Source organism: Pieris brassicae, chromosome 9 (genome assembly GCF_905147105.1).
Source record: "Pieris brassicae chromosome 9, ilPieBrab1.1, whole genome shotgun sequence".
Taxonomy (NCBI): Eukaryota; Metazoa; Arthropoda; class Insecta; order Lepidoptera; family Pieridae; genus Pieris; species Pieris brassicae.
Window position 1 is genome coordinate 18,797,278 of NC_059673.1, and position 144,179 is coordinate 18,941,456.

At 33.5% G+C, this 144,179-nt stretch overlaps 2 protein-coding genes across 6 annotated transcripts; one reads left to right on the forward strand and one right to left on the reverse strand.

The window, feature by feature from the left end:
• Window positions 1-25,776: 25,776 nt before the first annotated feature.
• LOC123714130 (protein vein) lies at window positions 25,777-96,159 on the forward strand. Of its 5 annotated transcripts, XR_006754276.1 has the most exons (10): window positions 25,777-26,282; window positions 87,349-87,517; window positions 89,544-89,689; window positions 90,442-90,541; window positions 90,791-90,849; window positions 92,654-94,214; window positions 94,298-94,377; window positions 94,706-94,926; window positions 95,880-96,018; window positions 96,121-96,159. XR_006754276.1 is itself a non-coding variant. In XM_045668286.1 (6 exons), the coding sequence occupies exons 1-6, from the start codon at window positions 25,868-25,870 to the stop codon at window positions 92,674-92,676; spliced, it is 912 nt and encodes a 303-aa protein (XP_045524242.1). In that variant the 5' UTR covers window positions 25,777-25,867; the 3' UTR covers window positions 92,677-94,544. The 5 variants fall into 5 exon arrangements, 3 of the variants coding, with proteins under 3 accessions (XP_045524242.1, XP_045524240.1, XP_045524241.1); XR_006754275.1 differs by having other exon boundaries at window positions 92,654-94,377; XM_045668286.1 differs by lacking the exons at window positions 94,706-94,926; window positions 95,880-96,018; window positions 96,121-96,159 and having other exon boundaries at window positions 92,654-94,544.
• On the reverse strand, window positions 95,787-97,109 carry LOC123714131 (mitotic spindle assembly checkpoint protein MAD2A). Its single transcript, XM_045668287.1, has 3 exons — window positions 97,003-97,109; window positions 96,650-96,796; window positions 95,787-96,240 (listed from the first exon to the last, which is right to left on the reverse strand). Exons 1-3 carry the CDS (start codon window positions 97,070-97,072, stop codon window positions 95,834-95,836), a joined length of 624 nt encoding a protein of 207 aa, XP_045524243.1. The 5' UTR covers window positions 97,073-97,109; the 3' UTR covers window positions 95,787-95,833.
• Window positions 97,110-144,179: the final 47,070 nt, after the last annotated feature.

Genomic DNA, 144,179 nt, shown 5'->3' on the forward strand with positions numbered 1-144,179 from the left:
AATTATAAACATTAAATACCGAGTTCTAAGTAAATTTCTTTTTGGATTTTATTACATATAGTATAAAACTGTCAAGACAGCGATGACACACAGTTTCCCGCGTGTTTATCGCGGTATCGGCGACCTATATTCTTCACTACAATTACTATGGAGTGGGCGCGGGCCGAAATAGACTGTAGCCAATGTCTGAATGAACATTCTGAGTCACTAAACATAATTTTTCGAAGAATATGATATTTCTGAGGTGAGAATATTTAAATAATACCTTAAGCAATTTCTAAATGGGTTTTGTTGATACTTTTCTACAGGCTATCATCCTACTGGGGATAAGTAAACTTTAAATTCGCGGAAGCTTAATTTATGAGTAAATGTAAAATTAGAAGCTTTTTATATACATTTCTGTTTTTGGCGTACATAAGTACATTGTGTTACCTTTATGAATAAATGATTTTGAATTGAATTGAATTTAGAAGTGAGTGAGTAGTATAGTGAGTTAATATCCCTCTATATGCCCCACACCCCACTTTTTTATAGATCAGGGGCAAACGGGTAGGAGGCTCACCTGATATTAAGTGACTTCGCCGTGGACACTCTCAATACCAGATGGCTCGCAAGTGCGTTGCCTGTCTTTGTTTATTAAAAAACAGGGAGCCAACGGACAGGAGGATCACCTGATGTTTTGTCAAATTTGTTCGGAAATACTTCAATGGGCAGCTGGTTCTACATAGAACATAGTGGATAAAACCTATATTAAGTACATTAAATACTTCAGATTAAGGTGTGGTTATAGCTTTTGTTGGGAAAGCTTGAATCCCATCCTAAGTCCAAAATATACAGAACTACCACATATAAACATAGCTTCATTAAATTTTTGATTTAAACAGTTTTTTTAACTATGCTCAATCAAGTAATAAAAATGATTATTATTTGGATGGCGAGATTAGCCAAAATATTTTAATTTTGTATTTTTCCTCATTATTGGTACCATAAGAAATAAAAATGTCAGGTGTATTAAAAGAATGAGGAGAAATCTGCCTCGGTACCTCAGTTTTAATCAAAATAATTAAGTGCTTGATTTATTACCTATACAAGAGTGACGGGAATCGAATGCCACACGCAAAGTGTCTCTCGGACACTGGTTTTTAAAGGACCACCCTGCCTCTGACAGGGTTAGGTCTTAACTCTCTACTCATAGTTTAGGGCTCATAGTTTATTTCTTAATGTTTGGAGTGAATACAAATAAACATTGTTTTGTATCATTTTAGATTGAGATAATTCTATAATTGTCAGTGTTATTTGCACTTTTTTTAGGTTTTTTGCTTCCTAAAGTTAACTGGAAGAAATCGCTTGTTAGCGTTGCATTCATAATAATTTATGTTATTTGTTTTTCTATTAATGCAACTAAGCTAACATTAATAAATATATAATTCACAGATTAAAATACAATTGAACAGTTATTTATTTTGTTCAAATTATAAGTAAGCATTCTGTAAAGATTAATTATTTATATGAATTAAACAAAATGAGGGGTTGACACACTTTTCTAGAACAGTTATTGTGATATACATATTCATTTGGTTATGTTTTGTGGAATATGGAATTCCTTAGGAGGCTTTTACCCATGATGGGTAAAGATATATATATTTTACATGTACTTTTTATATTAACAGTAGTTAATGAGTTTATTGTTTGCATATTTATGAAACTAATTAAAGCTTCATTATTTAAATTACTGTAATACAATGTGCAGTAGTTGACGTATTTATTTCTCATAGTCTAGAAAATTTAAATAATTTTAATGCTCTAAGAATTCTTTTTTTTTTAATTAGCCAATTTATGTAAAAACAAATTATTCAAGTTATAACAATCGTTTTTTAGATTAAAAATAACAAGTTAATATGATTTATGAATCTGATCAGAGTCATTTATTGTCTTCCGCAATTGTCATATAATATACTATATACTTCCTTCGATATATACTTAAGTAACCAATTCAATAAACTTTAAACGTAAAAACTTAAATATGTTAATAGAATATAAATATTTTCTTTACACGATAATGTTAGAAACATAAACTGATTTGTGTATTCATAGTAATATTAATAATAACGATTAAAAAGATATAAATATAAAATTAAAACGAATTTAAAAAGATTCGTGTCTGCAGTAATGCACATTTCTTACTTTTCATTTGTTTATTGTAATTAAACAAACCACCATACTTTGCTTCGTTTTATAGACATACATTATTGTTGCGACACTTATGACACGTATATTTAAATCATACGAATGCCACGTCACAACACATCATACCCCTTTACACAAGTCGGATAATAAATAAACAAACATCAGTTAGCGGTTACTGGACCGCCGCCGGCGCATTACAAAAAGTCACCGAAATCCGTACAACTCAATTTTGGCACAACAACGCAGGCGGAAAAAAATACACGAGAGCATTTGTTCCTGTGTAACAACGGTATAATTTTACCAAAACTCTCTCTCATATCGGGATCATTAAATTCATCAGTTTATCTAACTTATCAATAATTAGGCTAATTAGATCTGTTGCTGTAGTCATCTTTAAGGGCGTAGATATTGTGACCGTTCTTGTTGTACAAATTTTGTGTGAACCTTTCGCATAGACTGAATAATAATTTAAGACAAATTCTATACTCGTGGGTTTGGAGATGTCAGTTCTGCGTACGAAAGAAGAAATGACTATAACGCAAGGAATGATCGAGGCAGTCACTGGACTCCAAATAATTGGTTTATTAATAAATAAATAAAATTAAAAGCATTTAATTCATATCATAATAATAAATAATATTTACAGATTTTCTATATAAATGATCCAAATCATAAAGCGAATTCTACGATACGCTCGCAATGTCCATTGAAGAACTTCAATCTGTTGTACAATTATTGAATGAAATTCTAAAACCTAAAAGTTTGTCAAAAAAATGTTTAGTCTCAACCACCTACTTGCACAGTAATAAAGTTCCCTCATCGAATCGCGCGCCCCCAGATTACAGAGCACCGCCGCGGCCATGCGCCCGCGCAGCGGTGGTCCTCCCCCCTCCCACCACCCGGGAGATACCCCCCTAACGACTGCTTCATTTGCACATGCTTAAGGACCTCAATTTTTATTTAGCCATAGTCTTTATCAAGTAAATACATAAATTATAATTATTTCAAATACTTGACATGGAACTAATGTTAAAAGGGCAGGATTTCGGGTCGACGTTTTTGATTTTTAACTATAGTAGTTGATTTTTACTTCGCTGAAGCCTCTAGGCCAACTGCCCATTAAATAAAGAAGCAACATAATATTTAAATGTATGACACTAACATACGAATCTATTTCATTAATCCCGTCTTTTTGGAAGTATGTTACCATTGCAACAAGTGATTTATTCCCGGAAATCGAATCAATTTCCTGCAGCCGGATAGACAAACCTATATTGTTTCGAAAACTTCCCAAACATTGTTGTACAAACCTGTCAAAATTGCCCTCGACTTGCTGATTCCCACAGCGCATTCGTGACTCCCGACAAACGGTTGAGCGGCTAAAAAACATCAAACAGTCTACGTGTCGTTTACGGGATTAAACACCTTTTGTCGTTAAAGTGATACCGAATAAGCCGGTACATGTGGCTAGAGGCACGGACGAATTAATTAGGGAAAATATTTACTTGGAATAGATGTGGAAGATATACTGTCTGTCTGGACGGCTGTGAAGCTGAATCCAGAAGGTATCTCACGAGAAAGTTCTTAATTGAGTTGAATGTCGAAAATGCAGAACATTAAACAAAGAACCGGTACCTGGGCTGTGTTGATGACTGCTACCATCTCCCTCAATAAATGGGTAACATCCAGGGTTATCGGCATGCCAGAATGCAAAAATTATGGCTTTACAACATTAGGGAGTGGACGGTTATTGCGAATGCGGAAGTGTTGCTGCATCTAGCACAGAAAAAGAAGATTCACGAGTCTGACGGCCAACCTAATGGAGACGCACCAAAATAAGAAGAAAAAGTACATCTTTTGTCTGCGTGATAATCATTTAACACTAACCAGTGGCGCCACAAGAGTTTTTAAGTATCGCTTCTTTAACCAGTAAGCAAATACGTTAATCAAAATATTGACTACGCTCTGTGTAGCTTAACCTACCATATCGAGCTGCTACATATGACTTTGTAAGCATGCAGAGCAAATCGTATAAGTAAGAATCGTCTAGTCTTATACTGTACAAAATAGCGTGTGCCCCAGTCCTAGCTTCGTCTAACTTCTATTCGATGCAAATTCTCACATCGAAGGCTTTGGCGCATGGTCTTCGTTACAAGATATATTGCGTATTTATGACTAATCTAAGTTAATGTCTAACTAAGGTTTAATGATTTTCCATCTCTAATTCATACGTTAAAAATATATAAAGCAAAATATAGGGGGGCGAGGGGCTTTTTGTATTGAAAAAGTCGCATGTGTCCGCCAAGCATCCACGAATATAGTGTATTATAATTATGTAGGAATAAATAAAATAGCAAATACACACAGCTATGTGTGCAATATCCACTGAGTCATTTTTCAACACAGGCTTGTTGAATTGTAAATTTTGAATGTGTAAGTAATGGCAGGTAACACTTGTCACATGTGAAGTGACAGTTTCAAATATAGGAATGTTTATTTAAATATTAAAACAGATTTTTCTATTCTGAAAACGTACTGCTCTTCTAGACACGGATAGTGAAACATCATCGGAATGTATAAACATAAATTATTGTAATCAGTGTTTTAAAATAGCCACTCATCTTCAGAGCCCAGTAGGGCACATAGAACCGACCAACAGTTTTATAAATCCGACAAAACCATTAAACGATGAATATACGAACAATTTTCTTTGTATATTAAGTCTCGCTATATATCATAAGCAAACTCACGTGGGTCACGTGATATTTGAGTCTCACAATGTGTTCTTTTCAAGAATTAATAATAAAAACAATTGAACAAAATATATCATTATTTAAACGCAAAGAATATGTCGTATAACCCGCTGCTATTCTGTGGATTAGACCATTGTCTGAGCTATCTGTGGAATGTAATATTCACCTCTATAGCGTAAGTAATAGCTTAGAATGGGTCTTAAAGCAAAAGATAGATGCGAGCCAATATGATTACGTTAATGTGCATGGTTGAACAAACAATACAATGATTTTAGATGTATTTACATTTTTTTCACATAAACGCATTCAATAAAATATTGGATCTAATTAAGACGATTTTTATTAATGAAATTCACATTTAACTTATGCGCCAAACGTCAATTTAAAAAGCAATAGAATTGCTTAAGGCTATTGTCTACACATTTTCATAGAATTTACTTAACTGAATTACCAAAAACAGGCTTCGTACTTTGCTCTTTGTAAATCTAACAAAAGGGTTCGGATATAGTGAAGTCCTGGCAGTTGTTGAAGAAATTACAATAAACAATAATTGTTAATAATAAACACATACGACTTTTTTATTAACTGAGACAGGTTGTGATATCGCTGTATGAGCCAAGGCTGTACATTTTGCTCACTCAGGCTTTCTTAGTTTTATAAGCGTGGCGATTATCTAAACTGTCGGAGTTACGGCCCGAGATTATAGCCAGACGTAGGCACTGTCTTCAACTGTTACATTGCATTCATTCATTTCGTAGCAATTAACGTTTAATTATTTCGCTTATATTCCATTGTTATACGCGAGTGGTTAATATGGTGTGAAAATAAAGTCCTCGATTATTAAAAGACACCCGATGAGCCAGTAACTGTACAATTATAATACTTTTAAAAAAATGATAGAAAATAGTGACAATTGTATTTTATATGTTTAATAAATAAGGAAAAGATTAAGTGAATAAATAAAAAATAAGTGCCGATATTATTACGACATCAATTAAGTATCAACAACACAAATACACACATTTATATAAAATTTCTTTAAAGGATATAAATGGGAATTTATTTCGCGACCACGATTGCTCAAAAGCACCGGAAACGGAAAATTTGTGATAAACAAAATATTCGCATTGAAAAGGTTGATATAATGACATCTGTCATGTTCGGTTATTTGCAAGTAGGCTTATTGGCGTTTTAAATTGGATTAAATCACTGTATAAATAAGATAGTTTTGATACTTTAATTTTATTTTAATATTATTAAGTTCATGTCCAATGCTATTAAAAGTAGGTCCCAGTCATTTCAAGCACACTTAAAAACCCCAGCGATGTACTTACAACATTTTCGATTTGTGAATATACTGCTGGGAGAGGAATTTAATGCAAATTACCTTTGGGTCGAGTTCAGACGTGTATTTGAACTAAATTAACGCCATCCCAGATTAGATAAGATAAAGTGATTGCATTTTTTCAATTCCGAATATATTAAGAAATTTTAATGATTCTCGATTTAAAAAAAAAAATATTTGTGAAATTTGGCGTGAAGGTATGAACAGTGTTCTAAATTTGTTATATAAAAAAATATTAAAAGTCAATCAGCACAATAAGCACTGGTTTTACTTGTGTTTAATTAACGGTGTTCTAAGCCGCTAATAATTCTTCTTTGATTCACGCCAATTATGCAAAAAAAGGAAAAAAATTAACACCCATGGTGTCCGTGTTAAATTTCCATTTCCTAATAAATTCTTTCTGTGGCTATTTTCATTATTAAGAATTTATTTTATATCAACACATCCTTGTTTGTTACGAAATTTAGACGAGCGTCTCCTTGGAAAGTCGAAATTCAACCTGATTTAGTTTTAATGCATTATGTTATCAATACGTAACACAATTTATTCTCAACACTGCACATTAATTGCACACGCCCGCATACAAAACGTCGCCTGCATTAATATATTTTTAAATGTTAATTCGTGAAATGTTTCATGTGTCGCACAACAGTCGTGACCATTTGTTAATATTCAATGGAATCACTGGCATTAACACTTAGGGTAAATGATATCTCATACCGCTGTCAATAAAAAGTCAATTTGTTTCTTGATGTATAGGATAAATACGTTACGCAACCAAATCAATCTCACCGTTTTAAGTACGCTTTCTTTTAATCACAGAGTAAACCCAATTTGACAGAGATCAAAAACCTTCGTTTAAAACAGAGTAACTTAATTAATATTGTTATTAATGTATGTTTTATGGGACATGGGCCAGGTCATCGAGCAGGTGAGTGGCTTCAGATAAAGTGCTAACAGACGGCTTATATGTGTGTTAACCGTTAATGAAATGGAAAATTATAAAAAGCCGTTAAGGAAATGGAAACGTCACCAAGCTTTTGAGATGTGGTGTTACCGTCACAAGCTTCTCGTCATGAAACGTCGAAAAAGAGTCCTTCAACGACTCGGGACGACACGAAAGTTTATGCAGACTGTTAAAATACGGAAAGTCGCATATGTCGGACACGTTAAAATCACGATTTGTTGCAGCTTATAATGATGGGCAAATTTCAAGGCAAAAGACGGGCTGGTAGAAGCCGTGGTTGCGGAACGTACGTCAGTACACTGGCATCACATCCGCCGAGGAGCTGTTTAGACTAGCGCGACATACCCGGCAATTCAAGTTGGTAACAGCCAACCTTTAGTTTAGTATCACTTGAAGAAGAAATAAATAGGAAATGGTACGCTGTTAAAAAGTATAATATGTATCATTTTCACAGTGCAAATTTGTTCCAGGTTTTGTTAGGGTTACCGACCATCAAACAAGCTGCCACATCTATAAAATAATAATACGAAGTCTTAAAATATACTATAATAGTATTATTTTTATGGATTAGGGAAAAGCTTCCCAAAGACTACTTACTATATGATGATCAATATAGCAAATTTTTCCTATCTATTAAACCTCTATACAAAATCGTCAAAAAATGTTAGCGTTTCAAAAGAATTCGTAGTCTGTGAATAAGCTCTCTATGACCTACGAATTCAAACCACCGCCTACATTACATAATCTTAATAAATTAGAAAACAAGATCTTTCATTGTCCACAAAAGCAAGAAACATCTCCGAGAACATTTGATAGAGTCGGTGTCATACAAGTACAGGTTCTACTCTACATTAGGTACAGGTTCGCAATACCTGTAACAAAGCGCTCCGACGACATAAATAAACATAAAATAAACTATGCAAAACGGGAGAAGCGTCCTCCGATGGATTAAACTTGCGGAATCTGAGTTCCCACGCCGAGCTGTTAGTGGACACCGCTTAAGTTATAGGTTTACGCGAGTAAAACTATTCGTGTGAAGTACATTTACACTCACCTTAGCGAATTCTCGTGATCAATTTCAATCAGGATGCGTTGCTAACAAAGTGTCCAAATACGTACGTATAATTTTTTACCAGTAACCTTAGTATTGTTTGTTGCTTTAGCTGTCCAGGGAATCCTAAGCATACGCCTCGTACGCCCCATTTTAAGAGCATCTAATTTTTAGAATTCAGTTGTCCGTATTGTTCAGGATTCAGTTGTTCCGGGACATATCTCGCGCGAGTTCGAATCTCGGAACTAATTTAAAGAACCGTTGCCAAGATCAAATAAACAAGTTTTAGGTTAACATAATGAGGTATAATTATTATGACATCTGATTAGGTGTTCAAAACCTTGATCTGTCAGCCTCAGACTCACTTTGTTACAGTACTGTAAAAAGTTATGAGAATCACTTTAGTTATTATTCGTATGTTTATTTTAACAATGTAATCTGTTATTTGCTTTGTATATTATGTCTATATTGTCATATATTGTCTGAGTGTTTTCATTATTTTGTATATATTGTGTAGCTGTTAGATTAATTATAAATAAATAAATAAATTCGCTCAGATTTAGTCTATTTTCATGCCCATTTGATTGGCGTTAGTGCATCAGTTACGCCTGCAGTAAAATCCACTTAGTCTATGACTCCATAGATGGCTATCGTAGATTCTAGAATGTTTTACCGCTCGCAACAATTTTCGTAAATTAAATATTAGACAATCACGTGATACCTTGGACTAAACCTAACTGCTACACTCTCATGCTTTACACCATTAAATCGCTGTCAGCGAGGCCACACTGACCGCGTACGCACACAAGTGTAAATTGTCCGGGCGAGCGACACCGCACAATAGCGCTGGGTGGTCGCGCTGATTCCAAGTTTGCCCAATTTGACGACTTTACGAGCATTCGCTTATCGTGGGAAACGCAATAACGTATCGGATACTAGTACTCGCTGTAAAACCTTAACAGTGCATAAGCCTCGTTCACACTGCTCTGTGCGCCTACTGTTGAACTAAGCAATCAAGTCAGACTGTGTAAATAAAAGTAAATAAATCAGCAGAACTACAACCTTTTTTAGGTCTGGCCCTCAGATTTCTGTACCTGTTTTATGATCATTTGTCAATCAGGCAAGTAGGTGATCAGCCTCCTGTGCCTGACAACTTTTTGAGTCTTAGCCAATCTGGTTTGCTCACGTGTTTTTCTTCACCGTTCGAGCGAATGTTAAAGTACGCACATAGAAGGAATGTCCATTAGTGCACAGCCAGGGATCAAATATACGACCCCTGAGATGAGAGTCGACGCTGAAGCCACTAGGCTAACACTGCTGTCATTTTCCACTACTACGTAGACCCAGCTGCCCACTGAAGTATATCCGAACCAATTCCACCTTATCCTTCCAAAAAATATCGTATCAATTATTTAAAGGTTGGCAACACACTGGCGAGCCGTCTGGCATTGAGAGTGTCCAAGCGCGGCGGTATCACTAAACATCAGAAGAGCCTTCTAGTTTGCCCCAACCCAGTTGTAGTTGTACTATTGAAAAAAAAATCGCGGTACATGTGGTAAAAACAGGTACCTTTTTTACTTTCCTGACGGTGACTAGGGCCCATCGGTGGCTAATAGAGCTTCTAAAATGTATTTCTATTAAAAGCAACGTTTTGTATGTATATTTTGGAGTATTTTAATTGTCTTGAAAATGAATAAATATAAAACAAAATATATTACCAATTAAATAAATTAGTTGAAAATAACGACAACCACTGTACTACCGAAAATCAATTTAAGAATTTCAGACAGACCTTCCCCACGTTTTGTATCACTATAAAATGTTGCTTAGTAAAGACGTATTGGTTTGCAGAATTTGTGATATATAGACAATGGAAGAGAACCAAATACATTTTAATAAACTGGTTTCGGAACTTGTATAAAAAAAACCTCACCCAGTACTTTTCTTAACACGTATGAACGAAATCTATTAAACGTATTAGTAGTAGTAGGATAACTATATTAATTAACATTCAATACAATGTACAAGTCTGATGTAAAAAATAACACTTAATAAATTTCTTAATGTTTTGAAGTCGTATACGGATCTTTTAACTAATATCTCATAGAAATATCATCTTGCTTGAGCTTCGTAAACACTTCTGAAACACAGTCAATATATCAAGTACTTTAATTAATAATTATAGCTGGCTAGCGATATCACACGATTGGCAAAGGTGATCTCCAGTTTCGGGAGTTAAGGCTCATTTGGCCCAGAGTAAGTAGGTAAGCGCATGTCTTTTCTTTGAAACTGTCGCATCCATAACTATAGGAACCTGGAAAGTCCAGACGGCGCCGAAGGAGCGGCGTCTGCTCGGCTACCGCTCACCGCCGAGAGGCGAGGGGCATATTGTTAATAGTACTTTAGCAGCGGATTTTTATGAGTACTTATATTTACGCGTACTGGCTACTACTATGTACTATTAGCCTTAAAAACACAATTTTGTATAAATTCTGTAAGACCGCAGCAATACAGTATCCAGCATATCCAATACTGTTTATATAATTAACTCACTTGAGAGTAATATTTTAAATTTTGAAATTCATTAAGTTTCTACATGTTAGTGAAATATTATTTTATATATTCTTAACTTACTATACTCTGGTTACAAGGTGATGCAGATAATTTACTGATCCGCACAACATAAAAAGTGTTATGATTATTATTATATGTGTTGTATATCTGCCTCCTCCTGTAAAGATTGGGACTTTGACACATTTATTAGACAGCATTTACAGATCTTTAAACTTAAGCGATGACGTCATTATTCTTGGTAATTTCAATCTAGGGTTCATTCATTGGAGATCTCTAAATAGTGAAATTTCTATGACACCTTGTTATTATGACAATATACTTGGCTTTGCCTTGATTGGTTCTATGTCTATTAATAGCCTAAAGCAATTTAACAGTATAGGTAATAGCGATGATCTTTTTTTAGATTTAGTATTAATTAATATGTCTAGTATTAATGTATCATCATATCATGCCCCCTCCGAATCGTTAAGTAAAATATACGCGACTCATCCAAGCTTATTGATAAGTATAAAATATAATGAAATTTCTTTTTTCGTGAACGAGAGGTTACACAAAACTATTTCTTTATAAACCTGACTATGTGTCTATTATAAGGGTTCTGAAAGCCATCACCACCACCACCATTGGAAGGATAGCCTATGCGCTCATGATAATGATAATGATATGGTATATGAGTTCTACAAAATTATTAACACTACTATAAGTAAATTTGTTCCGGTGTGGTTCAGTTCCTCCTTAGTAAAAATTCTTGCTAAAAAAAGAAAAAAACACGTAAAAATAAGAAAGGTGGTCACCCACCGCCTCCCTCTTGTGTGAAAATAGACGATGTTACAGCCCAGTCATCACCTGATAATGCTAGTCTTTTTTCATATCAATTTTCACCTGTATATACTTGTGATGAATCACATGTTGGCAGTTCCACTCCAGATGGTATTGACGATGTTGATGGCCTAATGTCCCTGAGCTTTAGTGAAGATGAAATATCTAAGAAAATAAAAGGACTTGATTCCAATAAAGGAGTTGGGCCAGACTCGATTGCCCCTATTTTTGTAAAACAACGTAGACTTGAGTTATCTGTGTCCCTAACTATTCTTGAATAGATCTCTTAAAGATGTTGTTTTTCCTTCAGAATGGAAAAGGTCTGGTGTTATAGGTATCTGTGTATAAAAAGGGACATATTACAAAGGTAAAAATTACCGTCCCATTTGCATTCTATCTTGTTTTTCCAAGCTCTTTGAGTCTGTCCTGTATCCCATCATTTCCAAATATGTTGATGGCTGTATCATTAATGACTGTAAAGTGTCTCTCTTCGCTGATGATTTAAAAATTAAAGTTATTAACTCTGTCTGTGATGCTGCTCTAGTTCAAAGTGACCTTAACGGTATAAAAATTGATGCTTTTTAAATGGTTTTAAAGTGCTTTCATATTAAATACACAAGAAAAAAAAGACGTGTTACTGTGTATGAGCTTGACGGCGCGCCATTGAAGGAGGTTCAAGAGATTTGTGACTTGGGTTGTCAATAATTACATTATTGACAACAAATTAACGTTCATATCTCAGGTTAATAAAGTAGTTACCACAACCGCACGAATGCTCGGATTTCTTAAACGGCATGCAGATTGTTTGGTTGTATGACTAAAACACTTCTGTACAACGCCCTGGTGCGCAATTATGTTGAATATGGCAGTATTATATGGTATCCACTATATGCGATCCATTTGCAACGTGTTTTTATCAGCAGAGGATTTTCACATAGACACCCGTATCATCAGTGACTTAAAAAAATTAATATGATATTATCGGAGAACTTTAGCCGGTCTTAGCTTCTTATATAAACTGCTAAATAATCATATATAGAGCAGTGACCTCTTAGATGATATTAAAATTGTCGTCGCTTACTCATTCCCTAGGTCTAAAATCATAAATATTTTCCTCCTCAAATTCCTCCTACAAAAACTAACCTAGTCCAAGCACATTTGTTTCGAATTCTTCGCGATTTGAACAGTGCTTATCCTAAGCTTTGAAAGCATTGCTAGGTGCTTATCTTAAACCGAATTCGCTGTTTTGCTGATGATTTTTTTTAATTCTATTTTTTTCTTTTTACCAAAAAAATTCTGTTAATTTTATTGTGTGCTTATTTTGTGTTGTTACGTTTTAGTTGTATTTTTATTTTTTTGAAACACTTATGTTTACTTCAACTGTCATTCATTTTAGATGGAAGATTTTGTAAAATATGCATAGATTTAGTACTATGTATGATGTGGTAAACATGAATAAATAAATTCATAAATTTCCTTTTGAATATTTAAGCCACAATTTAACATAACATATAAGTATGTGCTTTGAATTTGAAATTCAAAAACTATCGTCATTTATATTATAAGTGAATTTTAATTTAACAAAGTTCACTTATTCACATCGTTGTCATTTTCGATTGATAAGTTTCTATAATCAACTTGAGAGGAAGTCCAGGTCTCAATAAATATTCCAAACAATGGTTCCCATAATCACAGGGCGAGTGAAAGCGGTCTACCCTCTACTTTGTTATCGCTTTTGCCATCTACCCTCAGCAACGGAGCGTAGCGTGCAGAATACTGCAACTTTTAAATTAAATTTTAATTATGAGCTAAAATGCATACTCCATATTATTATATTCAAGTTTTATCTGGTTGTAATAAGCGTAAAGTATTATATAACAAATATAAAGATCGGTATCATTCTAGCTCAACTTGATACATCTAGTATGAATAAAATAACAATAAATTATTTTTTATATAGGCGCTTCGCTATTTACCTACCCCTGAGAGATTAAGTTCATTCTTAAAAGACCGGCAACACCCTCGCGAGCCCACTGGTATTGAGTGTGTGGACTATGGACGGCGGTATCAAAAAAAGCTTGTTGGTTTTGTTCAGACGGGTACACCGCTGTTTTGTAAACAACGAATTTTCATATAAATTTATAAAAACTAAACAGTCCAGTTGCACCCTTTTAACCGAAGTAGGTACTATTTTGTGTCTATCTGTGATATTGCATGTACGCTGTATAAAAAATACTTTAGTTAAAATAGTGTAGTTAGGCTGATTTACTTTTAAACGGTGTTTTTACATCTTCGTAAAGTGTTTTTTGAGATTTATTTATGAACAATTTCTAAAGTATAGAAATATATTGTCTAAAAATCTGAAAATAACATACTTAATATATAAATGTATACATTACACTTTAACGATATTTAAATTTCGTTTTTATATAAGGGTTACCAGTTAACACATGCATTACATTAAATTGCAACAGACTATACGTGCCTCGTTATAGTCTGTGACCAAAGATACAATTCAAAAGCGCTTGTCCTTTGAAAAGGCATAATTTGTATAATTTCCTACACACGAAGTGAAACATTTTACTTTCGCGGTATCAAGATGCCCGTTCCGCCCAATACCTTTGGTTCTACGAGAACTCTATTGTAATTAGTCCGTCTGCGGCCGAACTCCCCGATGCGTAACGTGAGATCGCTTTAGGCTATTCAATTGCATTAGTATTTTTTATACAACGTTTAATTGTTCATGATTAATATAACATGTATGAAATAAATCAAAGTTACTAAAGACTTGGATAAAATATTGTTTTATTAAGGTATATGCCGTAAAATTAAGAGATGATTATAATAAACAATAATAATAAACGGCTCAAATGCATACAAGAGTCTTTCCTGCAACTTTTATTTTGTTCCGTTTGGGGTAGAGACTCTTGCGGGGTTCAAATATACAGTTAATTAAAGATTTAAGTTGGCGGCTGATAGATATTGTAAATACTGTTTTTTTTTTTTAATTAAACTCATATCTAATAAAGATAAAGTCATTGCCAATAATCCACTACGTCAAACTATATACGAAATTTGTAGTCTGATTATAAGTCCAATAAACCTGGACTATAAGACACTCTTCAGTATACATTATAGTGGTTCGCTGACGATTGTGTCGAATCTTAATTTTACTGAAGTCATCTTTAGTTAAAATAATTTGTTTTAATATGTGTAAATTCAAGTAAAATAGATAAAACCATTTTAAGGAAGTGTGTCTGTAAATAAAAATTAATTTTATCATAATCTTATCAATAATTTGCATATAAAACACGTAGTTTTTGATTAAAGTGCCAACTTTAAGTAGTTTTCATGAGTGTTCATGTGTCTTAATTAGCGTGGGAGCGTATTAATTAAATTTATATAATTTATTAAATGTCAAATATATTTATTTAAAGGTTACTTTCAATTTACCTTAAAATTCAATTACTGATTAAACATTATTAAAGGCTTCAGCGTGCGACTCTCATCCTTGAGGTCGTAGGTTCGATCTTCGGCTGTACCGACCAATGGACATTCTCTCTATATGCGCATTTAACATTCGCTCGTCCGGTGAATGACAATATCGTGAGGAAACCCACTTGTGTTAGACCCAAGTAATCGACGCTGTGTGTCAAGTACAGGACGTTGATCACCTACTTGCCTATTAGATTGACAAATGATTATGAAACAGATACAGAAATCTGAGGCCCAGACCTAAAATGGTTGTAGCGTCACTGGTTAATATGATAAAGCTTGGTACAAAGATATCGTGATAGCGACACTGGTTTTGACTTGGCCCAGCATAGCTAGCAGCATAGTAATAGAGATTCAGTGATACCTGTCCTTGTGACCGGTCGGTGAAGCGTTGGACGGTCTTCTAGGTTGACAGCTGACCTGATAAGAGTGGAGGGAAGGCATTAGATGCAGATGCGCGAGGAACCAGTCATACTCTGTCCAGACGACAGGAACGACTGGTTCCAAATTTAGTGGAGATACCTTTTTATTGCTCTGATAAAAGCTTATCAACGCTCTGCACACTGATACATTGGTAAAACAACCACAATAAACAATATTTAATATGATAAACTTAAACTTTAACTTATAAACACGAAGAGATAATATAAATATAAAACAAAACAATTAAAATTACAAAAACCAAACGAAAATCGATTGTATAGTAAGATGCGAGAGGCTATGGATATCCAGACCTAGCTCGTTTATCAGAATGATTAATCTACTGGACCTATGTCCATTCAAATAAATATATATAATACACATTTCTCATCAACGATTTTCCATATAGATTAAACCCCACACAAATGCACTCGTCAGACTGTAAAAATCTCTATCAATACTGTAATTCCGAGCATTTAATTCGACCTAAGCGTTCATTGAAGAAATATTTACATGTAATCAAATTTATTGGTATGCAGCTTTGCATGTGCAGATCTGGCGTTAAGGTGAACATAATGTTATACAAACGTAAACTAATATAACGATTCTGATACGTTTTAAAAAGCTTCAACCAGCTCCGGATTATTGTATGTCACACTCATGCCTATAAAGTTAAAATCAAGGAAAGAGTAATCACCCATACGTGCGTCGCATTTTGGATCTTAGACGTTATTCGAAATAAATATTTTATGAATAAATTTTGATGATATTAAATTTTTTTAATCACCAGATTGTCCCATTTGATACAGTTGCTTCCTTATATCGCTCGGGTGATACTAGACGCTAGATTTGTTTTGAGTACCTTTTTGCCAATTTTATTTGTTATTAGTCCATCTCGGCTAAGTTGGTATTTACCATTATCAGAGATTAAATATCTTATCATAATTATTATAATTAAGCTAAAACAAATGACTTTAACCAGTATAATACTCGAAACAGAACAAATATAAGCGTACGACCAATGAGGCTCCAGAAGATAAACCACTTATGGAAATTGTACTCGTTTTATTAATAAATTTTGATGAGTGCGATCTTTAATTTTTTAACTCGCCAGATTGTCCCATTTGATACAGTTGCTTCCTTATATCACTCGGGTGATACTAGACGCTAGATTTGTTTTGAGTACCTTTTTGCTAATTTTATTTGTTATTAGTCGATCTCGGCTAAGTTGGTATTTACCATTATCAGAGATTAAATATCTTATCATAATTATTATAATTAAGCTAAAACAAATGACTTTAACCAGTATAATACTCGAAACAGAACAAATATAAGCGTACGACCAATGAGGCTCCAGAAGATAAACCACTTATGGAAATTGTACTCGTTTTATTAATAAATTTTGATGAGTGCGATCTTTAATTTTTTAACTCGCCAGATTGTCCCATTTGATACAGTTGCTTCCTTATATCACTCGGGTGATACTAGACGCTAGATTTGTTTTGAGTACCTTTTTGCTAATTTTATTTGTTATTAGTCGATCTCGGCTAAGTTGGTATTTACCATTATCAGAGATTAAATATCTTATCATAATTATTATAATTAAGCTAAAACAAATGACTTTAACCAGTATAATACTCGAAACAGAACAAATATAAGCGTACGACCAATGAGGCTCCAGAAGATAAACCACTTATGGAAATTGTACTCGTTTTATTAATAAATTTTGATGAGTGCGATCTTTAATTTTTTAACTCGCCAGATTGTCCCATTTGATACAGTTGCTTCCTTATATCACTCGGGTGATACTAGACGCTAGATTTGTTTTGAGTACCTTTTTGCTAATTTTATTTGTTATTAGTCGATCTCGGCTAAGTTGGTATTTACCATTATCAGAGATTAAATATCTTATCATAATTATTATAATTAAGCTAAAACAAATGACTTTAACCAGTATAATACTCGAAACAGAACAAATATAAGCGTACGACCAATGAGGCTTCAGAAGATAAACCACTTATGGAAATTGTACTCGTTTTATTAATAAATTTTGATGAGTGCGATCTTTAATTTTTTAACTCGCCAGATTGTCCCATTTGATACAGTTGCTTCCTTATATCACTCGGGTGATACTAGACGCTAGATTTGTTTTGAGTACCTTTTTGCCAATTTTATTTGTTATTAGTCGACCTCAATTTTTTTGTGAGTGTTGTGTTGTATTAGTAGTATATTATCCTCTGTTATTGTTCCCAAACCCATTTCCTCCTTATCCGTACAACTATCAATTGCGTGCCTTATACCTAGGGCTATTTAATATAAAATTGTGTAACAGCGACGGAAATGTTCTTTGTGGTACATGCATCTTGTCCCTACAATGATTCCCTCAGCGAGTTAAATTAATTTTTGAATTGCGCAAATTGGAAAAAAACCATTGGAGCAGAGTAAACAAGACCTCAGGGTCAAGAGTCACTTTCACTGACAGCTAAATAAAATATATATAATATTTTTGCATTAACCAAATATTGATTTTAGAACAAACAATACCGAGTACGGAAATAATGGATTCGTTATTCGTAATTTGTAATATTTTCAACGAAAAAGTAACTACCTTATATAATACATATAAGGTTATAACCTTATTGTATATTTAAGAAAAAAACTAATAAAATAGCTGGGAATATCGGAGTGTAGGTGAATCACACAGTCTGTAGAATCTAGGTGTAATTTTTCGATTTTGATTTTTTTTCGAAAGTATTAGCCAAGAAGTTTTGAATGATGAAAGAATAATGTTCTGTTGAAGTGATCAAAAGTATTGCAACGCATTACATCAGTGTCATGTGATGAGGTGAGAGCACTTTCCGACTATCAAGGATTCGGTACTATTGATTCTCGATTCTCAAGTCGATATAGCATTGCTCGTTTTGTACAGCAGCTTCTGCATCTTATGCATAACATAATATAAATACATAATAGTATTTTTAACGCCAATGTTTATATATTTTGGCTTTGTCCATGACGATTCACAGTTACTTTTTATACTATATATATAAACTAAAATAGCACTTTAGCCTGAATTTTTAATAACCCAACTTATTGAATCTTTGGTATCAAAATATTTTTATTATGTCACTAGAGATGATCTTTTTAAGCTTCATCAGAGAAATTTAAAGTTTAGAGGTTGTTAAAAACATGCTTTAATAAAAGTATTTTTTTAAAATGAGACGTTGTCTGCGAAGCTTGATTCCAATAAACTTTATAGAGTATATATATTTTGTTAAACTACTTATGCAAGATCATGTCATTACCGATAATAAAAAGCGTCTCACATACATATTTCGAGTTGAAAACACAAATAGTAAGGCCACTGTCGGGTTATATTTACTAACAGGTGTGAAAGAAATAAGCCATGCGACTCGAGCTGCGTCTAGCGGCGCGCGCGACCCCGCCTCACGCACTCATTGCGTATTTTATGCTTTTAGGAAAATTTCTGCCTACCCACCGCAATCTAGTATCATATGTTACATCTTCAATCTTTTTCCATATATTTCCACAAGATTGCAAAGAACACATGAGTTTCAATACAATAATTGTTGGTATACAACGGTGGATCCAGATGGAACTTATGACTAGTGCGATTGAGTACATACTAAGTTATTACATGTTTATCTATTATCTATCAGAAATTCCTTTAAATACAACGTTATATATTCCATCTATGGCTATAAGTTTAGTAAAATTGTTGTAAGTATATAATGTTAATTGCAATTTAAACTTTGGCATAAGATACAAAATAATAAACTAAACTTTACAGAATTTACTATCAAACAAAGTCAAACTAACTAGTCAAAATAACTTTATTCATATATAAACAAGTAGACTTATGAACGTCAACAGAAAAGATGTTAAATTGATTCTAAATTTACTACTTTATTGATTAATTTACGTTTAACAAGAGTTTTGTATTTATTCATTGCTAATTCTCAAATTTCGCTTGAGAGTTTGTTGTAAAAATGAGTACAATTTCCATAAGTGGTTTATTTTCTGGAGCATCATTGGTCGTACGCTTATATTTGTTCTGTTTCGAGTATTATACTGGTTAAAGTCATTTGTTATAGCTTCATTATAATAATTATGATATACTTAATCTCTGATAATGGTAAATACCAACTTAGCCGAGATCGACTAATAACAAATAAAATTGGCAAAAAGGTACTCAAAACAAATCTAGCGTCTAGTATCACCCGAGCGATAAAAGGAAGCAACTGTATCAAATGGGACAATCTGGCGAGTTAAAAAATTAAAGATCGCACTCATCAAAATTTATTAATAAAACGAGTACAATTTCCATAAGTGGTTTATCTTCTGGAGCCTCATTGGTCGTACGCTTATATTAGTTCTGTTTCGAGTATTATACTGGTTAAAGTCATTTGTTTCAGCTTAATTATAATAATTATGATGAGATACTTAATCTCTGATAATGGTAAATACCAACTTAGCCGAAATTCCATTAAAGCTGAAGCTGCTGCTCAGAACTCTTTAACCTGCGCATCTTACTCATGGGCGCATAGAAGCACACCATTCAGGTATTAACAAACTTTTAGGCAGGAACATTACAGAACCCAGTCAACCGTAACTGCCAACTAAGACATGGATTTAATCTTTGGTTTATTAGTAAATATCTAATAAAATGCGGACTGAAATTTTAGTTCATAAAATATCATCTGTTAACTAAATAGGTATTTTACATATCCTTAGTAAAATAATTTGTTTAAAGAGAGAGGAAAAGCAACGTGTTTTACACAACGGTATGCCCAAGCGTTTCCGACTTTAGTGGCCAAAATTAACCCTAATAACCTAATATCTTAATCTTTAACACCTGTGCAAAAGTCTTCAAAATGACCGTATATAATACCGACTATTGTAACAAAACAAAGGATTCTGGTTCTAAGGCGTAACATCTGTTCTCGCACCACCTAATTGCTTCCACGTGTTTGCCAACAAAGATTACCTTTACACAAACGATAATACTATTGTTAATAGATTGGCAATGCGCAGGTAGAAAGTTAAAACGTGTATTTACAAATCATATAGTCGTTACGATAGCTGTGAAAAGCTCGACAGTTTTATTACCAGAATATCGCCCGATATTTGTTTAAAAAAAAACAAAATCAAACTAATGGCACTCTTGGCAAGCAAAGTACTGTTGCGTCTCTTACTACTAAATGATTTGGCTGTTATGAAGTCAGACAAAATCAAAAATAATTTATTCCTATAGGTAACACAATGTACACTTATGAACGTCAAAAACAAAATAAATGAAAAAAATAAACAGATTTTTGTAATAGCGTATGTATCCTAACAAAAGGTTTAAAAATTTATGAATAATTTTAAGATTGTATAATACTTTCAATTAATACAGGTATACACAAGCGTGTCAAGATTTCTTCTAAGTTTGTTTGGTTTTTTTGCCTGCCTTTCTTTACAAAGGCTTTCGCCGTTCATTGATGGTTCACTATGAATGGTTTACCTGAGGTGAGTAACGTATTTGTAATAAGGTTCTATTTCCGCTTAGGATTTTTTGTATGCCCGGATGTACGACAAATTGGTTTGGACCGTTAGGTACGGTTTAAAGTATGGGAATTCTTGGTTTAAAAGAAATGTGAGTAGATTGGTTAAGTGTCTTATATAATACAGTGTTTTAGATGTAACTTCTTTGTGACATTACATTTTTCACATTCATTCATCATTTGTGACACTCTTACTTTTACAACTTTGCTTTGATAATTTTATTGGTTCTCACAAAAATGCTTTATATAAATACAAACTGACACCTAGTATAACATATATAAACATTTATTTTAGTTACGTAAAAAAAACATTGGCGCTACAACCTTTTTAGGTCTGGGCCTCAGATTTCTGTATCTGTTGCAACATCATTTGTAAATCTAATAGACAAGTAGGTGATAAGCCTTCAGAGCCTCTTTTAGTTACATATCATTAACTTTATATAAAATACATCAGAAATGCCAGGTTTGTTGATCAGCGTGTCCTATGCCTCCTATTATCTTTATATCGCCTGCCCATATCTCTTCAATCTGTCCAATTACACGGTTTTAACTCAAGCATTATTCTGTCTCATTTCATCATGATAAACACTATATTACGAATGGATTTATAAATAAATAAAAATGTATTTATTCTATTGAAACAAATTACTATGTGATAGATAATAACTCTTTTATATATAAAAAAACATGTGCAACAAACAATAACTTCCATGTATTTTTTCCATTTTTTTTATTAATTACAACACGCGGGAGTGAGTGTGTGGGTGCTTGTGAGTGAATGAGAGAGTGTAAACGTCATATTAGGTCTCAGGAGTATCCCATACTCTGCATAAGGTAATCCACTACCGCTTTTTTATTGTGGATGTTGAGTGAGTAGATACACCATATATATTTTGAACTGTAGTAACATTGATTTGTTTTTTAATTCATGTTACGCAATTGAGGCATGTTGGTGTCAAAAATTAATGTTTATAATATTACGACTAGATTCGATAAACACTTTAAACATAATATAATCCGGCTTCATGGCCATTCGGTAGTAAGAGGTTTATTTAACGGAATTAATAAAAACATATTTGACTTTTATTACTTAATATTGATCTTCATACCCCTTGTAGGTATATAAATAAAAATAAAAATATATATATTGTATCCTCCTATTACATGGCTTATTAATAAAAAAATATTGTCATAAAATAATTTTTAGCGAAAATTTGAAGTAAAAAAATAATTTTACATATCCGCGATTTTAATGAAAACGTAACAAGTTTGTGCTTAATACTGTAGTACTTTTCCAATTCCAAACTACTTTGAGCTAGAGGCTTCCTTCCGGAATGGGAAATCCAGCTCTTTTAACATAATCCATATTTTTTTGTGGTTAGTCGGTTCGGAAGCCGTGGGAAGGTATTCTCACCAACAAAGATCTATAAGTTAACAATTACTAAAATATTTGTACAACAATAGAATCTACCTGTTTTGTTTGTTTATTGCAACAATACGTTTGTATGAATGACATTCTTTCTTAAATAATTACTATATAGAGAGTATGTATTTAATTTTAATACATTTACATATGTATAGGCTCTTGCCAGATTAATATTTATGAAATTAGTTACGTTTTTTACCGTTCAAGATATTTTAAAATACTACTCGTATATATACTATAGTATTTATTACCACAGGGACCAAACTGTTTAACATTGTTTTAATTGTCTATTTATTAATGTATTGTTATTGTTGTGTAGGTTAACAATAAACTGTATATTTGTGTGTTGGCGTTAATAAAATGAATACAATTATTATTCATCAAATTATATATAATGGGGCTTATATCTACTCATTAGTGTTTATATTATGATATATAGCAAAGTACTGTTCAGTATTTAAATTTTACTGTAGAATTTATGAACCTATGACTTATAACTCCACATTTCTAGTCTTTTTATGGAACAGGGGCCAACGGACAGGAGGCTCATCCGATGTTAAGTGATCTGCCGCCCATAGAGACTCTCAATGTGGGCTAGCGAGTGCGTTGCCGACCTTTTAAAAATTGCTACGCTCTTTTCTTGAAGGAGCTTAAGTCGAATTGATTCGAAAATACTTCTGTGGGCAGCTGGTTCCATAGTGATGGTGCGCGGCAAAAACTGCTTTGTAAAATGCTCAGCCTTTAACATTAATCTATACTCAATGCCCGTAAGTATTTTTTTATTGAAATATTGTTATTAGTTATAAATTCACGTTTGTACCCGTTAGGTATAGTTTATACTAAAGTATGTAGTTCGTATAAACCAGGGACTATATGTAGATGACCATAAATATACACCATAGATATAGAAGAATTTAAAACGCCGCGCGGCCGCACGTCTTCATCGCGCCATCGCAGCGCACTATCCGCGTCGCTCTCACGTGGCGACTAATTAAAATTAAAATAATTTTTAGTGAAAATTTGAAGTAAAAAAATAATTTTACATATCCGCAATTTTAATGAAAACGTAACAAGTTTGTGCTTAATACTGTAGTACTTTTCCAATTCCAATTCCAAACTACTTTGAGCTAGAGGCTTCCTTCCGGAATGGGAAATCCAGCTCTTTTAACATAATCCATATTTTTTTTGTGGTTAGTCGGTTCGGAAGCCGTGGGAAGGTATTCTCACCAACAAAGATCTATAAGTTAACAATTACTAAAATATTTGTACAACAATAGAATCTACCTGTTTTGTTTGTTTATTGCAACAATACGTTTGTATGAATGACATTCTTTCTTAAATAATTACTATATAGAGAGTATGTATTTAATTTTAATACATTTACATATGTATAGGCTCTTGCCAGATTAATATTTATGAAATTAGTTACGTTTTTTACCGTTCAAGATATTTTAAAATACTACTCGTATATATACTATAGTATTTATTACCACAGGGACCAAACTGTTTAACATTGTTTTAATTGTCTATTTATTAATGTATTGTTATTGTTGTGTAGGTTAACAATAAACTGTATATTTGTGTGTTGGCGTTAATAAAATGAATACAATTATTATTCATCAAATTATATATAATGGGGCTTATATCTACTCATTAGTGTTTATATTATGATATATAGCAAAGTACTGTTCAGTATTTAAATTTTACTGTAGAATTTATGAACCTATGACTTATAACTCCACATTTCTAGTCTTTTTATGGAACAGGGGCCAACGGACAGGAGGCTCATCCGATGTTAAGTGATCTGCCGCCCATAGAGACTCTCAATGTGGGCTAGCGAGTGCGTTGCCGACCTTTTAAAAATTGCTACGCTCTTTTCTTGAAGGAGCTTAAGTCGAATTGATTCGAAAATACTTCTGTGGGCAGCTGGTTCCATAGTGATGGTGCGCGGCAAAAACTGCTTTGTAAAATGCTCAGCCTTTAACATTAATCTATACTCAATGCCCGTAAGTATTTTTTTATTGAAATATTGTTATTAGTTATAAATTCACGTTTGTACCCGTTAGGTATAGTTTATACTAAAGTATGTAGTTCGTATAAACCAGGGACTATATGTAGATGACCATAAATATACACCATAGATATAGAAGAATTTAAAACTTATACTAATGTAAACATAGTTATAATTTTAAATGTTCCTACTCCAAAATATAGCCCCCTTTTAATGTATTCTTCTGAATAAATACAATTATTTGATACCAAAAAAAAAGAATTCAATCAAGCGCTATGATATCTTCGAACAACAAAAAATCTTCTACTATTGAACCGGATGTAAGCTAGAATATTGTAGAAAGCTGTCGTAGCCGCTACGCGCGTAGCGACCTACGAAATCATTTCCATGAAAACCTTTGCTACGAGTACTAACAATTACTTAAAACGTGGTAAAGTTATTGTAATTATAGAAACAATGTGAAAACTTGTTCAAGTTAAAATATATTTATTTGTTTACGTTATTAATCGTAAAATAACTCAATATTTCTAGGAAAGAAAATATAATAACTTCATTGAATAATAAATATATTTAACATTGTTTATATATGTTATATAAATAATAATAATTTTTGGTTAACATCTACGTCTTAACGACAATAGCTGAAAAAAACCAATCAGTAGTTTAAATCGATGCAATTATATAAGGGCTTTTAGATAATCGCAAACATATTACAATATTATATACAATATTTTTAACATAATAATTAGTGCTATAATGATATATACATTTATGAAATTACGACGTTGAAGCGTGTCGTATTTACTTTAATTTATATCTTTAAAAAACAATAATAAAATATCAACATCATAATTATAGTATTTATTACATATACTTATGTTGTTCTTAAATTTTTAAACGATCACCAAAAACTAAAATTGTTCTTTTATTGCAGTATGGTATTATAAAATAACTAGACATACTTAAAAAAATGGTAACACAAAAATCTAATCAAAATCTTCCCTAAGAAGGCAAAAGCTGGCCACTCGTCTAAAAAAGTGAAAAGCTCACCCCAATCAGGCGCTAACCCACCGCTAATTACAATCGGGTTTGCAAATTAATGATGGAGCGAGATAAATCGGCGCGTGCCCAGTATCGAGACTATTTCGGTGAGCGCGGGGCGTGAATCAGTGGAGGGAACAGTCGTGCGCCGGCTGCGGCAGTGCGGGGTCGCCACGTGAGAGCGACGCGGATAGTGCGCTGCGATGGCGCGATGAAGACGTGCGGCCGCGCGGCGTTTTGCTGGGCCCTGCTGTGCCTCGCTGGCAGCCTGGCGGCGCCGCGCCGCCCTTACTGCGAGCGGGCGGACGTAGCGTGGCGCGCCTACCGGGCCCCAGCAGCCTTCGAGGCCCGCGTCCAGTCGCTCGCCAAAGACGCCGCCACGGTCCAAGTGCGCCGCGTCCTACGCCGCCAGGGTCGCTGGCCCAGGGAAGATGCCATCATCCGGCTCAAACTGCCACAGGATTCACTCGAGTGCTCCGGACGTTTCGAAGTGCCTTTACAGAATCGAAAGAACTATATAATTTTCGCGGAGAGAAGGGGCCACGCCGCCGTGGCTCTGGGTCCGCCGTTGAGACGGACCGGCAAGTTGATGAGGAGGATACGAGCGGTCTACAAGCCTGGTTACAGTGAGTGTCTTGTGCTTTTTGTGCATGGAAGTTGACGGCGTCGAAGCTTTGCGAGGTATTCTGCGTTTGAATTGCAATCGTTATAATTCGAGCTTTCAACTTCTGTGCTGCGTGCTAGATTATGTTTATAATTTTAGAGTGAAACTTTTATAAATGTCAAGTACCTATGTTAGCCTCTCGAGTTACGACAGAGTTCACTAAAACTAACTAGAGAATTTCCGATTACAGCATTCAAAATTCTGTTATGATTCTAAAAAACGTAACTGTCGTTAAATTCTCGCGTAGATAATTACCTGTTTTTGCATCTTGACAGGTGTCAACAAAGTTACATGATCACGTTAATTTAAATTTAAGAGGTTTCAAAAGGATTGAATATTGAGAGAAAACACTTTTTTACCGGAGTGAAGCTGTGTATTAGTATAAACTTATAATGATTTTACATAAAATTAATTTTAAAGTTTTCACACACATTTACATAGCTTCAATGTTTAAAACCTATGTTAACAAAAGACAATACTAGGATTCAATAGTATCATATGTGGGCTTCTAAAATTGTTAGAACAAGCCTTTGGTCATGTGCAAAAGTTGTATTTGTAATCGTATTATCAAAGTCTTAAATGTATTGCCATCAAATAAGCCAAGGCAGGTGTATCGTACAAACGAGTCGCCATTATGAATTCATTTTAGGTGCAGTGTAAATAGTCAAACGTGGTCAGTGTAGCAAAACGTACGTAGAATTACTAAATGTACTTAGCTTGTCCTTATTATGCACCCTTCACAAACGGTTATGAGGAAAATAAGTTTAATGCCGACTTAATTGCAGTTAAACTTTTTAAACGCATCTTTTAATATAGATTAAAAGTTTGATACCGTTAGGAATTTGGAATGAAATTTTACGTTGAATAATTCTTATGGTTAAATTTACCCATGTCATGGCACTCAACACTTATGTGGATAAAACATTTAACCAAACCAAATTTTACGTTACTTTCTGAAAAAATATTTTCAATGTGTTCAATTATTATAGAGTTAAAAAAAATGTTCGGAGTGTATATTTGTTACGCTAACATACTTATCTATTACACTGAAGACAAAGTATGATTGTCTATAAGTAATTAAATGTCTATAGTACTGATTCCCAACTTTTTTTGGGTTGTGCCCCACTTTAGACTTTCTAAAATCATAATCATGAAACATAATTTTAATTGAAAAAATTGAATTGTTGACTAGAGAAACTGAAATGGTAAAAAAGCAAATTAAGTAAATTTTCAGAACATGTAATAAAAATACTGAAATTTAAATTCCAAATAATACAAAAAATCAGATAGCTATTAATTCCGCTAAAATACAGTTATTTAATCTTTAGAGTGCATTTGCAGTCTCCGACTTAGTGATCCTACTAAGCTTAAAATTAAAAATTATTTCGTAATTACTCACCCAAGTAATAAATTGATCGATTCGATTCAATTTTTCGCTCAAAATCTTTAACTAAATAAATAATCATTTATTGCATACTCTTATCAATTCTATTTTTATAATCAGTTTTATTCTACGTGTATAGTTTTACGTAGATACTATATATTTTAAGCATCTGATAGTTACTACTATCTTATAGCATAGATTAAAATTAACTTAGGAGTAAAATAATTATGTGGAATTTGTCTTAAGTTTTAACAAAAAAGGTTAAAATATTCCGGAAACGGGCAAGTGTCATAAAATAAGAGTTCACGCGATCAGCGCCAGCACCGCAGTAACGCTACATTTGTCAGGACAGGTCGCAACTGGAGCGTATAGTGACGTCATTGTTACCTTTGATTGATCTATCAAATCTGCAATCACCATTACGCTTAGAATTTAAATAAGCAGTTCCACAAATCAATATATATTTATAGAGGAAAGATTTGTATGTAACGAATAGAAATTGAATAATTAATGGACTGATTGTAAAAATTATTTAGCCACTTGGAACGATACTCCTGAAAAGCAATTATTTCTTATACATTTATAATAAATGTCTAGTCCACAGAGAACAGGATACTAAATATTTATTTTATTTTACATAAAAGGTTTGTCCATACGTTTCGATGTGCCTTGAAAACGCACCCTAGTATCCGAATAGTCGCGATTAAGTAGTTATTAGTATAAATTTAAAATTCATCTGCTATGTATATTTTCTATAGATACTAAAATTAGCTTAGATACAAACAAAAAAGGAATGTATGTACAAAAACTTTCGTTTCCCGATTTAATCATGAAATTTAGTGAATAATTCTGAAGTCAATTTAATAATTTATTTCTACTAAACTTCTAAAATATTGTAAATATAATCCATCTCTCATATTCAATTGTGATTGCGACTAATACTTGCTATATAATTTAACATCTTCAAGAGCATTCTGTGGAGTGCAGAGACATGTCGAGACTTGCATTATACATCAAATTACATTTAAACTGTCAAAAGACCTATCAGCAAATATGTTTTATACAATAATAAGTTCAACACAGTATTTTCACACATTTATTATTATACTATATATCTTTGATTACTTAACAATATGTGCGGTAAATTGAGCCTCTACGTTTACTTGGAAACAACTGAATCATATTAATATAAATTTAAATGTTTTTACACTATCCTATTATTTAAGTAATGACATCATATCATGTTATAAGTGCGACATTAAACAAACTTTTAATAAGTTAATAACAATGTGTAAATTATTCACATAACACAATACACGGTTCTTATTAAGATTGTGTGGGAACAATTATATTTCTATTATTATTTGCGACATATAATGTTAACGTAAAATTATTTTATAATTAATTTAATAATTGATTAAGATAGGTAACTAATTAACAAAAAAAACTAGTTAGATTAGAAAAATCCCACCTTGAAAATAATTTAATACCTGTGAAATAAGACAAACTTTGATAAGTTTCTACTTGATGATAATTCTCAATTCTAAAATCACCTCATAATTGAATATATTTGAACAGTTCACGTCAATTTTAACATTTATAGGATCACCCTTGCTAAGTTATAAATTACGGTAAATTATTTTGTGATTTCCAACAATTCGATATTGTTTGTTGTGTATCAAGTACATGACACTGATAAGGAACGATGTAAGTGTAATTATTATTTTAATTAAATTGACGAGCGTTTTCCTTGTTTTAAAAAGAATTTATAAATTTTACGTGTATTTTTATAATATCATTTTGATCAATAATCAAAATTATCAGACGGGATATCAAGATTATAGCAATGTGACAAGAAGATGTATTTTTGTGTTTTTATTTCAAATACTGTTGTGTTATATACCCACATAATAATAGTATCTACTAGTAGAAAACTAGTATAATCTAAAATAATTGATAGAGTCGACTATTGAATCATTGCCAAATTCTTTAAGAAAAATCCGATAAAATTCTGAAAAAGAAATCTAATTTCTAAACACAACAATTTGTGGATTATTCAAATATGCATGTCAATGCAACATAAAATATGCCACAACTTTTGACAAAACGTCCGAGTTATTTAAGAATATAACCATTTTAAAAAGAGACAGGTTCACCTCAGAATAAAGTAAAAACGATGGATAGCAACCAGATAGATAAACAAATTGCTAAGAAACAAGAGCGAAACGTAAACATTGCAAGCGCCACTTATGGATAGCCCACTTTTGATCTCTTAAGATAACTAATAAGAGATCTGAATATGTAGTTTCTTCCATTCATTAAACTTATTGTCAAGGCTTGTATCGTTGTAGGCGTTTATGCAGTCCCAAGTATTAAAACGATTTTATAATAGTCGTTACGGCTTGGCGATTCTTGATTATCCGCGATCCGCTCCGTCGGTCTTACTGTCCTAACTATATTCTTTTATATATAAAGGCATTTTGTAAATAGCTCGTGACTCGCGTTTATTTGTTATAAATGTACTTTCACCCCTAGTTTCGTGTTTCTGGTGTGGTATAATTTTTTGCGGACTCTTCAACCATCACACATTTTAGCTACTTTCATGAAGCCTTAATGCATATAAACCTCTTATCACACTATTAAATAAAAACCATACAATTTTTTTTGAGGTTTTTGAGTAAAGCGTGTCCATATAGACATTTGCGGCAATTTTACATTTTATAACGATACAAATTCAGTTTCGCATTTTTTCGAGTTACAACTTAAGGTCTATTTATAAACTGCATCTGTCAATTTAATCGTTAAACTGATCTAAACTTTAAACCATAAAATAACTTTAAGCCTTATGTTTTATTTAATTAACCTTAACACAGAGTCGTAACTTAGCATTAAGAACGACTCCGGTACGTTAAATACAGCACAATTTTGACATACGAGTGACATAGTTAGCGCTGCGTCTTAGCTACTGAGGCTTACAGCACGTTGTTTAAGAACTTAAAATCTACTCAGTATCCAATATGTACTTCAAAAGTATACAGTTCTTAGCGAACCCTTGAACTTATGACCAGCTAGTCTCATGGGAAGTCGCAAGCCGACACTGATGGCTGAGTCCGCACAATGGGTTGGATATACCTATATCGATATGTCCTTGTCATTAACGCGTACTTCCGATACAGATACAATGCCCTCTAACGTATGCATTGTCAGCTATAAATAATACTAGATACATAACATGTCGGCGCATTCGTTGTGTCCGCTTGAAACAAGCTACAAGTGTAAAGGACGTAGAGGCTTATGCCTATTACACATGTATTGAACTAGATTTTAAGGGTTAAATTATTGTACCTATTTGTACGCTTCGTGTGATGACGCGTGTTATATTTACTTTGTACAGATTGCCTTCATATTATTAGCAAATTTTTAATATTTATATTACGGTAGTATAAAATCAAAGTAACAAAATAAGCAATCGAATAAAGAAAGATAATTGTCTATGCCAGAGCCATGATATGTCCAATGTATGAAGTCATTAGTCATGTGTCAAAAATAATGGTTAATATCAGTTTTTTTTAATATTTTTTTTTATAAAGGTCGTACATCGTAGCCCATCGGGTACCCTGTCAGACCAATCTGCCTAGCATAGGCAGCAGGGGAGTGTCAAAATCTTTTTACTAAAAGGGGATGGATAATATTTATGGGAGATGATGAAGCGAGACAGGCATGTCAGGATCGTAGTAAGTGGAAATCCTTGGTCTCTGCCTACCCCTTCTCGAAAAAGGCGTGATAATAAAAAAAACATATATTTTTAACTATGATAGAAGGTCGTTTCCATTGTACACGACCTTAAGCCCATGCCATAGCTATCAGAAGTACCCAATACTTAGCGCTAATTCTCGACTCTGAACCCTTAATACATCGGCAACTATTCCAAATATGTATACTAAATTTTTATTTATATATTTCTAAACGACTTAAATGTGAATGGTTTGCAGTTGATACCAATATCCATTGAAAACATCAAATACAAATAAATCAATGACACGTGAAAATTACACATGTTCGGAGTCATAATGGTCCGTGAACAGTATAATCGTGATATCGTAAAGTTTGATGTTCCCAAGCTTATTTTTATCTCGAAATGTAGGGCAGCATTTCGTTTTTAATAATATGAAGTAGAGGAAATGGACTTTTAATTCTGATGTAAATCTTAACAACATCTGAATTCCAATTAATCGGGCACTTCGTTCGTTCGTTATAGTTATGTAACTGCCAATAGTGATAGCGATCCAATGGTCACACCGCTATGGTTGTTGAGAGTATTATAATAAAGTAGTTTACAAAAACGTCGAAATCTGCTTCGCTTTCGTTATTGCATATAACAGTAACAAGCTAATAGCTTTTAACTTATGGTGACTATAAGACATACCTATCTATCTTCCTGTATGAAAGCAGAAACATAAACAATCTTAGCGCGAGAAACGCGCAGTTTAAGATTGTTGCAAATCAATGACGCTTTTGACATGTGGTGCTGGAGGCGGATGTTAAGAATACCATCGATCAAAAAATATTTAAAATAGTAGTTTTAAGAATAATTCTTATAGTAGTTATTAGTAGTCTACTTACAACGGACCTAATGAGCGTCTAAGTGCGGAAACTTAGTCCACAAGCCATAACCACTGTAAGTAGTTTTAGTAACAATTATTCTCATTTTTAATTTTTTTATTTACTATATAGTTTTAAACGAAAATCTTCCAAGACTTCTTTGTTTACACTGTTAATTTTATACTACTATTATATTATTTTTATTATATCTGTGGAACACGTCTAGTCCACAGCATAATGCTGAGCCAGGGCCAGTTACTACCACAACACGCACACATTACACACTTAAAATTAATATTGTTCTGTATTTTTTCATTATTATTATTCTGTGTGTTTCGTTATTAATAAATGTTATGTATGTCTATTATGTCTGTCTTTCGATACGGATCATTACATCCCCATCAGCACCATATTAAAACCCATTTATCAACTATATGCCGACTACGTATCATTACGTAATTTGGTCATAGTGCGTAGGGGTGACGAGAATCTAGAGAAGCTCATCGTGATTGGCAACACCGAAGGCAAAAGGTCACGTGGATAGTCCACGAGTTCCAACGAGATGGACTGGTCAAGTCAAGGACTCGTCGTGCTCAAATTATACACCGTTAGAAAAGAAGCACTGAATTGGTGGAGGAAAATTATTCGCTATTCAGATAGTACTATACATCTGACGTCGGTAGTCAGATAAGTTACCTACCCAGATAGGATAAGACGTCAGAAGTAGATTTCCTATCGTCTATAGCTCTGCCTAGCATAGCTAATCCAAGTTCTCTTGTGAAACCTTCTTGCTTGCTTTCAAGACTACCGCGTTTAATTCATTGCGATAATCCAATCAAGAGAAAACACACATAAGTTCTTGTTATTTAAAGCGATTACATTTCTTATTGCTAATTAATCACCACTTTGTTAACGCGCTTGAGTCATGATTCATTTTAAATTATTTATAGCGAAGCCAGACGAATTTAAATTATGAGATATCTCTGTGTTTTTATAGTTTATATTTTTTGGCTAGACATCACTAGAAAATATAAGTACAGTATGTTTAAAACTAATTTTATTTGTATTCCGCGTCTGCGTGAAACTGTGTTTTAATTAATATTTATACTATATTCACAAAAAAATACTGTAACAAAAACTAAATATAATTTTCACTGCTACCCTTACTGTCAATATAAAATAGACATGGCAACAATATCTAGACGTAGTGTCCATGTAAAAGCCGCTAGATAAATATTTTAATATTCACATTTGTATACAATATAATCAAATATAAAATCGAATAAGATTAACCTGATTGTCTTGATTCATTGCAAAAGCATGCATTTCGCCTATGTCCCAATACGGGACGGTGACTTCAAACAACACTATACAATCATCCAATTAGATTATTACACTTATGAAAGACAGAAAAATAAAATGGCTATAATCAGACGATATACAGCCAGATAATCTATTTTCAGTACATCTAATACGTACAATATCTATAGTAATTTAAAGACTAATTAGGGTTAACGTTTTTATAAAAATAGCCAGTTTTTATAAAATTATACAGCCTCTTAAGATATTGAGCTGTTGTGGGATATTTTTATTTCGTGTTAGCTTGTAATACGAATATTATTTGCGAAATATTGATAACCACCGATAAAAATAGCACCTTAAAAATAAGAACCTAAATTTAACTAAGTTACATTCATATACAGGACAAATTGGGGTCATTAACCAGTATAAATATTTATAAAAATCCGTGTAAATTGATAAAACCTTTTAAAATAACCATTTTCTCGTGTTAAATGTACTATAATTTAAAATGTTATTGTGTACGAATTTTTCAATTAAGTGATAAGAATAACACTTAAAATGAAATGATACAGCTTTTAAATAATTAGGTCGATTTTTACGGCTTTATTTAAGTAAATGTTAAAGGTGAGTTCATATCAACGTATTTTTTCACACTACTTCATAAATACAAAACACAATGTTTGACACTCTTATATAATTTCACTACGCAGTAAAAAAATCACAGCTTAACGACGTTAAACTACTAAAATAATATGTGGTAAATGAAGACTTAGCCAGCCGTGGTATGTAGTCTCTGAAATCCGCAATGGAGCAACACAGATACATGTTTGTGTCTCTTAATTGATAGTGAGTCTACCTGTGTACCTAAAAGTAGATTCTGTGTCTGTCAAAAGTTTTCTTTCATACGATTATCTGACGTTTATTCATTAATGAAATAAAAATAAATTATCAGTGGCGCTACAACCTTCTTGGGTCTAGATTTCTGTAACTGTTTCATGTTAGATTGTCAATCTAATAGGCAATTAGGTGACCAGCCTCATGTGTCTAACACATGCCGTCAACTTTTTGGGTCTAAGGCAAGCCGGTTTCCTCACGATGTTTTCCTTCACCGTTGGAGCGAATGGTAAATGCGCACAGAGAAAGAAAGTTCATTGGTGTATAGACGGGAATTGAACCTACGACCTCAGGGAAGAGAGGTCTACACAAGCATCGTATTTACTATATAGTACTGGATCATTAAATAATTAACACTTTTTGTAAGTAATAATGTAGCTTTCAAAGTGTTCTAATTATTTATATATTTAAACTCTGATGTTGATTAATATAATAACATTTTTTCGAACCTACGAACAAGGAATGAGAGTCGCACGTTAAAGCCACTAGGCCAACACTGCTCTATTTATTCATGATTTAACAAAGGTGTACATAGTGCATAGTAAAACAGTGCAGATAGAAAAAAAAAGTACTTAACGCGTTGGCTAAAGCTTACACTACACAGATTTAATTTATCAATTTTACTCATTAGTACTCGCCTTTACGAAATGTCTTAAGTCAATGCAATAATTATTCAAATAATGATAAGGGCCCTTACTCTGTTTGCTTGTCAATGCATTACCTTAATACGCTTCGACAAATCTTTCGCTTAAAATGTCAATTATATCCTCGGCATTACAATAATAAACGGTTTCAATCAGAATTTTGCATAATTATTTACTTCACACCAATTATTACGATACCAAACGAAATATTTGGTCTTCGTTGTTCTGGTGGCTGCTTTTAGGTCTTTCGTGTAATCCCGGGCAAGTCTAGGCCTAGTAGGTGCTTTCCAGGTCATTCCTCCATCGCCTGACGCGTTCACAATTTTTTATCTGATTGTATTCAATCTGTATTAACTTGCTCTTAACATGGCTATTACACTATTGACTGTATTGATTTCTGTTTTTAAACAAAAATATTATGTGTTTTTTAAAAGTATATTGATGTGAAAGTTCTTCACTTAAGAGCGTAGTTGATATTATTTTTATATTAAATACAGACAGCGAAAGGCTGTAGAAAGCTTTGCTGTTTTTAATACATATAATTCCTTTTGAATTAAAAAATATAAGGACTATTTAAAAATAGTGTAAAAGCTCTTAGCAGACGGAAATGAGGTCTAATTGTGCCTACGAGATGAATGGCGACTTTTACTTTATACCGATAAAAGAATTAAAAGCCTTAGTAGGAAGAAAATTACCATTGAAAATTTTCCACAAAAAAATTTAGGATGTGAGATAATTGAGGATTATAAGTAATATTCACATTGGTGTTGTTAAATATCAATGCATTGCCAATAAACCTACAATGATAGAGGAATGATCGGAGTTGTTACGCGCGGTAGGCCTGGGGTGACCATAATATCTACAGAAAAAATTACAATATATATCAGTATAAGGAAACAACCTAAAGTATCTTTGGTTGTCACTATCACCGTCACTGTCATTTAAACGCGAATTCAATGTAAATAATGCAGTTATGGACAAAATAAGATTTTATATTAGCAGCTTCAGAACCTACACAAATTATATGTGTAATTCTGTTAAATTATACAAACATATTATTTATACGTATACATATTATATATAATAGGTACATCGATTCTGACCCAGCTTCGTATACGAACTCGCCTGTCTACCATATGCCTACCGCGAATCGTTTCTTATTTCGATCATACAATGCGTAGGGGTGATGAGAACTTGGAGAAACTGATCGTGGTTGGTAGCACAGAAAGCAGAAGATCACGTGGCCGTTCACCAACCAGATGGACCGATCAAGTGAAAGACTCTATCGTCCTCAGAACTATACATTGTCATAAGAGAGGCACTGGACAGAAACCGGTGGGAACAGATACTCCGCTCCAGATGCTTCCTTGCTGAACACGACGCACGACGGTCTCCCGAGTTTAAGAATTGTTACGCTATTTTATTGAAGGACCCTATGTCGAATTGGTTTGAAAATACTTCAATATGCAGCTGGTTCCATATACTGGTGGTGCCCGGCAAAATCTGCCCTATAAACTTGATTAAAAATTTTGTCAATGTTGTTCTGTCTATAGTATATTAATTAAAAGTATTATTTTGTATATTTTTAAACCAAGTCCCTAAATTTTGTGAAAGTGTGGAGTGGCGGTAGGGCGCGGTAGCGGACATTAGTGGCCACCCGCGCTCGTAATGAGGGATCTATTAACTCACACGGCAGGGAAATGAACCTCTCATTATTTTCCACATGATTTGTGTATACAGGGTGGGTTTTAATTTAATACAACTATTATGTCACCAGCAAGACGTCGAACATACAAACCTAACCAGACCCTAAAATTGTGTTTTGTTTAATGTCCTTACATTTTTGAAGCATTTTGTTGCATGATAATTTGTAAAAAATAAATTTGTATTATCCTTACTTAACTGTGCTTACATAAATTTTAAACGATAATAAACCTCAAAACATAGCTCAAATTATGTATAAAATCGATCAGCGAGTCGCGCTTAAAGTAACGAGATTTTTCATCGGCCACTTAAAATTGATTAACTGTATGACATTATCCGTCAATGGCAACCTTTACCTTTGGAAATGTCAATTACAAAAATCGACCAGTGTAGTTTACCCTTTCAATTATGTAACCTGTATCTCGGTGAACATTTTTGATAACATCTTTAAGTTGTTGCAAATTTTCATGCATAATAAAATTAACTGAATATATTATTAAACAATTTTGTAATACATGTTGATAACTTAATTTTTGATGACTTCGTTAAAGTTTTACAATAAACAACAGACTGTTGGCCGTATGTTCACGAATTGTTTTAACATATATAAACAGTCTTTGTTACATGTTACCTACACGATTGAACAGTACTGATATTGACCACGTCCAAAGTGTTATATTTAGAAATGTACGGTAGTAGTAGACATCTCGTATGGTGAATGAAAATGCAGCATATCTGAGAGCCAGAAACGGCGGTATTAAAATACCCCTTTCTTATAAAAAATAATTAACGTAACAGATGTTGTATTGCGGTTTAGTAAAATGCTCTGCCAAGCGCCACCCAAAGTTGGATGAATTATAGCTCCGAAATCGTAATCTCATTCGACTATGGCATCATTAACCAATGCCGATTGTAGTAAAAACAAACTATGGTTGCCCAATAATTGCCGTAAATTAATCAACAAAACGAAACTCAGCCATCGGCTCAACGTCAATGATTTATTATTACCGCGTTAATATCATCTGTAATGCAGTCTGATAGTATGAAATTCATTTAAATGATGACAATTCATTTTCCGTAATTTTAATGAACACAAATGATTACCTGTACATTGTGTAACTGCTTCTTGCTCCGAGCAAAATTCGGCAAAAATTTAAATGTTGTGCCACGGTCCAAGAGGAAAGCGTTGCTTAATCCAGCCATATTTTAACATCAAATTTAGAATTCACCACGCTTCGTTTTTATAGACGACATCAGATAAGATTAGTGTGCACTTACTAGAATACCTTTATGCCAACCTAAAAACGCACTCTATTCGCCCAACTCTTTTAACCTCCAGAAGAGTCTTTAACCACTCTTAAAAATAAAGTTTTGGCTAATCAAAAATTTACTAACATCTTAAACGTCTCAACCTGTCCTTTACTGAAACGAAAACTATTCTTATTGTGCACAATAATTGAATAATAAAATGTAAACGTTATGTAGACATTATTGTCAAATACCGTTAACTTGTCAAAAGAGAATGGCTGCCAACGACACAGGAATCCTACTGTGGGAGTTAATTCTTTCTTTTTAGCTCAATATCCTTCTAATTATGTCAATCGTGAATATAATGACTTGTTTAGAATATTGCATGCATTTAACGCGTTATGGATAGACCGCTGTTACCTTAATATAAACCATTTTGGTTTTAAAAAGAAACTTTTTTGCGTATAGTAGTAGTTGACAAAAAAAAATTGAATATCTTTCCTAAACCGCGACCTCGTACACCTTGCGGTACACCAGAAACCTCAATTCATATGACATTTAGAATTAATTGATGGGCGCGGTCGTGTAAGTGAAAACTACGGGATTTAATATTAAAGAACCGCTCCCCGGGATAAATTAACTTTTCTGTCAATTTCAAAGTTCATAAAAATACCTTGACTTCAAGACTAAATGAAGTCTGAGTGAGCTAAAGGTTACAAATATTGTCTTTGTGTTTATTCTATTTCTATTTTATGCATGCAGCGAAGTTTGAAAGAACATCACACCATGAATACAAAACTAGTATTATAAGTAAATATTATAATCATACTACTTTATTAAAAAAATAACACAATAAATAATTGTCTAAACGCACGCTTAAGTGTTAGACAGCCAAAAGATATGGGTTAGTTTAGTTAATCGTAGCTTATTCTTGACATTTTTTAAATCTAAAATACGCCCAATATTTTAGATAATCTTGTCGATTTTAAATCTTTATTTAAATACGTTCTGAACATTAGAAGACCAATCATTGTTTTCAACGTATTTTATTATAATTAATAAACTATTAATTACTTAAGAAGTCATGTGGAAAATGATAATGGTAGCAGCTCCTTATAAGCATTGTGTAAAACAAAAAACTTGGCGAATAATAAGAGTGGCAGAGAGTTTATTCCCAGTTCTTCTCATCCGTTCTACGTCCTTGAGTAGGTACTGGCAGTAAATGTAAAATTAGAAGCATTTATTATAAGTGTATACTGTGCTACCTATATGAATAAATAATTTTGACTTTTAAATGTTTAACAGTTGAAACCAGCGAACATTTTGTTGTATTGGAGTTTTTGTCTTTTATTTTTATTTCGTAAATTTTCCAATGTTTTAACAGTTATTCTGCTCTTCAGGACGAAGACAAATACAAAAAATCAAAAACCGTGTTCATCGCATGAAAGAAACAAAAAACCCAATAATAATATTCTTGTGCAAACATTTAATTTTTCTTTACTAAAATTAATTCAATTATAAATAATAGTCCCGATATTTCGCACTATATCCGGTAAATTTTACTGTTGCTGTGATTTAATTTTATATTTATGGACCTTTTTTAGACATGGGAGTCAGACATTTTGTAGCAGTCACACAATCTTGTTTCATACATAACAATATTTGATTAATTAGCAGTGAAGAATATTTAAACTAACTAAAGATATTTTGTAGTTTTTTAATTATGTACTGTGTTTTTAAATTTGAGTGACGGAGTTATGTTACATAAAATTTACCCTGATTGGGTGGTACCACTATATCGCTATTTGGCTTATACTTTTTCGAAATACTATCATCATATTAATAATAGATTTCTACTCAATCGGTCATAAAAAAGCTTTCATTTCTGAGCCTAACTTACAGTTGTCTTCAGTAGCCTCAAATATAATAATTATAATTAAACTGTTGTAGAAGTCGTAATTTGAAACATCAAAAGGCATTATTTTTGTATTAGTTTAGGCATCAAATGACCTCATAATTGCTATACAAGAGTCACCACAAATAAATTGGTTGCGTATATAAAAGTCGACATCACAGACAGATCGCAACCGTCAATGGCGCCATGCCCTAATAGGAATTGGTTTTTCTATGAATCTAAATTAAGCTTAAAAAGTACCTACAATTCATAAGATCTCACTTGCAAGAATCACGAAATCTTTTGATAAAATTATTTCCGCTCAATCATAATAAACTGCTACTTTGAGCAAAAAATATATTTCTAGACCAGACAATGAATTTTAACTAGCCTTGAATGAACCTGATCATCTTTCATACAGTGACATCAAGGAGCTTTAATGGTACCAAGCTTTTAATGGTAGTGTGAATGCGAAGCACCAAATAGCATGTGCACGTTAAGCCCACCTCCTGTATAATTATAACTTTGGTTACGCAACCGACCCGAAACTGTAATATTATTTTCAGTCTACCCTCACAACAGACGAATCTCGACCTTGCATTCTTAAGATTAAGGTTAATTTTGTTGTATCATTGCAAGTGGCGCTTAGGGCGTTGTATGCGTAAGCGCCATGTGTCACGTATCAGTCGACGAGATGGTTTCATTTGGACAGTATGGATACGTAATACTGAATGGCTCTTAATTCTTAGTATCATTCACCTTTGGTCGGGACTATTGAATGCTCATACGTTTCCAGTTCGATTCCAGATAATAATTATAGAGAACAAAGTAATAATAACTTTTTATTCAGCACATCATACAGTCCCGTAATACCATAACATACTGTTACCTAGTCGGTGTCATGGTTTCTAAGTTCTGGGTTAAAAGGTATGAAAATTGCCTGTGCAACATGACGTTACAATTTATGAAAGGATAGCAAAGCACTCGTGAATATTCTGGCGTTGCGTGACCGTGAGCAGTGAAACACCCAAAATCTGACATCCCGCGTTTTGCCCTATGTTCTATTAAAAAACATATGTGTTAATATCTTCATCTATTCTAATATTACCAGAATTTAATGTAAGGTACGCTTTTTGTCCTAATTCCGCGTACAGTCACGCGCACCAGCTAGTTCTCTATATTATTTTCTCACACTAACCTAGGGTACGCTTAGCTATAAATGTAGTGTACTGCTAATTTGTGAAAAATAAATGTTATGACGTTGGAATAAAGTCCAAAATACGCTGCACCACGTGTAACGGTTCTAGACTCGCAAAAAGATGTCCTAGCCATTACTAGATGGTTTTATTATGAGGCTTAAGGCCCATCGCAAGGTCAGCTCTTAAGGAAAACGATCTATTAATTAGTATTCAATTTTAGTTCTACGTTATCTGATACGAAAAATTCTATTCGCTTTACAAGGTGTTTTATATGCTTAGAAGCTTTTGAACGGATTAAAGCTATGTATTATTATTATTGTATATTGTATTATTATTTTGTGTGTGTATTGCGTTCAAAAAGTATTTTTCTTAATGTGTAACAGCAATGTTAACAAAATACAATACTATTTCCAAATGTTATTAATTTTCTCTTAAAGAGGACCATAAGAAACACACCAAATTCGGGCGGCGAGGACCTGTCTCTAAACAGAGACTATCTGCAGTAAACGACGCTTTGAGGACGCAAAGGAGAAATATATTATTATATGAATGTCTTATCTAGTTTAGAAGTTTCGTTGGTGTACCTTATTAAAAATAAAATATTTAACCTAATAAATTAAAAAGATACAATTTTATGGATATGGCACGTCAACTTCGTTGACACATTACAAAAACACATATCACAAACACTGCATGCGCTTTACTAAACTAAAGGGTTAAAGCAATTAAAAACTGTAGGTAATTGACAACTTATTTGAGTTTATAAATCACAATCGTTTGACGAATATTTTACCACCCTGCACAGACTACGTATAACATATAGATAAGAAATTCTTTAAAACTGTACATAAATACTGAAATAACTCTTACGCTTTATGCTGTTAATTGCCAGACATAACATAAATAATACAATTACACATGTCAATTGTCGTCAATGAGTAAATTGTCTTTATCTCCGCTGATAACCAAACGATTGTCAGTTGTCATTTGATAAAATTAATCTATAATTCTTGTATTTGTTTACATTTTTAGGAACAATTTGTATAATAATTGTCCGTATTCCACACTTAACAGTTTTTGTATAAGATATTTATTAATTATAACTTAAATATTATTTTAGTTAGACCAACCTAGGTTCGGGTACATCTCATTCGAATTACGCGATTAAACAGTACTTATCCGGGGCTGGATATATATAAGATAAGATAGCTTATAACATATATAGTATTATATATTATGTGGTAAACTTTAATGAATAAATAAATATAACTAAAATATTTTGTATTGTTTGGTATGTATACTGGAATATTATAATGAAACAAGATCGAATCACTCAACTATTAAACCATGCAGGCAGTTCTGATAAAAAAGTTATAGGAACAGAAATCCTAAATATAACCAAGTTTACGAGTGTTCAAACGCCATATTATTAAAAAGACTGTTGGGTGTTTTCTAATTATACTATCGCCCTTTGTTAATCGAAATAGAATGGTGACATAATCCACCCGTAATCCTGCCAGTTAGTCATAGACTACAGACGTATGCACTTAATGCATCCCTTAGACAGGCAACATGCATTTTATATTCTTAATAACCATATACTGTAGGAATCTTAATCATATAACATAGTATTTATTTAATGTGGTTACGACTATGTATTTATAAATAAATGAAAAATAAAATACAGTGTCGAATTTGATTTGTAGCAAACATAATATACACGAAGAAAAACGCGTTATTTCCTTTACTTTTAAATCAAAATAAAAAAAATACATATTCTTCAAGGTTGCTATTGTTTGGTACAAATACGATAGTTTTTTCTTTTGATTATTTAACAATATATAAATTATAATATATAGCATAATATAAAAATTTGCTTTTATTGTTTTGACGTGTCGCTTCAAATGTATTATAACCTTAATTAGTTATTATTTAAAAACTAACAATAGTGTTATACATTTGTATAATTCAAGGCATTGATTAAGATATATTTTTTGTTAAGTAAAGCTCTCATAATACATTCATCTAATCCTTAATTATAGACACCTGGGATCCTGTCATCGTAACGGAAGCCACACTGACTTCTCAGTATGGACAATTTCATATCACTGTTTACGCTGACAGTGTTTAGTCTAGACAAGGTCTAGACAGGAAGTGTACTCTAATATTTATGGTATTTGTTTTAGAATTTGGAATTCGGTTAAAAAAGATATCCTATTTAGTAGCTAATTAAATTGTTCGTCTTTTGTTTTAATTTGAAAGCGACCATGATATACCCTCATTCTGAGAGTTAAAAGACGTATACAAAATGTATGTTTTTATGTATTAATCACTCGAAAAACATGTAATTGTATTTCATCGTGAACGGCATAAATCAGAAAAGAATATATTGTTGTATGCCTTTAAATTTTAATTAAGTCAAATCCTTATCTTCGGACCTCACAGACTGAACTATTTAAAATATCGAAATATATATTTATTTTAAATTCGTACTTGCTAAGGTTATCAAGCTTGTGCAACGCAAAATTATGTTTAATATTGCGTAAGCTATGCAATTTTATTTGAAATCGAACCAAAGATTGTTATCGAAGAGGCATTAAAATCTGACTTAACTTATCAGAATAGTAGAAATACATCTTCCTCATGATTCTATACAAAGTGTTAGGTGCCTAATATCGCATATGGAAAAGTCTCTTATACTAGAATTTTAACGAGAATAAAAAAATATCCAAATTTTTTTGAAGCTTATCAAACCTAATTCAATAAATGCACCGTCTTTTGTTTTAAATGTAAACCGTGGAAGTCCATTATTGTACCCTCGTTTCGAGATATAAACATACAAGTGTATTTCATCGTGAACAACATAAATCTGAAAATGTATATATTGTTGTATGCCTTTAAATTTTAATTAAGTCAAATCTTATCTTCGGACCTCACAGACTGAACTATTTAAAATATCGAAGTATATATTATTTTAAAGTTGTACTCGCTACGGATGTGAAGCTTGTGCAATGCAAAATATTGTTTAATTTCGTGTTGTTGTCTCTTAAATAGATATGAAATTTTATTTGAAATATTCACAACCTACGTGTTATATTTTCCCATGGAAATTGTTTTCCCTTATATAAAATCTGTGACACATTATTCAACATTTCTGCATATTGAAATCGTCAATAAAAGGCAAAGAGTTATAATAATATTTTCTGCGCTGACGTTCTAAAAGACAATGTTTCATTGTCATACATACCTTTGTACTTTATTATATTAGCACAAATACGACAGTAGCCTTACTTAGCGTTTATTAAATATAAGTAGATCTTTAATGTGTCGTTTATATCTTCGATTATATAATTGAAAAGCATCTTTTGTTCAAAATAAAACATAATAATGCCATATCTAATCATACATCTTTAAATGAATAATTTAATAATGGTTAGGAGCCCATAGTTATAACTTTCGCTCTACCAAAAACTGTATCCTTAAAATTCCACCTCATTTCATAACGTTTCCTTCAAGCTCTTTCTTATTTAATGATAGTCAATTGTTTTATATTTCTGTATGCACAAAGTGTTAATAAATAAATGTATTCAATAAAATGTCTCAAGCAACGTGCACTATATGGAACTGGTTAGGCGTACGTGCCCTAAGCCTACTTTGTACGCAATTATCCCATAGTAAGTCTAAAACGATCTTATCTCGAGTAAAGATGATCCCATTTATTAAGTTGCGGTTTTTATAAGTCAGACGAGCCGACTTGGCGAGGTCGGTACATATTTGGTATTGTATGTGATGTGCAATGTCTCAAGTGGTTCTAGTATTTATAGTAAATAGGTATCGTTTGTACGCTTTGTTTACTTTGTTTTTTTTTTATTAATTGTCTAAAGACACTGCTGTCAAGAAATGCGTATACAACTTGGCTTGGTAGTTTTTGTATATACTATTTAATTTTATTTTTGTACGCAACAACAGTTTATCAAAGGGGGTCGTAGTAGCAGTTTATTTCCTAAATAAAAATTAAATACTAGTTTTTAGGTGAAGTTTTGTTCCTCCTGCTAACTCTACTATCACTACACCATCCTAATCTTACAGGTAGTGCCGTTAGGTACCCAGTTACTCCAGACCTATGTTACTCCATCAAAGAGTAATAGACCGGAGGACTTATTGCTATAAGAATGGTAGAAGACTAGTTATAATAATAGGAAAAGTGAAGTGAAGTCACCGTTGGACTGGTTCTCACTTTGTGTACTCGTAAATCGCGCCTTGATGGCCTGAGAAAAAATTATATGATTTAATGAAGAAGCAATATTTATAATACATAATACGTATATAGGAAAGATTTCTAAACATTAAATATTGATACAAATAAATAGATAGATAGAGCAGTGTTGGCCTAGCGGCTTAAGCGTGCGACTCTCATCCTTGAGGTCGTAGGTTCGAACCCGAGCTGTGCACCAATAAACTTTCTTACTATGTGCGCATTTAACATTCGCTCGAGCGGTGAAGGAAACCGACTTGCCTTAGACCCAAAAAGTCGACGGCGTGCGTCAGGCACAGGAGGCTGATCACCTACTTGCCTATTCGATTAACAAATGATCATGGAACAGAAACAGAAATCAGAGGCTCTTCTACCTTAAAAAGGATAAAAATAAATACAATTATAAAAACAATAGGTATATGCCACCGATTCGATTGTACTTCAATTAGAATTAAACTTTACGTTTAAAAATAAAGCCCGTAGCAAGTGTACGTAATTTGGTTACCTTGAGAAGTAATAATCTATTTCACGATATTCCTGGAATCCGCTCTACAATGCGTTGACCTGTATGTTTATCTTTATCTTGTACTCACAAAATCGCACCTACGTACATTTTATTATGTCTGATCTAGATTAATGTGCGTTCGTGTTAATTGGTTAGTAATATATAGTTGAAAGTTTTCATTTATTTCTTTATTTATGTATTTAAAAAAAAAGGAGTCTAATGGACACGAAGCATATACCGCTAGGGTATGTAATAATTGAATAATAATAATTACAAATTCTTTGAAAGATTCACCCAATTTTACCAAAGATATACACGATTTATATTTTTTTTTCCTTTAAGGACCTTTTATAGTTTATAGGCCTCTTCTAACTGGCTCCATCTCTTTTCTAACTTGAGAATTCCCCCTAATCTTTCCCATTTTATGAGTACTATATGTAAATTATTTATTAGTAACTAAGTTACAATTCCGAATACGTAATAACAAATATATGAAAGATTTTTTTTAATGAAAAAAAACCTTATAATATTAATCAATACCTAGAGTTTATATATAAAATAATGCGAACACTTTGAATCCTACATTTACTTACAAAAAGTGTTAATTATTGAATGATCCAGTACTAGATCCGTAACTACGCTGCTCGTGTTGGCCTCTCTTCCCTGAGGTTCGATTCCCGTCTATACACCAATGAACTTTCTTTGTATGTGTGCCTTAAACAATCACTCGAACGGTGATGGAAAACACCGTAGGGAAACCGGCTTGCTTTAGACCCAAAAAGTCGGCGTGTGTCAGGCAGAGGAGGCTGATGACCTATTTGTCTATTAGATTTACAAATGAACACGAAACATAAACAGATATCTTAGGCATAGAACTAAAGACTTATTTAAACCACAATATTATCGCAATACGTTTCACGTACATGTGTTTCATTTATTAATTTTTTCTAAGCAATGTCCCTTCCTTGTCTTCGAACATGCAATTGTTTCCCAGCAAATCAGCAATATGTGTAAATATTATCAAATAAAGTACATGAATTAAGTATAATATGCAATAAATTTTCAGGTGTTCGCTATCTTAGAATTCTCCACAAATGTTTACCTCGCTACTCGGAATGTTGGCGCCGATTGCTTTCGGAGAAGCTTTCTATTTTCGACTATTATGATCTAAGACAAAGCGCTTTTAAGGTGCTGACAAAAACCGATTAAACATCAAACGATATTACTATTTTTTTTACTGAGAATTAATACTTCCGAACTTATTTGGCCTAATTTATTACTCCTAGACTTTCCGTGTAATGCAGAGTAATAATCAATTTGGACTATGCATCGTACCCCGTAGTCTGCTGCATGATGAAATAATCATACTTCATATTATATTTATTGATTTTGTAAGTTTAAATACGATTAAAATAAAATAAAAATAAATCAATGGCTACAACCTTTTTAGGACTCTTTTCTGTATCTGTTTCATGATCATTTTTCAATATAAGTCTCCAATGCCCGACACCCGTCGTCGACGCTTTGAGTCTTAGAGCGAGCCGCTTTCCTGACGGTGTTTCCTTCACCGTTCGAGCGAATGGTAAATGCGCATAGAAAAAAAAGGGTACAGTCGAAAGAGATCGAACCTCAGGGACCACTTGCCCAATACTGTCTTAGGAATCGTAGTTAGTGAAACAGTCTCTACTTACCCATCATTCTAAATTTTAATGGCCATCTCTGAGTTTTGCCTATTAATTTGTTATTGAAAATTGAATTACAAAGACACAATGGTCTGTATAATTATGTAGTTGTCCACAGATAATACAAATCTAAAACTGCTTTGTATTTAAATATATTAACAGCCATCACACTAAAGGTCTCGCTAACAACATAATAGTGTTATTTATGCAATATTATTTATTGATATCGGTTAAGGTTGCGCGGCATTATTTTATTTATTTCCTTTTAAAGCCATAAAACCTCAATTTAGATTGAATTTATCAAATTATAAATAATACAGTTAAAATATTAATCATTTTTAAGTCATTTAATCATAAAAAAACGAAACTTTCTTAATGCACCGTTCAAACTTGATTAGTTACTCAAATGTCACTTGTCATCAAAACAAACGGAATTTGACAGAAATGGACGAATGACCACTTTATGTAATAGAGTGCAAGAGGTATTAAGGTTTAAAAAAGGTTCTAATTAACTAATTGGTAACTATATCGATTTAAGTCTTTGAAAAAGACACATACAATCATAAAAACTATAATTTTATTCAATCGTTTTTAATAGGTGCTAATATCGCACAAAAATACGTAAAGAAACAGTTAACATACAATAATTTATACAGTCTAGATTTTAGTATTAAATGTTTAAATTATATAAAATACGGAGCAGCAATAAAATAATAGAAAATGGATTTGCGCTGTCAAAAAAGTATCCACCCACGTTATATAATTAACAAAGCTACTCTTTCTCTCTTAAGAGAGTCAATCTTAACTCGGCAGCTCATGTCTAAGCGTCATGGTGGACAAGAAAGCATCTAGGGCAGACTATTTGTTTCCACCGGTCACAGTGTATAGTTTTGAGGAGGAGAATTCTTTCACTTGATGGAATAAGATACAACAACAAAGCTACAAGAGTTAGTAAACGTAAATAGTATTGTGTACGAAAATGACATTCGTTCAATAACAAGAATCTACCTCGAATAGATTCAAGGTGTCACCCTTAGTGATGAGATACAAACTATAAATATTGCTAGTGAATGGACGAATGAGTAACGACAAAACTAATTTCAGCTATACGACGCTCTAGCACCACTCGAATTGATTGTGAAGAAAACGCTATTCTCGTGAATAATCAGTCAGTGTTCTCAGTAAACCCCAATTAATAAAGTATTATATTATTGTTATTTATGCAAGAATTATATTTTACGTAATAATATATAGTGACCCACAACGGACCAACTACGCGTCTAAGTGCGGAAATTGAGTCCACCATACCATACCATACCATACCAATATATAGTGACAAACAATTTAAGTTAGTCCATGTGACATCGCTGCTTTAACGCTGGCAAAAATTCCTCATATTGCGATACTTATTCGTTTAGTGAGGGTAGCACCAGCACCAGGCGACAACTTAAATCTTTCTCTACTCCAATGGGAAAAAAATCAATCAATCCGCGCCAGCTTTTGTACTTGGTCGAAGTAGGTAAGGCGAAAACTAAGATAAGTTCTTAAAAATAATAATTATTATTATTATTTTACACGCAATAAAATCTTTTATACCTCGAGCTAATAAATAATGAAGTCAAAAAAACCAAAAGAATCGAGTTTTAAAACCGAATCCAATTTACTCGTGATTTCATTAAAGTAATGCATTAATAAAAAATGTTAACACAAATACAAAATAAAGGCATTTGTATGACCACCACGCTCACATAGCACCTGCCATCACGAATGTCCAGTTCCAGTAGGTTATCGTGATAACACCTTGGAACAAACTAATTAATTACACATTAAAATATTTTAATTAACTGTCGATAATGTAAACAAATCGATATGTATCATTGGCTGTCCTGTTTGGACAATTAAGGCTTTATACACGGTAATATGAGTGATATTAAATGGACGTTTGTTAACTTATTGTATACACATACATATTTATAATAAAACTGTGGTGAAAAATTACTCGGTGGTCAGTTTCATCAACTCCATGGAGACCTTCGCTGAGTCGTTTTAGAAACCTAGCTGTGATAATTATTTGCTATTATTATTTTCTATATACCTATATAACTATGTATTTATAGTGTATATTCGCGAATGCTTGGCGGACCCATGCGTCCTTAACACAAGTTCAGGAGTGTACTATATTGCGGGCTATATTGTGAGTAATTCATTATTGTTATATATTGTTGCATGCATGGATCTGGTTAGCGCTGCGCCTTCTTAAATTCTCATGTTATCATTTATCATTTCATTTCATATCATTTATCCTTTCTATAACATATTTTATACGTATTTGATTGAAGTATTGTATCATGTGTGATGTTTGAGATTAAAAATAAAATAAAATGAGAATATATACATGTTTCGAGCTATATTCATCTGACGATAGATTGCTTGATTTTATCCAGTCCATCCAGAGTCCAAATATTATTTATTCAAATTTATAGACATGCTGTCTCATATGTCAGTATTTTTATGTAATTTCCTTAATGCATAATGTGAAATTAATTCTATTATCTAAGTATCGGATTTACCGGTGTCGTTACAATCGAAATCGATAGTTAATCCAGTAGACCGTGGTACAACACTTTTTGCACAACTGTCTTGCAGCGATAGCAAAACTATCAGATCATGGATTAATGATATTCATAAATTTCCTAACTATGTCAATTTTCAATCTTTGTCTTCTAGTGCCACATTATAAGTAAAGGTTGGCTGTTGACAACTTGAATCAGGTATCTTACGCTAGTCTTAACAGTTGCGGATGTGATTCAACATTTACAATACAATACATTTCGCAACAACGAACTCTTTAATTAAACCAAAGCTACTTTATTTTCTTGAAATCTAGTACATTCTTCAAGACCGCGTACCAATTATTAAAAGGTAACGCACTTGCGAGTCGTCTGCTAGTGTCAATGTCTATGGGCGGCGTTTATACTTAACTTCAGATGAGCCTCCTGCCATTTGCTCGGCTGTTCTATAAGAAGAAAACCCGTGAACATCATTAAAAAATCAACTAAGTCTAAGGCGTTGAGTATTATGTTGAATCACGCGTTATTTATTAGATTAAACCTATAACACTTGGCGCTGTTCCATTCTAGATCAATGGTAATGACTGTGAGAGATTTTTTGGCATTCTATGCAGTTGGTAGCATTAAAATATCGCAGTCTTAGTAATATATTTTTAACTTACAAATTAATAAATAATTTCTGTTACTAAAATTGGTAAAATTTTAAAATCTCAATCATTTTTAATATAATCTAAATCGATTAAAATATTACAAGTTTCTTTGTTGACGCTACTAGACGTCAGTGTAGTGAGAGGTAGCGAAAGGAGCGAAGACAATATCATTTACACGATAATTTTCACAATTGAATAATATTTTCAAAATACCTTGAATTAATAATTTTATAAGAGAATGGGGATTTAGATTTGACATTAAACTTGTCATGCATATCTAAGCCTAACGCCGTGTAAACCAACTGTAATAATTGCTGGCATATTAAAATAAGACGACTTTAAAATAAAAATTAATTACAAAGTCACTCAATTCATCTGCAATTTACAGAATTACTTTAGTAGTTAATTCAATGAGCTTACAAATATGTATATATTTTAGAGGAGTTGTTCGGATTAATGATACCAATCTAGGTAGATTGGTATCATCAGACGTCGAGGCAGAAGAAGATATTCCACCTGGATCACCTCGACGTCCGTCATTATATACTCCATGCAAATATTCCCGACTTATATAACACCGAGAACAAGGTCCAATTCCGCGTATTGTCATAATATAGATTTACGAATAGTATTTATAATAATAAAATCCCGTTTTCCAATCATTTCAAAAGATACAGCTTAGATTTGTTATATACAATATTCTAGCTTCCTTTAGTACCGCCGGAACCCCTTCATGTAATTAGAACTAATTTAAGCGTACGACTAACCAGGCTGCAGAAGATAAACCACTTCTTATATTGAAATTGTACTCGTTTTTACAACAAACTCCCAAGCGAAATTAAAGAATTATCACTGAATAAATTCAAAGCTCTCGTTAAACGCAAATTAATCAAAAAGATTTTTATATGACTTTCGATTGATTTGCTCCAGGTTAAACAATTTGTATGCCTCAAAACTTATCAATAAAAAGAGTGGCGGAGAGTTTCTTGCCCGTTCTACGCCCTAAATAAATTTCTAATAACATTAACATATTTTCTGTTAACGTTACTGTGTAATTATTTACCTAAATGAATAAAGTTAGTTTGAGTTTGAATACTTAAGTAATATCAAAGAAAATTTATGTTTTTGTACACGTTCTGTTATAAAAATATATTATTAAGCACACGTTCATTGTTGATGTTGATTTTCAAATAAGGTGATTTTTATACCGCGGTAAGGTTGACCTACGATTGGTAAGGATTGCCGTATATGAAAACTAGCTTCGATGAATAAGTATAAGGGATTTTGTATAATGCCTTAAAAGAAGTTTGATTTATTACTCATCTACAAGTCACTTATTTTCCTTAAGTTTATAAGATCTTCTGAATGTAAGGCAAAATAGGTTGTCTCCTAAAAAGTTGCGAACTTACAATTCTAATCCTGTTTTATTATTATTTCCCACATAATTATCTTAACAGTTACTACTTTTATGATAAAACACACTAATACCTACACCAATAATTTTTATTTAAGAAAATTTATATATATATATATATATATATATATATATATATGATACGGGTATATATATATATACCCGTATCACCTTGACGTCCATCGTTCCACAACTGAGCGTTTTTGAGGCAGTTTTTGCCGCGCGCCACCACTATGTAGAATCAGCTGCCCACACAACTATTTCCGAACCAATACGGCTTAGAATTCTTAAAAGTCTCTGTTATTGAGTGTCCATGGGCGGCGGTATAACTTAACATCAGGTGAACTTCCTGCCCTCTTCTATTACAGTAAAAAACCTAGATCTAGAACTATTAACGTTACAAGCAGTTCTTATGAACTCAGTCAGTATATAAACAAATGGGTCTACCTCAACTAAACAAGAACAGTAATAGATCAAAATATTTAATAAAAACAAAACAATAATTATATTTGATTTAATAACTATAATATCTAATTTCGTAAATTTTCATAGAAATACACATACACAAAAAATACATTTAATAAAAAGTTCTAGATAATTAGAGGCGTCAAAAACATCAATGACTAGCGCCAGTCGTTAGTTACGAACGACTGCTTCCGTTTCCGGCCGATAAAAAAATACTTAACACGCAACGTTATGCAGATTTCTTAACGCCACGCAAGAATATAGGAATCCTAGACATTAAATTAATTATACCGAGAAACCTAAATCTCATAATGTAAAAAGTTTGTGTCCTACAAACTGACAACATGCATATCAAAATATAACTATCACATTTACAGTCAAAATCAGTTATAACGACATCGAAGCGACTTTTCATATTTGGTCGTAAAAACCGATAGTCGTAACGGTCGTAACGTAACGTAATTATACCTAATAACAACGTCATCGGCCGTTACGTTACCTAATACTTAGAATTCAGCCGGGACCTTTGATTTTAGTCAATATAACCAGTAAGTTGTTCTAAACGGTTTTGAGTATATTTTAAATAATGATTAGTAAATTATATGAATTAATTTTATAACTTAAGTTTAATAAGTTGGGTTTTTTTGTTTTTAATTTTAAGGACACAATTCTATTAATATACAAATTGTACGAGCCATGGCTGTACATTTTTCTCAATCAGGCTTCCTTACTTTTATAAGCGTGGCCATTTCCTAAATCGTCAGAGTTACCCCCCGAGACTATAGCCTGACGCAGGCACTCTCATCAACATTTTCAGAATTTCTATAACCATTTATTATTTGGCATATATTCTGTGTTTGTACTCGAGAGAGTAAAAATAAAGATCTCTATCATTTAATCCATCCCCATGGCCCAAGAACGGTAAACAAATATTTATTTCAGATACAACTTATGTGTACCTACAGAGTACTTTAAATACTACAGGATACTTTGTAACATATAATATTATTAACTTTAAGTGTATGTTTGATATTTGTAAACACCTGTTGAATGTTTATCGATCGACCTTTAATTAAATATTACAAGTACAATGCTTACTTCGTATTAATTAACGCGTATGAAATACACAGTTGAAACTGTTTTGATGCAACAAGGGGATTAACGTGTCTTTTCATTATTTTCTATAAATTTGATAATTGCCATCGCCATGTCATCAAATAAGCAATTATTTGCTGCCAAAGTTACGTGAGTTGGCTAGCAATAGTTTAAATTCTGTTGAAGGTTTAATATTAGGTCCTTACATATGAAAGTGGCGTTTTGTATGGGAGGAACAAAAAGTCGAATTATTTTTAAATATAATATATTTAATTAATCAAAGTATGAACCATTGTTTTCTATGCACTTTTGCCATCTCATAGGAAGTTTATTGATCCCTTTACTAAAAAAAACCAGTCGGACGGGAATCAATAAAATCTGTGAAGGCGATTTGGACTGCCCCATCAGAGTTAAATTTTTTCCCTTGCAAGAAGTTGTCCAAATTTCTAAAAAATTTGAAATCTGTTGGAGCAAGGTCCGGGGAGTACGGAGGATGTCTTAGACATTCCAATTGAAGCTCTTCTAATTTGGTAGCCGTCTGTTGTGCAGTGTGTCGTGAAGTAGCAGTGGCGTGGAGCGATTGACCAGCCTAGGTTGTTTAGCCGCTAGCTTTTCCATCATGCTTTGCAATTGCTGACAATATACATCAGCCGTAATAGTCTGGCCAGATTTGAGAAAACTGCAATGAACAATACCGGCACTAGTCCACCAAACGCTTACAAGTAACTTTTTTGGGGTTAATTTTCGCTTAAGGCAGGATTTGGCTGGCTGGCCAAGATCCAACCATTGCGCTGAGCGCTTCCGATTATCGTAAAGAATCCATTTTTCATCACAGGTAATGATTCGGTTTAAAATACCTTCATTATTGTGCCGGTTCAGTAATGTGACGCAACAGTCGACGCGCGTTTGCCGGTTTGCTTCAGTCAATTCGTGAGGTACCCACCTTTCAAGCTTTTTAATCTTCCCAATTTGCTTCAAGTGAATTAAAATAGTTTTATCACTAACACCGCAGCCTGCAGCTAACTCGGACGTGGTTTGCGATGTATCCGCTTCCACAATAGCCTTCAATACTTCATTATCAACTTGGGTCTCAGGCCGTCCACGGGGCTTGTTCTGCAGATCGAAATTTCCAGAACGAAAACGTTGGAACCAAAAACAAACTGTGTTTTCTTTTGCAACATGACCGCCATACACATCATTCACCCTTCGAGTCGTTTCCGCAGCACTAGTGCCACGGCGGAACTCGTACTCGTAAAAAATGCGATACTTTAAGTTTTCCATTTTGTAAAATGAGTGACGCAAACAGAAAAAAACAAATGAATGACGGTCATCGAAGCACAAATACATGAGTAAATAGCTGTACAAATTTGAATTTGGAATTCCTTACCAAAGAGGAGAACATCGTGATTAAAGTGGCCAGTACGAAATACGCCAATTTCATATGTAAGGACCTAATATTACATCGCAGTATTAAATGACTGACCTTGTATCATCTGTGCCTGACACATTTTCATTATTCTACGAGAAACTGATGAGTGGCCCGCTAGGAAACTGAACACTATATCACTGTTGATACACATATTATTTATTATTTAGTTATTTAAACAAATTATTCTTATATAATAGTAATTCGAGGAGTAAAAATTCAGTGAAATAACTTTTCAGATACTCGTGTATACAAAATAACGACTGGCTTTGTTTATTAGGTAATTATTAAAGTTTGTTTAGACTTCTCTTGGTAATAAAAAAAATTCAAAAGCCGCCCAAGTTACAAAATCAATGCTACGGATGTCAAATAACAGGTAAAGAATCTGCTGAGACCCAATAACCACCCTTGATACATGATACCAGCTATTTCACCAAAAGCTGAACAACATACAAATTTTAAAATGACTAAATGACTTTAAGAGTCCTTGGGAGGCTGTATCACTTAAAATAAGGCTGCTGCAGATTTGCCTCTCCTCTCTTTTCTATAAAAAATACTATTATTTGCCAGCCAGGTTTCGAACCTAATATCAGGGTCTCGGTTCCTTTAGGAAACCGCTCTTGTCTCAGGTCGCTCGTATTTAGTGGAATTTGATATATATTTCATGATAAGTGTTACACAATGATTCACTTCGTGTTAATCTAATTTCATAACACTTTCATGTTTAACGCGGCTGGAGAGTTTTCTTGGAATCAGTCCAAATTACCATTGAGCTTGTCGCGTTACCATCCAGTGGGGCATGGGCCACAATATCCTCTTTTAATAAGGTCATTTGAACATTAAAAAAAAATAAGAAACTCACTAGCAAACAAACCATGATCGATATCACACAAAATCACTAGGACCTGCCGTCGTCTTGCCCCATCGCTTTTCTTTAAAAAACAAGTATTGTTTGCCTCAAGGCAAAGAGCCTAAGTGCTACACTTGAATACTGAGCCACGTAGTAATTCACAATTTCTAAGTTGACAATACACAGACGGTTCCAGATGTAACATCCTTTTCATGGTTCTTAGCAATAAGAATGATTGCAGTTGCTTGTAAAAATAAATGAAGAAGAGAGGTTCTTGGCAGTCTTCTTGCCCCCTCTACACTCTTAATTTGGGGACTGACTGTAAAATACCTTTTTTTATCTGACGTTCATTAGTGTACATAGTTAGAATTTTTGTATTCATTTATTTATAAAAACAAAGCACAACTCGAGATGATAATTAGTGAGAGATTAAAGAACTTGGACGGACTTGGTTTGATTTTAATTTAAAAATGATATAGATTCTTCTACGTTCGTTACTGAAAGTCGGTCTGTTTTGAAAAGCCCTAACCGATAATCATACCGGTTTTAATTTGATCAGACCCACAGGTTTGCGATCGACCCTGACATCTCCTTCCATCACTCCTCCCATCCATCCCCAGTTTGTGGTTGTTGGGTTTTCTTCTCCTTTGTAGTCTCCATTACTTAAGTTCTGCTTCTAGAAAATATTTTAGAACAGCAGTGGAGTAACAGTTGACCGTTCTGATTCTACTTTAGTGATAAGTCTGTCTGTTTAGTAAAGAAAATAGTAGGTACTTCAGTAGATCGTTCATCGACTGCCACTTCAATTTATGAAGTATCGATGAAAGCACATCACTTGAGTCATAATCATAACAGATGTGTATAGTTAGCACCTGTCTTCCGGAACACTCAAAAAATTTACAAGTATAATTACTATGATTGCATTGTTAAAATATATTTATTAACTATTTTTAATCGACGTGAATTTTTAACTTTAAACCCTGAGGATTTCATTTTGTTTACACGTTTTTAATATGAAGTATATTTTATTAGTGCAGTGCAGTGTTGGCTTCAGTGTGCTGTGCTGTGCCGGCTGTGCACCAATGGACTTTTTGAATATGTGCATTATTTTTTTTACATTCGGTGAAGGAAAATATATACGTAGTGGTGAAGCCGGCTTGCCTTAGACACAAAAGCTTGCCTTCGACGGCGAGTGACAGGAGGCTGATTACCTACTTGACTCTTAGATTGATAAATTATCATGTAACAGATACAGAAATCTGAGGCCCAGACCTAATTTTTTTAAATATACAGTTTTGTCGACCATAAAAGTCTATTAAAATTCACTAAGAATATGAAAGATTACTATTAATATGTAAGTGAATGTATGTCTGAAAGACAATATATTTATTTATAAAAATAAACATGTGTACCGTAGAATTATAACATCCAAGCACAAAAAGTTTGTAAATGCATTTTTATATGCGTTTTAAGCTTTATTTTGATTTTGAGTTGAAATGGTTTAGATGAAAAAGACATCTTGTAATGTAATAACAAACTCTTAACACTATTTTATCTCAAGATATATAGCCAATTCAAATTCATAACAACTAAAAATATTAACTCGTCAAACTTTAATGCACCCTTTACGACATCGGCCATAGAGCAAGATACGCAGACGCGCCATTCAAACATACCATAAATCAACCTCCACTAACAATACCAAAATGACTTATTTAATACTGATCTATTGGGCCGTAAACATGTTACGTTCAAAGGAATTATTAAAACGTCTTTATATGATATCATTAAACCTAAACGAAATATAATGCTTAAATAACTCTGAAAATATTTAGTATGGCATACCAGTTATGATATGTTATTTTATCACAATTTGTTATATTGAAGTGTCTCTGAAAATCGTGTCACGTCATCATCCCTGAGCTAGTAGGATCGATCCCCAGCTATACACGAAAATAATTTCCTTCTATGTGTGTATTTAACATTTGCTCAAACGGTGAAGGAAAACACCGTGAGGAAACCGTCTTGACTTAGACCTAAAAATCTGACGATGGGTGTCAGGCACAGGAGGCGATCGCCTATTTGCGTACTAGATTGACAAATGATGAAACAGATACAAAAATTTGACGTTGACATCTAAAGAGGTTGTAGCGCTACGGACTCTGTATTATTAACTTTACCAAACCATTATTTTTGATTACTGAAAATATATAGTTAGAATAAACATATATTCAATAAAATGATTAAATTACTGTAACTATATGATATTATACACGGAATAATACTTTTAATTTTTATTTCATGACATTATCTTCCGTTTGCATATTATGTAAACAAATTTGATATGTTTTAATGTTTATATTTACATAAGATAACCCAGTGAACTTGAATTGTGTTGGAATAATATGAAAGAAACGCATTGTACAATGCGGACTATAATGTCTACAAAAAATAAAGAATCATCATTATTTAAACTACTTTTCTTTTAAAGTGAAAACCTTAATTCCTTAATAACCTTAGTTTCCCAGAGATTTAAAAGTAAATAACACTTCTCTATTGCAAAATATATTTTTAGCATTGCTTCTAGAACGAAAATCCATAAACATAAATTTTGTTACATTTAAACAAATTATTCTCGTAGACGGAATATTATGAGTTTCATAGTTAAATTTCAATTCAGCTGTTAAAATTTAGATAATTCAAACGTAAACATATAAATTATCGTCAAGGCAGATTCTAACTAAAAGTAGACACGAAAATGACGTTTATCCAACTGTAGGTTTCAACCACGGAAACAAATTAACAACATCATCAAAGACTCGTAACTATAACAGGGCTCGTGTTACTCAAGTGAGGCAAAACAAACAGTAATATCGCTGTCCCGCTCAGCCGTGAAACGTTTAATCAGTCTCAGGGAGGCAGTTTTATGGGCGGCATTAAAGTCGTAGGTTACTGAACTTCTACTGAACCGATATAATGGATCGGCTATTAATCTTTTCTGTATATATCTGAAGCTGAAGTGGCATGTTTGACGTTTACCTGTCTTGTTGTCCATTCCCATGTGTAATAGAATAAGTATTATATGTTCTGTATTTTTTTCCTACGGCAGTGTTTTGTTTAATTGTCCTTATTTAAATGAATACGATAGATCAATATTCCTGTGGACGTGTTTAAGAGTAAGATTATGTTTCTAGACTTCAGGTGAATTTCAGTGTGTAGACGGAGCGCTAAGTATGATTATATATATATATATACGTTTTTGACATGCGGGATAACCGTAGCGCGAACTTTGACATTTGAGACATACAGCGAGATCTTATATACAATGACAACGACTTCTAGAATGAATTGAAAACGTTATTTAACAGTGGCTCCAACGGTGAAGGAAAACATCGTGAGGAAACCGGCTTGACTTAGAGTGTGTCAGGCACGTAAGGCTGATACTTACCTGCTTGCCTATTAGATTAACAATTGATCATGAAGCAAATACAGCAATCTGAGGCCCAGATCTAAAAATGTAGCGCCATTGATTTATTTTATTCTTTATTTATAAGTAATGTTACAGCTAACACATATCTATACTATACAAGGAAACACTTAGACAATATACAGAGCCAAGACAGGTTACTTTGTTATACAAAATATACACAAGAGAAAATATAATTACAATAACAAACGACAAGATTATGTTTTAATCTAAATCGTTACTAATGCTAAATAAAGTCAAAGGCTTCCTAAAATATTTTCTCACATCTTCTTGGTAAGGTGGGAAAAGGCAAAATCTTCATAATTTGTGCTATAGTTACATATATAAAATTATATAATTGGCACAGCCGTAACAGTTAAATATTAATCATATAATATTAGCCCTAAAACATATTTTAAAACATGCAAAATATGAATGACATTGAGACATGTTATCTTAATTGGTTCCGGAGAGTGCGCGCGCGCCGAGCCGTCTGTCTTACATTACAATCGTAATTCGTTATACATTATACAACACGTATTTCATATCTAATGGCGTTATAGCGATTACACCTGTGTCAGGAATGATTTTAGTATCGTATTTTTAAAATACTCTTTAATTTTCCTATGCCAAATATTATAGTAACGTAATTCATGTAATAATTAGACAATTTTTAACGTTTGCGATTGGGTTTTTAATGAAGAATTGAATTGAGGCATAGAAATTTTAATTACTTACTTAAATCAATGAAAATACTATTCAGTAAAGTTTGAATTAATTTAGTATTAATACGCTGAAACTATACTTTGCTCCTTTAGAATTGACGACGTTTATCTCCAGGTGCAGCTGTTACCACTTTTGATTAATTTTGATTACTATTAATTAATACATAGGAATTATGACACTCCCCGATACATATTGATACCAAACGATTTATTCAATCCAGGTACAATTAACATTATTTTTCGCGTCATGTTATTTTCAAACTCGTAATGTTGTTGGCAACAACATTTTCGCCCTTGACCTACCTCCACTGGCTCACTATCGACACTATTCAAATATTAGTCTGTACATTTGTGGAGAATTTGAAAAAAGTTCATCACAAAGTTGCTAGGTCGTGTATTCATAAATTCGTTAAGACTACACTGTAGATATCTAAAACAGTCACGAAGAAGCCTGCAAATTATAAATAAATATAAATAAACAATAATCTTTATTTATGACAGAAATGTGAATGTGTCGAAATTGTTCTGAGGCTAATCTCCATACTAGGGAGTCCCTGTGTTTTAACTGTGTAGGTAACAAGATTACAATTACTCCGTGGAGAGGTTTAAAACAATGTATTAAGAAAAAGTAGTTTTAGCGTTAGATACAACGAATCAAACATAAGTCGTATAGCACATAATGTATGCGTGAATGCACGAGTATGTGAATGTGTGCGCGTACACAGTGTATTTGAGAGTGTAGCTAAAAGTCGTTATAAGCCTGCACCGTGTCTATGGTTTTAGACCCTCAGATTTTTAAGTGTATCAATATATATTAACAGACCAATGTTATATATCTTAACTTATCGTTTTTTTTTAAAGAACAATGAGCAGAAGGCTCACCTGATGTTTAGTGATACCGCTGCTCATGTACACTCAATGCCAGAGGGTCACAAGTTCCACTTATCGGTGGTGCGTGGCAAAAATTACCTTCAAAAATGCTCTCTCGTGAAACGACGGACGTCGAGGTGATACGGTGGGAATTTCGTATTCTGCCTCGACGTCCGATGATGAAACTCAGCTGCAGGTATTAGACCAAACAACTCCTCTGAATACTCTCCATGGTAAATGCGGTAGAAGATGCAGTTGAAACTTTAATTCTCTTAAACTGACATAAACAAAATATTTCAATAGAATGTCAAACAGTTTCTGACAACTAGATGTCTCTCACTGACCATTACAAAGTACTCGAAATGTCATATATGTAGAAAGGAATGAAGTTTTATATAAAAGCGTACTTGTGTAAACAAAAAACAAATGTCTATATGTTTCTTAACAAACATATGCAACTTCTCATCATTGTTATGAAGTTCTTAGATAATCAGTTTTGACACTAGTGTGTCAACACTAGTTTGACACATATGACAAAATATTTTTGCTCTTTTCGAGGCCCTTCTATATTTTATCCCTTTTTTAAAAACAAACATTTTCAGTATCGATTTGAAAATTTATTCACTAACAATATTAAGTATCTTCCCAACCTGTTGTATGATAAAAAAGAGAGTATTGTTCTTGTACAACAGTAGTTTAAATATAAAATTGTTAATGTTATATAGTTAATTATTACGGCAAGCACCTAAAATCATTATTAGGAAGAGACTAGCTGGCAACGACACAGGGAATCCCAGTACACGTTCTCATCTTCTTCTCTTTTCATATAGTTTAATTGCAATCAATTATAATTTGCATAGTACAAGTTTTATTGTGCCGCTGCAAAGCAAATGAAGATTATTAATATCATTAAACCAATTCAGTTCAAGTTTTATTAGAATTTCATAAAATACAGCCTAGAGTTTGGCCGTTGTGATTTTAATAAAAAATATGATTAACATTAATAAATTTAATGTTTTACGTACGTGGGAACCGTGGAGTGTTTACAATAACAATGGATAACAAAAAGCTCACACCGGTTGTTAGCAGTAATTAACTTACTTAGAAGCTGTTTACGTTACTGAGCGATGAGTTCTTACACTTTCCGATTGGCTTATTCGCACTTATATCTCCGAGTTTCTTTAACCAAATACTTGTAATTGCAAACATCTTGAACAAATGTTGCCTGCACAGAAGCCATTTTGAATATCACTGAGAGTGACATGTCGATGATAAATCGTGATGGTAAATCAGTTGACGTTTGTGTCCCGCGCTGTGTACGACACGCAAACCTTCCCCCACTCCGTTGTTTAATGCTCAATAACTTTGCCGGTATCTGTACTAATGCTGCTCTTCGGTCAATTATCGATATATCACGTTTATTGGATAGTAGTCCTTTTTGGATATAGTTGTCCTTAACAAGTTTTGTTGATGTATTAAAATACATCATTATTAATTATTATTTATTATAATTAACATCATAAATTAGATTCTAGTTTAAAATACGTTGTAGCTGAAATTATTTATTCACTAACAATCTTTAACTGATGTTTTATTGCGGTGGAATTCTTAGATTATAAGTTTTGATAAACTAACTTAGAATATATTACGACATACGCTATCTGTTTTTAATTATTTTTTGACATTTGCATGCTGTTTACATAGCTAATTGTGCGGTTTTATATAATTTATTAATCTTATGTACAGATAATTAATAGGTACTTTCTTATATCATCTACCATATAAAATATACGGTACTAAAAACTATATAAGAGACCTATATTTAGATTTAGTAGGTTAGATTTTTTTTCTATTAATAACCGCTTTCTTATGCGACATATACATTGAAAGTATGAAAAATTAACTGCACTATAAATATTATACTCCAGTGCCGGTTGGACTATGATCTACTATCTGTGTACTTTTATATAGGCATATCCATTATATTTATTTATAGTACCAGACAGGGAAGCACATAGTTGCGTCCGATTCATAGGCAAGTAGAAAATCTTTCATTCACGTCTTTTCTTTGGTGAACACACGACCTCTGCTTCTAAATCAACTTTACAATAGTACTAAATTTACCGTAAAAATACCGAATTATTATAAATATAAGACATTAAAAAAAAACCAGTGGCGTTACTGTAGTTATATTGATCATTTGTCAATCTAATAGGCAAGTATGTGATCTGCCTCCTCTGCCACCCTGTCGACTTGTTGGGTCTAATTCATGCCGGTTTCTTCACAATGTTTTCCTTTACCGTTCGAGAGAATTTTAAATGCGCTCATAGAAAGTTAATTGGTGCACAGCCGGGGACCGAACCTACGACATCAAGGATTAGAGTTGTAAGCTGCAGCAACTAGGCCAACACTGCTTGTAAATATAAGTAATAACAATTAAATATTATTTAATTTAACCTTATACAACTGAAATTGCATAATAATAAAAAATCATTAAGAAATGTAACGATTTATATCTATTGTTTGTTCATGCAATTCCTTTTCATAATACTTTTATAATAAATTTTCCATTAAACCTTTGAGATTCGTAGTAGAAAGTACAATAAGTCCATAGACTGTGCAAGATGAAAATTCTTACTTATTTCACTTCAAATAATATCACACAATTAGTTTAACGTCAAGATACCATACGTTCTGGCATTTCTACTATCTTAATTGTATAATTTCATGAGAAAAGTCCCATCCGAGTTAACTGTTTTAGTGCTTGGACAAAAGCACAATTATTTTTTATTTACTATTATAGAGACGCAAAGCCAATTAATTAATTATTTAATGCCGTGCCAAGTGTCAAATGGTTAATGAGGTGGTTAACCTTGGCGGAAAGTTAACTTTGTAAGAAGCAAGAGCGGCAATTCATCGGAATCGCTTTAGTATGTCAAGCATAACGTATAACACAAACCCACTGCCCCATTACTCACAAGTAGACATAGAATTTAGATTTTTACACCTATACGATTCGCTAGATTGTCATTGGTCTACGGTTCGTGGTGTGTTTACGTGATTGGACAAGTGTTGACCAAATAAGCACCACTATGTGGTGCTGCCCACTGGAGTATTTCCGACCCAATTTGACTTGAGTCCTTAAAGTTAAGAGCGTAGCGATTCTAGCCTTCTGGCATTGTGAGTCCATAGGCGGTGGTTTTATTCAACATCAGGTGAGCATCCTGTCTGTTGGTATATTTCCCTAAAGCAGGTCTGAATAGTAACATTTAGGAACAATTGAGGGAAAAAAATATGTCCTCAATAAGGCAACTTAATAGTCAGAGTGTTCATCACTCCGTCTGTTAAGTTGCGTAAAAACGAATAAAGAATTTTATATCTGGATTCATTGTCAAGTTATGTCCTTCAAACGGACACTAGTTAACTGAATTACTTGTGAGGACTTCATGGTTGTCTAACTCTTTATAAAAAATCTAAATTTTACGTAAGTTTTACAGCGTTTAATATGTGTATGTATGAGTTAAATACAACAGTGATAAGGACAAATATTCAATAGCTATTTATAGTTTAAACACTAGTCTAAATTTCTTTTTAACGAATATAAAGCTGAAGAGATGGCTCAAACAGTACTTTTCTAAAATAAAGCAGTTCTTGCAAAAATGAATATTATAAACACGATATAAGCTGATCCACAAGTATTTCGTTTTGAACAAAATGTAACTAACCCTTTCAATGTATTCATTAGGAGATATGAATAATAGCTCGCCTTTATTCGATGAATCTTAAGTTGTAATGTATGCAATAAATTGCGATGTGATGCGATCGAATCCCGTAGAAAAAGTCTTCATATTTAGGAACTATAACAAAATTTGTAACTGATATTGATATACAAAGCTGATAGGCGATACTATGTGTTTAACTTGTTAACGTAAATTGCTTATCAAGGGCACTCGTTTAAAAAAGGTTTATGCGTCGACTCGTGCGCCGACAGCTGTTCAGTGCATATGCCACTAACGATTAAAGGTCGTGACGTCATGATACGGTACTTTAGACTAGCATTCCCCGTCGCTTCGTTTGCCCTTATAATGTCATAGAATTTTCATTTCCAGCGGATTCAAACGTATTTTTTGTACTGTGTAATACCTAAAATATGACACAATATCTATAAAAACGAGATTTTTTTATTATTAAAATTAAATACGTGATAAACGTAAATTTAAAAAGTATTTTACAAATCCTTAGAAGTCAAATAATAACTCATTAATGTTCATTAAACAAGCATGTTTACGAGTCTCGTAGGCAGCTTTTATACGCACTAATATAATAGTAATAACAATTATTATTATAAAGAAAATTAAACCAAATTGATAAGTTTAGTCCCTGTAGCGGTGTACCTTTAAGCGTAGCAGCATTTCCTCGCTGTATTACGATTCGTTTCATTTATTTTGAATATTATAGTTAAATTAAAAAATTAAATGACTTTTCCAAACCAACATAAGTTCAAAATCGAACTATGCGAAATATTTTCTTAGAATAGAAACTATATTTTATAATCGCGTAATACAATCATACTTTATTCATAAAAACAACCTGTTTCATATATGTTGTTTGTAGAGCAGTGTTGTCCTAGTGGCTTCAGCGTGCGACTCTCATCCCTGAGGTCGTAGGTTCGAACCCCGGCTATGCACCAATGGACTTTCTTTCAATGTGCGCATTTAACATTCACTCGAACGGTGAAGGAAAACTTCGTGAGGAAACCGGCTTTCCTTAGACCCAAAAAGTCGACGGCGTGCGTCAGGCACAGAAGGCTGATCACCAACTTGCCTATTAGTTTAACAAATGATCATGGAACAGATACAGAAATCTGACTTAAAAAAAGGTTGTTTATGTAATCTGTTTTGGCTTTGGCATCTCAGCGTATACTTGTATAATATGAATATGCTATAGGTTACTTATAAATAAATAAATAGTCCTTCCTCAAAGACTGGCACCCACTAAGAATGGGTGTCCACTGTCCAGGACTGACCTTTTTGGGCATCTGGTAAGCTCGTTTGTACTTAGATGGGAAATAATTTCTGAATAATATCAGTCATATAGTCTATAAGTGTTGTCTTTTTATGGGGCAAGCCCATTAAACTTTTCCAATTTTTATGCCGGCTATTCGAACGATTAACTCATACATTCCCGTTAAGTATTATGATATAATAAAAATATCATAAACCTCAGTGGAAAGTGCTTAGTAAGGGCATTAGAATTATAAAGTGTTAGAATCCGGGTACAGTAGGCATGAGTCAATAAACTTGGCTGGGCGGGCGCCTGAAATAGACGAGACGGCGCGGGCGCAGGTAGCGTCCGCAACGAAAGCGAAAGCCGTTACGTCACTATGACGCTATTTTTCACTATCAGTCTGTGGATGAAAATAAATTTGTGACATATTAATATTAAATATAGACTTTTATTATCGTTTTACAGATGGCGTGAATCTCATATACATTAATAACATAGGACAAAAAAATGTCCCTTTGGCACAGTACTTTTAATGTATCATAATGAACAATAATTTCTGATTTTCTTAATAGTAAAATTGATTCCTTAAATGAATATATTAGAGTTAAGATTATGTACGCTAATAACGATTAAACTCGAAAACAAAAGAAAAAGTCTTAATCATACTTTTTCATCTATAAGTACCATAGACAATTCTTTCCAAAATATTTTTGACGCGGAATGTCGGGACAGGCTTACTATACAAACAAAACACATTATATATTGTAAATATTAGTTAATTCAACCATTTTCATTATACACTGAGACATGGAACGATCCAGCCTAACTAAAACTAATAAGTAATTTAAGTCTAATTTAATTTATTAGTAAGAATCTAACATAACATCCAGTCTGGATTAAGAGGTAGACACTCTGTTCTTGTGTTCTAAATTTTTACTTACCACTGTTTAACACTAACCAACACTAATTCTACAAACTTTGAATTGTTGATTAATCAACCCTTATACCTTTATTTATGGTTATAAATACCTAAACGGATATATTTGTCACGTTCTTCGCACGTCGTTATGACAAAATTATTTCAGTTGATTTCGATATGTTGCTCTAAAACTGTGTACTGAAATTTTATCTTCGTTAAGGTTAAACCTAAGTTGAGCATATAGAATACAAATATCTTAACATTAAAATGACATAACTTGAATATAGCCACAAATCTTTCAAAGATAAAATGGAGACATTGTTTTTATGAAATCACGCTAGCGAAAACCCAAAAGGCAAGCGTAGCCTGGCCGGAATTGGCGTTATCCCGCGACTAGCGCAAGCATTGTGAACAATCGTTTGAAGGACAGGATTGAAGTTCACGGTAGTGAGCGAATTATTAAGTAAAGGCCTTCCCTGTGAAGGCCTAGCCTGGGTTCTTTACCCTAATCTGATTAATGGAGACAGATTTAAATAACGATTATTTTTAAAAGTCAAAAACAGCCTTTATATAAAGGTACCGGAAGCTCACCTGAAGTGATACCACCAGCTCGGCACATTGCTAGACTATTAAGACTATGACTAATCATGTGTTTAATCACGTATTTATATACTAGTTGTATGTAAACAAGTACTGAACCTCGTGTATATAAAAAAATCATGAATTTGCTGACCGTAGGTAACTTTTTCTTTTTCCCCTACGCATTTGAATTGAGACATTACATGCATTCGCGTACAAACTTAAGTGTCTGCTTGCATTTTTCATTTGTTTCACTTTGAATATATACAAAACATATCCACACCATGAATTTAGAAGTTTTCTCTCGAAAAAGTAATGAATTAGTGGCGTTACAACCTTCGTCGTATACGTCTACGTCTGGGCCTCAGATTTCTTTATGCTTCATGAGAATTTGTCAATTAAATAGGCTAGTTGGAGATCTCAGGAAGTGCCTGACATACGCAGTCGAATTTGATCGAATAAATTAAACACTAAAAGACAAAATATACGATTATTTTTTACAAAACAATCACGTGCAATTCCTGGTGTAGTATATATATATAGTAGTTTCTTAATCCAGGAGTTGGAAATTATAAAAATGTACATACCGAAGTCATTTATTTACTAAAGTTCACCTCATCATATATAATCCTATATCTACTGTATATGTTACAAAGTATATTTTCTAAAATACATGACAATATAAATCTTACAAAAAATTAAAAATAATAAAAATAAGCTTGAAGGAAAAGCTCAAATTATACTTTACGCTCGCATAATTTATTTTAAATGTATTAAAACATTTAGGCTAAAATAAACATAATCCTGTTGCGATAAGATTTCAAATCGTTTCACAATATGTAAAACTTCTTGGAAAACCATTTCAGGTTAGTATTACGCCAAAGTTACGTCATATTACGTTACTTTATAAATTATAAGCACTTAAATTTTCATCTCCCGCGCGTGCCCCTATAAATAAAGTCAGCGAGGAAAAATCGGCGCGAGATTTGATGTGTTTCAGGAAATGATTATACCAAATTTTGTTATTTATTAAAAGCAAAGTATCACTTATTCATAATTGGGTTCAAATAAATGGTAAACATATGAACTTCTTTTCAAAATCATTAAAAAAGAAAATCGTTTTTAATTTATATTCAATCAAAAGCGTAGAACAAAGAAGATCTTGCAATTAACTATTCGTTTTAAATCTAGAATTTATGAAAATTGCCATCCCTAATGTAAATTACAAGAACAATTAATCTGAATTAAAGTTTCCCGAGTGCTTCATAGGTATTAACTTGATTAGGGATGGAATTCCTAATAAGTATTTATAAATGTGTGTAAGTTATTAAACTCGTTTACGATAAAACCATCATACAATTATAATTTGTATTTCCACAAATTAGTACAGCTAAAGGCTATTTTAAGTTATATACTAGTATGTTATTTTAAATAATTTTATGAATCACATGTAAAATCGAAAATTGTAAGCGCAATATTTTTATTACCTTTACTATCAAAATTATGTATATATTGTAAGATACTGTATATATAACATTGTATATGATGTGGTGAACTTGAATAAATAATATCAAAGGTGAAAGAAATGTATTTTCTGCATAAAAACGTTATCAATATTAATAAAGATTAGTTTAAAGCGTGTGAAAATGATTCTTATGTACAAAACAGTATTTAGAGATCTGTAATCCATATATTTAATGTCCAACAATTTATCTGTATTTATCAACGAAAGTTTTTTGGCTCACCGCCGCTTTCATTAATAACGTCTATTTGTATAAATTTCACAATATTAATGTGTACAAGAAACAAATGAAAATAATATTATTATGCTAGCGTTCAGTGGTGGCGTCGTCTACCAAAACAATTCCTATTTTTATTGTAACTTAACCTAGCGAAAAGCGTTTCTCCTTTTTAGATACCTGGCTTTGTATTATATCAATATTTTATATAAAAAAATTATAATAGAGTTTTGTCATCATTTTCGTTAGTGCAAAATATAATTGCGAGAATATATTCTATACTTATAGAATGCAATAAAATATACAGTCACAAATGTGTTTGTGGTAAAAAAATACAGTATATTTCATGTACGCACATACACTTTATTTTGCGATTAATATTTCTTTAATTTTCTAATACTATTAAAACCAGTAAATATTCTAAGTCGATTAAAATATCTAGTCTTGAGACCACAGTACTTGTGGGGATTTAAATCGAAACCCTTTACATGAATCAAGACAATCCTTGTCTTTAGATTCGTTTGTGTTGTGTACCTTTGACAATTATCTTGAATTAATTAAGAAAGAAAAAACTTTATTCTACATAATACAAAAAAATAGTTTTAAAATAATGTATGTGCACCCTTGTCCTATACAGCTAGTCTCATATTAACGATACGTGAAGTGATAGATTCTACATAATACTTACTATTATATAATTAACCTAATAACGCACAATAGACAAAAGAATACTTAAAAAAGATTTCTGCGATTTTTTGCTCTACCCCTACTAATGAGTCACATTATTTACGTACGTATAATGTGCTGCAGTTGCCAATGTAGGATGGTGCAATTGCCAATTTTTTTGTGAAATTTACGACTTTTAAATAGGCCAACAAAACATTAAAAATTAAAAAATACAGGTCAAGTGCATATTTTAATATGTGAACATTATATTATGTACTATTACTGCATGCGTGGACAACTACTTGAATTAGGTAAAAACGTTGTTATATTTAGAAGTGGAACTCAAAATAATGTACGCTAAAGCTTTAATTCTGTTTTCAACTACTGGATATAATTTTTCCAAGGAATCGCTTTTGGACTTTACAGCACAGCTCAGGCTGTTTTGGCGAGCGTAGGTCGGCTTGAATGGGCGTTTTCTCGCGACCAGCGCAAGGGCATCTCCTGTGAGGCTCGGACCTCGGCTTGGGCCGTCGCGGTGTGGTCAATCTGTGGAGTGAGCGAATGCGATGCGAGCAAAGAGACGAACTCGACTTTTTACCCTAATCTGTTTTGCTGGAATGATTATAAAATCTTCTTCATATTATCATAGGCCGTCAAGACAGAATACAAAACATAATCCGTATCACCTCGACGTCCGTCGTTCCACAACTGAGCGTTACTTACGGCAGTTTTTGTCGCACTACTACTATGTGGAATCAGCTGCTCACCGATGTATGTCCAAACCGATTCGACTTAGGGTCCTTTGAAATAATAGGGTATCAATTTTGAAAAGACCGGCAACGCACGTGCGAGTCTTTGTCCATGGTATTACTTAACATCATGTGAGTTACATATTTTTAGATACCTCAAAGATTGAATTAACTTAAATCCAAACGTTTTATTATCTAAATCATTTATTTTGCCAATCGTGTTATACTTTTAACTATAATAATTTAAATGATTTATAATAGAATAAGATAGTTTAACTTATGAATAGATTCAACCAAGTAGCTTACATAATTCTTAACTTTAACTCCTACACTTAACCTTAACAATATTCCAGTTAACTTCACAGACAGGCAAACAAAAACAAAATATTTCGCCTCCTTCGATCGGCTAACTTCCAAACTAATCTTATTATATTTTTTCTTTTTTTTCTTTAGCGGCGCGTGTGCTGTGGCGCCGTGTTTTTGACAATCGGCTCTTTTGCCTGTCAGAATCTAATTACAAATTTTACGTGTTTTAAAACCTTATGAGGTTGAGTTACAGCCCATTTTGTGGTAGTATTTATTGGGTTCAAAGTTATGAGTTAGTCTCGACTCCTGGTTCTTTGCATTTTTAAATATATGTTTGAAGTATTGCTAGTTTAGGCTTTAACTACTGTATATTTTATATGTCTACATCAAATACGTAATTGATAACCTAAACAACCCTGATAACATTTATTAAAACATATTTTCATGGAATGTAAATACATGTAAAGTCTTAATAACATACAAAAATAATTAATAAAACCATTCCTTATCCTTAACTTGTATTCGTTTTTACAACAAACTCCCAAGATAAATTACAGAATTATCACTGAATAAATTCAAAGCCTTCGCTAAACGCAAATTCATCAATAAAGCTTTTTTATAAATTTGACGATAATTTAAATGACCCTAATCCTTGGGATTAACATTAGCTCCAACGGTGAAGGAAATATCGTGAGGACACCGGCTTGCCTTAGACCCAAAAAGACCCGTGTGTCAGGCACAGAAGGCTGATCACCTACTTGCCTATTCTGAGGAAATCTGAGGCCCAGACCTAAAAAGGTTGTAGCGCCATTGATTTATTTTTTTAATCCTTGGGATTAATTTGCTCCAGTTCAAACAATTTGTACGACTTAAAACTTAGCGATTAAGAGTTGCGGAGAGTTTCTTGCCAGTTCTTCTTGCCCGCTCTACGCCCTTGACTTACTGGTAGTGAATGTAAATATTTTCTTTTGACAAGTGTACTTGTTCACCTATATGAATAAAGATTATTTTGAGTTTCAGTTTGAGAATGTCACAAACAAATTCCTACAAAAGTTAGTCTGTACTTAGCCTTAACTGTTTCGTCTTCTCACCATAAAAACAATAACCTCCGACTCCAATAGCAATACCGACAGTGATCCCGATAATAGTTAAATATTTAGTGTGTGTTAGATGGATTCATCGATGAAGGCTGTAGGCCAAATAAGCGCCGGTAAAACCTCAGGCCATAGGCAGAGAAAGAGAAAGTTTTAATTTGTTACGGTAACTGACGGACATTGCAAATTTCTCAGCATATAAGACAATGGGTGTTAAGACACCACCGAGCCAAGATTAACGAACGCGGCTCAGATGTTATCGATTTCGGACCTACATCCAATTAGGTCTGCCTTTGACGGCGAAATTTTGTAATCCTAAAGTATAACTGAAAAACTTTAATAATATTTCAGGTTTGCCTGAGAGCTTTATACGTATAGGTAATTCTAAATGGAGACTCAGCTCCTACATTTCTGGAATACAATACGACATCTCACTTCTAATTTCTAACTGTATATTAACATTTTAATGATAATAATTAATAAATAAAATAGATTTAAAAAGTTTGGCAGCGTACCTTCAACGCTTCTCTCAATGATACTAATTCGTTGAGCGAGAAAAGCACCACCTCCGCACGGTACTATCTAGCAGGCACCTGAACCTGAACTGAACTGAACCCCACGGCCCAAGAGTGTCTACTCCAAAGGAAACAAAAAGTTGGAGGAAACAAAAAAACTTGGCGATTAATAAGAGTTGTGGAGAGTTTATTGCCAGTTCTTCTCTTCCGTTCTACGCCCTTGATTTGAGAACTGGCAGTAAATGTAAAATTAGAAGCATTTAATGTATATTTCTTATTTTGATGTTCATAAGTGTACTTCTTACATTGTGTTACCTATATTATATAATAGTGACTTTGACTTATATTTGAGCCGTTAATTATTTTCCTCCTGCTCTGCGGATGCGCCACCGTCTTTTCCTTGTCCGAGTGAGGTGACACGCGGCTAACGTATCCACAAGTAATAATAATTATTATTGTTAAGTTGGTTAAGAAAATTAAAATAATGGATTTTAGGCTTTTTAATATAATAACGTCTCGTCCATGCTATATTCATATATGGCTGTCATATGGCAATTAACATTTCTTTAATTCTATAGGCGAGTAGTACTTCGTATCACTAAATGATTTTTGGGTCCAAAACATGAAGTTTGCCTTACGATATTTTCCTCTACCGAACAAACAAGTATTATTCACACAATAACAATTGATTCACAGACAATACGAAGGCATTAGAATTAAAGCAGAGTGCCTGGAGTGTATAGGTCTCCAACTCCCCTTTCTTTTAGTTCGGTTGGAGAAACATCCGCCTGTGTTAATAAAGAAATACTGAAAATTCCAATCACTTAAAATGCTCACATAAAAACGTATAATATTGTTGTAGTCAAGGACTGGAGTTCCAAAAATCTTTCTTCTTGTCATTACTGTTGGTAACACCAAGTTCGGCGTCGGCGCCTCAGTGTATTATGTAAACAGGCTACCGAAAATAAATTCGTATTAAAAAATGTTGCCAGTTAAATTTTTCGCGTTGTGACACTTCGAGTCGAGACTCTTACGACCTTATTTTTTCGATATGGGTATGGTATGCGTGGAATGTGCTTCAGCAAAAAGTTTAACTGCAGTGATTTCGTTGTTACAAAGTCTTTAGCCGTAAATACTGAGTTTTCTCCGTTTAAATTGTACCTGAGTTTGTAAATTTCAACTAATTTATTTAAAAGATTTTATGTAAATTTTCTATAAATGCTTGTTATGGTTATGGGTTAAGGCTTCAGCGTGTGACTAGGTGACGTAGGTTTGATCCTCGAGTGCAACAATGGATGCACTATTTGGATTATTGTCTATGTGCGCATTTAACATTCGCTCGAATGGTGAAGGAAAACATTGTGAGAAACCGGCCATAGACACAAAAATAAGATGGCGTGTGCGACGACTTGCCTTTTAGATTGGCAAATGATCATACCAGACCTAAAAAGGTTGTAGCGCCCGCCACTGATTCATTTTTATTTTTTAATTATATTATTTTAGCATTGTCTAATTTGCCAGGTAATGATGACTGAAACACCGCGACAATCCGTGAAACATAAGTATTCCATAGAGAATTTTCGTAACAAAAATCCATGATGGTCATAGGTTAGTTGCTGGTGTCAATAGCCGCTGTATCCGAATCGGAATTTTTTATTGATTTAAAATTGGACACAGTTAGACTCTCTACAGCAGTGTTTCCAAAGGTGGGGCCCACGCCCCAGAGGGGGGCAATTTGATTGTTAAGGGGCTAAACAAAAATTCATTAAAATTATTTGGTATTTGAATTACAGTTTTTCGTTGTTTTTAAAATTTACTTACTGTGTATCGTTAACAATTTTCTAGTGATTTCTTCCTAAAATCTATCGAGTTTCTTAAGTGAATATTTTTTATTATTTATTATTATTAGAATTTAGAACATGGCACAAAACAACGGTTGGGAATCACTGCTCTACACAGAACGATAACGCAATTTATTTTTATTCATTAACTAATATTAGTATAACAGTATTGACGTTTAAGAGACTGTGAAAGAAATATATAAATGTTTTCTTATTTTAATATTTACCCCATGTTTTATTATTTCGTCACGTCGAAACCCATTTGAAGATCGGAATACGTTAAGTTATTCTAAAACACGTCTTTATCGGTGCTCACCTAAATCAAAGATAGGGATCTTTTGGGAGCAGACGCAAAACGAACAAAAATCAAAACGATGGACAGTAAAATTATGATTCAGTTAGCGAATAAAGGCAGAGGTGGCAAGGCGCCTTGCCCTACCTTATTTAGATTTATTGCTGACAGTCCATCAAAGGTAGCCGATTTTAACGGAATATCTACTTACCTATCTTACAGCTGTAATTTTTTTCTATCGTTATTGTAGGTATTCCTTAAGTAATATAAATTAGGCGCATGGCTTAAAAAATTAAAATAACTGATAATATTACAAGCAAGATATTAATGATATTGTCTCTGTTTCCAGTTCCTAGTGAATTACATTAGGTTATGTTAGGGTTAAAAATAAAAAAAAATTACCTTCTTTCATTTCACAAATCATATTATTTTACTATGGGCTTAAAGAGCATGCGCCAACACATCATTGCATGATACACCAGTGCGGAGTGATGAAATATTTAGAAAAAAAATGAAGCTGTCTTAAGGTGGTACCGTGAGGACATCTTTACCAGATAAGCAATGCATAAAGTTCAGCTATTTCATTTAACTAGTTATCAAACATTAATATTATATACATGATTACAATCTGGTCTGTACTATAATTATCGCTAATGGTTAATATTATGCATAACTAATTTTGTACAATATAATTTATAAACTAAATGTTAATTAATATTCTAAGTGTATCGTAATATTTGTGGTACTCTCATGTCCTAGTCGCGTATGAACCTAAAATAAAAAAAATCAAATACACAGTCGACTATCTCTAAATTATTTTGATTATGTTGATAAGAAAAAAATGATCGTTTGTTAATGCCTTAGGATTTTTAAAAGTAATCTAGAGCATTAATCTAGCATTTAAAAGTATTGATGTTTATTACAATTATATAAAGTATACGTTAGTTTATTTATAAACAAAAAATAACGCGGCGCTTCAACCTTTTTAGGTCTGGGCCTCAGATATCTGTATCATGAACATTTGTCAATCTACTAGGCGAGTAGGTGGTCCTTCTGTTACACACGATACCGACTTTTTGGGTCTAAGACAGGGTTTCCTCACGATGCTGTCTTCACCGTTCGAGCGAATATTAAATGCGCACATAGAAAGTTCATTGTTGCACAGCAGAACCAAACCTACGACCTCGGGGATGAGAGTCGCAGTCTGAAGCCACTAGGCCAACTCTGATCTGCACATATACAACAGTGGAGATTTTTTTGACCTTCGTATCATAGACGAAAGAGGTGAAAAGCTTGCACATAACAGGATACACAAATACCTTCTTTCGAAGACTCAAAAACATATGCCATATTGAAAGTCATTCAAAACATTCATTTAAACATCAAACATTTATATGTCCTTCCGTTTAAGGTAAGATGTAATTAGAGTTTTGTCAAATGAGGTCGTTTTTGCGTAGCCTTTAATCGTCCTTAAGCGAGGTAATTTAACAGACCTATCGAATTGGTACTGTAATAGATGCCGACGAGTTGTGAGGTCATCGTCTAATACATTTTAATATGAATTGTTCTTGTGGGATCATTGTACAAGTATACCCCATATAAATGTGTGAAATTTATTTCAAGTTCCAGTAGTTTTGCGTACCTTTGCTCCGGTTTTAATTGTGTTGTTACTATATTTAGTAAATTCTTGTTCCGTGTTTTTGAATTGTTTAAAAAACGGTTTTACTAGAATACACCTACACGATTTTCTCTACCGCGTTAGAGGAGGGACAAATGTACGTTGAAATTCATTTGAAAACCATTAAAAATAGACTTTAGACGATTTGCACTTCTGACATAATTTCCAAATTCTCTAGTCAGGGAATCGAAAAACAAATACAAAAATTCGGACAATTAGTTTAAAGATGTCTTACAAATCAATTAAGAAATCTTAATTTTCTGCAATTTATCTATTGAATCCAGAAAATGAAACAGTTTTTCGTTTATAATATGTCAATCCTCCAATCCAATAATTGAGATCGGTTTAAATATTATACGGTTTTTAGAATTAGAACAATATACTTGAAATTATGTCAAAAACAAATACATATAAAGAGACCAAAGCATTTCCAATCCAAACATGACTTCATACAGAGCGAATCAATTGTATAACCAATATTGGAATTATGGTGTATGTGAGAAACACTTGAACGCACAGCGGTTTTGATGACAGTGTGGACGGAATACAAATGAATGCGACAATGCTATAGAATGTTGCAAGTGGGTTAAAAGGTGAGGTGCAATTAGAGGAGTGCATAGCGATGCAAATGTGTTGGCGATTCTTAGGCTGTGACATAGTTTTTTCTGCAATGCAATGCAATGCAATGATAAGCAATGCTATAGAATTGTATCTTGTTCAAAGAAATTAAGCTAGTTAAACTTTTTTTGCTTGTTTGCCTTGATAGTTTGACATTTTTTTTTGTTCTACTAGGGAGCGTTCAAGTATTAGGTAACAAATTGGGGGGTCCTTTGCGGGGCAAGGAATAGAATCATGCGATATTGTTAATATTATTTTAGACTTTCCAGTACTTTACACCAAAGGTAACTTTTCGGTATAAAGAGTCACTGGGTAGTGACGAAACGTTTTACTATTGGGTACAGAAAACGTTACGGCGCGCTTCATGGGGGGGGGGGGGGTTATAAGTATATCCAAACTTTTTGATAAATCAATTTAACTTTTTGATAAAGACACCTAAAGAGAAAAACCGTTTGCGTTAAAATTTATAAATAAAAAGCTGTGGTGATATGTCAAAATTAAGCTTTAATACATACCAAATTGTTATCTGTACACTTGATGTGGTAACATCAGGTAATGAAAATCTTTAAAACAAACTTAAAGTAACGTTAAAATGATTATCTGATCTGCCGTTGGTGTTGGTGACGCTATTAGGTGGGCCTCAGATTTCTGTGTAGATGATCAGCCTCCTGCATCACAGCCTCATGCAGTGCCTGAGACACGCCGTCGATTTTTTTGAATCTAAGGCAAGCCAGTTTCCTCACGATGATGGATTTACGTGGTATTAAAACTGAATATTTCGTTGACTCTCATATAACTGTTGAATAAATTGCCTTATAAGTCCCAAGAGATTACATGTATAGCTATTGTAACGAACACGAACATTTCATATTCTAGTTTATTTATAATTCGTATCCTTGAATGACGCATTGTTTTCTCTACGCTTTCAGCTAGAATTCTATACTCACATTTCTTCGAAGTAATTCAGCGGCTTTATCACAAATACTGTGAATAATGATGGCTCCGTATAAATTGATTCATTCGCTTGGCCCAGCGCCTGTACTGATTCATTCCGTAAACAATTGCGATCATTAATAGAAAGGCTAATTTTACTTTTTCCTCAAAAATTGTCGTTGGTTTTCATGAAGTATTTTGCGGGATTGATTGACGTCACGATGATTATATGTATGTGTTTATTGTTTTATTATTTCGTAGCATTACTTGTATTAAGAACATAAGCAAATATATATGGCTGATTTGTTAATTTATTAAAACTGTGACGTGCTTAACAAATATAAGCAGGGCTTAACAAAATCCACCACAATGCGTTTAAGTATAAGTACTGTTAATAATATTTTAATGCAGAGTAATTCCAGCAGGGTTATAAAATTGTAAGTATATATCAAACCTATGTAGACGCCAAACCTCCATGCTGAAGTATCTGTTCGTGAACGCAGTTAGCAACAGCTGGTAGCGACTTCAAAATCACATTCATCCTGTCTAAGTCGACCTCTAGTCGTTCCATCGAGTCATCGAACCTCAGAATTTCCTAAATCGGTTAACGTCCTCACGCGATCAATTAAAGTAAAAAATTATTCGAAAATCGTGGTTATCAGGAGTTGCATGTGTCCAATATTTGCGTGGTTATTCATCTAATGAGATGAGGTTAGGGTTGCCACTGGATTTTTTATAGGATCTTTATAATGGTTAACAATGAGTCAACTTTTTTACTTACTGTGTTCGCGCTGTGATGAAATGACAGATAGATTGATTGATTTTTTTATGAAGCAGAGTTGGTGGTGATGAATTAGTTTTAATTATTGAAGTTCACCACATCATATTTAATGTCATATATACAGTATAAGTTACAAGCTATCTTACTGTTACAAAATCTTAAAAATATGACATTTCTAATTATAGATTATATTAGTAATGTTTTGCTTATTGTTAGTAAACTTACGGATTTATATCACTCAATATAATATCTTATAGTCGTGAGTCAGTAGAATCTGATAAATTATTGTTATAATTTTATATTTTTAAATTATTGTAGTCGATTTAAATAATTATAACAAAATATTTTCTAAAACACGAGTAGTTTGTAAAACAATTTAGCCTAATGCGTGAAAGCAAACTCCATAAACTTTTCATATGTAAACCTCAAATGTTATCTGTGACCTAAACTACACTTAATACGCAGTAGTCTGTGACATTTTTATTTTGAAATTAACCTTTTTTAACTTAAAAATCTACAAAATTATTAAACTTTTCATTTCGTTTAATTCAAAGCAATTTCGTACATAAAATTGTACTATCAATCTATAAATTATAAAGAAATGCAGCCCCAAAGATTTAAATGAGCTGAATATGATGAGCCATAATTGACAGTCGGGGCATGCTTCACCATACATGCGAACTGAAATATTTAAATTATAATATCACAATTAATGCGTTTTATTGAAGTAATGATACTTTGGTATGATAAGATGTAATTAACCGAGAAAAGGTTGGTTGAGAAAATGTAATTGATTTTGACGTTTTTGTGCCATAAGTACATCAGCGTAAGAGTATATTAATTCCTATTCTTCATTAGATCTCTTGTATACCCGGGTAAACATGCTTTAATCGGAGAATGAAACATTTTATTCCGAAAATTCGTGGAAAGTAAATAAAAAATATTTCTCTACTCACGAGATAACTTTAACTTTGTTCGTAGGAAAGTTAAAAATAAATAATTGAATATTTTTTACATTTAAGTCATCCCAAATGTATAATGAAGCCTACCCCAGCTGAAGAAAAACTCAATATTATGTTGAAACTGAATTTAGACATAAGAGAAAGGAGAAAAAACATAAATGTACTGTCTTTAGACGGAATGGGATATGTGCTTATCGTAAGTCCGCGCCATTTGAGGATGAACAAAAGATCGTATTGATTTTGCCGACTACACCCCGACCGATCGATTTTGGTGCGCCGGAGTCTTTCCGAATTACAATTATTTATAGCAAATGGCACAAATTTCAACTAAAACTTTTCGTTTGTTAAATACTATTAGGTATTTTACTTTCACTGACCCGACAAAAAAATTCACGTCATTTAAAGACCGGAAACGCACTCTCTGGCATTTAGTGTCCGTGGGTGGCGGTATCACTTATCATCAGGGTAGGCTCTTGCCCGTTTGCCCCCTGTTCTATATAAAAAAACTTCAATTGGAAACACACGTATGTTAAATGTGATGTATACATAAATTAGGTCCTAACTATATATAATCAAATTTATTTGGACCAGTTGAAGATTAATTTGAATATACAAGAAAACTATTAAAGTTTCATTGTATACTGGCAATCTATTATACGTTTAGAAGAAAACATTTACTCCGTAAGAATTGTCAAAAATATTTATAAAGCGATAATAAATAATTCGAAATACTGGCGTGTTTAACCAATTTAAAAGGGCATTAAGGATCTATCATAATGAGTCTAGTAGACTAAAAATAGGACGGCTGTCCGATGGCGACGTATATCTCGTTCGTATATATTAAGTTTCATGTAAAAATAATGTTGTAATAAGAAAAAAGTTCTGTAGACAAAGTCGCGAGTCGAACTATTTTATGATATGGAAGCCACACCAATAATTAACCTTTGTTTAGCTTTAGCAAACAAATACTGTCACATTCCAAATGCCCGTACACTTCGGTATGCTCTATCGAACATTCCTTCAACTGAACGTTTTCTTTGAGATGTAAATTCCCGGTATGCAAATAACCCATTAGTTTAAATTTCTAACCAACCCAAAAAGTTCAACATAATTAAATTCAGACTATCCATCTCATTACCTGTCAAACTTTAAAGGATTTGTAAAGAAGTAAAGGCGCACTAAAATTCGCGGCATGCGGTTTAGGAGGCCGCGACGCACACATCCACGCTACGTCATTTAAAAACAATTCAGTGGGGTTGCCTCGAGAGTGTAACTGTTTATGGAGTTGCCAGCACCAAACTGGGCGCTAACGAAAAAAGTGAGCGAGGCAAAAGGAAACCCGAATGCGATAAAAAAACGGACTCATCAGACGTTGTAGTAGAATTCCATGTACCCCACCGCCCGCGCACCTTACTACAGAGCGTAAACAAACGCAGCGAAACTCGGCGTACGGTTTTTAATAATCGTTTTTTACTATTTTGAATGTCTAATTTCGCGTTCCGATAATTTTGTTGATTAGACTTTTTAGCGTTATTGGGATTAGGGCTTGCTGTAATTATTCTTTTGACGTTTTGAACTTTTTGTTTGATTGAACGTGATTGAAAAATTAAACACTTTTGAATATTAATCTGTTTTAAACCATTCCAAACATGGACCAACAGAGTAAATTTTATACAATGTATCGTTTAATAGAAACGAAAAATTTGTGCACATGTGTATGTGTCACCATTTCAAGCATTCTCAATACAAGCTTTTTTCTACGTCATGTCAGTCCCTTTACTTTCCGTATCATAAAATAAATACATACAACCTTTTTAGGTCAAAGCCTCAAATTTCTGAATCTGTTTCACGGTCATTTGTCAATCTAATAGGCAAGTAGGTGATCAGCCACCTGTCCTTGACACACGTCGTCGACTTTCGGTCTAAGGCCAGCCGGTTTCCTTTCGATGTTTTCTTTCAGCGTAAGAGCCAATGTTAAATGCGCATACGCGTGAACAGCTAGGGATCGACCCTACGACCTTAAGGGTGAGAGTCGCACGCTGTAGTCACTCTTAATAGTAATCTTTAGGTCAATAGCATATTAAAATCAGTGGCGCTACAACCTTTTTAGGTCTAGGCCTCAGATTTTTGAGACCATTTCATGATCACTTGTTAATGTAATAGGAAAGTGGGGGATCAGCCTTCTGTGCCTAATGCACGCCGTCGGAAGTTTGGCCGGTTTACTCGTGAGGTTTTACATCACCGTTCGACCGAATATTAAATGCGCAAATACAAAGGCCGTAGGTGCACAGCCGGAAATCGAACCTGCTCTAATTTACCGTACCAGCTTAATTTTAAAATTAAATTGTCCTTTGAACATTAACTCTCTGCAGTTTCTAAAATTATTCACCTCCAATTATCGATGCCAAGAAGAAAATGCAATTATTTAATTTGGCACATTTATCTGTATTCCACATTTACCTACTTGAGTCAGATCGCTTTTTATTTTGTGCAATAACTCAATCTATGTCGTCTGAAATTGTTACCGTCTCAGCTTCGTGAATCATCCTTTACTATTAATATTTGCCAACTAGGCATTTAATGAAAGACAGATTTCATACGACTATTTTAACAACGTTTAAAATATTCAAAACGACCCTGATTAGAACAATATTTTGACTAAGTGTTTATTGATAGAATAATAAAATTGACCTTTATATAAATTTATTTTAATTATTCATATAGGTAACACAATATACACTTATCAACATCAAAAACAGTATATAAAATGCTTCTAATTTTACATTTACTGCCAGTTCTCAAATCAAGGGCGTAGAACGGAAGAGAAGAACTGGCAATAAACTCTCCGCTACTCTATTTATATATTTCTTTATTGACGTTCATAAGTGTACATTGAATACCTATATGAATAAATGATTTTGAATTTTGATAGAAGACTTCTACAGTTTATATTTGACGTTCTGTTCACGCTGTGTGTATTGATAATATACACCTTTTTTTTTTAAATTCTACTTTTAATGTAAGCTATTCTAATAAGTGGAAACACTTGTACTTTTATTTGTATGTTTGTAATGTTTTCACACAAAAACTACTGGACCGATTTCAAAAGTTATTTCACTATTAGAAAGCTGTTTTTTGTTAGGCATCCCTAACAAAAATGCAATAACATAACTGTCATCGCGTGCGCTGTCGAAACTTGATGATAGAACAAAAAACTGTTGTACAGTACTACAGAACGTATCTACAAAAATAACGCTTAATCCGACATTAAACGTAAATGATGTTACAAATTTAAAAATGTATTAGATATATATTCGCTGTAAAGTAAAATCTGTATATTGATCAGATTGTGAATGTAAGTGTGTATCTTATAATCTGAAAGAAAGTAGGTAAAATTAAACTTTTATACTACAAACATATATATATAGCCCGACTTAGTAGACTTTCCACTACCACAAGATAATAGAATTTGGCAATGACAATGCAAACAAGTTTTTTTTTGATTCTCTTATTTCCATTGGAACGTCATGGTAACATTTAACTACCGATACTTTAATATCGGTATTTGTATAAAGGCTAAATAAAAACAGCAAAAGCAGTAAACCATAGTTTAATTACGAAACAGTTATCTTTGATTATAATAATAATTCCAGTATTATGATTGCAGTGAATAAAATAACTATAAACTGTGGTTACATGGGTATGAAGACGTTAAAATTATTATAGTGTTTAATAGTTCAAGGCATATTCCAAGCACTCACACGATGTTTGCCATAACACCTGCTTCAAAAGGACGTAATTTAATATAGACATTTAAATCGAAGAATACGTTTTTAATAAGTGCGTGTGTTAATAAATGCTTTTGCCTTTTTAAAGCCTGCATAAATTAAATGACATTTTACTTGATTATGGGAAGATATGCCATAAGCCATTTTTTAGCGCTGTGATGGCATATTGGTTTCAGCGTGCGACTCACATCCCTGAGGTTTGATCCCGGATGTACTTTAATAGACTATCTGCCTATGTGCGCATTTAACATTCGTTCAAATGGTGAAGGAAAACATCGTATGTCACAAAAGTTGATCACCTACTTACCTAGAACAAATAAATAAACCACGAAACGCATACTGAAATCTTAGGCCTAAAAAAATTGTATCATTTTCTATTACAAAAACTTTGTAATATAATGTTTAATTTAATTATTTAATTTTTGGATACAAATAGCTGTTTTTATCAATTAATTTCTCTTTTAATACTGTTTTCCTGATAATGATCCTGAAACGGTAAGGCCAGCGCTCAAATCTTAGATCTGTTGAGTTTTTTGTTTATTGAGCAGAGGTTACTTGGTTCAATTGGGTAGAAATAATAATTTAGGTAATATTGATTTTGATAAATCAAGAGGTGGCAATTTATAATTTATGTTTGTTCCAAAAAAGACTCCGACCAATACTAAAACATTTTTTTTAAATTTATCGGTCATAACTCGGGTAACTTTTGTTTATACAATTGGTACACAAAATGTATCTACTTAAGATAGGTATGGCCAAGTAATTACGTACACACATCCACGTGGTACTAGGAACATATCAAATTGCATTTGTTTGGCCCTGAAAATAATAGTAATATTCTCTTCGGTGAAGAACTAAGAAGAGTAGGCTCAAAAGATGTTGGCTGAAGTCCAACACACCTGAACATTTCCTCAGGATGTGGTGAACTATTTATAATGACGACTTGGAGATAATTGGCGTCTAGTCTGGCGACGGGAACGTATAAAAATCATTATGCAATGTTGAAATTTAGTTGCTGGCATTTTAAAAATGACCCTAAGTCGAATTGGTTCGAATATACTTCAGTGGGCACTTGGTTCAATACAGTGTTGATAATTAATTAATATGTATATGTGAACATTGTTTAGTATTCGTATAGTTGACTGTACCATAAGTATTGAAAAAGATACACAGAAGTCAGCAGACTGTACACAACGTACTTCGTTGCCCCACCCACAAACTATACTTTTTTAACATAGGGTCCATCTAGAAAATATCATACCAATTCTTAAATAACCGGCAACTCTGGCATCAGTCCTCGGTATTACTGAACATCAGGCTTACCTGTCAGTTTGCCCCCTATTGTATAAACAATACATTCATTCTTGTTTAAGAAATTATTGTTATTTATTTTTTTCATTCTTATTTTTATCCTTATACGTATAGATGAATGAACGAACGATCGGTATATTCGCTGATATTTCATTATGGTTTCTTGTAAAATGGCTGAACTAAGTACATTTTTAAATCATAGTGTACTACGCTATATAGGTCTCCGTGTACTTAACAGTTAAATTTGCTATATAACAGTCAAATTGAAGCACTTCCAACTGTGGTGTTAATGACAAATCAATAAATCTATTTACAGCCTCTTTCAACGTACATTGACGTATTACGGCTACTATGGACATTTCCGAGTTCTATCGTAGGCAGTATATTGGCAGAATCTCGAAATACATCGTGCTCCTCAATGGGAGTACTATGTAGGAGGAATGTGACGTCATACGTTGACAGATTCGACACTTAACAACATCATGACACTCAAATGCGTCATCACCACAATTGAATTACCTATTCACATATAGTCTATTGTTTTTCGATTAGAACCAGTGGCCCCAGATTTCTGCATCTGTTTCATGATCATTTTTCATACTAATAGGCAAGTAGGTGATTCTGGTCAATTGGTGTACCCGAGGATGGAACCAACGACCTGAGGGATGAGAGTCGGACGCTGAAGCCACTAGGCCAACAAAGCTCTTAACATTGGTTTTCGATTATACGCAACTAAAGCTTATTTGACGCAGATTTATCTTTATTAAATATATAATATGTTCGGACCTTAAAATATTTACATCAGTTAACTCTGGGCACATTTCTGCGTATTGTTTATAACATTAACGAAACATTGTTTTGAAACATTTAAAAGCAAAATGTTATTATTACAGAAATATATACATTATCCTGTTATAAATATCCCAAAGAATTAACGTAGTAAATTACAGTATTTAACAATATCATCAATCCTGAAACAAAGCCAACACTCTCATAGCTATTATAATGTGAGAATTTAAAAAATAATATTATTTGGTTAATAAATTATTTTGTATATACTGAATGAACTTGTTTTTATATTAACGTTTATTTATTTGTTAGTAATCTTACAGCTAACACACCCATATTATAATGATAACACGCAGACAATACACAAAACCAAAACAGATAACATAAACAAACTATATGTAACAGAAAACATAAGTACATTAATAGACATGTTTTAACAGCACTTGCGAGCCTTCTAGAATTGTGAGTGCCCATGGGCGACGTCACTAACACTAACACACTTAACATTAAGTTTGCCTCCCGTCCGTTTGCCCTATCACGTAAAAACAAATGTTACCGATATAAATAAATTTAATATTTAAAACATGATTCAAATATTCAGTCGTCGTCCATAATTATTAATATTTTATATGCTCTAAATAATGCAATATGGCAATATGCAATTATTACTTATGAATAAATTTCTTTAAACGTGCATTTTTGAAAAAAAAGTAATAAAGTCCACAGATACTAAAAACAAACACTTAATATGTCAATGTGATGTTTAATTAAAGCTAGCTTCAACTATGTGTTAGATTATAATAAACTATCATACTGTTTTAATCGATATTTTCATACTGTAAAACTGAACGACAAAATCAGACATTTTTGTAAAAGATCAATAAGTAGTATATTGAATACAAACTTCAACCAACACATGGTGGTAAAATGGCAACATTTAGACATAGACATGAGATCGAATAGTTGTCAGTCAATTAGATGTTGTCTCTGGCAGACCACGATAAAATTTGCTGTAAATATTAAACGCAAATTGAAATATATATTTTAAAAAAGTAACGTTCAAAAATTATTCATTTCAATAGATAGTCAGTCTATTTCTGATGTCACATATGTAACTCGTCACACAAATAATAGGGCCATTGGCCGAATGACAGGACTTTATTTTTAGTGGGGAACTTTTAAAGACTCTTCGAATACATAATATTACTCTCTCACAAGTACTTGGCACGTTCGTAGCTGTAATGTTTCCACCTCTTTAAAGTTATTTATCCTTTTTTTCAAGACATACATGTAGTACTTATTTATTAACATCCCGGTTATGGCTGGACATACTATCTTATAGCATTTTATTATTCTAATCGTAAAATAATTTTGGAATTCCGTCCAGTAGTTAAGTGTATTATAAAAATTTCTGATACGAAACACTATAGTGTAAAATCTAAATTTTAAGCTTGCATTGACTCTCTCTCGTGATTGATGTATCTGTCACTATGACGCTAGTGAGCGCTGTCGAAAATGTCAAATTTTTATTTTTCGAACCCCTACTCTAAACCTAAACTAAAAATAACTTCAAGCACAAAATATATACTTTATAATAATACCTATCCCTGTACCCAGGTAGTCCCGCAAGGATAGAACCGATGCAGTCGGTGCGAGCCACCCGGGGAAGCCGGGTGAAGCTGGAGTGCCAAGCGAGCGCACGGCCCCCGCCACGGATATCGTGGTACAAGGACGGCCGGCCCGTCGCTGATATTGCTTTAAGAAGATTCCGGGTGCAGAGTTTCAGGTAATATTTTTATTTTACAGCAAGCGCATCAAAACCCCATTATCCCCCCCCCCCTTTTTATTAACCCCCTGAGTCCATATGGGTAGAAGATTAGCTACTTATAAAGCCCGTTTACTCCATGAATTCAAAAAAGGTTGTTAATTCAACATCTTCACTATTATCAAATCAATATATACAGAATGTTGTAAAAACTAAGTTTAAAAGCGTAAGAATGGAGTGTTTTGCCCACTCTTCTCCATATGAAACTAACTTTTGGTCATGTTTTTAATATTTTTGTAGGCCTATTTGAAATAAAGGATTTGACTTCTGACTTATTTCAAATAAGACTTTATAATTAAACTTAGCCGGTGCAATTACACTAAGAATTAATAAGAGTAGGTAATAAAAGATAGGTAATTCCCATGTCTGGATATAAGTTTTTGTTACATTACGTCAGTATTCTTTATTAGGGAGTGGCAATGACAGCTACGAGTATCACCCCTCAGCTGAATTATTAACACAATAATTAGATAATAAATGGCTGGGCGTTGGCGCTTGACAAATTACGTCATCTAACAAAGGAAAAATGTAGTTCTATATAAGAAAGCTAATATTGCCTCTTGAAATACGAAATTATCAAACTATTTTTAATAAATAAAGATCGATCAATCGAATCGACTTCCTGTAAAATACAAATAAGTATTGAATTATGAATGAAAATTTAAGAAAACTTAAAACTAATATTAGGATTATAAAGCTGTAACATCATTTCGTTAAATTAAATAAGTTAAACAAAGAAAAAAAAATGAAAATTGAAATTGAACTTTAAACAAACGTAATTTTGTTTGAATTTAGTTATTTCTTTTCAAAATTCAAACAAAATTACGTTTGTTTAAAGTTTAATTTCAATTTTCTTTTTTTTTCTTTTAATGTACTTATGTTTTCTGTTTCATATATTTTGTTTATCAATGTAATCTGTGTTTTATTGTATGATTAGATATGTGTTACCTGTAAGATTACTTATGAATAAATAAATTAAACATCAAATACATATATCCAGAAATATCTCAAATAATAATCAACCTAATAACCTTTTACTTTGAAGTCGGTTAATAAGTAAAGATAATTGTAGTTTGTATATTAATCGCAACGAATTACTAATTGTACATGTGATGTCCTAATTAATAGATCAATGCACAGATTAAACATTAGGTACAATGCACATGGTGCTTGCATCAGCAATGGCCAATTGCATTAATTACTTAAACAAACCTCTGTCATTGACCTAAAACCGAGTTCACAGTGGAACTTCATTGCTATTTATTTCTAAAGTATCGCCAATAAGTGTGGATTCTTTTAAATATTATATTGCACACAATAGGACTGTGTCTTCCAAACTGGACGGCCGTTTCATAAGCGATAATTTGTGAATATGGATAATAAGTAAATTTTTTAACGATATATATACACAAATGTATAATTTTTATTTGTCTGAACTCCCTTATGACTCTGTCTGAAGACTGTGTGTGTGAAGAATGTTGTCTGAAGACCCAATTACATGAGCAATTATGAAGTGCAATTTCGTCGGGTCGTTTGCCGACATTTTGTTTGACATAAGAACTTTATTCACTTGTTAATATTGAACTACTAGGAGGTGATTTAGAATTGAGTACTACTTTTATATGGCTAGAGACCCGTATAATGGTTCAATTGCAGATCATAGTTTAGCTTTAGCTTTATGTTCAAAGCCGTAGCAGTCATCAGAAGCTTGGGTCACAGGGCAACGGGGCTAGATACAAAATCACTTCTCGTTAAGTGAATCACTAACGCCAAAGAAATTTGTATGCAACTGGTCATGTGACAAAGTGTGAGCTAAAGTCTTTGTAATTTTGTCTCGAGCCCAGCGTGCTCTAAGACCCAAACTTCTGATGAGCTCTGCTTTTCAAATTTATTCCTGTCATCTATCTCAGCGTAAGGGATTTAATATTGTGCATATACTTATTACATTTATAAAGGACAGTCTTTAAAAACGGGTACTGAATTTCAGAAGGCGCTCGCTGTTAGTGATAAGGCATGCGCGTCGCGAAGATTCAGCGACGTACGAGTGTAGGGCGCAGGGCGCTGTGGGGCCTCCTGCTATAGCATCCGCCAACGTCAGTGTGCTGCCACCCACCACAAACGCACCGGACACATGTAAGTACTAAAAAGATAGGTGATTCTCTAAAGATGCAACCGTTAAAAGCCTACAAAAATAAAATTATCTCTTTCAATCAAATGTGTTTATACGTGATAAATAAAGGCACCATACTTTGAATATTAATAGACCTCCGGGGACATAATTATGCCATTAAAGTGTATCAATTAACAGCTAATCGTCAAGGTATCACACTATTGTTTACCGGTTCAGTTTTCACAATATATGGGAAAATATCGCTTCGACGAATGCGACAATACCGCGATCAGTTAGCCGTCATGTGTATGGAAATCATTGTTTATGCAAACGGTGATTATTTACTAACACACGCTAGCTTTGTTTATGAAGAAAATTAGTACAATTATAGAATCACAATGGATTTCATAATGATATTTAAATAAAAATACTTTTACGATTAAGCGTAAGAAACTTTATTCACAAAAATAAAACACAGAACACTAAACGATATTGGTAATTTTATTTGATACAACACAAATTTACAGATCTTGAAACTATGTTGGTATTTTTTAGAATACTTTAACAATAGCAGAACAAAAGCTATATATATTATTAAATAAATAATAAGTACTCCATACATCTACCTCCCCTAGCGATTACGAGTGATTTTCTGAATACAGCATCAGAAACGGACGTCCAGCCAATTCTTGGAATTACATAGAATAGTAAACTTGAATTAATATTGGATTAGTAAAACATCCACAGAAAATGATAGAAAAGTATAATGTTTCAGCGATGCTTGGTGCGCCGTGTCCGATGCCGGACCCTTCTTCCTATTGCCTCAATGGAGGAACTTGTTTATTCTTTGAGCTAGTTCAAGAACAAGCTTGCAAGTAAGTTACGCAATCATTTTTATGTCAGACACAATGCCTCATAGTTCGGATTTTAATATTTGTCTATGGAAGTTCTAATGTCATAATAATGCTCCACATCCTGCTCCAATCTTAACTTGGTTTTTCACTCTAAAATCATTATAATGTATAAATTTCACTTATATATATTTAAATCCAACTCAATTTAATAGTAACAACTTAATTTTTTTTACAAAGACAGTATATTAAACCTTTTAAATATTATTTCAGATGCCCAGAAGGATTCAATGGACAACGCTGTGAGAACAAGGACGTGTCGAACAGGAGCAGTATGTATCATTCCTACACATGCAAACTGGGCCTCTCCACGTCTTACTACTGTTAGCGAGACCGCTACAACCCCCTGCCCACCTTCGTATTTAATGTTCAACAAATATCCGATCGCAAATGATAGTTTACTGTAATTCAAGAATTAACTTTACGTGTATCCGATTATGGAACCGTTTACCGCCAAAATATAACACTTCAAACATTGCCATAGCCAAAAATATATTTATATCATTTAAGACTGGAATAGACTAAAACCAGTAGTTATTCACGAAGATCGCGATATTTTTAGGATACTTTTTTCGATTCCTAATAATCAGGGTCAGCTTGAATGGCCTTTTACAGAAACTCTGTTTCTCGTAATTGACACGAGACAACATGATGGTTCTTTATAATCTGTAAAACTATTAACTAAACTTTAAGTTATTTTGTAGTAAAATAGCTGGCCCAGTGAGATTATATTTATAAGGATGATTGCAGAATTTTATTGGGAATTTTACAGCGTTGTTGCAGTCCATTGGCGCATTTTGAAAACCCTCCCATATGTAGCTAGGTAAATTTAAAAATGGCTTATAAGAAAATTATCGTCCTATTTTCGAAGTTGTAAATATTTTACTGTATTTTGCGAAATATTGTATTGTTATTAACGCGTAAGGTTTGACATTATCTTAGTATATTTTTCTGATGAAGAGACTTTGAGTTGTGTACATATCTATTAGGGTAAGGCTTTTAGGATCATTTCCCGACGATACAAAACAGAGACAAGTTTTTTTTATAATAAAATCCGTTGACAAAAATTATGATTAGTCGTCTTAATGCAACAATTTTGGAAATCAAGTACTTATTTTTTGTAAAGGCTGTCGTTCAAACTCCTAGTCAGAATGCAGTTCATAGTAATAGACTAGATAAATTATATTTATAGGTAGAGTAAATAAGTGAATGACTAATGTCGATGACAGATCCTATATCAATTTTCCTACTAGCAGTGAATGAATGAGTTGAAATCTATGTGCTGTTTGCGACGAACGTGTTTTAATTAATTTCATTTTGTATAAAGTTTTTAAGTCCATTATTTATATTTAATGAACTAGATTTGTCTATTTATTATAACTATATCAAGAAAGGGCTTATGGTGAAGTGGCGTCATATGCTTTACTACTTTTATAACAAAATAACCCATATTTTTGAACTCATCAGATGGCGTCACTACTTTTCTTTAGTCTCACAACAAATACTAAGCAACACATCTAGTTAGTTATGTAACAAAGATACCAAATTTCAATAAAAGAATGAGTGTTGGAATTAATGAGGCGATAACTTTTGTTTTTTATTCTCGAACTATCCCAAACCCTTCAAAAATCTATGGAATTAAAATGGAAAATGGTACGTATTTCTGGTCAAAATTATTTCTTTACGTGCACATAACTTCTTATCCGCACTCATGTCGTAAAATGAAAGAACGTAACGCATTTTCACTGTTTCGTGTTAAAATTCGTTACATTTTTTCATTTGTTAAATGTAAAATGACAGTTCTAATGCTTTCTCTACTAATTGTCTATGGGAGCATGCATCATGCATGTCTGTGGGGTTAAAATGTGTACTTACTATTTGTTGTGAGATAATTATAACAAAATAACAGTGCATGTTAGATTACCAATTGCTAAAATATTTTAGGAATAGAGCACAATTCTTTATGTTCGAACAACATGTTTAAATAAGTTTAATGTACTAACTATATGTTCCTAAAATATTTTTACATTTTAGTAAGCCCCATAAAAATGATATTAATTTCTTATTTTTCAACAGGTCTCGGTGAACGACTTTGGTGAACGAACGAATGAGACTCAGATCTACGAATGATAGTTGCACGGACCATTCCTGACAATAGTTTATAGAGTAATTTAAACTGCCTTATAGTCTAATAATTGTAACGAAATAAAGACATGCTTTGTTGTTTAAAAGACGAAATTGCTATTACATTTTCTTCTTGAAAATTCAACCAAAAATGACTAAGTTTTTTCAGATGTCTTTAAATTTGCCAATATTAGCTGTATGTTAATTATCCGCCTCAGATATACTCATAGATAATGCCCACGTGAAAGTACTTAATTAACATTTAAAAATAAAGGCCGCTTAGAAAAAGGATTAGTATTTTAATATTAAAAAGAAACGAATGTAATATTAGGAAACATCCACCATGTAGCAGCCATCAATAAATTCTTTCAAAAGATTGACTAAACTAAATCAGCGCCATCTGTTAGAAAATGATATAACTAGACCTTAACCTTATCTAGTAAAACGTGGTTTAAATAGGCCTATAAACGAAAGTTAATTAAACAATTGTTAATTTTGCGATGTATGATATTTTGTTATAATTTGTACAGTTACACGTAAGTTTAGTTCTAATTAAATTATTTTTGCAATAAAAATCCTTTTGAATGTATGCCTGTGACTCTTAAACGAAAATAATTTGGCATTAAAATCTGTTTTTGTGCTAGATTCTTTCAAGATGCAACTGGTAAACAGTTACTTGGTATCGGGTAACACTGGAATATTTGTCCATTTACTTTGAATTACTTACCGATTGGGTGTTTTACCATAACGACAAACGTTTGAGCTAAAGGTTGCTCCACATTCCCGAGAGGCAAAATTTGTAGAAACAAGCATTGGCGAGAGCGGCTCTGTAAATTTCCGGTTTATTCAGTTGTAAATAGACGCTCGCCCGAGATCTATCTTGTGACGCCTACGTCACAAGAATATCTGCTGCTGCTGTAAATGTATACAAGATAACACAAGTTTCGTATAGTGTTGCCGGGAATGTGGAGACGGCTTAATTGTGCTTTTTATGTATCTGTTACTAAGTAACGAGGCTTTGCAACTCTGCTATTTCAAAAGATATTAGAAATTATAAACGTTAAATTTTATATACAAGCAAAATGTACTATGGAGTCTGTAAACTGTATACCGTAATAGTCAGAATTATATATGTTTAACGTTTCTATCAGCTGCAAGTTAAAACCCGAAATATTTTTTTTATTCAAACTGGCATTGATATCTATTCCTATCAGAATGGCTTGATTTTGATTATAATGACAATGACAGCTGATAATGACGCCATTGCTCCGACATATACGATTATTATATTCTTCTATATTCAAGGCCAAATTTAAACGTGTTAAAAAGTTATGAGTATAAAGCTGTGGCCAGTATATTTTTTTTACATTATATATATTGAAAATAAGATAGACACTTCATACTCAATCTGCTCATAAGACTAGAACTCTTTTTGCATAGAAAATATAAAAATTAAAATACGGCTCTTCAACAATCTTATTACAAAGAGAATTAAATAAGCTCTTATCAGAATGTATAGGCAAATAATTAATGTTCTGTGAGTTATAAATAATACAAATCAAGTGACTGATCTCTTTATCATATCTATTGTTAAAGATTTTATCCTGGTAGCAAAAAGGCCCACAAATTATTTCGTGGAGTACGGAAAAATCTCAGTGCGTAACCTTTGGAATAAGGTAGTTCAATTTTAAGTTAATATTTATAAAATTTTCTGCCGAAACCACCTCACGTAATCTCATAGTATTAAGTTGTAATAATTGTACAGTATTATTTGCTGGATAACGTTATTTATTCTAGCTGTATTGCTATTTTGTAGTGCTTGTTAAATAAACTATAAAACCAGTTTGAAGAAATATTATTTCTAACATAATTTATTCATAAGGAAAGCATTAAAAAATCTGTACCGAATATTAACATCATGTTTAAGATGATTTTCTCAATAGAAGAGATTTGCACTGAAGGCATGAAATATAAAAAAAGGAAATAACATGACATCTCTTCCAGATAACGAAAAACAGAAGAGGGTCTTTGTCACCTCACCTCTTCCTATGGAAACTGGAAAATCATAAGTCATAACGCCACAGCTTATCAAACAAATTTAACTCAAATATGAACGAGTTTCCCTTAAAAATAATGTGTCTATAATACAGTCATTAGATAATGGAGAGAAAAAGAAATGGCTACCATTCAAAGGCTAATGTAATAGATAGGGGCAGAGTCAGAAAGTAGGTAACCTACGAATTACATTTGCTACTTCTGATTACATTTTCTTAGTGATATTGCACAAAAATGAAAAATCTATCGAATTTTTGCTTTCTTTAATGTTAAATTTGAAGAAAAAAACACTGATCATGCATCTATTATTATACAGCTATATTACGGACTGTATTTAAATAATTTTTGCCTATACAGGGCATTTAGTTTGTGTGATACCTTCACTTAATTAAGTAAGTTACACTTTACCTTGTAAGGCCATAGCTGCAAGAAAATTAATCTGCTACTTTTATATTTAATGTAACTTGTGAATATTGAGCCTCCATCAATAAGATTGTGATCACAAAGTAGATCTGCGTCTTATATTATAAATGCAAGCTTAACAAAAACTAATACTTATGGATCCATATTCCATTATTTAGAAGAAGACAAGACACTCGCATACAACACATTTGAGCGTTATCAAATTTGCGAAACATAGATATAATGATAACTGTAATTTTCTATAGAAAATGCAGGTTTTCTAATTCATGTTCCCTTTTCACACAAAAATCTATTCATAGTTACAAAACCCACTCACTGATCATTAAAATTCTATAATCGGTAAACACTTGTTTCAAAATAAAATGGTAAAGTTATTGTATGATATTAGAATAGAAACCCGCTTAAGTAATTTGTACTATCACTTACTTGACTCTCAATAAAACTATTGAAACATTTCTATAATTCGGAGTAAAACTGTAGCAATATGGCTATGAGAAATTAACATGTTCTTATAGAACAAGCTAGTATCAAATTTGCCATTTTAAAATTGTAGAAATAGCAATGTGTTAGTGACACTTAATATTTATTATAAATTGAAATGAATAAATATTATTTAACATTACTTTTATCAACAACCACACAGATTTACAATTCTTAATCAGTAAGCTTATAACTAACAACAGTTTCCATTTTGTTTAAGCTAGTAGAGAATGATTTTAACTGTACATTTTGAGCATTAGTGATTTCCACTGGCTTGGCTTCCGCCCACTTCTCAGGAATATCACAGTCAGGTCTGGCATGCACTAAGACATCAAATGAACATCGACAATCGAGGAATGGTAAGTAAGATATAGTTGCGGCAATCTGTAGCATAACATCGCGAATTTCCTGTTTTATCTTCTTCAAGTCTTTGCTACTGACCGTCTCATTCTTTTCTTTAGATAAGGCAACATCACCATCTTCATACTGAACATTGAAATCCCAACACTCCAAAACCTCTTTCGTGGCAACATTTAATATTATTAAGGACAATTTGTCCACTTTCTTGTTAACAATCCATTCTGGAAATTATAAGAGGTGATTTAATGTCGGTCCTTAGATATGAGATTTGTTTAATGCACAAAATTTTTCGTATTAATCTTCTCACTATATAAAAAAATTTCTTTAATAAAATAAAAGTTAAAATTTTTATATACATAGTTCAAATTGTGTCTATTTCTAGGTAATATTATGACTGAGAGCATGCTATGAGCATTTATTATGGAATATTCTTTTGGCTTTGTCACATATGGCAAGTATGCTTACCACAATCATTAAATATATAATTTTTTTCTAATAGACAAAACATTTGAACTACCTTGTATCTAAGGGTAACACAAATTACTTTGAAGTGGTAAATTATATCTATAGGTAGAGAAATCTTAATGATGTAACTTTACCTAGGGATCAAAAAAAATATTACAAAGGTACCTTCACTTTGGGTCAGTAAATTTGTTAAGAAATCCTTTATAAGAGGATCTTCTGAAAGAAGGAGAGTTATTCCATACTGTTGCTCGGCTTTGAAAGTTTCAGGTGGGTACAATCCTCTTTGAAATAATACTGAGTTTATGGCAAATTCTGAAAACAACAACTTTTAATTATACATACAATTCATAACTTTATCATGGTATAAATAATGAGTACATAGGTATTCAAAATAATGCGCAAGTTACGACATGTTTGAAGTATATACCAGTATCCCAATATATAAAAAACAAAAAGATAAAGACAAAATATTCAGTCAGTGTTTGTTATATAAAATATTAAAGTAAATAGGCACTTACTTAAATATTCACAAAGTATTTGCGCTGAGCCTCGCAATGTGATACAGTTTTTTGTTTGCTGTTGAGACATTGTTTATGAATTCTGTTTAATTTAACTTCTGTTTAAGTCAAATTTAGAGTCAATAATTAAAATAAATTATTTCGGTTAAAGATGAATTCAAAACACAATAAAAGTTTTTGTATTGTTGAGTGTTGACGGTTACCGGCTATTTTGAAAAAGTTTTTGATGCTTAATGTGTCTTATGTCAAAAGACTGATTTAAACTTTATCTGTGATTTATTATTTTTGAATAATGTTAATAAATAAATACGATTGTATAAACAAATTAAGCTACGGCTACTTAGATTGTGTATCTTTAATATTTATAAGTAATGTAATAAGATAATAAAAATAAATAATGCAAAAATGATCTAATATTAGATTAAGTGACATCTACTGAACCAGTAATTAAAGATGAATCACGTGTTCTTAAAGACAGATGTTAATGGCAGCCACTTAGTGCTAGATGGCGCTGTTACCAATCGCTGTTAGTCTATATTTTCTATTCAATACTAGATGTCACTATAAGTATATGTACTATACTACAAGTGGTTTAAATACAATGTCTATAATATTATAAATTTCGTTCTCATGCCACTTAAATATGAAAGTCATTCAAAAGTTATTACCCCTTACTTATTTTGCTTTCGGTAAATTAATAAGGATTTTATATTTATTATTTTCTTGTTAACTATGGATTTATACAACATTGTATGGGACAAGTGCCTGTATATTCAATATTTAATTAAGATACAAATATTTTTGCTATTAGGACTTTCGTTATTACTAAATCTTTGTAATATGAGAATGGCATTAATGTAAAAAGTAATTGGCTTACTTTTTACATTTCTTTCCCGTTGCGCATATCAATTAACCTAAATCTATAAAACTATTTTTTTGCGATTTTTCGAATATGTCTTAATCCAATGTGTACCAGAGGATCATACTACTCGTATGACCACATTAAAGTTGACACAGAACAAGGATAGTGAAGTGTCCTCTTCCACACCAATAGAGCCACAGGCTGGTCTGAAGTCCTCTGTATTGAATCATTATTTAGTGGTCAGTTTACTAGAACAATTCAGGGTAATTGTAGATGTCGCTATACACTGCTTATATAGGTACAGCACTGAATAAAATGACTGGATAATACGCTTTATAAAGTATTTTAAAAACGCTCTCCTTTATCAATGATAATCTAACGGTGACAACATTTGCTAATTAGGCCCCATCCCTCGGCCACCCACGAGCACACTAGATATTTTTTATCCCCTAATTAAGCTAATTTATCGAGACAATAAGAGAAATTATCGCTCTTAAGCGGTTTATGAGAGGTATTAAATTGTTAGACGCTACTGGACTACACTCTTTGAGACGCCCGCGCCGATATAAGATCCACCGAGATAATGGGGCCAGGGATTTTGAGGTTTTGGGATGAAGGCTTAGTTACAATTAATTATGAAGCAAATGTCGGAATCGTTTTAAAAATCATTACCGAAAAACGAAAATTGTCAATATTTGTTAAGTTTCTTTAACTCTGTTATTTTTTGTAATTGCAAACTTTTCGAATGATCTAAAAACCAGTGGCGTTACATCCTTTAAGGTCTGTTTGCGATTTCTGTTCGTGATTATTTGTTTTTTCTCATAAGTAAGTAGACAACAACAACCTTTGTTGTTGACGGGTTGACGGGCGCTGATGCCCGACATACCCCGCCAACTTTTTGGGTCAGAAAGTCCACAGCCTTTAAGTAGGTATATATATACCTACTTAAAAATATTCTCTAGGCTCGGTAGGGGTAAAACACATTCTACATATATTTGCATTACATAGAGGCCAAATGATATACTGATTTTTAATTGACGCTTATTCATAAAAACTAGTCAATCTAATGTACTTTCGTCTCTTTCTGTAAAATTTTGTATACCCAATGATGAAAAGAGACAGGTGTACCTTCTGTAAATCAATATAAACGACGCCTTGTTGAGACTCACGAATGTTTTAAGTTTTATAAGGGGTTTGAATTTAGGCCATGACCTAAGACAACTGTTGGTTTAATAAAAATCTAGAGCATTTAAAATATCCCAAAACCGACATTCGGGTGGTCACCTAACCATCAGATAAGAACTAGGAGAGGTAATGATACCGGAATGTCCCCACAAAGGCACACTTCCCTAGAATGTGTTCCGATAGCGAAGGTGCCGACGGCCGCCGTGATTAAACTAACATTTTATGGCCACTGTTGCCGATAACGTTTGGAATAGGATCGGCTATTGTCGATGCCTCTTAAGGGTTGCCATACTTAAATAAAATTTAAAATATTGATGGGGTAATTTGACATAAACGAAACATATTAGTATTACTGCAAGCAGGTTATAGCTATCTCTTTAAGTTTATAGTAAGTTAGATATCAGGCAAACTCGCGTTAGAATAGACACCTGAACGTTAAACATATTGCTAAAGAAAAAAGCTTTTTTTACCAAATATGTGTAATAAACGGCAAAGAAGGTAAAGACTTTATTTATTTCTATGTTGGATTTTAAGTATATAAATATGTAGTATTAAGTGTTTTTTTATGAAGCGAATAAGTTTCTTTTTTAATATAACATCTTATATATAATATCTTAATTGAAAGATAAATGGACTATAAAACAACAAATGGACAAAGAAAAGAACATAAATTTCAGCAACAACCACTACCTTGCTTTATAATGATATATGAGGTCTAATGCTATATCGAGACATATTTTGTATAACATGGATTACGAATCTGTAAGAATATTTTTTTAGTACATTTAATATCAGTACAATGTTTTTCAAGCATTAAGGAACGGAAAATATAGATTTGTGTATTGGTAACCCTACTTGGTTACAAGAATTCTTACTTAAAAATAACTGCATTTTATTTTTAGGTAAAGCTACCGTTTTATCTAAATATTGTGTCGTTATTTGTCACTTTCCAATTCATTGTTTATAAATTTCTTCACTATAATTCATTATGTTAACTGTATGATATATAATGATAATTGCTGAGGTCGCAAAAATCTTGTCAACATACTAATTTGATGATTTCATTCCTTTCCTCGTGATAATTTCATATCCTTAGGGTTTGCTACTTGAGTTCCTCTATTCGTTGTGTGTCAATGGATTTAACAAAGTTTTTTTTTCATAGAAACACTTTTTTGTGGGTGTTGGAGGCAAACGGGCAGGAAACTGTCAAAGCCTGATGGCTAGTGAGTGCGTTGCCGTTTAAGAATTGGTACGCTCTTTTCTTGAACGAATTCGAATTGGTTCGGAAATACTTCAGTGGGCAGCTGGTTCCACATAGCGGTGGTGCGCAGCAAAAACTGCGTTAAATAACGCTCGATTATGGAATCGTATTATATAATTATTTCGCTGGAAATCAAACCCTAGACCCACGCCATGTGCGTTAACCACCAATGAAGGTGTATGTTAGTGAATGTAACTCGGTCAAAATATGTACTAACCATAAATCAAAGGCCTGTTATCAGTACCGATACAGTGATTTGTGATCTAATTGAGTTATGGCGCTGACAGTTTTATTTGCTAGTTAACCACCTTAGATAACCAAGGAATGATAATTATGTAGATAGTTAAGGTATTTTCTGTAAATAGCATTTCACACTTATTTGAATGTGTTGGAAGCTGCCTCTATATGTTTGTTTAATGATTTTATTCAAAATCATTTCGAAACTTTTTTTACGCTAACTTCGAATTAGCAAGTTTTATATATACGTCCGTCGTATCCAAGCACCTGAATGGAAAAGAATTGGTTGTGGTAGTCATCACGCAATGTCCCGTCCTGTCAATATGCCATATTGTCACACTGTTGTCGCGCTGGACAGCAACCGGTGGAAGAAAATTGTCCACTCCAGATGCTTCCTTGCCGACCACGACGCTCAGAAATGAGTTACCGTAGCTTAGATTATTTATATTTATCTAAAAGTTGGTTTAATATGTTTAAAGTATTTAATTTTAGTTTAAAATTTGTTGTTTATGTTATACCAAGCTTAATGAAAAGAAAGGAAATGCCCGCAATTAATACCAATTTAAAATTTATTTCGTTTTAGCAAATATACAGTTTAATATAATTTTTATGGTATGTAGTATAGATACTTATAATTAATATACAATTGTAATTTGGCGAGCGATACGTTCTCGAAATTATTGATCCAAAAACTATGTATCATCGAATTTTGTAAACTTTTAGCTTTTGTGACGTATTATAAATATCTCTTTAAATAAATGGCCCCTGGATCTGATGAGAAATTGAAAGAAGAATGCTTTTCAGCTGGTTTATAAAGAACCAATTCTATATTTAGGCTTAAATATTCAATGATTTGTAAGAGTCAAGAGAAAAACATCATCTTCTCTTTGTAGTACACGTTCCTTACCACCGCTATGATAAGCTTTTCAACTCAATATTCAATTCACAATTTCACATGGTCCTTTAAGAAGAGCAACCATGAGCATTACTTAACAGCAGGTCTGGAGGATCTACCTGTTTTCCCTCTTTTCTAAAAAAGGACATCAAACTAATTCCTAGGTACTACTTACAAACACCATTTACTGACTTCAAAAGCTCGTTCAACGATTTCGAAAAGAATTTTAAAAAATAGGTGACGAGCGTATAAAAAAGTGTAGAACATACTTCCTCATTAGGAATCGGTTCGGAATCGGTAAAATATGGATGATATTTAAGCAATGAGCCTTTGACACATTATCAAGTACAACAATGTAACTTAAGCCAGATCATGTTGAGTAATTCTGAAGCCATATAATGTAATAAAGCCATTGTAGGGGGCGTGTCGCGGTCAGATCAAACAGACTCCGCCCATGCGCGCGCGCACAACACCACGGCGTTCTTCACAGTTGAGTACATTCTTGAAAAAACACTGACCTTAGCACGATGCAATACACATCTGTTTACCGTGACATAATAGCTCACACGAGTAAATGTTGCTGCTTTTAAAAATGTAGGTATGTGGAAGAAAGACATAGTAAAGAAATGGCATGTCTTAGACTCAAAAAGTTCGCGACGTGTTTTAGGCACAGAAGGATGAACACATATCAGAACAACGATCACGAAACATACCTTACATACACGAAAGTTTTATTTACCTACAAGTGTAAGTAATAGTATTACTTGGATGATAAACGCTACAATGAGTTTTGTTTGTTCTCGTTATACAATAAAATTTTGATAATATCAAGACTAAGGATCTGTTTCACAATGTATGGATAAGGTACCAAGTAGCTATTCAACACATAAATCGCGTTTCATAGAACTCAAAACTTATGATGAACACATAAAGTGGCTATTAGCGCTATCTGACAGTCGTGAAACGCAACAATAGTGTTTATCATACCAATAAGTAATTAATTGTTATATTTGGAACTTATATAGAACTTATTAGTACATTGTGAATCAGATCCTTAGTGAGAGAAGTTATGCTTGAAAGAAATTCATTCGTGCATCGACGGGGATTGGCCACACGACCTCAGGGCTAAGAGCGTCCCTTAACCACTAAATCATCACTGTTGAATTCATAACTATCATAATTGTTATATACCAGACAATAAATATTATTTATAGGTATTAATGTCTGGTATATAGGTAGGTCATAGGTCATAGACAAATATAAAAACCAGTATGAATAAAATAAAACAATAAAAAGTCGTTTTTTTTTGTTTAAATCAGCATTTATTAAGAAAAAAAAGATTAAAAATCATGGCAAAAATAGTATCAGAGATCAAAGCCTTAATTTGTATTGATAACTAGATATTTTAATTATTAACTGTCCACAGAAAAAACTACGAAAGAAAATAAAATATAAACAATAAATAAAATGTGTATTTTGGCTAAATTAAACTAAACCTAAAAACTATGTATTTCTTAGAATCAAACCATCTGGTTGTATTATACTAAATCACAGTAAAAACGTCATAAAAAATAAACCCTTTAGTTTAAAAAAATATTATTTTAACAGAAAAAAAATATTTTCGGTCGACTCTTAATTAAATATTACCATGAATCAAAGTGAGCTCAGCTCCTAATCAAAATAAAACTATAGTCTAGCGTGTTACTAACGTCGTCGCTTATAGTATCCTTGTAGTACGCTAGAATATAGTTTCGTAATCTTCGCTGTCAAGGTAGTGATTGAAAAATGTTATTTTAGCCTGCTAAGGTTGTATATTACGCTTGGATACCACCACCGGACAAGACCCTGGGCAAAGACAGATAACCCAGCTTTATCTGCAGGTCATCTCGCCGTCGGCAGGCCAGGACCGCGAGCCGCAAATGCGTCCGACACGCCTTACAACGGATGAAGCAGGCCAACGATTGAGAAAAGTCAAGTCCAACGCTCCTCGCTCCACCACACCAAGGGCTGTACGCCCGCCCTAGTGCCGTCCTGCATCAGCAGAGTGCAAACATTCACACCTCCAGCAGGGGCTCTGCCCAAACTGGCCGGTGTCCGCCTCACAAGAGCGGATGAACACGAGCAAAGAATGCACAGCCGAGGATCGGCACAGGGTTGAGAGTCGCACGCTGAAGCCACTAGGCCAACACTGTTCAATAAATTACATTTGTAAAGTTCTATGACTTTGAATGACCGTTTAATAAAATAAACGTAATTCCGTTCTTAAGACCCGCTTGGATACGATATAAGTACCTGCTCTCCCACGTTAAATGAAAAATGTGTTTGCCAAGAAAAAGTCACACATGAACCATCGCGTGTAAGGGAAACTACGGAAATCTAATTATTCTTTCGCAGAACAATTGAGAAGTACATAACCACTTCCTCAATTATGCCAGTCTATGAGTTCAAGTGTTTACACCTTGTACTGGGCATTTAAAAAAATTGTTCATTAAAAATTTAACTATTATATTGTGGTCCGAGTTACCTGTCGTCTGGATTATCTTATATCGTATTGCCACTTCGATAGCGTTCTTGCGTATAAGATTTTATTTTAAAAAATATTTTAGCAATAAAACTTTAGATAGTAATGACTGTACATGTTTTATTTAATTTTAAAAGGGTAAAATATTTTTAATTATAGGTTTTAATGATTTTTAAATTTACCCCATAAATACAGCGAGGAACGTTAAAGGTACACTGCCACATGGACCGAACTTTTAAAATTCTTCGATTTTTTTAATTATTATGATTATTATTGGGTATGTATGTATGTAGGGTATATTTATGCTAATATACGAGGTATGGTGGTTGTGGACCTTTGAAACGTATATACTAACGTTATTAAAGCTACAGAAACGTGTAGATTATATCTACATGAATTTTCTAATCCCATCAATTTTCCCACACGATTTGCGAGAGTTTCCACAAGTTTCAACTTTCTAATTAAGCAAACATCCCAAACAAAGTCATCTTTCACTCAACTTGCAACAATCTAAATTATGGTTACATTTAATCATGTTTAAATATGACACTTATACTCGTTGACTAACTACAGGTTGTGGCTCCGACTCGCCCATAAATATCATGAGGTGTAATCCGGAGTAGTTGTCACCGGGGTCCGGCGGGAGACACCAACCCCGCCAGACCATGTTTAAGCAAATAAAGACCACTTTTAGGAAAGGGAAGATTCGACACTCCCGTGCTGCCTATCTTCTCGGCCTCGGACAGATGTGCCTGATCGCGAGGTGATAGGCTACTATGCAGGGGTCCTATGTATTCACACAGGTTGTGACAGTATCTATATTTTCAAAGACTTCATTTAAAACACCTGGGTTAGTACATTTACTTTCCCGTGCAAAGATAAAACTTACTTTAAAGAGTCTAAGTGCACTAAATGTTTAGTTACAAAGTTATTCGTAAGTGTCTTTTTCAAAAGTCGGCAACTCGCAAGCCTCCCGGCGTTAGACCGGCGCCTTGTTTCCTCCTGTGCCATAAAAACACTCTGTTAATGACTTTAGACGGCTGGAAGCAACTTCTATACTAAGTAAAGATATTGCGAGCATCTTACCTTTGTGATTCAACCATTATTAGTTATTATTACACTGAAACGCGCTAAAAGGTATTACAACCACAAAGGATACAAGTTCTAGATTTCGAGCCAGTCGTACTTACATAGTCATGGTTACACTGGTGGATAATCCTCCCTTAAGATAGAAGAAGAGCTGCTTGCTTCCTCCACTGTTCTTAATATAGCCTCCATTAACGCAAGAAAAACAGTTCGTGTGAGAAGACATGGCTGTTAAGAGAAAACCTCCAAGATACTCACTAAAAGTGTCGTGATTGAGAATAGGAATACGATAAAACCCCTACATAATGTGGTCCTTATCGGTTACGTATGACTTTTGAAAAGTATAACCGTGACAAAACATTTAACTATGTGAAGGTTAACGTTTAAATACTTTAAATTATCTCAAAATATCCAATTAAAATGTATTATAGGTATATATTGTAGGTATCTTAAATTGCCAGATATAATTGCCTATTAAAATTACTGTTTAATTCATTTACTTGTCGAAAATATACGGAAACATTCGCATTAACATATTTTCAATTAATTATTAACACCGAATTAATTATTTTAAATACCTTTAAGAAGTTAAAAGTATAGTTATGTAGCGTATCTGTGGTAATTAAATGTAAAAATAAATTTTAAATAATATCTAGATTATATATTATAATGTAAATCATTTTTGACTCCACTAAAACACAAAAATCTGCCCAGCCGTTAAGGAGATTAATTACGAACACATGCACTGAAGATATATATATATATATCACAAGTTTATTTGCTGTATAGATAAATAACCTAGATACCGGCAGCGCCATCTCGCCGCAGGGCTGAATAACTCTTAACTCTGAAGTGTTGGCTTGGATTTGTAAGGCACATAAGACTGGGCTTCCTTACCTAACGTGATATAAAACAAATGCAGATATACCACTAAAACTAAATTGACACTTAAAATATAATTATATTTTACTCATGTATTTTCATACTTTCTAAAGTAAGTGCCTACTCACGTGAAATGATGAAAAACCTCCCTACGTAATTATCATGCGAGGAAGTTCGCGTAAACTTGATCCTGCTCTTCATTATGTGTGGATTAATAGCTTCTCACAACTTCTTAACCTGGAAGTTTATCTATATTAAGTGAAGATATATAGTATGTTAATTCCTTTTTACTGATATAAGACAACTTACACGTTCTCAAGTAACGTTTACAATTAACATAAGTAAAAGTTAGATATATAGTAGAGTACTATATATATACTACTTAGAATTAGTCCACCACCATACCAGGTGCAACATACCTTACCTTATATTTATCTTACACACATTCAAGAATTAAAATTACTGTTATGTTAAAAGAAAAAAATAATTTTGGTCTCCGGAACATTAAACAACGGAAAGATCAGTAAGTACTTGGACCAAGTGTTGAATCATGACCGCCATCACCTCCTCCAACCAATCATAATGTTTTAAATCCTGGGTAAAAGGCGTGTTGGTATAAGAAATCATGGCCTCGTAACGTTAGGGAGTAGACGGGAATTGCGACTGCGGAAGTGGCTGCCGAAACTGGCATACGGCAAGACACACTTCACTAGACTGTTGGCCAACATCCAGTAATCGAGAGGCACCAAAAGAAGAATAATTTTTGTCTTACGTTCCTTATTTCAAGAATATACAGGTTATAGTTTTAATACCTATAAACTATACATAAACTAATTTTATTTCAAGTTTAACTATTTTTTTTTGGCAAACATGGACTTGGACATTGACATAACGAGAATGCTCCAAAGCGCGCTCCCGGTCTTTAAATAGGTAATCGGTACGTTCTTTTCTTGTTCTGAAATACTTCAGTCGGCAGCTGGTTCCACATAGAGGTGGTGCACGGCAAAAACTGCCAAAAAACGCTTAGTTGTCGAACGACGGTATATGTATAATTAGCTCCGGAATTACAGTTGTAAAACCATTTGATTTATAAATCATGCACCAGCAACGTATAGTTGACCGGAAACTAATTACCTGTAGGTACACGATCAATCACAGTTTATTGCCAACATTAAAATATTATGAGGCTTAAGACATTTCTATTATGTTCGGAATCTTAACAATAACTTTAATAGTTGACTTCAAAGATTTCCCATTGGTCACGCACTAATTTATTCAATGCGATAAACGCAAAACAATAATACTGCCTATTTGTTTAAGCATTTATAAGCATGATAGCTGCAGAAAAAGTTTAGGGTTCGAAAACCTGATTGGTCCTTTAAAATCCGACATTAAATACGGTAGCGCAATTTGACCAACAAAATTATAATCTAGTTATAATTAGGGTACTTTAGAATAAGACGTAAAGCTCTCGTGGTATCAGCCAAAAAACGTACAGGGCGCTTTTCAAGAAAGAACATTTATAATTGATTAATACATATAAACATAGAATTCTAATATCAAAAAGTTATTATGGATTCTTAAACGCCAATTACCCTGAACATATTGTTATCATTGATTGTATAAATACATACAAATGTACGGACAGCCGGACGCTTGAATTATTCACGAGGTGGACACGCGTCCGGGCATAAAAACACGGACAAAACCGGAAGGCATATCGACAGACGTTTGATGATTTGAAAGACATCGCGATGTTATTAAATAAACTCTCTGTGCCTTAATGCTGACGTTGAATATGGCAGATGTATACAATATTTCTTTCAGGGTAGAAAAACAACTAAAACTACCTTAATTAATTAAAAATACCTACCTTATTGAATTTCTTGTTTATTCATGTATCAAATTGCAAGTCTCTGAGTTGTCTGTTTTTTGTACACATATTTATATTTTCTAGCTTTGACAACTTTTTCATGACATTTACAGCAAATTCCAGAGATTGTTTAATATTATTTCTTTTAAGTTTGTCTCTGTTAATTTTATTCCCGTAGCTTCTTCATTGTTGTACCTGACGTATCCATAACTTGGACAGTCGGTCAGGGCATGTAACACTTCCTCTTCAGCTGTATTGTTACATGTGTTCTGTTAATACACATTTAATTTTGGATATATGAAGGCTATCGTAAGTCTGAATCAATAAAACTAAAGCCAAAGATGGCATACAGAATATATAGACAAACATTTATGAAAAGAAACAATGGATAAAAATTATTAAATATTTATAAACTATTTGGTAAACTAAGTATTACGTAATTCTGCTGTGTTGTGTGAAAGTGGAGGTATGTACGTGAGGGTGTGTATGTGTTGCCCATGATTGAGGCAACGCTATGGAGATTGTTATTACTCCTTTTAAGCATATTCCTCGAAAGCTTAAACAAGTCGAGGCTTAAATAGGTGTCGTTGTATGTCTGGGCTATATAAAAGCAGGTAATATAACTACAGTCAAGCAGGTGATCAGGCTTCCGTACCAGATATTAAATTTTCCAATAAGACCAGATCACGATAAAGTCCTTCACCCTAGAAGCTAGAGTTTAACATTAACATATTAGTCTATGACCGGGTTTTGAAGCGGGCAGTGCATGTTTTTTTTTATATAGAACTGGAAAGATCTTTGGCCACAATTCAACATGATGTTAAATGAGATGCGGCCTATTGGAAGGCACACATGTCCATGAGATACCGAAGTCGCAGCTTAAATGAACCCATATGATACTATCTAAGGAAGGAGGAGGAGGTTCCACTGCTTTCCTGTTTTTATAAGGAACAACGAACCAAATCGTGCCATCCCCAGATGCTGCACCATCTGGGGATGTCGATAACGAAGGAGTCCACTCCAGCATGCTTCTAGCTGAGCGTTGTTTGAAAGGGGGTGACGAAATTAGATTGTGTAGTTCCCGGCAAGGTAGGCAACAGAACAACGACCAAGACTCAAGAGTGGAGATTTAACTAGTGAATCTTGGAAGCATTTATTGCAGCTGCATATGTCAGGGAGTTATATAACAAGAAAAGGCGGCTTCTATTTAAGGCGAAAATGAATTATACTTGCAAAATAATAAAAACTGAAAATATAATTGAATGATATCATGACCGCTGGCGCAACTAATAGTTAACCAGTAACGAGCAACTGTATAGTGGATTACTCGAGTAATTAGTGAAACTCAGTGATGCTCAATTAGTTAGCGGCTTTTATCGACCGCCTGCTTTCATCTCGCCGACGTAGAGATGGGAATTTGTCGATGTTTAACGATAAAATGTTTTACTGAATTTACAAGCGTGGACGGTAAATAATTTTCTCTTTGGTTTATATGTGTTCACGTATATGCCTTCATCAATAAAAATGGCAAAAAATAATAATAAGTGCTATAAGTCTTCTTCTTATCCGGTACACTCTTGACAGAGCGGTCGTGATCGCTATTTAGTAGTGGTAATCAAAGGAGCAGATGTGATGCGCATCACGACGTTTCGCCATCGTTGCTTATTAGTGGTCATCCTGCTACACTCATTGAGTGTACCTCCTACGGCAGACTTGATCTGGTCTAAGTCATGTAAATTGCAATATGTTCTTGATACAAGGTCTTCACATATAATCATCTATATCAACTATATCAAAAGATTATTTTTAATAGGCTTAATTGGAATAAATGATTGGATTTTTTTTGTATAGTATTATTGTGGTTATTAAATACTTTATCGTCTTCATGTTTACGGCATATGGTGTTGGCTGAAGACCTACATTTCATTTCCAGCTAACCTGTATTGAAGACTCCCAAGGAGTCTTCATTAATACTTCATAGTTAAGTTTCTTAAGTATAAAGCACTGTTAATCATAGTAAACTGTAGCTGTAACATTCTACGGCTACAATCACTGCAATGACATCATATCCTGAAACACGCTAGATATAGTCAAAAATCAAAACCAAATATTTTTCCTAGGTGTATAACGTCAAAGTTCTATATAGTTCTTCTCAATAAGTATTCTCGCTCCTTCTAAGATTAATCAGGAGATTTACATAGCTGTTATTATAGTATTAAAGTTAAGTAATAATCTTAATTAGTTTATAGTTTCAAAGATTGAATCGACATTAAAAAAAAATTTAAGCATTTTGGCACAGCCAGCCATTGTTATTAGAGTTTTTATTTTATGGCGACCGCTAGTCCACTCACATGACCAACCCTCAAACAATCCACATGGCGTAGATCGATGTACTGAGGCTAGCCGCGCAGCCGCGGTTTCCGCCAATGATTACGGAGTAGCGACAGATCAATTACAGGAACCAACCCACTATCACCCCATGTTAACTTAATATTACTTACTATTGAAATGAAAATATGTATTTCCAACACGCAAATATATCGTGTTTACAACATTCTTGACCTACGTAATTATATTAATTAAAACTTAATAAATGGAAAATAAAATAAAATTTAAAGAGTGCGGCAGTGTACCTATAACGCTGCCAGCATTTCCTCGATGTGCGAAATTTATTCGTTTAGCGAGGAATGCATCAGCTCACCAGGTCACCGGGAGTATCTGCTATTGCTGCTTGATGAGCCCGTGCAGTTGAAATCCACGGCCCAAGAGTATCTATGCCATAATAAAGAAAATCAAACTATATTTTAATATATTTATATGACCTCCAACAGATTTTGTAATCTGATTTTATCAGTTGTTTACAAACATAATATACATTTATTAACTAGCAATAAGGAACTGTGTTATTTTGACTTTTAGAAAAAGTATTTCTTTACCTCCGGATATTAAAAAGTTACACACGACAATGTTTCACAAGTGTTTTTTGAAATGTCGGGACATACATTAATTGCTGAATGCTGTTTGAAACCTTCACATATTATAAATATGTTTGTAGAATGATTTAACAGTAGCGATATTGTGTTTCTTATGCATTTATGTTGTATTTTTATCTTTGTCTACATGATCGTATTGGCTTACTACTGAAAGGATAGTGTTTGTATGTATATAAAAGAAATTTCCTCTGAAAATACTACGGTAAATATTCTGTTTATAAAGGTAAGGTATATATACAATATTGTTAACTCAATTTGCGTTCAATAACGGAAGCAGAACAACGCTAAACAAGAGCCCTCACCCCACAGCGCTTCATAACGCTGTGTGCGCTCAAATCAGAAGTACAGAGTAAATTTTTCGATTAACATTAACAATAAATATTTATAAGTGGTCTTTGACTGGGTAAGTCTGGTTAAGTCTCTAACTGGCTGTCTTCTGATATCAGAACATTAACTTCGGGAGGGTTGTCCGCTAAAAGTCTCTTCTATTTGATTTAAAATATTACAAATATATGTTTGAGGAATACATGAGTTTTGAGGTTATAAAAATATAAAACAAATATTCATACTTATAACTAAAAGCATTCAATTATTATTTTATCTATTATCGTACCTAATCAACGACTTCTCTAAAACATCTGCAATGAAAAACATCTACAAATCCTTGGGACATTTTTTAGAAACGCCCCATCTCTGGGTTACTAGCGTCACTCAAAGCTACTAGCAAAACTTAAATGAAAAAAAAGTTTAATTATTTGCAATTTCTTGTAAAAATTGTCACATTTATTTTGTTACAGAAAATTATGTAATAAATTAAAACAACTTTCACTATATGTATTTTGCATCGTCCATTTCTTTCAACTGAAATAAATGAATGAACAATTTGAGAATGTTACTAATTGACATAAGAACGCGAATATTATGTATGTAAATGAGATACGGCGTTTAGTGGTAATGAGGCCCGATAAGTTGCTCCTTCATACACCCGATATGGATAAGATATGTCTACGATCTGACTACGTCTAGGGATACCAGCTGCTTCACAATGACAAGGAGTTGCTGAAGGCTTCATAGATACGCGGAAGCAGTTTTGTATGACATTTGTTACTAAAGTTGCCTAATTATATATTTTACATAATTATAAACCTGATGTTTGATTAAAACTTTGTTTTGTTCACATGAAACTACAAAATAATTATTACCCTCTACTGAAACAATATTGACAGCGTTAAATTATGGCGTTACAATAATTACAACTTGTTACAATAATTTAATCTAATAAAATGAAATGATATATTTACCTAAAATAAAGTATAATTCCTTAACTGGTCACCCAAAAGACTATAGCACACACACATTCATCTAGGTATCCTTCCCGCTGACAGAAGCAATTATGTTTTTTCCGTTGAGAGTCTCTGGAATTCATCAGACAATGAGACGAGAAGGATTCTAGCTCAGAATTAGCGGGAAAATGACAGTCCTAATACAGACGCAAAAAATATCACACTTAGTTCTTCGAATGAACGAATAAAAAACTTACGCTGTTCAAAACGGTTAGTTAATTTTCGGAAACTTTAATTGCAAATGTTGGATATAATATTATACACAGTTCTGATCGATGTAATAGCAATTCACGAGAGATTTACCTTAGAATAATGCGACGAAAATTAACAATGCATGTGTACGTTTTGGGAACCCTTTTAAGTAAAAAAATCTGTCATTATCCCAGTTCTACCATAATAAACAAATAGTTAATTCATTCATAACAGTTTATTTTTTATTTTTTCAATTACAATGTTTTTAACGCGCGTGCAAGATTGTGTGTATGTGTGTGAATGAGTGAGTATAATGTGTAACTACATGCTAGCTCTCAGTAGAATCTCCTACTCTGCGTAAGGTGTGTTCAGAAACGTTTTTTTAGATTGTTGACGGTGATCGGGTAGATATTAAGCAGTCTACTTCATTTATTACAGTTGTAGTCTTCCTACACGTTGCGTCTGTCGAAGACAGTCTTTACTCTCTGACTGACGACCACATCCTTATGTCTTTTTAGGTACAGGCTACGATCATAAGGGAGCGTTCTGTGTGCTTTTAAAATAACACTTAGACAGACACAAATGTTTATTCTAGAGGCTATGTAATTTTTTACGCCAACTCCAAGTTCACTTTCTCAGCTCGAAACGACTTTTTGTAATCTGTTATAAATTCTTAGGCTTTTTTATTTGACGGTAACTATTCGTTATTACGTGTTTAATTAATAATAAAGTCTCAAAACGAATTCTTAATAGTAGCATGCATCGTTTTATTGTGACTTCAAAACGAAAAGACACGTATCGAGTGTCTTTCTGTTATGAACTTTGAAGTACTCGTTCATCATAATATTTATGATTATACCATACTAGCAACAACAGTATAAAAATATATGACAGCAAACGTTTTAGATATAAAAAAATGTTTGTAAATTTATGTACCCCACGATAATATTTATTTGATCAATTGATAATAACTTAATAAAACATGTCCACCCACATAGTGGCAAATATAGGTATTGTCATCGAAGGCATTTTTACACGTAATGCATTCCCAGCTGTTTTCACACTATATTACCGTATATGGATTCACACGAATTCTTTATTCAAAGGTAATTTGCGATCAGCTGAAATGATCTTACACAGAAACGTCCATTAATTAGGATATTGTAGACAATTGTGTTCGCTTCTTCCCGAAGTCTTGAAGATTCTAGAATCTTTTTTAGTTCGCATACTCGTTTAATGGTTAGAAACTGTTTGACTCTCACAATTCAGTCTAGGGTAAAAAACAACGGCGTGGTCCCTTAATTCCTATTTCGCTCGCTCCAGTGAGCTTCCATCCTGCCCTCCAGGCGATTGACAACCGCGCGACGCCCCAAACCAAGGACCGAGACCGAGAGGTCTCACTGGAGACGCCCTTGCGAAAGCACATTCAAAACAGCCCGAGCTAAGCTATAAAGGCCGTTAAAGCTAACAGCCAGAAGCTAACAGACTGACTCACTTAACTTTATTGCTCAAATTGAAATAAAACAAATCGGTGGTGCTACAACCTTTTTCGGTCTAGGCCTCATATGTCTATATGATAATTTGTCAATCTTATAGGCGACTCGAGGTCGCCTTTTTGGGTCCAAGGCAAGCCGAAATTACTCACGATGTTTTCCTTCACCGTTCGAGCTAATGTTAAATGCGCACATAGAATGTCCATTGTTACACAGCCGTGGATCGAACCTAAGACGGATAAGAGTCGCACGCTAAAGCCACTAGTCCCACAGTGCTGTCATGGCCAACATTATACAATGAATGCTTGCGCATAGTGTTGGTATCTATAAGCAGATTCAATAATGATGTCCTAATAATTTGCTTCGCTAATATCTAGCGACTAGTATTTTGAAACCGATCAGAAGGTGTCAAGAAGCGGAAAAGCTAGTTGAGTGCATGCCAAGTGATCGGACCATTAGAAGCCAGCAGTGTGTTGCGAGGCGCGCATTCTCCGCGTGCTAACATATTTATAGACGAATACAATCGCTAATTTACAAACGAATAAGAGTTATTTCTTGACCTTGATAAGTCTCAATTAATTGCATATTTTCTGATTAATTATCTTATAATTAGGTCAGCGAGTGACAAAACGACTGATAATTCGCAAGTGTTTAAGAAAACTTATTTCAAAAGTAAGTGCTAAATATTTATTTATTTAATTACAGAAATACATGCAATCATAGTATACTGTGAACTCACTCTGCGAACATATATATGTCGATAGTGTCGGAGGCAGCATTCAGTAGCAACGTCTTTGTATCGCAAACAACCTTGGCCTTCGTCGTCGAATATATGCTCTACAAAAAACCCGAGTTCTTGGAGAAGGGTTGCTCATCACCACCAATATGATATTATGTTAATACTTTTGTGTATCAATATACAATAAACGATATAAATATTTATCTACCGGCGCCTCAATAAACTTTAATCAAGAATTGCGGTCTTAACCGCAAATACTACTTAAAATATCAAGTAAAAAGATTCATACGTTAAGTCAGTGAAAAGATATTTTATTAAAAACATAGTAGTCTAATGATTGCTTAAGCCTAACAGAAAATACCTGGTAGTCATTGGAATAAAAAGTCAAGAGATGTGAACAACTGACGGCAGACAGTTCGCGGTATCGTGCGCAAAGCGATTTCTTACAATGTAGCAATCTGGTTCCGATGTAAGGCACAGATTAGATATTACGTTTATTGGCGTAATACCTTATTACGCTCATATTACGACTACATACAAAAATGGACAAATATACTTAAAATGACTTAGGGGTTATTTGCACAGCCTATGCCGGGTTTTTTTATCTTTCTCTGTGGGTCTCAAAATATTCTAAAAATAAATCTGTGTGTAGTACAACCTTTTTTATAGGCGTCTGATTTCTGTACCTGTTTCATGATCATTCGTCAATCTAACAGGCAAGTAGGTGATCAGCTTCCTGTGTCTGACACACTCAGTCTACTTGGGTCTAACGCAAGTCAGTTTCCTAACGATGTTTACCTTCAGTGTTCGAGCGACAGCGCACATATAACCTAAAGTCCGTTACACAGGACGCCGAAGCCACTAGGCTAACACTGCTCTATATATATCACTGGACATATAGCGGGAAACATAATAAAATAACAAAACTGTATTTTTACATTCAGAGTTTTTAGAAGTCTGTATTGAAATTTCCTTTTACGCGTTTGTAAGCCACGATACACACAAACACAAGATAATATACGATCTTTCAAATTACCCGAGCGCCGATTAAAAAATGACCAGAACGCAGAAAGTCTGCCTCGTTGTCTGGGCGCACATAAAGGCGGTCTAATTTATTTATATCATTCAGAAATAACTGACATAACCCAGATCGTCACACGATATGGGTTTCATGTATCTTTATGTGCAACGTTTAAAACTCAATCACTTCTCGAAATAATGCTCACTTCATGTTTAATGCATTGAAGTTATTATTGGGTCATTAAGGGGAATGAAAGGCCAATTTAAATTCTATTGCATGGCATTTTGTAAAGCATAAAATAATATTGGTTAATAAATAATAATATTTAGAGGCATGTGTGGCAAAAAGGTATTAAAATGTTTGCTTTATAATATGAATAATGAGAACAACAACTGTGCTAGCCCATTGAAGCAAAAATTATCGCTAAAACAAAATTTTAGAAAATTATCGTTAATTAAACTTAATTTAACCGTTTCCTTCGTATAGTAATTTAATTTGTGTTGTTGTCAGTTAATTTTTGGCTTCTATGGAACTAAATGAGTAAATGGAAATAATTTCTGAATATTTCCTTAGTTACAAGTGCTATTAGTAAATGCAATTGTTCCGTGAAGCCAACAAGCCAAACAAGATTTCTTATTGGACGTGTGTGAGTCTTAATATAATTTATTACAGAAATACATACATTATTCTTACAGACTATAACAATACGATAATGAAAACAAAAATAAAATAAAATATAATAAAGTACATATATATATTAAACACATAATATACACAATATCGCTACTGGGAATTGACCTTGCCGTTGGTATCCCAAATAACCTAGGCCTTCGCCGTCGCACATATCCCATAGGTACTAAAAAACCAAGTTCTTGGTATACACTTGGGTTACAACACTACACCCCTGAAGACTTTTAGTACGTGAACGTTGTTGCCCTTCGAAGTAAAAATCCCTTTTTTGCGTATGCTTTCTTGCAAATGTCGGCAATTCGGATGGGCTCCTACTGACGTTTACCGCTTGAATACCACCCCTGACACGTTGTATTCATGATGACGAGGCAATTTGGTACGACTAAATGTCACCATGGCACATTTGTTAATATTTACTAGGAGCTTGTTTTTACTTACATACTCTAACTATATCTTTTCGCAAGCGTTCACAGTCGTCCACCTCTTGGATTGACAGGAGTAATTTTAGATCGTCTGCAAAGAGAAAGCATCTAGCATGTCTTATTACTTCTGGTAAATCGTTGACCATATCTTCTATCCACCTCTTCTCAGTCTGCCTTTGGTCCTTTCCACCTTGTTGTCCTTAAAGTCCACCTTTTATCTGTGCATCTTGCTATATTCCCCGCCCTTTACCACTGCTGTTTTAGGGTATAATTACATTATACCACCTATAACTTTTATATTTTTGTGTTTGTGCTTTTCTTTTTTTTATCAGTAAGTACGGATTTCTGACAGTATTGTTTTTGACTGGTATCTTAAGACCTACGAATGTATTAAATACATTGTCTCCATAATTTTATTCTTTATTTTCAAATTCCATTAATCTTTAAAAAAATCATAATCTGCTTAAATTACGTATAGAAACATTAAGAGCGTGGTTAAAAAAAGGTTCTTCAATACCAAAGCGTTTCTATAGAATCACATCACGGTATACCGAGAAAAACCTATCAACTCCAATTAGTAGTATTTAGTAGAAGTCCATGAATATTAATGTGAGTCAAACTGGTTCTGTCGATGGCAATTTGACTCACAAATGCGCCCATGTGCGCTGGTAGTGTGATAATTGTTCGTCGTAAGAAGTATAATTCAATGTTGCGATTTCATTAGGGATAATACATTAATGTAGGATTTATAAAATGTTCCACAGATGTCGAAATCCTGAATTTCTGACGTTTGACATTTGACAAATATAATTACTAAAAAGTATTTTTCTCTTCAACTCTGTGCATTTGTTTTAAGTTTAGAATTCTATTTTTATTTTCGATTGTAGGCTAACATAAAAAAAAATGTTTTTTATAGAATTTTTTTGATTATTTAATAATGCCTTCGAGAGCGATACAACGCTTACAGCGGACATATGATTGTTCGATACCATTTTAATAGTACGATTTGTCTGCCTCAAAATAGGCTTCATTACCATCATTGATGAAGACAACAGCGCGCTATTTATGTCCAGCTTTCTCGTGAGGTCTGTTATATGAAGAAATTGTATTAGCACTTAACTACCCATTTACAGTATTTCCACCTCTTTTGCGATATTATGCTCTGCCTGATCACCACATTCAAAATTCATGCATCCGGAAACGAACCTACAACCTCAGGGATGAGAGTAGCACACTGAAAGCACTACACCAACACTGCTGTATATTATATAATATACTTATTGTATATTGTGAAGGACATCGAAACAATAGCGGTACGCAATTGGAAACGGGAAGCTCTGATAGATTGCGATGGCGAAGTGTACTTGAGGAGGCCAAGGCCCACAAGGGGCTGTATAACCATGGATGATGATGACTTATTGTTTATCCAATTATCTTTTGAAAGGAATGTGAACAACGAAAGTTTTTGTTTGTCTATTTCAGTACAGCAAATCCTAAATGCCTAAATATGAATGTGCGCTTGTCAACGACGTTTTCAGTACAAGTGATTGATAAAACGACAATAATCGTGCATTCGCTATAAATCAGTCACCGGTAGGCAACGGACAGCGTGCTAAGATTACCACGAGAGCTCAATGGACTTTGCGAACTTCAAATATTACTCGGAGATAGGCCGGTTATATACTACGCTGTTTAGTATAGTTTTTGTTGAGTTTCTTTGAACGTAAATCACTGCTCAAATAGCCTACGTTTTTTTATGTACGTTAATAGAGAAGAAGACAGGTAACGAGTGAGGAACATTAATGGAGATGTAGGGCTGAGTTCTGTATGTTGGTATCGAACTAAGCACTCTATTTCGACTGAGAATCTTACCATGCAAAAATCGCATGACATCGGTATTAAGAGATTAAGTGATGCTGTCATGGCACGACTCCAAAAAAGCTATTGGGCAAATTGTATGGTCATATGTTTTTTCTTACAAAATCAAAAGCAACCCGACTTTAGCAACTAACCGTAATATTAGGTATATTTTTATTTTTTTAATATAAGCGTTTTTTTCACTAGTATGGTGATGGATGTGATTGAATTGCTATTTAATGCGAGGCCACACGAATTATGTAAATGTATTTTGCTATGCCATTATTGAATAATTATATAAAAAAACTATTTAAAATATGAAACATTTGATCTGTTTTGTAGACTTTTTACGTTATTTAATACTGTACATTTGGTATTACATTACAAAATCACACACACAGTAACACACAAAGTAATAATAATTATAATCAAAAGGAGGGCAACTGGCGGTCTTATCGCTTACGAGCGATCTCTTCCAGGCAACCACTGTGAGTAAAGAAAAAATAAATATGTATTAAATTACATAAGTTAGGCATGTACATTTTAATTGTGTAATGGGATCGTGCTGTGGAGCAGACGTGTTCCACAGCGCTGATCATTCTGCTAGAGACCACAATAGTTATGTATGAAATAATTAAATAAGTATATTTTTTCTAAATATAATTTAAAACAAAGTTTGAGTACTGACTTGTTAATAATCAACAGACCACCCTTTCGTTCTCAATCTAAATCTATTAATAGTATATAAATTAATAAGTTTAATTTTAATTGTATTTTAAAATTACATAATAGACATTATCACAAATAAAGGTACCACAAACGTTCGTCTCTTTGTGGCCTTATTATGAACCGTTGAACCGTGATTGATGTACGAGTAATAATTGCGCTTAATTGTCATTGATTGAGACTAGGAAGACATTTAAATGTCATAGATGTAATAAAGGAGTATCAGTTTAACGTATTGTTACGAGCTAGGGGATCGGATAGAAAATGCCGTGGATTTATTCAAGGGTTTATTTCTTGAAAAATCAATGAGGAATTTATGAACACAAAGTAATCGCAGAGATGCTCTTATAACACACAAAAACAATCACTTATTACTCCACTTATGCACACTTCACACAGTACTTTATCACTTGTATTCACTTTATCGCTTCGGTGTTTCTCTCTTGTTATCGCATTCCAAACTAAAGGTGATTAGTCGCGTTTTGGCTCGCTTATATATCCTTGGGAATAATTCTAAACAATATTCGAGAACTGTCTAGGCGGGCTTGCTACTGAGTAGCGATTGCGCAATTCTAGGACGTCCGCACTCTTTGTCTCTTTCGCACGTTGCTCCGTCCTTGTCGTACGGCGTTCTAGAGTGCTCAATGTAGTTTCGAGAAAGTTCCGATCTTGTCTCTCTCTCTCTCTCTCGTATCATTTCGTCCTTGTCTCACACCTAGAAAGTTTGGTCTAGAATATTCCTTCATCAAAGGGGTATACCTAGGCCTGAAAACGCCTGAAAACGGGTCTCCTGAAAACTGCACCACTTTACTACACATGTTCTGATACCGACTGAAAAAAGGTTTCAGCTTCCTGAAAACTAGGGTAACATTATGGAAATTACAATTTTCTAATATGTGATTGACCCTCTCCTGAAACGGTCAGAAATCATATTACAGCCTGCTGAAAAGTTCTCTAACTAGTAGAAAAACCTAGAAACATTGCAGTCGACCCGTCTTCGTAACAGTATTAAGGGGCGCGTTAGGGTTTGGGACGGCTGGAGATATTTTTTTAATAGTTTGAAAATAAAAAAAGCCCTGATGATCCGACTTTGTGTTTATTCATTGCAAAGTTACAAATCATGTCTCTTTATTCAATTACTAGAAATGCGCCGAGGGTTTCACTTGCTTAGATATCGATAGATAGATATCTCGTGGTAGTGAAAAGTCTATAGATATATTTTTTAAACTTTACAAACATACATACCAGAACACAAATCCATACTAATGAATATGGATACATATATTATATTTTACGGAGTTTTAGATAAGGTTTCAATACTTTTTAATTATAAAATATAATTTTTTTTTTGGTCTCTTATCATCGAATCTAAGTAAATGTAATGTCTCTTTTTATTACAGCGTAAACACACTTGGTCAGACGGAGACGAAACACCTAAATGATATATTTGTGACTTTCATAACAGTTTTACCATTAAAACTACACAGATGATCGTTAAAGTCATCGTATTGAATAAATTATTAATAAGTTGTATGTTTGGTGAGTAATAATATGTTGAACTAAGACAACAAAATGTATTGGATTTTGACACAGGGGAGGCATAGTTCTCACTTACGTCTAAGACTCGTTTTTTAACCACACCCTAATAATAATCATTATGAGGACCCAAAAATCCTTACAATTCAAAATATGTGGCATTATACACGGACTATTACCATATAACAACAGTTTACCTTTAATGTAGTTAATACAATTGAATAAAAAGGGTCGTTTCGTATTGCTACGATGAACCCCGTACAAAAACTTCAGTAATCTCTTAACATCAGATGATTAGAGCCTCTAGCTCGTTTGCCAAGGAACAATTATGTTCTCAAACAATATATATGATATGCTTAGGACAACGATAGCGTGTGCTATTATACGTGTAGCGCCATCTAGTGAGGAAATTGTGTACTAATGTTTATTGAAGCGGTAATGGTACTGTTTAGATTAGCATTGTCTTGGAATACAGAATTAAAATATATTTTTATTTACAAAATAATATTTGTAGAAAATATTCACCATTTTCGGGAATAATGTAAATATTTTAAAGTTAAGAGTGTAATTCATGATTGAATAATCAAATGGCCGTTTGCGTAAGTTAGGTTCATTATTAATAAATGAATTAATGTATATTAATATTAAATATGATTTTTGACTTTAATTACAATTTGATTGAGTATACAAGTTTCTTATTTTCATTAAAATGTTTTCTACACGAGATTTTGCGCCGGACTAAAGCGTCTCTTGACGTCATCATTTCATTTAATCAACAAACGCATTTTATGTGATTAATAGTACATATTTTATTATATATTTTTTCGACATTATGGTATTGTAAGTAATTTTGTAAATTTGATTGATGGTGGGCGGCGATATCACTTAGCATCAGGTGAGCCTCCTGCCCATTTGCCTGTTCTTTAAAAAAAACTGATATGGTCTTTCTGATGAATACATGAATTTTCATTTACTCAGAGTTTTATTAAGGTAATATAAATCTTTGACTGAATATTATTAGCTATTGTGACTGTGGTTTAACTCGTTACAATGTAGCTGTACCTTTCAATGTTTTCTTTTCATCTAGATATTTATTTAAAATCTATTTTTTTATACATTTTCATTGAGAAACTTGATTCCTAATATTTTGTAATTTGTAAGTCACAAAAGTTACAAATACCAAAACTTCACTCAAATTTAGACATAGTTTGTATAAATAAACTTCGATTTTTTTCTTTTGGAATAGAGACTCTTGGGCCGTGGGTTCAAGCGCACTGGCGCTAATTAAAGATTAAAAATGATAGATAGTACCGGTGACACCAGAGCTGATGCTTTTCTCGCTCGACGTATAAGTATCGTAATACAACGAGGAAATGCTGGCAGCATTAAAGGGATCAAAGTTTTTAAATTTGTTTCAATTTTCTACCTATCAATTAATTATTATTTTGTAAGAATATTGTTAATACTCAATATTTGTGTTTTGGAAATAAATATATTAATAAGTTGATCTTAAATGATCATATAAGTTAGTGCAGCGAATTCACAATTTCTTACATCTATATCTGTTATGTTCGTCTGATTGTATAACATCGCTATGCACCGCGTCGTTGACACATTGATGCATTGCGCATGATCATGTCTCACGTCAAATTGTCACTCACGCGCACCATATTCTCTGTTGATCTGGTATATATAACTCGCTTATACATTGTTTAACTGACTTTGTTTTATTGTTATTTATCTGTTTTTTTTTATATTTAGATATCAATCTATGAATAAATCAGTGGAGCTACAACCTTTTTAGGTCTGGGCCTCAGATTTGTGTATCTGTTTTATGAACATTTGTCAATCCAATAGGTGGATCGGTGATCAGCCTCCTGTGCTTGACACACGTCGACTTTTTTGGGTCTAAGACAAGCCGGTTTTCTCGCGAGGTTTCCTTTAATGTTCGAGCGAATGTTAAATGCGCACAAAGAAAGAATGTCCATTGATGCACAGACGAAGATCGAAACCACGTCCTCAGGGTCGCTGAAGCCAACACTGCTCATGCAGATATCAATGCTTATATAAAGATATTTTTCCTTATCTAGCCAGCGTTCTTTGGAGCAAAATTTCTTATAAAATTTTGTTTTTCTGTCTTTTTGTGAGGATCCGGTTATTAATGATATTAGTTATTAATAATTATCAATAGTATGATGTTAATCTAATTTCACGAAAGAATTACTGCATATGAATGAAATTGGATATGATAGGAGGACTCTGAGTCATAATTGCAAATACTTGGTAATTCTTGCTCTTAAGCATACTTTTAATATAGAATGGATGGCACTTAAGATGGCTTAAAATATGTTTTTGTTTTAAATACTAATTAATACTACACAAATAAGATGTTGGTAAATATAAACTTCACGTATTCTGCCACATATGTATTAAAAAGTAGAATTTTACATAGAAGTTACAATTACATTATGAGTAAACATTATAGTCAATTCTTGTATTATTTTATCACTACATAACATAATTAAAATATAATTAGATTATCAAATTCATATTGATTATAATGTTTTACGCAAATAATGATTAGCTCTAGTAGTTAAATTGTTTTGGTAAATTATTAAAAACCTCGATTTCCATACAAAAGGCGTTTGTCCAATGATATAATAAATATTCCAACTATGTTTTGACCTCAGCGCATTTTTTTGTATTACTATAGATATCCAGACATCAAAAGTGGACACACCTAGACTCCAAAAGCTACCAAAAGTCATTGTTTCATAGGAATTAACAGTGTCCGTCCACCGAGACAGTTCTTACGATCGTTTTCATAGAAAATATATTCAACAATTTGGCGAATGTATAGATATCTGTAGGTATTTGCATGATCAGTCATTTCTTAGAACTTTATAATATTTGGGTAGGCATCTGTGAGGCTGTGAAGGATAATCTAAGAGACTCTATTCTAAGAATTTATTTTTTAAGTCCATTATAATATATATAATATTGATACTTTTGCAATGAAGAAACTCAGCTCAGCCTGGTCGTGGATTTTTACGACTATTAATTTGTACCTACACATTTCATTGGCTTGTTAAAGGGTACGATCTCATAGTTGCACTTAACCATATACAACGTGAAGTAATCCAAACAATGAATAAGTATTGTCTAATTACAGAAGCGGCGTCATAAGATGAATTGTGACAGTCCAACAATGGTGTTCTGGCATTACGCCACGCGATATACTATATGTAAACATGACAAGATTGGCCATTTAAATTACATTAATTACTTTGCTCTTTAATTTCGCTTTGACTTTGATCAATTGGGGAAACATTGTGAGATAATAAACTAATTGTTATATTTGTTAACACTCAAGAACTAGTGATAAGCCTTTGTTAGTAATAAATGTAAAGCATGTATACTTCTAGAGCGTACTCTTAAGAGTCCAGTGTGAGTGTATAAGAGGTAAAAAAAGTAAATATTATAAAGAGTACATATTTATTAGTATCGAACAGATTTAAAAACTATTACAAAAAATATTACACTACTCTAAGTAATATAGACCATCACTATGTACAAAATATAAAAATAAATGTTTCCAAGTTCAAACCATTAATCCATTTATATACTAATAAATAAAAGTATTAAATTTAACCATCTAATTTTAATACGACAGTACCTACTTTTGTAACATTTATATCATATTTAAAGTCAAGTAAATAAGATGTATTCTCTACAAGATACTCACAATTGCTCCATGTGACTCGTACAAAAACGAATTAGCTAAGTAGGTTATCTAACTATGACACTAATTTAGGATGTTGATATTTTCCACCCCACCAGAGGCGATGTAAGGAAATATCTGACTTTAGTAACAATTTAGTTTTCTCTTTGAAATATTAAGTAGACATTAATTGTCGTTTGTGAAATGTTGAATTTCAGTGATCTGTTTTGGCTTTGTATTATGATAAGTGTTTTATTTAATAATGTATATAACAAAACATAAACAACTACTTAACCATTTACTTGTATTAACCATCATTTATAAAGATAGAAACTCGGATACACCAAACAATCAAAAACAAATTTTAAATAAAAATATTTTTTTTCCCTTAACGTAAGGGCAAGTAACAAATGGCCATATAGACAACATAGCTGGGGTAAGTTTCAGGAATAAACGTTAATAAAAAATTTATGCATGTACTAGTGTACACACGTAAGAAGTAAGACTTCTTTTTGACCTTATTTTTCGAAAAATGATCTACTATATGCAATTTTACAGAAATTGGTTAAATAAAGTTAAATTAGATAAAGTTTAACAAAAGTATTTTATCATCCATGACATGAATACAAATAATACAATTATTTCATTTTACCTTATTACTATTAAGATTATTACAGTATTTAATTAATTGTAATAGAATTATTACTATCGTTGTTATCGTTATTTTATATTTTTGTTATTAATGACAAGAAAAATGTGACGGTAAATATTTTACCAACTGCGATAATAAAATTTCACTTCAAAAATACAAATATAAAAAAACGAAACTAGATCTCCAGTCTCTTGTAAATAAGTGGAGTTAAATTTGATTTAATTATTTTTTCAAGTACTGTCACTATAATTTATTCGGTTGCGCCAATTATTCGCTAATTCCGTATTAAATCCTCCGAAGTAATTGTTGGCATACGTTCTGCGCCGCAACGAATTCCTGGCGTTTTATATTCACGAAGTGATTAAAAGATACTTGCTAATCGAGTCTAGACTTATTCTTATTCACCAGAATACATTTAGAATTTCTATTTTAAAAGTTAATAGGCCACAGATAAAGGAAATAAATTATAGGAGAATTCAGTATTCATTTTAAGTTCTTATAGATTTAGAAGATGAATGAATGAATCCATCTTTCTACTATTTTCAAAGGAGCTGGATTGATCCCCTTTATAAATCTCACTTACAGACCACGCAATTCTGATGGCATTGAGGTCGAAGGAAGCTGGTCTTTGATTTAATGCTGACACTTCGACAAACACTGGCACCTTTTTGATTACTTTGGATGCTGGAGCAATGTACTAACCCCATAAGTAGCTCTGTGGCATTGAGGGAAGTAGCCTTGGATTGTACCCTCCATTGCAGGTCCAGGTTCCAGGTCCAGGTCGTTTTTCTCGCCACATCGCGCTCATCGATATTAAACGCTCTCTTGCCTAAAAGTTCCCGCCATTTTGAAGTCAACTGGCATCGCAAGGGACAATGGCAAGCGGTCGGTATGTCTTTGATCCCTTGGAGAGTGGGACGGACTTATAGTACTTGTGTGGTCACGTTAGCCCCTTCTCACCTCCCTCAGACTGGCAGAAATCTTGAGTTTATTCCTTTAGGAGTACGGACTCTTGGGGGTTAACACCTTGAACACCAATTTAAATATTTAAATTGGTGTCTGGTAGATAGAACCGATGACGCTAGAGCAGTTGCTTTCCTCAACTAATACATACCGCAATACACAGAGGGAATGCTGCAAGCGTTTAAACGTTTAACCTTACACTGCCACAGGAACCGAACTTTTTCAAGTTATTTTAGTTTTCTGTTATTCATTATTACTATTGTAAATATTACATTATTTAAATGAACTAGTTGTCCTCTTTTGACGAATATAGTAGTAATTGTCATATAGTGCATATATAGTGTATTGCTTGTTCAATAGATTATCTTGGTACACATCCCGACAGGAACAAATTGTATTTCCATCACATCGCACAGCACATGCGTGAACCGTTTCCAAATGCAACCCCATTCGGGATTTTATTAGTTTTTCGTGGCGACAACCCCTCCTGCCACATATTTGCTTTGATGACGTGGGGGTGCCAACATTGTCGTGTGCTCTCAAATTGTTTGAGTTTTAATTTCACATCCTAATAGTAAATGGGCCAGTTCAGCCCTTTTTGGGTCATTTCTTTATTTAGTGTGCGTATGAGCAAGTGGCTTGATGGTTGATGTATTTATATTTCTTGACTTACCTGGCTTAATGTCTTATGATAACTAGATGGGGCAGATACAGTGAGTCTCCATCGCGTTCGGCCTTGTGCCTCGTTTCAAGTCTTTCCGGCTCTCTTTGCCTCATCTTTCTGTACGGCGCTAGGTTTGCCTAAAATGGCCACGCTTTCCTTGCGGGTTCCAAGCACCTGCTGAATATGATTGGGATCCCTACGGAGTGTATCCATTTCTTTATCTGCTGGCTAATCGGTTATTATCTGTATCAGGCATAGACTCATCACCTACTACTACTACGGTTATAAACAAAAACAATTAATCAGACACCAACATATATATGTCAAGGGCTTTTATAAACTTGAGCCAAATTGAAGCCAAATAGTTAATATAAAGAAAATGTTATCTATTCTATGAAGTAATCCTTAACGTTCTCTCTGTTCACCGAGAATTCTAGTTCACAAAACCATTTTAATATCAAAAATGATCTGATAAATGCTTGGAAATCCTCGGAGCGGGGAGATGGGGCTGCGACGAGTCAGTCAATAAGCGCATACCATTGAGCGGAATTAAAAATCAAATAATGTTGTGTGGAGCGAATTAGAAGGGGTGCTTGTTTTATTTATTACCTCTTTAATAACGCACGTTTAATGTTCAAGTACGTGTCTATTTCGAAGGGATTAACATTAGGAGTAATTGAATTTTGCTTTTATTGTTTGGATTAATGTTATATTAACTCGGTGAGGATTAATGTAAAAAACATGTATGACCTAAAATTGTCCTGACATCTTTAAAGTTTTGGGTCATCTTATTAATAGGCCACGCACAAGGATAAACAATATGTTTCTTTATCAACATAGTAATAACAATAATTGAAAATTGATAAATAGAAAATTAAAACAAATTTAAAAAGTTTGTTCCCTGTGGCAGTGTACCTTTCGGCAGCATTTTGTCGCTGTGCATTTGTTGAGAAAGCACCAGCTTTCAAGGTCACTGGTACTATCTACCAGGTGCCTACTTAAGTTTTTAATTAGCTGTGCACTTGAACTCCATGGCCCAAGAGTCTCTACTCCAAAGAGAACATGAATCATCACAGTCAATAAAACATCGTTGCCCTTGTCCAATTTGATGCCTCATTTTATTAAATCATAAGAAACTATAATCAATTTAAACGGATAGAATATGTTTGATGTCATTATGCTGGTGCAATGCAGGTGGCCCTTTGTGATGCTCCCTAATGGCGGAACAAGTGGCGAGGGTCAGAGTTCGAGTCCGCTGATGAAAAGTTTAATAACGCTCGCACGTGTGTCCGTTCGGGCCGCTATCCCCTTCGTGTACAATTTATTGAGAGCAATTTCGCATGTCATAAAACCAAATTAATATTGCCCTGAGACGCCGCGTGCCGCCCTTCATACTATCTTCAGTTCTATTCCACTTAGCTCCATAACTGTGTATACAAGGTGTTTGAAAAATATTATAACGCTCAAGAACACAGTAAACAATTATTATTATATATAATAAATTGTAAGTAAGATAATAATAATAATAAAAATAATAAATTATGTTTATTCATTTTAAGTTCAATTTCAATTGTAATGACAATGTGTAAGATTTGCTAACCCTTTTAAGTAAAAAATATACCTGTGTCAGGGTTTCCAACTCTCTCATAACAAACTTAGTTATACATTCCTTAAAATATTTCATTTATATATAATTTAGTTACATCTTCTATTAACTTTCTTTTCTTTTTTTGTTATTGATTTTTAAATGTTATCAACACACTGGAGTGCATAAGTGAGTGTGTGAGTGCAAATGTGTGAGTGAAGATGCGTTGATCATTATAATTTGTATAAAACAGAAGTAACATTTTAATATAAATAAAATACAACCTCTTTAGACACTTTCGTTGCGAACAAGCGAACCGTGGATGGTGGATTTTTCTCTGACTGCAGGCTTACGTAACTTCAATAGCATTTCTGACTGATTTTAACATTAAATTTTCAAACTACGTAATTCCAGCGATTACACTGCTAACTATATTAAAAGCACTACAAATAATTGTGTGATTGTAAGTGTCAGCAAACCTACAAGCAAATTATTTGTATACTGCATTTGAATGTATATTCAGCACTATATGGAATAGAGCAACTAACCGTTGCGGACTATTTGTCAAATTGTGAAGATGTGTTCATCTTCCAGAACACTTGGCGGCAGGGGCGGAGGGGGTTGACACGTGGGATGTAATAATGGCTCGTACTTGACATTAATTTGTAGTTCATTAATAGTTTCATATATATCATTAAATATATAAAAAAAACATAATGTGCCCGTCATCTTCTGTATCAGGATATCCTTCGTGTGAACCAGTTACATACTTTTTAAGGTATAGCTACTGTATGAGCTAATTAACGAACGTTGTCTAATTCAAACTAAATAATAATAATCTATTGAGGCAACAATTTTTTATAGCTCGTGGCCATGGATTGTATCTGTCTCTTTCAAGCTCAAGGCCCCTCGAGTGCAAAGGGCGCATCATGGGACGGTGAAGGAAGTTTACCTGAGCCGTCCTCGTGGTCGCCAACTAGTAGGTCGGCCTAGGTACCGCTGAATCGAAAGAGTGAAGGAGAAAATTAGGAGGTAGACAGGGGTATCTGGTTCCACATAGTGGTGGTGCGCGGCCAATATTGCCTTAAAAACTACTCTTTTTTTATAAAATAGGGGGCAAACGGGCAAGAGGCTCACCTGATGTTAAGTGATACCGCCGCCCATGGACACTCTCAATGCCAAAGGACTCGCGTTTCCGGCCTTTTAAAAATTTGTACGCTCTTTTCTTGAAGGACCCCAAGTCGAATTGGTTCGGAAATACTTCAGTGGGCAGCTGGTTCCACATAGCGGTGGTGCGCGGCAAAAATTGCCTTGAAAAACGCTCAGTCGTGGATCGGCGGACGTCGAGGTGATACGGGTGGAATTTTGTATTCTGCCTCGACGTCCGATGATGGAACTCAGCTGCAGGTATTAATCCGAATAACTCCTCTGTACACTCTCCATGGTAAATGCGGTAGAAGAGGCAGAGTGACCCCACATCTCTACGTCTATATAATCAGAGAAGCCTTTAATATGAGCTATACACCTACGGCGTTATAGCTTTCAATAGCGCGAAACAAGGGGCGGGTGAGGACTTGAGACGCTTTTGATTACATCAATGGGAGCATTTCACGCGTCACCGAGCGTCTCATTACACTTTATTTAATGTCAATATCGCGGAGAAGGCAAGGAAATTGTCGTAATTGAGTACTTGGATGAGGAAATGGCGAACAAATACAATATTTAAGATAAGTCATTATTTTAGATGGTTGGAACTTTGTTTTTTTGGAACAGGGGTAAACGGGCAGAAGGCTGACCTGATGTTAAGTGATACCGCCGCCCATGGACACTCTCAATGCCAGAGGGCTCGCGAGTGCCTTGTTCTCATTGTTTTGCAATAATAAAATATTGTTAAGTCAAATAAGGACATAATAAAAACGCTAATACTGTTTCTGTTGTACTGATTGGACCTCAATTTAGAATCTAGTCTTTGTTGAGTTTAAAGCTACAATCTAGCTAAGCTAGACGACGAAAAAAAGATACCTACACATGCCCTGATGATGTTATATTCTGAAATCCGAAAACGAATTTATTCTGGATATATAAAACATGGATTAGCCTTTGTGGCCTTCGGGGCAGTCAGGGATAGGCTTATGTGGATTTGGGAGTTTCCAAATGTTCAGCATGCTTCCTCCACTTGTAAACTCTTCTAACACAAGCTTTTAAAATCATTTTTCTAAAACTGTATATTAACATATTTTGTCTCGATCAACGAGAATTCCATTGTCATGACATTTCAATGTTTTGTTGAAAACTTTACCAGCTTGTATTTTCGAAGGGAAACAAAAGTCGGTAAAATATTTTCATTATCAATTTAACCCTCCGCCCTCGGCTCGGGTTTGATTACATGACGTAATGTCATGAAGAGGGTTAAAGGGCTAGCAAATGGGCGTGGTGAACTTCCAATACAAGCTTATGTACTTATAAAAGAACGGTCTGTTAAAAGATCTTTGCTCAAAGCTCAAATGGGTCACTAAATTTCTATAATCATATGTCAAACGTACCGTAATAATAAACAATTTTAAAAAAGTCTTACGGGTGATATTTTATACAAATTAACACAATTTTCGATAGTATATCCTGATGTCAACAAAACGCTATCCCAATTGGATTTCGATTCTACAAATGTCTTACATATGTTGGCATAACTCTGAGGTTCCAAAAATTAACACAGAAATGGCGCACGCTCATAACAACCCTCAGCCAAACTATTAAATACAGAGTGTATTGTACGCATAGTCATTCACATACTGATACATTCAAGCATACTTATACGAGTTTTGATTGATTAAATGTAATCAATCGTAATTTTGTCAACCACAATACAGGAGCTTCCTAGTGTGGAGAGAAGCATTAGATCAATTTTGTCATATTTCTGTCATGAATAAAGTTTTAATATTATTATATACACACAAATTTTCAATCAATTAAAAATACGCCAATGATAATCAAGCTCATCAAGACTATAATATTTATTTATTAAAACGAATTGCAACACCCTTTTAGACACAACACACACATACATTAAATGTATAGTTACTATTCAACCACAGACTATTGAATTTTATAACAAAAACTATTTCATATTCTTTAAATCTTAACAATACCCGCTTGTCCTATAGCCCAACAGAAAAATAGGGGCAAAGGGTCTTCCGTAATCGACGTGCAAACATCCCCGCCTTTCGTTCATCACTTTACAGTTTGGAAACACCCTTTATAAGAGCTTTTATATAAGCTTTCAGTTTGTATAACATATAAAGGCATGGAATGTAAATGTATCTAACATTTCTATTTCTATTCTCTCTTCAGTCGGTAGCTCATGTCAGCGTCGTGGTCAGCAAGGTTACATCTAGAGCGGACAATCTATTGCCACGGGTTTTTGTCCATGTCTGTTTTATAACAGTGCACGGTTACGAGGAGGTCTTTCACTTGATCAATCCGTCTGGTTAGTGAACAACCACGTGATCTCTTTCCTTCTGTGTTACCAACCGCAGTTTCTCATCGTCACTGCGCATTGTATGGCCGATATATTTCTATTAGTCCTTGGTCTATTAAGAAGTGGTTTGTCGTCTAAAAAAAGGTATAATGTGACTATGTAGTATGCGTTGCTTACATTTCTAATTCCATTCTCAAGACTGAAGATCCATGTCTCGTCAAACAAGATTGAATATCTATTTAATAATACGATCGAGGTGGTGACACGGTAGACGCATGTCGCTAGCGACGCCCCGCGGCGGCGCCTGCGTCGCGGGACGTCCGCAATCGTCCCAAGATCGGTATCGGTAACGGTAAAGACATCAATCACACCCCGCACCCCGCAGGTGACGTTTCATTTGTCACGTAATGACCCAATGAACTGCTGCGTCATGTTGCTTAAGAAAGGCTTTGAAATATTTGCCAATTGTAGTGTAAGAGAAGTGGCTTATTGGCTTCAGCTTTCGACAGGCACCAATGGACTTTGGCTGGCTTTAGTCCCAAAAGTCGTCGGCGTGTGTCAGGCACAGGAGGTGAATCACATCATTGAGTAGGTATGAAATAACAGCAATAAAACTCAACGTGTGCTTGTGCGCTTGAATTCGGACCATGATATATTTTGGTCGCTTCGTAGTATGAAAATGTAAAACACTGTTCTGCGATTCTAACTATGCAGGACAAGAGCCTTCATCATGAGACGACCGTAGTATGTTTCTGTATATACGGACATTTGGTCCGTTGTGCAGCCAGCCTAGCAGACTAGCTCGTTCCAGAAGCTCAGAAGTTTTCTGGGCAGCACGCAGGCTTCACAGGCCTCACTAATCTGAGACTTCATGAGACATCATGAGAGGACATTTCACAGAAATAAGTCATGTTATCTTCTAAAAGCCATTACTGAATTTATAGCAGCTACGTAGTACAGTGAAAACCAACAAATTCGCGGCTACCCTTACACGTGATTTAATTAAATTAATCACTGCGGTCACCTGTGGGAACCAAATGCAAAAAACTCGGAATATTTCGGATTCTGTGAGAAATGTCCGGTTGACGGGCAAAAACGAGTTATTAGTTTGTCTCTTTTAGGATCAGATATGTATATTTTTTGCTTTTCGATCTACTTTAGATTTATTAGAATGCATGCCGTATGCTATGTATGACGCGACATGAGGCACATGTTATATGTATTTATTTTAATGTTATGTCAACATAATACACAGATTTACAGTTATTTACAAAATTCTCTACCTATATAGTAATACGTATAAAATTATTTAAAAAATATAAATAGAAAATTAAAACAAACGAAAAAAGTTTGGTCCTTTAACATTGGAGATTTCCTTGCGAGACTTATTCGTTGAGCGAGAGGAGAACCAGCTCTGGGCCGGCTCTGGGCACGCACATCAATTATTTTTTTATGTTTCATTTAGGTTTAATCTAAAAACTGTTGTTTAGATACATGATGCTTTATTCTGTGTTTTGCTAAAGTACCTGCACAGTTGACAATCAATATATAGTAATAATTTAAAGGGCTTTCATTCCTAAAAAAAATTACTCAAATAAGGATGTGTGTAATGCACAAATGAAGGTTTAAAATTCTTAACTTAACTGAAACTAGAAGAATACATGTCTTTTGGTTTCAGTTAAACTGTGTTTATACAGGTTATAGGAAGTTCAAACTGCATTGTTTCACGCACACGCATTTGATTTACCCAAGGAGACATTCGCGTATATATATACGATAATGAAGTTCTTTTAAATAAATAAGGAAAAGATGACACAAACCTAGCCATAATCGTCTTCGTATGTCAAAATTCCATACCTTTTTGACGTACGTTACTTACGTTAAGCCTCGACTCTGAATATTAATTAAATCCTCAGGCAACAACCATTTAATACACATTTTAATTATTTATTCGCAAAAAATGTTTTAAATGAATAAATAGCACGCTTGTTTGTTCCTTATCAATAAAACTACAGTAAATAACTGAAAAATTCAAGATTTTCTTTAATGGAATGAAAAGCTCATAACTATGAATTACTAAAATACATTTTTACGGGTAATACCTAATGTAGCGATTCTAATTGGTTTTATTAAGGTTTTGATGTTGGACATAACAATCTTTCTACTGCCTCATTAAACCGTATTATTATTGAGATAGATATAATTTGTCATATTTGTCCTAATACGATTGCATTTTTTATTTCTTTTCAATAAATTTATTACATGGACATAATGGTATGAAGCGAAATCATAAAGTATTTTGTTTAAGTGAACAAGAAAGAGGTTTTTTAGAAATTAAGTAATATAAAGCAATTGAAAAATCCTCTTTACTTTACCACTTGTATATATTAATAAAACATAGTTGGAAATCATAAACTCAAAAACGACTTGTCAAATTTTAATTATATTGTTGGGTTCATCACCAGGTTGCACCAACGACTATTAAAATATCGAAAGATGTTGAAAATAATCTACTAAGAACGTTAGTTCAACTCACTCGTTGAACGCCAGCCGATGTTTACGGGGCTATATGTGATACTTATTGTCATCGTTACATCGAAAAGAAAGCGAACTGGTAACTATTATCAGAACAGCGTTCTACTTTTAATTAAAAATATCAAAGTTACAACAACTTTTTCAGATCTGGATTTGATTATTTGTAAAGTTTATAGGCAAGTAGGTGATCAGCCTTCTGTGCTTTTTTTGGTCGAAGGCAAGCCGGTTTTCTTGCGATGTTTTTCTCCATCGTTGTTAAATGCATGCAAGAAAAAAAGTCCATTGGTGTTCAGCCGGAGATGGAACCTACGACCTCAGGGATGAGAGTCGCACACTGAAGCCCCAAATCGTGTTGACTCTTGCTCTTCTTTTCTACATTTAACCAATTGTATTACCTTAATAATAATCTAAGAGGAATCAGCCTATAAAACAATAAACGACCTCACACTGAAGCCCCAAATCGTGTTGACTCTTGCTCTTCTTTTCTACATTTAACCATTTGTATTACCTTAATAATAATCTAAGAGGAATCAGCCTATAAAACAATAAACGACCTCACACTGAAGCCCCAAATCGTGTTGACTCTTGCTCTTCTTTTCTACATTTAACCAATTGTATTACCTTAATAATAATCTAAGAGGAATCAGCCTATAAAACAATAAACGACCTCACACTGAAGCCCCAAATCGTGTTGACTCTTGCTCTTCTTTTCTACATTTAACCATTTGTATTACCTTAATAATAATCTAAGAGGAATCAGCCTATAAAACAATAAACGACCTCACACTGAAGCCCCAAATCGTGTTGACTCTTGCTCTTCTTTTCTACATTTAACCATTTGTATTACCTTAATAATAATCTAAGAGGAATCAGCCTATAAAACAATAAACGACCTCACACTGAAGCCCCAAATCGTGTTGACTCTTGCTCTTCTTTTCTACATTTAACCAATTGTATTACCTTAATAATAATCTAAGAGGAATCAGCCTATAAAACAATAAACGACCTCACACTGAAGCCCCAAATCGTGTTGACTCTTGCTCTTCTTTTCTACATTTAACCATTTGTATTACCTTAATAATAATCTAAGAGGAATCAGCCTATAAAACAATAAACGACCTCACACTGAAGCCCCAAATCGTGTTGACTCTTGCTCTTCTTTTCTACATTTAACCATTTGTATTACCTTAATAATAATCTAAGAGGAATCAGCCTATAAAACAATAAACGACCTCACACTGAAGCCCCAAATCGTGTTGACTCTTGCTCTTCTTTTCTACATTTAACCAATTGTATTACCTTAATAATAATCTAAGAGGAATCAGCCTATAAAACAATAAACACAACCCTCTTTTGTTTACGAAATGAAGCAGTAACCGCTAATTGTGTATTTGTATTCACCTCTCGCCCCACCACTTAAGATAATGGGTATTTAAAAGGCCTATCTTTATTTTTCATATAATTTAATATATAGAACTACATCATACATAATGCTATATATACAGTGTATGCTACAAGTTATCTTTTCTAAAATATATGACAATTGTCTTACAAAAAATCAAATAATAAAAATACAATAAAAACATTACACTTCCAGTTTTAGACATATTTTTTGCTCATTGTTAGGCAAAAAAATCATTACCAAAACAGCGAATTTGGTTGCAATTAGACACTTAACAATGCTTTTTTAATTGATAAGTCGACTACCCAACATGTCATGTTCTGCATAAGTACTTTTTATTATGTTATATTCGTGAAGAATTCGAATAAGAGGTGCCTGAACATTATAATTATTACTTTTAAAAACTGAATCAAATCTCGCTAAGGTTTATTAGGTAAATAGAGAACCAAAAACACTCTAGCTACTTTTTTTTCTAGTAGGGCAATCGGGCAGGAAGCTTGGTTCAGAAATACTTCAGTTGGCAGTCTGTTTCACATAGTGGTCTGCCTATTATGCCTCGATGTCGTATGAAACTCAGCTGCAGGTATTAACAACTCCTAACTCCCTAAACACTCCATAGTAAATTCGGTAGAAGTGCAGATCTCTATGATTAGTGTTTAATTATTCCGTTTCCAAACGAAGTGAAATAAGCATATTAAAATATATGTAAGCTTATAGCCCATGTATATATAATAATAATTGATTAATTGTTGAGATATATCGGACATCCGAATTCCTCAGTGAAATAAATAGTGTATCATAAGTCTTTATATAAGTAATACTACCCTAAGTGTAGTGTAGTTATAAATTTTTGTCAGTATATTGCTTACTTTGTAATACATAGTTTGATTAAAATGAATTTATTGTTACCAATCCATTTAATTATTAAGCACATTCTTAGTTATATGTCAAATTTCGTTTAATGGTGTAAATATAACTCTATATTTATTTGACAAGTAACTAACTTTTGAGCTGTAAATCTTTCTCAATAAAAAAGTATATATTCATGGTATACATGACATATAATTATTCCTGTTCTCTGATGCACCAATAAATATTTGTTTCTGATATCAATAAAACCGCAATTACTGTAATTAATTATCTGCGCAAAACCGACATTAACGTGATAAAAGATAACACGGGCAGTTAAGATATTTTTTTCTAAAGTGAAACTGTCAGGTAGGTACCTAATTATCGCGTCCCTAACAAAGACAAACACAAATGACATGTTTATTACAAGTATCGGGGGCAGCTGCGCCCGCGCACTCATATCTCGGCTATCTAAATACTTCTAATTTTATTGAAGCCGCTCGACATTTTTTTGCGGTTCCCGGAATGTTTGGTAATGTGTTGTTTCTATTAGGGTTGGCATTTTAACTAGATTATACTAATAAAATCAATTATAAATTTTGTATTTTGTGCTCCGTTACGAATAAATACCTGATATTTTAGTGGGTTTCTATGTTTTATTCATAATTTTCTTGTTTTTAATTTATAGTTGGTATATAGAACAAATTTGACTCAATATATAATGAACCTTTTGTAACCGAAACGAAATTGTACGAACAGAATATTTGGTACACAGCTGGGATCAATCTTCAAAACCACAGCTGTCTGACTAGGTAAGTTATGTCACCTTAGCTGGAAGTCTTCCCCCATCCGCTCCACAAGACATTATATTTTACAAACTAGCGAACTGTGGAATTAGCTCTCGGTGGGGTCTTCTCTGGGAAATACGAACTTTAATTGTTTAAAGAGTCCACCCCCTCCGTCAAATGCTCGCAATGCACCAACTAACATGGGTGTCCATGGGCTGCTGTGACTTATTGGGCGTCCCGTAGGAACGTTTCCAATAAATAAAAAAATATATTGTTCCTAGAAGCTTAATACAGATGAATGATTTGCAGATATGAACTCTAAAACTTGCTTACTTTTAATTTCCTGAATGGCGACTTCTCCTATAATGAAATTGACAAAATGGGGTCGAGCAGTGTAATCTCTTTAATCCCGAATTTCCGGTGGATTAACAGCCCTAATCGGTGTTCCCAAACCGTCGGCGAGTCGTTAGAGATTCCACATCGATTCCAATACATTTAAAACCCCACTATTAATAGATTGTATTGTCACACTACTGTTTCCTTGGAAAATATTTAATTTAACTCCATATTTAAGTTGTTTTTTCACGTGTATATAATGTATGATAACAAATTCGAGAATTGAGAAAAATCAGTATTTACGTTTTATGTAAAACATAACTGTAACTGTTGTTGTAAATAACTTAACTTTGACATTATGTTAATGTTCTTATTATAAAATATCATTTTGCATGCCTATTTATATATGGCTGATTGTACGCATATTTTTAATTGATCGATCTAACTACTGTACCACTATCTTGGCAAATAAACGATTTATTATTATTATAGGATGTTTAGTTACAAAGAAAGCGCCACCACACTAGGATTCCCTGTGTCGTGGGCAGTTAGTCTCTTGCATAACTCTTCCACAAAATACTTTACATATTTTAATATAATTAAATTGGCTTAGATTAAACGTCAAACATCATGTTATGAAGATATTTTTGTCACGGTAAGAATAGGGTTTTAGTTAACGTAACATATTAACGGATTGGCAAAAAGACTTACTGCAGCCTACGCTATTCGTCCAATCTATAATTAAAATGTAGGGAATCTCTGAGAGATGAATTCAAGGAAATTAATATACTTACCTTTCCCTCGCAATATATTTATGAAAATATTATGTATGTATACAAAAATAGTATACACACATAATATTACACATACGCACAATGTTAATACTCGGAACAAACGCAGGCTGCAATTTCCCCGTACTATCTAACTATCTAAAATTAGTAATTCTTCTTCTAATAAAATCCCACAGGCTCTTTTAATATATTTACACTTTTCTTTAATAAATTTCGTATTACAGAAAAGTGTAAATCGGCTTCCTATAAAGTTAACGATTATCTAGTTGATAAAAGGGCCTGGGACTAGCGCTAGACAGGCTACTAAATTTGCGATATTTGTTTAACAATAAGTGTTATTTACCTGTTTTTAAAAGAGTACCTAACTACTTATATTTAATAATTAATAATAAAACTTTGTTGTAACAAAATTGATCTAATGATAGGTGGAAGCCCTCGTGTTTAGGTTTAGATTTACAATTATTTCGTGGTACATGGTGCATGTTCACAACAATTGTTTTAAGAGAAATTAGTCTTATTGTTTTAACAAGAGTCACATAAGACCTTAGGTTATTAAGCTTGTTTCCGCTGTACCAGGCAATCTTTCTAAATTTGTCTAATTATTCATTAAATGAGATGTTCAGAGTTACAAAACTGACTGTCTCATCTGAACAATAAAACCGTGTGAAGTAATTACACCTCGCAACTAGAATAAGAAAATGTTTTGGAAATATAATGTCACAAAGATGCAATTAGTTCAACAATATATGATACATAACTAAAAATAAGAAAAATACATACAATTAAAAGCGAAAAAAGACGCAAGACAAAAGTGATACCTTACAATATGTCTTAAAACAGAAGTGGCACTAGACGGGGCATATAGCAAGATACACAGATAAAAGGTGGATTTTAAAGGACCAAAGGGAAGAAGAAGAAAAGGGTGGCCCAAAAAAGGTGGATAGTATAAATAGAAGCAGTAGTACGAAGCGAATGGAGAAAGAAAGCCATAGACAGTGTCAGTTGGAAAAATCTGGAGGATGCCTCTACTCTCTCTCGTCATGAGTCAGAAAGAGAATGCGGAGCGTCAGCGTGAAAATGATTCAGATGCTCCGCCAGTAAGAATACGACGACCGGGGCAGCGACGCCGTGTTTCGAAGTTAAGATTTGGAAGATTTGTGCGTGAGAGGAGTCATGGTGTATTGTGGCATTCGCGTTTGGTGGGGGTAGGGATAGGGCTCAGCTGTCACCTGCCGTCGCCCTTTGGCGAGCTGAAGTCATCCGTCAGGTTTTAGTGGGTAGGGTTTATTAAGTCTCAGTCCCACATAATCCCTGCTGGTGTAAAATACCTTAGGGATATGCGTAAAAGCATTTCCTAAGGAAAAAAAGGCCTTCTACCCTTAAAGTGGTTCCGATCGATGGTACTGAAGGAAGCTGAAATATATAATATTAAGAATAACGAGATGAATAAAATAATGTATAAAATCTAAAAAAATCTAACCTGTATATTATATTTTTTTGTCATGATTGGAAATTAAAGGAGGTTTATTATTGTTATTATTATGAAACATTATGAGGTACTCTCGCCAACTCGTTTACGCCGGTTTATGCAAGCCTTGCCATGATGGCATGAGATATAGGAGGGGTTAGATTTTATGTTTCATTGTGATTGCGCAATACAAGAGTAATAGGGGTTGATGAATGATAACACTGTTTTCTTCAGTGTAAATCCGAATATTACTTAAGTATTTTTAGATCCCAGAGTTCACGAACAGTCCCTCGTCAGCATGAATTCCGCATGCGATTTCGCAGCTTAACTGTTTTTTCAGGTCTACACCAGAACGATGTGTCACATTGTTGTTTGGAAGTGAGTTGAATGTAAGTAATTTTTTTTTAATGTAATAGCAGGCAAACGGGCAAGAGGCTCACAGACTGATGTGAAGCGATACCGCCGCCCATGGACACTCACATTGCCAGAAGGCTCGCAAGTGCGTTGCCGGCCTTTCAAGAATTGGTACGCTCTTTTCTTGAAGGACTCCAAGTCGAATTGGTAAGGAAATACTTTAGTGGGCAGCTGGTTCCACATAGTGGTGGTGCGCGGCAAAACTGCCTTAGAAAACGCTCAGTTGTGGAACGACGGACGTCGAGGTGATACGGATGGTATTTTGTATTTTGCCTTGAGTAATAAAAGTTGTTCAGTTAATACGTTTGTTACTATATAGTAACCCCTGTGTTTAAATTTACTAACAAATCGGGAATAACATGAAGTAGTTGTAGTATTTGTTTTGATCCCCGCCTGTGCACCAATTGACTTTCTGTCTATGTGCAGATTTAACATTCGCTCGAGCGGTGAAGGAGACCGACTTGCCTTAGACCCAGGAAGTCGACGGCGTCCGTCAGGCACAGAAGGCTGATCACCTCCATGAGTATTAAATTGACATTTAATAGATTCCGAAGTCTGACCTATGTATCTAATTTATAATGATTATAAGTTTCTTATAGCATGTTATATGTAAAGAAATGTATTATATAATATTACGTATTTTCCATAATTATAAGACCAGCCAGCAGACCTATCGAGGTGATTTGAAAGTTGAAGTGCTGACATGTGCTAAACAGGCATTAATTGCTAAAGCCGCATTAATTAACAGTTATCAATCAGTTCCCACGCAGATTAATTACTTATTGGTATTCAAGCCGTGAGACTGATAACTAGATATCTAATAATTGCAAGAAATCGATTTATTCAAAGCAATACTGGTAGTACGGGACACTTATTGAGGCGCATCGGCAAATTAATGGACATTAAAACAACCTTTAATATGCCTTAATTCAGCTTATATAAATTAATGAGCATCACACACACAGCTGGCTCTGCAACCCAATAAGAGTCTTGGCCCTTGTAATGAGAATCTACCAGCGCTCCCTTACCTGTGCCAAGTCCCGAAAATTGTCGGCTTTCAGCTCCTCTCCTACCCCAATCCAGCGGCTACTAAGCCAACCCCATCATAGCTTATGAATATACATACAGGTCTACATAATAACCTAAAGCGATAATGTTAAACAAACAATTAAAAGGCCTTTGGATGAATGAATTTATATAAGCTACGTCGCGCCATGAATATATAATATTGACTGTGACTGAGTGTTCAGTCAGCAATTAAGTTACAATCGACTCGTTCCGCCTCTTTGTACCGCGAACAAACTGGGAAACCAAGTTCTTGTATTATTTTTTCGTCATTAATTTTTTCTGCGCCGGTTCTTACATATAGCGCACTTTTTGTAAGCTGGCCGCTTGAACTATTGTTATTTATTTACAGCATAGATGGCAAACAATAAAATACATACTATATAGTAACAAACATATAAACTGAACAACAAAGTGACAAATAGTTCTGGTGCAGACGGGGATCAAAACTAATATTACAACTAACTCATGTTATTCCCGATTTGTTGTGTTTGAAAAGTGTAAATTACTTTAACATTCGATATTAGGAATCTTATTCCAATATATAGGTATGTTCCTTTTCCCCGTTCCTTTTCCAGTATACGAGACGTTCTCTATCAACGAAATACAATTACGACTCGTATATTATTTAGAAGGAAAAACGCATGATTAATGATTCTACATACGGCTGTTAGTGAGAGTAACTAAGCCAAGATAAAGATTGTGGATTACAATGACGCTATAACAGTTTGCTAAGGCTGAACTTCAGGCTGCCAAAAATCAGGCGAAACTAACCCCAAGACCAGGGGGGGACAGGTGCCCACCAGCGGCTAAGGTGCAAGCTAAATTATGTCTTTATCGAAACATCAGATGACATTTGTCTACGATTTATGGCCGGTAGGTGGCGCCCCGTGTCGCGAGTAAATAATGACGTTTAATAATTGATTAATCGGTGCGCGTGAGATGGTATCGGGAGTGCATTCCAGCGGCGGGACGAGATCACTCGCTAATTAATTTAAATGAGCCAACACGATCTTGTGGGAGGCTTTTTACAGCTGAAGCGGCTGAGCGTGACTTAGAAGGCACTTGTATATTTACGTCATGATACTCCTGAATATAATATTTGCTAGGAAATACGAATTAATATACGAATATTATTGTGGCATATTTTTAAAGTTTTGATCCTTAATATGAAAGATCGTACACCCAGCATGCAATCTGTTAATCTGTGAATCTTACATATCCTGGTTTCCCTACTAAAAATCCATTTTTGTACTGTTGACAGCCTAACGCTGCTATGCTGTCTGAATGGTAAACATGACTTGGCTTGCTTAACTCCTCGGTAAGACGCAAGTTCCATATTCCGCGGGCAACCACATTTTCTCAGGAGGTTTCTGTCAAACTATAGCGATTTTTGCATGGTCACTCAGAAATTGACTAAAATAATTAATCCGTTTCTAAACTTTTTTAAAATTAAATATTCATATAACTAAACCTTACAATGAAATATACAGTATTAACGATTTTCTTAACCTATATAGTAATAATAAAAATAATTAAAAATTAATGAAAAGAAAATTTAAACAAATTTAAAATCCTAAAGGGATCAAACGCAAGCACCATTTCCTCGCTGTATTGCGAAAGCACCAGCTTTGATGTCACCCGTCGTCCCATCTTCCAAGGGATCAACAACAACCCCTCCTCCCCCCTTCCCTCCTCCCCCGTTGACTCTAAAATGGCTAGAACATTGACGGATGCTTATTATTTATTTTATTGTTAAAAATATTTGATAACAATTATTCCAATAAAATCATTTTTCTCTAAGCAGACATAAACATCTTTTCGTTTGCATCAACTATCCTCTTAATTCATTTAAAACTATAGAGCATCCGTTGATTAACTTGATATTGATCAATCTTTACAATTATACTGTGATCGAACAATTTTGATACTCACATATAGAAAATTTGCTTAGATATAGTTGTATGAAGCATTTTTGTTTTTACGTATCCGTTAATCAAATTGATTTAAATTTAATTATCACACGATAAGTAGATTTAACTCCATTTGCTTCAGTTGAAATACTTTCAAAGAGACTGCATTTAATTGAATTCAAAAACAACCAAAAAAATAAAATTCATATATTTTCACTTTAAGGTACTGAAGCAAGTGTTGGCCTAGTAGCTAGTGCGACTCTCATTACTTGGTCTCTTGAGGTTCGATCCCCGTCCATGCACCAATGGATATTCTGTCTATGTGCGCATTTAACACTTGCATATACGGTGTACGCAAACTGTCCCAAATACAAAAACCAGCGACAAATGCCAGATCGTGGTCTAATCACTTACTTAGAAATAAAAATGATCAAAGAAACGTTGATAATCTGAGGCCAAGACCCAGTTAGTCCTTTAGCGGCACTGGATTATTAATATTAACTATTAATTTTAGGACATAGTATATATATTATATATTAAAAAGCATCAATTTAAATCAATCGCAGTATGCTAGAGAGCGTTCCCTATGATTCAAAGTCGCGGTCAAAAAAGAAGAATCATTTATTGATTTAAAGTCTTCGATTGCTGATAAGCTAGCGCCGGCGAGGCCAGGCCATTACATTCGTTTCTGACTCATAAATTTTGTCTACTTAGAATTTAGCCTACTTAGCTTAACTTATTA

What these genes read in the sequence shown, in the direction of transcription:
- LOC123714130 (XM_045668284.1), top strand. Translation starts at nt 25,868, where the DNA reads ATGAAGACGTGCGGCCGCGCGGCGTTTTGCTGGGCCCTGCTGTGCCTC. An exon ending in GGTCTACAAGCCTGGTTACA is followed by an intron (nt 26,283 to 87,348) that starts GTGAGTGTCTTG and finishes CCCTGTACCCAG; the next exon opens with GTAGTCCCGCAAGGATAGAA. An exon ending in CACAAACGCACCGGACACAT is followed by an intron (nt 89,690 to 90,441) that starts GTAAGTACTAAA and finishes ATAATGTTTCAG; the next exon opens with CGATGCTTGGTGCGCCGTGT.
- LOC123714131 (XM_045668287.1), bottom strand. Translation starts at nt 97,072, where the DNA reads ATGTCTCAACAGCAAACAAAAAACTGTATCACATTGCGAGGCTCAGCG. An exon ending in AATACTTTGTGAATATTTAA is followed by an intron (nt 96,797 to 97,002) that starts GTAAGTGCCTAT and finishes TGTTGTTTTCAG; the next exon opens with AATTTGCCATAAACTCAGTA. An exon ending in TTTACTGACCCAAAGTGAAG is followed by an intron (nt 96,241 to 96,649) that starts GTACCTTTGTAA and finishes TATAATTTCCAG; the next exon opens with AATGGATTGTTAACAAGAAA.